The 144179-nt window shown below is 32.8% G+C and overlaps 6 protein-coding genes and 2 long non-coding RNA genes across 9 annotated transcripts; 5 read left to right on the top strand and 3 right to left on the bottom strand.

The window, feature by feature from the left end:
- Positions 1-43721: 43721 nt before the first annotated feature.
- Positions 43722-48291, top strand: LOC123657174. The gene is made up of 6 exons (XM_045592749.1): positions 43722-43890; positions 43964-44128; positions 44851-44998; positions 45515-45872; positions 46107-47808; positions 47954-48291. The coding sequence occupies exons 1-6, from the start codon at positions 43868-43870 to the stop codon at positions 48111-48113; spliced, it is 2556 nt and encodes an 851-aa protein (XP_045448705.1). The 5' UTR covers positions 43722-43867; the 3' UTR covers positions 48114-48291.
- A 3924-nt stretch (positions 48292-52215) lies between these two features.
- LOC123657083 lies at positions 52216-53039 on the top strand. Its single transcript, XR_006743651.1, has 2 exons — positions 52216-52258; positions 52770-53039. It is a non-coding gene; the product is annotated as an uncharacterized LOC123657083 (long non-coding RNA).
- An 808-nt stretch (positions 53040-53847) lies between these two features.
- LOC123656864 (heparan sulfate glucosamine 3-O-sulfotransferase 3B1) lies at positions 53848-60896 on the bottom strand. Its single transcript, XM_045592477.1, has 7 exons — positions 60786-60896; positions 60350-60558; positions 56722-56802; positions 55757-55930; positions 54611-54830; positions 54371-54376; positions 53848-54084 (listed from the first exon to the last, which is right to left on the bottom strand). Exons 1-7 carry the CDS (start codon positions 60894-60896, stop codon positions 53848-53850), a joined length of 1038 nt encoding a protein of 345 aa, XP_045448433.1.
- A 5992-nt stretch (positions 60897-66888) lies between these two features.
- Positions 66889-68862, top strand: LOC123656866 (HMG1/2-like protein). The gene is made up of 4 exons (XM_045592480.1): positions 66889-67111; positions 67186-67426; positions 68087-68266; positions 68695-68862. Exons 1-4 carry the CDS (start codon positions 66960-66962, stop codon positions 68770-68772), a joined length of 651 nt encoding a protein of 216 aa, XP_045448436.1. The 5' UTR covers positions 66889-66959; the 3' UTR covers positions 68773-68862.
- LOC123656865 (hydroxyacylglutathione hydrolase, mitochondrial) lies at positions 68582-72427 on the bottom strand. 2 transcript variants are annotated; one of them, XM_045592478.1, is made up of 5 exons: positions 72160-72427; positions 71796-72024; positions 70861-71087; positions 70035-70267; positions 68582-69093 (listed from the first exon to the last, which is right to left on the bottom strand). In XM_045592478.1, the coding sequence occupies exons 1-5, from the start codon at positions 72227-72229 to the stop codon at positions 68950-68952; spliced, it is 903 nt and encodes a 300-aa protein (XP_045448434.1). In that variant the 5' UTR covers positions 72230-72427; the 3' UTR covers positions 68582-68949. The 2 variants fall into 2 exon arrangements, with proteins under 2 accessions (XP_045448434.1, XP_045448435.1); XM_045592479.1 differs by having other exon boundaries at positions 72278-72425.
- A 1513-nt stretch (positions 72428-73940) lies between these two features.
- Positions 73941-87703, top strand: LOC123656863 (small subunit processome component 20 homolog). The gene is made up of 14 exons (XM_045592475.1): positions 73941-74125; positions 74259-74545; positions 75009-75342; positions 75562-76788; positions 77032-80507; positions 80813-80977; positions 81095-82142; positions 82857-83083; positions 83579-83744; positions 84299-84481; positions 84941-85483; positions 85793-85972; positions 86402-86659; positions 87377-87703. Exons 1-14 carry the CDS (start codon positions 74081-74083, stop codon positions 87563-87565), a joined length of 8328 nt encoding a protein of 2775 aa, XP_045448431.1. The 5' UTR covers positions 73941-74080; the 3' UTR covers positions 87566-87703.
- Positions 87704-92088: 4385 nt separating this feature from the next.
- On the bottom strand, positions 92089-141763 carry LOC123657348. Its single transcript, XM_045592913.1, has 6 exons — positions 141672-141763; positions 115907-116058; positions 94588-94662; positions 94411-94518; positions 92971-93108; positions 92089-92404 (listed from the first exon to the last, which is right to left on the bottom strand). The coding sequence occupies exons 1-6, from the start codon at positions 141761-141763 to the stop codon at positions 92133-92135; spliced, it is 837 nt and encodes a 278-aa protein (XP_045448869.1). The 3' UTR covers positions 92089-92132.
- LOC123657350 lies at positions 110639-118021 on the top strand. The gene is made up of 3 exons (XR_006743692.1): positions 110639-110665; positions 114800-114801; positions 117925-118021. It is a non-coding gene; the product is annotated as an uncharacterized LOC123657350 (long non-coding RNA).
- Positions 141764-144179: the final 2416 nt, after the last annotated feature.

Raw genomic sequence — 144179 nt, 5'->3', positions numbered from 1 at the left:
TTAAAAATGAAAGTAATGTATTTTTTCTAACATAATATATTAATAACATAACATATATAGTATTAACGATTTTTTTATATAAAATTTTGAGAGATTTTTATTATAAAAGCTTGTTATATAATCAATTATACATACCTTTATTATATATTACCTATATTATTCCTATCCTTCATAGTATAATAAAAAAAAGTATACAGCATTCACTTTACCAATTCGACCAAGGTCAGAACTAAAAAGTATTCTTTAATGACAGCTCTTACTGTAAAGTTAGAAATTTTTATCTGTGTTTGAAGAAAAAAAACAACACTTCAAACTAATTGTTGTGTCAAGAGGATAGCTTTGTGCAAGGTTTTGGAACCGTGTCAAGACCCGACCTTTGTCTATGTTACCTACATCACACGGGCGTTCCTTTGAGAACTTTTAATTTCACCTTACTATTCAAATTTTAATAGTTTTCCACAACAAGTTAAGGTTGTCAGTAGAAATAATGATATGTAAGGGCTGAATGCTTTACAGCAAAGTCCTCCCGTGACCATGGTTGTTATAAAAACTCATTACCGAAATGTATGTACACGTATAACTTCCGAATAACTAAACTGGACAATGTTTTTTTTTTGTTAATCATTGTCAGAACAAGGTTTCCTTAAAAGAACATTTTAAAAAAATTACGAAGTTTCCACGAAAAAAAATATACTACTGAGTTCGCAGGGTCAGCTAGTTCTATACAAAAATGAAATAATAACAAATTATTTAAAACTAAATCGCGTAAATACTAATTTCTATACTTCAAATTTGAATTTTAAATCAAAGGGTTAGTTATTTAACTACGCTTATACAACAAATTAGTATACCAATAATATTCAAAAGCACGCAACAAACACCTCTTAAGGTTAGATTTAATCTTATTGTTGCAACAACTATTTATATCTTATTTTTAAAACACAATTGTTGTTTTTTGAGTTCAAATAAGAATAGAAATAGTTTCATAAAGCGTGAAAAAGCGAAGGTTATTTCTAATTTTTTTCGTTTCCTTTTTCTTCTGTGTTCTTTCCTAAACGACTAGACGAACAGTTAAAATTTTTGTTCACGTACTAGGAAGATAAAAAAATAAAGTATTATAAGACCATATAAACACTTTTTAATAGAAATGTTTTGATTATGTCAAAAACAATTATCGTCTTACTTCTTAAAATTAGGTTACTATAACATAAAATTACTATAATATGTACTGTGTGGCTACGGTACTGTACTGTGTACCCCTCTCTTCCCGTGGGTGTCGTAAGAGGCGACTAAGGGATAACACAGTTCCGCTACCACCTTGGAATTTAAAAAGCCGACCGGTGGCGGGATAACCATCCAATTGCTGGCTTTGAAGTACACAGGCCGAAGACGGGCAGCAGCGTCTTCGGTGCGACAAAGCCAACCCTGCGGTCACCAACCCGTCTGCCTAGCGTGGTGACTATGGGCAAAACACATGAGTTCACGTTATTTATAGCGTAAACTTGTCCAGCAGTGGACTGTATAGGCTGTAATGATGATGATGAACATAAAATTACGTTAAAAAAAGCGGAATAATCCGAATGTATTGAATTAAAATGTTAATTTGTCATAATTTTTATTTACTAGGTACAATATTGACTCACCATAAAAGAATTAAAAGTATTTTAAATTACACATTATGTGGTACGTATTCGCATAATTAGGTATGATTCTAATTAATCTACAGCTATACACACAATTTTCGTTTGAAATGTTATTTTGTGATTATTGTCAGCAACTGACATAAACTAAATTTTATAAAGTGTTCTGGTTAAATTGCTCTCGATCTATTCCATATAGTACCTACGTGAGGAGCGATGACATTTGACGCGCGAATTTCTTATTTCACCCAATGTACTACCACAGCCTATGAAACATATCCTTTTGCAGGTTGAAGGGTTTGTTGATAGGATGGTTTAAAAACAAAATGTAACAAGGTAGCGTCTTCAGTAAAGGTGACTTGACCAGAACTAAGCTGCATAAACGAGAAATTAAAACTAAAAATACTTAAGTTTCTGAGAACGACCGCAAGTTCATCAACTCCGTTTTGTAAACAAATGGACCTAGCAGGTATACTCGGAGCACACCGTGTTTTATTATACGAATGATTATAGCACGGTATGCAACTTGAATTTATGCGTATTTGAGGTAATATTTTTTTTAAATAAGAATACCTATTATTAACCTTTGTGATAAAACGATAACAAATCACATGATATTCTCTTTAATACAAGACGATTAATTATTGTCATGTAAATTTGAGGTCGCGCGCGTTGGCGCAACGGACACAGCACTGGTTTGTGGCTGTTGCACTGGCGGTTGCGGATCGATTCCCGCAGATGACAAACATTTGTATTAGCACATTTGTATTTGAACCTCGAAGTACAAATTATTCTACTTTATATATTTATATATATTCGCCTAAAGATCGGCGGCATTAGCTTCGATTCCTGGTCGCGGTGATTATCCGTATTCGAAAAAATATTTGATTTTGGTGTGTTATCTGTCATATTGCATATTGAATGTAAAATATAATAAATCATTATTTTCCTGCGATGATATTTTAAAACTGCGATATCTCCTGAGATACTCATTGAAATCGAATTATGTAAAGGCTATTTTGTTTTAAATTAAATACTTGTGATGAATAACGTATTTATTTAGATAAAGATCAATATCATGTTTATAAAAACATCTTCGTAAATAATGCATTATTTTTTTAGCACAAACTTGGTTGGCATAAAAAAGGTTATAGTGAGCCAACCTTAAAAGATAGATATATACTGTCGCGGACTTTTTTTTAGAACTTTTAAAGAACATTAATTCTGTCATACATGATTTTTGCGAAACTTTAACTGTTTTCACAGCGCACGCAGCGGAAGCTCTCAAAAGGAAAAAAGAACGCCCGATTTTGAAACATTCTTCATTGGTATTCCGCTCCTTTTGGTCTTAGCGTGATGATATATAGCCTATAACATTCCTCAATAAATGGGCTATCTAACACTAAAATAATTTTTCAAATCAGACCAGTAGTTTCTGAGATTAGCGCGTTCAAACAAACAAACAAACAAACAAACTCTTCAGCTTTATAATATTATAGTATAGATGAAATTAAAGCATCAAGTTTTTAACAACGATTGAAATCAACAAGATATATGATAATATAAGAACTAAAAGTAGTAAATGAAAAATCTAGCCCAAAGTTATAAAAAGCGTATCGATTCTTTATCAAATTAAGCGTTTCCTTAAATAAGTCTTAGTCAAATCTAGTGGTCACCCATTGGTCGAAATTCGACCATTATTAATTTAAATTATAAGTTTTAACATTATTGTTGTCAAAAACTATACTTCTGTAATAATAAATAAAAGAGTGTATATACACGTGTGTGTGTCAAATAATTATACAGTAGTGTGTGTAATGTTTTTTTTTCTTTAAAAAAAATAGCATTCTGCACTCCTTCTCTTTGTAAACTATAAGTGTGCGAAATTTCATACTACTACAGTTTTTGCTTCACGTATTAATATAAAGTAAATAATGAAGTAAAGTCATACCGGTGAGAGAACACGCACGATGTTTCTGTCAATGACATCATATCACGGGGATATTATGGCGTTCGCAAAACATCACGCACGATTTGAAATATTTGTTTTGCATGCGATATCGGGAGGTGAGGACAGGAAACAAAAAAAGAACGTATTTCATTTCTTTGGAAAAAAAAATTACCTATAAATTGTATTTACGAATCGTGGAAATTTATACTATTCGTTGAATTTTAAACGTTTAAAGCTTATGGATATAATATTCTTTACTGTAGTTGAGCTTGAGGTTTTTTAGTAGTTATATGTACCTATACTACATTTCATGAGTACTATTTTCAAAGTAATTTCTTGTTTTTTATTAAGTAGAGCAGTCTCTTTTTCGATAAAAACATTAGTAATTTTTTCAAGTAATCTTATAGTTCAGTAAATGCTTTTAAAGTTTTAATAAATAATCCGTAAGTACTTAAGTAGGTACTTAATAACTAATGAAGTCGAAATAAAAAAACGATTTTAACATTGAATAAATTTTGTTTGATTATACAGTAAATTTATTTATTTAAACTTACCGATACATTCACTAACTAAAAACATCAACAAACTACAAAAATAATCTTATACACAATTAAATAATCACAATTAGTCAAAAGAGAATAGAAAAACTGTTTATTACCTGTGCTTAAAACTGCTTTCATCTATTTATTATCTGTGCTAAAATGTTTATGTTTATTTATTATCTATGCTATAAACATATAAATATATAACCTCAAAATAGATATGCAAGTTTTTCTGCATATCCAGTTCGGAACATGCCTGTCGTTTGCATATAACCGTTAATCGGCACCTGCAACACGTTATGAATGAACTCTACCCATATTTGTACTTGAATTAAATACTAGTATTATAACTCCATCAAATAGCTTCTTTAGTATCACATACTTGTATCTAGTGATTACATTTATGGTTCTAGTTTCTTTTTTATATGTCTTATAAAATGACTCAAAAATGAGGAGATTCTCAATTATTCGACTGTACTTATTATGTGTGTTACGTCATAACTTTTTATTGGGTTTACCGATTTTGATGATTCCTTTTTTGTTCGAAAGCTGGTGCTTGTGCTAACGCAGCAATCACAGTACTGGCTATTGCAATTGCGATCGCGGGTTTGTTCCCCGCTCATGACAAACATTGGCCATATAGATATTTGTCCATATTAGTCCATACTAATTACTGCTTACCTACTATAAATAGAATATTTTAGATTGAAACAGTTTTTATATTGATCACCATTGAACTTATATAAGTATTATTTAGTATTTTATTTTGGTTGTAAACAGCCTTATTCTGTATTTCATAAAAAAATTATAGAATCAATATTTAAAAAAATATACTGAATATATAACTAAAAAATATAACTGAATTTGCGATAAAAATAATAATTGATTATGTTCAAGTAAAAAATATAAATTAGCTATTTTGACAGAATGGACAATGAACAATAATTTTTTAAGAAAGCTATTGAAAATGTTCTAAATAACTTTAATAATAACTGTTAATTACCCTCATTCCTAACATGGCACAGTTTTTTTTTTTTCCAAAACAATAAAAGAAATGAAACAATGCGGATAAATCACATTGTTACTTCTGCTTCTAATTAGCGGCTGTGTGACAGACACGTTGGACTTTATCTCTTATTCATATTATAATATTACAATATTAATGAAAGATAATTAGTTTTCATTAATAAATAAGAGATAATTAAAACATTTATAATAGTCAATTACAATATATAGTAAAACACACATAATAAAATTTTAATATAACAACTTTATGTTAAGATTTTATTATTGGTATAAAAAAATATGATTATTTCACATTAATAAAAAATGACATAGCAGAGTAATTGTTGGAAAAGTTCCCACTTCTGGGAAAGGAAGTTTTCCTTGTTTTATATTCCAAAAATTATCGTGTATGTAGGAAATGGATGAACTTAGTGCCCAAAGTTACTCTTCTTAACCATTTTTATAAAAGTAAGTTGATATAAAATCGTAAATCCTTACAAAAAATAACGTAAACAATTGATAGCCCTGAGATTCTTGTCATTCAATTCTGCTAATTGGCACCTTTTGTTTAAATCATGTCATATTCATACCGTTCAATATTATACATCTACTATAGGACATAAAATGCACGATACCTATATTTGTATGAAGTTTCAATAATGTATTTTAATTCATTTGTTTCGATTATAGGGTCCCAGTTTCGCTAACATCACGTAGAATGGACAAGACATTTATTTTAATGTCACGGCTACTTTCAGTGACCACAGCGTTAAAAACATCGAATTTCAATAATTGAGTGTAAACATCATTATGCAGTAGTACTCGTCGCACAGCGCTCAGACAAAACAATGAGCCTGGCATTACGGTCCGTTCATATTGTTATGTCAACTCTTGACATTGTCCACGATTATTGACAATCATATTGAATCTTTAACAAGCTATCAGAAACCTGCATTACAATCATTTATACAAATACTGTATAGTTAAGTAAATACCTATTTTACGTTAAGAGTTTGTACGCTATAATTAGGAATAGTCCCATAAAAAAAAATATTTTTTTAATTAATCTACTTGTGTAATGAAGAGGAACAATTCTATAAAACTTGCTACGAATTATCGAGAGGAACACTCGCCTTAAATATCGACGCAGGAGAAGCAACGAGAAACTTCTATATATAATGTAAAATAAACAGTCTTGGCGCATTCCTCATGTCCGTAAACTGTGAACAGCTTAAGATGTGTTCATCAAAGCTATTAACCATCCTGATTAAGTAATACTCCGAAAAAAACCTTAAGTTCCTAAAGCGGTCCACCTGTGTGGATACTAGGATCGTATATAACTTGCGTGGATATGATGAGTACGACGATATAACATATCAATTTATTTCGGGATTTTTTTTTGTGTTGACGACTGACATTAAGTATTTGGAGCGCTCCCTGGTATTTTAAACTCAAAAATAAAATTTAAACGAAGTTATGGAACCGTTTTCACAAAATTTCTCTTTTCTTCTTTCTTTATTTTAATCAGATTATGAATTTTTAAAATACTATTAACACTATACCAAATTGCACTTTAAAAAAAAACTCAAGTTAACATTAAAGCTACGAAGTAAATGGAGCCAGACCTAAACTAAGGCGAAACCGGCGTCTTTGTGCCCAACATGGTACGGATCTGGTACCGTGACCACTAACGTACTGGATGTGGTGAACACCATTTTTGGAACCCTCCGACCCTCTTCGAGGAATAACAACGCATCGTTGCGGAAAACGGGAACGAATACTTGGTTTTTACGAGTTCTGCCATTTACGGCTAGGAATTTGAAGGGCCCGTCTATCGTCTTAGAATTTTAATCGATTTCTTAGTGTTTTGATTGACATGGTTAAACGATTTCTCGCCCGACAATCATATTGAGAATTTTATTTTTCTAAATGACAGCTGTTTCGAAATTTAAATTTTTGCCGTCGTACTGTTAGACGGGAACTTTTAGGGATATTTTTAAATTATTTAATCTAGTTAGAAAACTCATATTTAAGATTCTTGCTGGATCAGAATTACCCTGCGCGTAACCCTTTATATGCGAGGCTAGCTAATTAATCTCCAATCAATTATACTGTCATAATTTATGTTAAAGCTCGTCCAAACAATCTATTCAAGAAATATCTCCAAAGTGTAACCACAAATGAGGGCACAAGACACTCATCTCTTCTTATCGAGTGTCGGTATCCTATCGCCATCTGCAACTGACAGCTGCTTAGAAGGACTTCAAAGATAGTGCTTGAGACCATTAATTACTTAGGCAAGTAGGTACTCTATATGCAGCGGTAATACCGTTACGGATGAAAAGACTTTTACACTTATTCTTGTGAAGGAATAATAAACCTATTTTAAAAAACAAATATCAAAAATATGTATTATAAAAATGATATGATATCAATACAAAATTAGTTGAATGGTGGTAGACCTTTAGAGGATAAAAAAAGAAATTGACATTAATACTTAGTATTCTTCTTATTTATTCTAAGTATTAGGAATAATGTTGTTATAGAAAACTATTTTTTATGTCTTTAATTCTTTGAGCGTTTTCTTTTTTGTGATTTATATGTTTATTTTACATTTTATATCCACACTTTTTTATATTTGTCATATCAAATTAAATAATTTATTTAGTCTTAGTGTTATGTTATATTTTGCTGAAGTTTGTATTACGAGATTTTAAAATTAGAAATGATTGGTTCTTTCATACATGAACATTAGCGAGATTAAAAACTAAACAAGCCTGCCTCTATAAAAAGCATTTCTAAAAATATTTATTAATACACAAACAATATGTAATAAATTATTCAACAGCTGTCGTCGTTACTTCGTATACCAATTTACTGAACAATATGTATGTATGTACATATAACGTAAACATAAATAACCATATATTTTCCTAAGCTTTTCGCCAACGCAAACAGTACGCTGAATCGCATGAGAAACACAAATATGCTAATTCTTATACAAACATTCGGCGGCGGGCGGTCATTGTTTAAAAGAGAACGCGCAATTTTTTTTAATAGTTTTTTTGTTTTTTTTTTTTTGTACCACGAGGTTTTTTAATTAACAGTATAAAGTATTGTCGCATAGCGAATGTTATTTTTCTATTTGATTTTTACAAAAGTTTGTATATCTGTTAATTCTGGAACAATATTAACAACTTTTATTTAAAAATAAATAAATTTAATAATCAATACAATCTTTTTGTACTGTTTCTTCAAAATGTTAGTATTTTGAAGAAACTATACAAATAGATAATTTATATTATGACGATTTTTTTAAATGAAAAAAAAATACTATCACTATATCTCTATTCAACCTGTATTTATGTTTGTTTTGCCCCAATCGTTCTGTAATGGATGTTTTATGTATTTCCGTTACTTTTTCCAAACACTTGTCTTGTCCTACTTTTCTTTTTGTTCTTACGTCAAGAAAACTCACATCACTAAATAATATCGTACATAAGATTTTAGTTTCTTAATTTATTCTTATGATTACGTGTAACGAGACAACCGCTCTGCTGTAGTCGTGCAAGTAGGCGCTTCAACAACGGCAGTTGCGATTTTGAGTCCCGTTTGGGGTGAATATTTGAATTTTTATAAATATTTATTTTCGGCTTGAGTGTATATCCCTATGGGTTTATCCCATCGTGCCTCACAGAGCACGTTCAGCTGTCGGTCCCGGTTGTTATCATACACACCTGATAGCTATCGTTACTCATAGAAAATTGTCTGTTAAAAGTCAAATACAAGACAGATGATGAACATACATTCTGTCATTTTTGCCACGAAGTAAAATATTCATACCATATGGCAACAAAGTTTGCACCCTAATCCAGAGCATGATCACGTTTCAACCTGTTATATATAATTCAGAGCAAAACTCAGCTTCTATGAGGGCGCATATTTCACAAAAAACACCTGTCATACTGTCATATATGACGTTTTTTTTGTAACACAAATTGAGGTATACGATACACATACGATGTACCTGTAAAGTAGATTGAATAAATGAATTGATGACCTCGTGAAATTTTTATTTTTTAAAATAGTATGCTTACGATTTTTTTATAAAATTAATTATAATATTTTCGGCAATAAAAATATATATATATTGAAAAGAACGAAGTATAAGCCTTATTAAATGGAAATGGCATTTGTTCTAAATTACAAATGTTGAAAATTTTAAGCATCTGTTATCACCAGTTTTGTATAAGCTGGTTGAAAATTAAAGTTATTTTTTTTTTGTCCTCTGAAGTCGTCTGTTGTTTCCTAATTAAAACGTTATATCACATTTTTAGGACCATTCGGGTGTAGTTGTGAAAAGTTTCATTATCGCCGTCTCTAAGTCGACACCAGCTCGGACGGAAATTTGTCATTTTATAAATATTGGTCTCTGCTTTAGATGTTTTATGAGTCATTCAAAGTTACCTACTTTCATTGCGGTAGATCATAGCAGAAAATATTCTGCAAAAAATTTGGATCAATCTATGGGGACCTACATCAACCTGGCAGAAGATCACAGCTAAATAATTCTCAAGCCGTGTTATGTTCCTGTCGTGAGTAAGGTGACCAGAGCTCCTGGCGAAGTTCGAGGATAGGCTCGGCAAATCATTTGCGATGCTTCTGTTATTGCAGTACGCTTCGGTAACCGCATACCATCAGATGTGTCGTATGCTTGTTTACTACCCTTGAGGTACTAAAAAAAGATGTGGAGTGGGTTTGATATATATATCTTACTAGCTTGTGCCCGCGGCTTCGCCCGCGTTGAATTCAGTGTGTCACAAAGTTTTCCCGGCAAACTTCCAGTGAAACTATCATCAAAATCGTCTTAGCCGTTCCGTAAACCTTCCTCTTGAACCGCATGAACATCCGTTTAGTAGATTTTGAGGGAATCGATCACATACACTTTTGGGAACTTTGTTTTATAATACACTAACTGTTGCCCGCGACTACATTCGCGTGGTTATAAAGATATGCATTACTATTAAGATGTTTAACACATTTTTTTTTATTTCAGTCACTTGAAATGCTTATTACATTGAGTAACTTTTTAAAAGGCACAATTTAGTATAATTTAATATTTGTTTTTATAAAACCTCTCTATACACCACATTCTTAGTTTTATTTTCATGCTGCAGTATAAATAACCTATCGACGAACTTATAGCTGCTGTATATGTTTCATACAAACTATCAACCCCAATTAAACCCCTTAGCGGTGGAATATCGCAAAATCCATTCTTAGCGGACGTCTACTAACTATAATCTACCTCTCTGCATCATCATTTCATCTTTATCCATCCTGGATGGATGGACCCTCCAGCAGTTTTTGGGTTCTCGTAATGAGTGAGTCAGTGACCTCTCTTTTATATATATATAGATTACGATGCATTATTTAGACACCTTCTCACTATCTAAAAAGCATACATTTTAAATTTCAAATCTTTTACTTCAAAAACATGGGACTTTCACACAAACTTCTAACCCCCGTTTTATCCCCTGGGGGGTCGAATTTCGTTAAATCAGTTATTAGTGGATGTCTACGCCCTATAAGGAGCCTACCTGCCAAATTCCAAGTTTGTAGGTGTTATAGTTTCGGAGATTTCGTGATGAGTGGGTCAACTTACCATCCCCCGTTTTAACCCAAAAAAGGAGTTGATTTCTAAATATACATTATTTGAACACCTTCTCATCATTTATAGAGCACACATTTAAAATTTCAAGTCTCTTACTTCAAAAACATAGAACTTTCATACAAACTTCCAACCCCCGTTTTACCCCCTTTGGGGTCGAGTTTCGTAAAACCCGTTCTTAGCGAATGTCTAAGCCCTATAAAAAGCCTATCTGCCTAATTTTGAATTTGTAGCTGTTATAGTTTCGGAGATTTCGTAATGAATGAGTCAACCTACCATCCCCCATTTTAACCTCAAAAGGGAGTTGATTTCTAAAGATACATTATTTGGACACCTCTTCACCATCTATAGAGCATACATTTTAAATTCAAGTCGCTTACTTCAAAAACATAGGACTTTCATACAAACTTCCAACCCCCGTTTTATCTCCTGAGGGGTTGAGTTTTATAAAATCCGTTCTTAGCGGGTATCTACGCCCTATAAGGAACTTACCTGCCAAATATCAAAATTGTAGCTGTTATAGTTTTGGAGACTTCGTGATGAGTGAGTCAACTTACCATCCCCCGTTTTAACCCCAAAAGGGAGTTGCTTTCTAAAGATACATTATTTGGATACCTCCTCACCACTTATAGAGTATACATTTTAAATTTCAAGTCTCTTACTTCAAAAACATGGGACTTTCATACAAACTTCCGACCCCCGGTTTACCCCTTTAGGGGTCGAATTTCGTAAAATTCGTTCTTAGCGGATGTCTACGCCCTATAAGAAGCCTATTTGACAAATTTCAAGTTTGTAGGTGTTATAGTTTCGGAGATTTCGTGATAAGTGAGTAAACCTACCATCCGCCGTTTTAACCCCAAAAGGTGGTTGATTTCTAAAGATACATTATTTGGACACCTTCTCATCATCTATAGAGCATAGATTTTAAATTTCAAGTCTCTTACTTCAAAAACATAGGACTTTCATACAAACTTGCAACCCCCGTTTTACCCCTTTAGGGGTCGAGTTTCGTAAAACCCGTTCTTAGCGGATGCCTACGTCTTATAAGGAGCCTACGTGCCAAATTTCAAGTTTGTGGGTGTTATAGTTTCGGAGATTTCGTGATGAATGACCTTTCGCGTTTATATATATTATAGATTTATATATAAGTATCGTTTATAAGAATTTATCGAAAAAGAAATCAAACTATATCAGTCGGCTGTTACCTATAACACATTGCTGTGACACTGTCAAAACTGACATTGAATGGCAATTTCAGTCAATTCAATATTTCTTTAAGATTTTCGAAGACAACACGATTTCCCTTTCAATAAGTTCAATTTCATAAAAAAAAGTCTTGTCAGTTTTATTTATCAAAAAGGCAACTATAAAAAGCGTCATTAACATTGACAGTTTGAGATTGATGTCTTGTGCAAATTCCATTTTGAGCAAGTGCTGACACACGACAACAAATTACTATTATTATATGAAAATATATTTTTTAACGATGTTATTTAAGTACTATCTTTTATTTTATTTAAATGAATGTCGTTTCGACAAATTGATAAATACAATTATAATTAAAATGATGTAGGAAGTGTCCAAAAAATGTTTTTGATACTTGGAAATGTTCATGCAACATATTTTCAACGTGAGAATTATAATTCAAATATACAACAATAATCTAACACCCATTTGGAAAGAGACCTATGTCCAGCAGCGGGATATTACAGGCTGAAGCGAAAATATTGTAATATAAAAACAACAAAATATCAATTAACCTAAACAAAATGCGTAAATTATGCGTATTCTAAAAATATTAATATAAAACCTGTCAAGAGTGTCGCGCAATAGATTTTTTTTTTTCAATTATTTAGAAATACACTATACACACGTGTCATTACATAAACAAATATAAGTACGTTATAATGATAGTTTTACGTAATTTACAAACATTGACATAAATATTTAATAAAACATGAATTCTACCAACCATATGACAACTAGAAAAACAAAAGACAATTCGTTTATATAAAAACTAAACGCACTTTATGTCACCGACCGCAGGTTGGACCGGAATACATCATAAACAAAAGGAAAAGCTTTGTGGAGTGGATTGCGAAAGGAAATGGTCCGCGACAGGTCCGCCATAGCCCGGGGCCTGTACCTATATAACTCGAGCGGACGCTGGAGATAGGGATGAATCAACATCATATCGATAAAATGTATCTATGATTCTATACTACGCGTCAACGTATCTATAACAATATATATACAAAACACATTAATCTCATGATTAATAGCCGATCTTACATTATGATAATACGTAAGATTAGGGCTTATCGAAAAATAGGTCACGTTTTTAAACTATTACGCTTAGAAGCGGAGCAGTAAAACAACAACGTTGATAAAATAGTTGAGTAAATCGTATAATTTATAATGAGTACAATATTTGTTTTAAATATGATCATATTTATGATCATTATTATTAATCACTCTTGCACTTCTGTGCCCCGCGACAACAGCAATTCTCATCACCAGGCGTAGACTGGTAGAGATCTCTTCTAGAGATAAGTTCGCCCTTGCCAACTTCTTTATAAATGTGATATTTACTTGTTTCTTTTTTTAAGTGCAATAAAGAATATAATATTAATGAACCTTGTGTCCTGTTTTACTACACTCGCTTCTAAATAAAAATACGTTTAAATGCAAAAAGTATACATAATAAACAAAAAAATTTCGCAATGAACAAAATGTGCCTACTTATCTAAAACGATAGAATTAAAACTTACGCAGCTATTCAGGTTCTATGAAACGTTTAAAATCACATTTATTTATGAAAATGTAAAATGATTATTTAAGTATTATTTGTCATCGCGATTGTAATAAGTATGTATAAAGCGATATAATTACAAAATTATTTGGAACAAAAACTACAATAAAATTATTAAGTATATTATTATAGTATAAATTGTTGTTTGAATGGTACTATTTCGAATTGAACGTTTTTTGTTCGCTTAAAAATCAATTTTGAGATTAAACATCAGTTTTATTATTAAAACTATAAACAGGTCTATCATAATGTTAGCATATTAATTTTATCATCGCCAATACAAAAAAGCATCGCAAACACGTAACGCGATATAATTTATAGATAATAACAGTTATTAAGATAAGAAACGGCAACCGAAAATCGATAGGTGTGGTCAGCCCTAGACAGCATGGCGGCGGTAATTTAATCCGGTCAAGAAGGGAGGCGCTTATTGCCTCACCCTTACACACATTACACCTCTCACTCGCCTCTGTCGAGTTATACTGACTTCTGCCTTACGCCCTTGTCGTAAACTTCACAGACCTAATTAACTTGGGATATTTTAGAATATAACAAAAGTAACACTTCAAACGAATCCCGTTTCATCATCAAATAAACAAACTTAAAGGTGAAAGGTCCGTCTGGGTGTATATAACGTTTTAAAAGACTATAAAGCATCTTTATCCTTATTTTGTCTTGAATCTGAACTACTCGTACAGTAGCAAGCTCTTCTTTTAAAATGTTACCAATTGAATAAAACATTTTTTAATTAAAGAAGTTGTTAACAACTTCTTTAATAAAAAAATCCGTTTTAAAAGTTTACATTTTATGACACAAATAATAATAAAAAACTGCGTCCAAAAAATCAAAAATTTATTCAGTATAACCAGTATTTCTTTGTTTAAATGCATTTTTAATGAGTAAGTATAGTAAGGTAACACGGAGTTTGTAACTTATAGGTATAAGTATTTATACCAAGAAAGAACGTTGCAGTCGGAAACATGGTTTAAAAATACTAACATGACTTGTAGATTTAATTTATACTCGAATTCAATCCTATAGAGCATTGAACCTACGCTGCGCAGGTTATAAATTCAAAAAAAAAAAAACGCTGCATAATAATCAAAAATGTAATACTATTGAAATTTATCCAAAAAAGTATAAAAATGTAATTAAATATAACTTTATTTGATAGATAGAACTGCAAATGTGACTTTGTAATCACCATGTAAGATTTTCCATATTATAAAACCATAGAGCTTCCTTTACATTTTGCTGTACCTAATCTAATAGGAAAACCAACCAAAGATTAGTAGAAACGATTCTTTCAATTTTGAAAGAAACATTTTTAAAACTTTTCATTACCATTTTTTGAAAGATTTCCTAAAAAGGACGTTCTCAATTCGATTGTATTTTTAATAATAATAATAATAAAGCCTTTATTTTCCGACATATACATATTACTAGAAATACTTAATTTTTTAAATTGTCTCATTGAAATGTAAAGTTTGGAATGTTGCTTTATCAAATATTTAAATAGCAAAACCTGTTAATAGTAATTTTAAACAATCTTATGTCTAAAATAGAATGTTTTCTAATAAAATTTAAGGAGTCAAAAGATACGCAGAAACACAAAAGACTCATTATTGCAAAGGTGTTTTACATAAACGTGCAATTTAAATTCAACTAACGACACAAGTTCATTGGTTTACAGGTCCATTAAAATACCTATCGGAAATTAACTTACAACTGAAACAATGTATATGAAGGGACAGCATTTTAAATGAGAACATTTTAGACTAAATAGTTCATTACACATCTGCCGTGGGCGTTGCCAGGGAGGGCTAAACTCTAGAGAAATCTTTGGCCACCCAATGAAAATCAAATGAGCTGAAGAATTATTCGAAACTGTAATATTCGACTTTCAACTTTAATAAGAAGTTTAGCTCATGGACTGTCTCTCTGTAGACAATATATTTCAAACATAAAAGCACTTTTTAAAGAAAAGTTTAACGAAAACTATTTGAAATCAGGTTTTGAGGCTGTTCAATACTACAACATACATAAGATTCGAAATCAATATCTTTTTTAAAATGCAATCATTTTCCTTCACGCTTCAAACTCTTTGACTTTTCTCTCAATAATGAAAATGCATATCATACAGATTGGACACAAGCTAGACATAATAAAGATGCGCTACTAAATACATATCTACCATATTTTCTAAACTCTGTACAAACAAAATCAGTCAAACAGGAGCGAGCAGTAGTTAAAATAAATATATAAATATCTACACAATACACACACGGTCGTCTGTTCCTAAAGTTGGCAACTTAATGCTTGTGTTATTGCTAACAGCCGACTGGTATAGCTACACTTTTTTTTTCGATAAACATTTTTAAAAGTAATACATATATAAATATATAAATAAATATTTATTTTACACCCAAACTCGGGGTGGGAATCGAACTCACAACCCTCGGAGCAGAAAGCAGGCTCACAACAAACTGCACCAATGGGCTAGTCAAAATAAATTGTCAACCTATCATGTGTCTGAAGTAATGCTTCTATTTAACTCATTGTTTGTAAACAGATCATAACTAACATGCACTACATGTGGTTCATCTTAACGCCTCGTGCTTGTATCCATTCTTGATTAAAAAAAAAAAAAAACTGTTAATTTATTCTAGAACTCAAATAAGTTTTACAGTTAGTGTAACACGAAGTACCTTCTACATATTAAACCGTGTTAAGAAATGGCGCGAGGTCGCGATAAAAACGAGAGTTTATCACAGGATAAATCCAAAGGAACGGCTGTCATGTCAGCGATTATGTCTAGTACATTTTAGTGGAACCCTCCTGCATTAGAGCTTGCGACGTGTAAGGAACTCCGAATAAGTGAAAGATTGTAAAAGGCTCACATCTGCTCCCCCGCTCGATATTAAAAGATATACGTAGAGTTTATAAAAAATGGAGTCCGCCTCTTAACCCGGCCTGTTGAATGGAATATTTCACGATTTCGATCTTCAACGGAGCGTAGAAACTTAGGGCGTATTAGTTATATCGCGTGTATGTGTATATATATATATATATATATATATATATATATATATATATATATATATATATATAAAAATTTAATGTTCTTGCGTTTTATATTATCTACTATGTTTTGTAGTACATCAATTTTTGTTTTGAAAATCAACCTAAACTTTATTAAGTATAGAAAGACTAATAAAATTAAATAGTTCATTTCCTTCTCGTTGTTAACGATATTCTTCTATTTTATGTATTTTCTAGCTTCTTTGTTTTGGTGTTTTAGCGTGAAATGACATCAAGTCAAAAAAATATCTCATGAATATATTAAAAAATGTAAATTAATTGCTACTTTCATTCTCCAATAACTCGATCAATTTTAATCAACCGGCTAACCATAAAATGTAAACAGAAGGGGTTCAAGTGGTATTGATTAAGCGCGGTACGATTTGCAAAGCCTCGTGGTAAAGTCCGCGAAAAATTCACCCCGCATCAGAAAGCTTCCTACAATCCAATTACTGGTGTGGAACTCTGGAAATTCTAAACCGATTACAGAGAATTGAAAACATTAAGTACTTCACGGATTTTCACGACCGTCCGTACAAAATTTAGTCTTATTAATATAGATATTAAAACACACTTTACCGTCGGACGTTATTATGATTGCTCTGTCGAATATAAAATTTCGGATAAAATTTATCTTAGTATTCTTATTTTGCACGCTTTGCAAGGTACCTTGATTAGCAAAGTTTGATAAGTCGCATTTCTATGGTAAACATCGTTCGGACAAGATTGGGCAATTATAAGTCAAATTGGTTTATTTACTAGACGAAATGCTATTTACGTTCATTTAATAGCAAATTTTATTTCAGCGATATTGAAAAAATATACTTTCCAAAGTCAATTTTTCCGATATGAATAGGTCTGTATAAGAAAATTAATTTCATTAAACTTGCTCATATATTCTCTATACAGGCTGTTCGACTCCTAACTTCGTTTCTTCAATGGCGGATTCTGTAGGTGAGATCACGATCCCCGTGAAAAAAAAATCCTAGCCCATTTTAAAATTTAAGTTCGTTTAAATAAACGAGCTACTTTGATAGACTCTTTCTGCATGATGCCTTTCGTGAGCACGTTACCACAAGAGCCTTTAAAGGGAAAACTAATACTAACTGACGAATACAACTATTAAAGAAATGCGTATTCGAAAGAATTCTTTTCCGCGTAGTTTTTTTTTTTTTGTTTTTTTAATTACAGCCCTACCTACTTACACGCTCATTGGACAGTTATGCTGAAGTACCTTGCCAGATTAGCATGACTAACAACAACGACGAAGACCATCGTTAGCATTTTTTGTATACAACTAGGTCGGCAAACAAGCGTACGGCTCGACTGATGGAAGCGATAATCCTAACTTATAGGCAGGCGCCTGCAACACCAGACATCACATCGCAAGCGCGTTGTCGACCCTACAAGTCCTACAGTCGGGCTGCTACAAATTTTGAGCAGGATATTTCTTGCTGTGCCCTACCTCGGTTATTATTTCATCATCATTTTATGTGTGTCATTATTATTATGTAGTCATTATTTCATCTTTTTTATTGCTGGGTAGAAAGAAAATAAAAAATCACACCCATAACAACGTCCCCAAACCGTAAAACATGAATTTTAATTTGATACACTAATTTGAAAAATTATTCACCGTATATTTTTTTAGGAATTTTCATTTTATGTTATTCGATACCAATGTGGAGGGTCTTACGTCCTTCACGAAGTTCTCAGAATGTTGCCACCATAATTACTGTCCCTTAAAATATGTGTTAATCATTATGGTCGATGAGTTTATTGCAACCCGAATATTATTAAAAACATTTTAAAAATTCACCACATTACATTAGAAAACAGAGCGGTATGTAGGTTTGTATTTAGAATGTCTAAGTACCTTTAAAATATTGAGTTAGAAATTAGTAGTTATTTTATATTTAAACTGTGTCCTATCGTTTCACCCACGTTGTTATATAGCCTTCCAAATACAAAAATAATAATTTTTCTGATAAAAACAGTGATTCCTGAGATTAGCGCGTTTAAATTAAAAAAACAAACAAACTTTCCTGTTGTATAATATTAGTATAATATATTGAAAATGTAAACAAATTTTTCCAAATATTTAGAAAATAAGTATTGAATAAGTAAACTTCATGATAACAGTATTACTATGATTTATATGTAAAACGAGATACCGCGGTATCTTCATACTATTCCAACGCGACGGTCACGGGTTCACTTATCTGTCTGTCTATATAAATCTATATAATATATTACGTGAAGCAAAAACTTAGTAAGCCTTTTTAGGAAAATTACGCGGACGGATGAGTATGAAATTTGGTACACATATAGTTAGAAAAAGTGCAGAATGCTAACATTTTTTTTAATTATGCATAAAAATATATTAAATCAATAAAAAAACATTACACACACTGCCATGTATTTGACACAAACACACACACATATTATCATGTTTTAAACACAGACATATATATAACTATACCTACTCTGTTGTTGATTGTCAGTCTGTAGACAAATTGAAGTTTTTTTTTAAAAAAGGTTCCTTATTTTCATGTTTTTTTTTGTATTCTTTAATTAAATTTTTTAATTATAGTCGAATATCGACCTCTGGGCGACCACTAACTGGTAAACTTAAATCACGGAAATATATGTACTATGTAGGTACTATGTACGCGCCTAACTTCCGAACGACTGCACCAAATCGGATAATTCTTTTTTTGTTTCGTTCGTTATTGTCACAACAAGGTTTGAATACTTGAAAATCGACATATAATAAATTTTATGAATAAAATGTTTATACGAAGTTTTCCGGATCAGCTAGTTCTAATAAAATTTAGGGACGCGAAGATTGTTAATTTCAATCAATGACCATAACGCTAACAATAGTACCCTAATATCGGGACCTCAAGATAATTAATAACGAATGGTAAATAGTCCGGTTTACGCTTAAATTTATTTTGAAGTTAAAAAATTCATTACGTTAATATTTGACGATAATTGTACAGTTATTTGAATATCAATACATCATAGAACTACATAACGAGAGGACTAACTGGAAGCGTCAAAATTGACACCAATTACTCTCGTCGGATACGAGACTGAGTATTGAAATGGACATTCGCGAACTAAAGTTTGTTCAATTTCCTTTTAAGTAAACTTTGCTTCGATTAATTAACAAAAGAGAGTGTAATAAGTTATGTAATGCTAGATTTAGCACCGCGGCTTCACCCGCGGTTATTAAACAATTTTAGTTGTTCAGTTTTTCCTGTTGCTAAAATATTGCTTACATCACGCAGTGATAACAGTCACAGGGCCGATTTTGACAAAAAACAATTTTTATTAAAATTAATATAATATTTGTTTACTTACTAAAGACTGGAGTCTTTAGTAAGTAAACAAACAAAAAAAAAATCTAAAAAATCATACTCATCAGATTATATTGTAAAAGTAAAAACACCAACTTTTTACGCTACTTGTTGGAAATTCGAGTCCCCCTTATAAAAAATCTTTGTATAATCTATAGATTTTTGTCATGGTTAGATCACGACAAAGCCTTGTATTATTTTTATTTTTCAATACTGCGTCCGGTTCGTTAAGTGCGAGATGGTTTTTATTTTTTTATATTTAAAGAAAAACATACTTTCTAAATACACGTATACAGTTTCTACTTTTTTACAAGGCTGCTACTTAACATACTTTAGACTTCAAAACAAACGTTACCAGTATAAAAAAATATGACACTTTAAAAGTATCTTATTATACAAGAAAAGATTCATAAAAATCTCCCGTGAGGGTAGAACAGGCGATGTAAATTCTTATGAAAAGCATTTTTGACGGTTTCTGAGATGCTGTCAACGGAAAATCCCATGAGGTCCCACGACTTGTAAATATACAAGTTTTTTGTACATAAAGATCAAAAAGTTCTTAACATTTATGGCTACCGTATACAAACACTAAAAGGAAGTATATATCACTTTTATTACATTAAATAATTTATCGAATTACAATTGCGTAGAATATTATTATTGATAAGACTTCTTAGAAAAGTTTACTTCATAATTAGGTTGAAAAAATGTCAGACTCTTGATTACTATAACAAAATAAATATTTATTACTCAATACATAACAAGTAAAACAATATAATTGACGATTTTGTTTATTTTAACGATATTATTCTAGAATCTACTGAATTAATTAAGAATTTAGTTAATTTTTATAAATAAATATTCGATAGATAAAAAGGAATGTTTACTGGCCAGTAATACAAATCATTTTTTTATTATTTCAACTCTGTTTAATGAGAACAAATTATATCGCCATTATAATAATATAATTCAGATGCGGCTTGTTGAATTTTTTGTCTCTGTACAACTAAGTAGACATTACAAGCATATAATATGACAGTAATAGCTTTAATAAATGACATTTTTTATTACACTTACAGTAGCGTTACCGTATCCAACACCTGAATGGCTACTATAATCGAACTATTATACATTTGTAACAATAAACGGGATACGTTTAACACTTTTATCATCGACTATCCTTGAGAGTTGTCACTTTCGAGTCGTGAGTCACGAGTAACAATACGCGAGCCTTTGTCGATCTGCCAGGGTCATTTTGCTGTCATAAATAGCAAATCATTTGCATTTAATGTCCTTAAGATCGTGTCATTAAGCGCTATTATACGTTAAATAGATGTATAACAGATAAATACGAATAGACATACGCTTTATTATCTCATAATTTACGATGACATTTTGATAATCGTCGTAACAGATAAGTTTTAGTCATTGATGCTTTGAATTATGGCTGTTTCGTTTGTGACATTAAATTTCAAATAAGCTAGTAAATTAATTAATAAACGTTTTACGAGCTAACAATAACACCTCTTTATAGGTGTTGTGCGCGATATTACCTATGTTTGTTTGAGTTATGATTGTTGTCAGATTTACGAGTTTATATGAATATCATAATCCTAATGTTTATATCCTGAAAATCTGTTTCGCGCATTTTTCAATTATATTGATACGCAAATCTCCAACTTCTTCAAACAAACCAATTCTACATCTTCACTTTACCATACCATTGTTTAACAATACGTAGTTGAAAAGTTGCAGTCTATTTAATTTTTTACTTCAAATATATTATTTCATTTTTTATTGCTATAGCAGGCAAAGGAATTACAATACAGTGATACATTCTATAAATAAAAAGTTGCAAAGACAGCTTTATGTTATACACTCAGAAGGATGGACAGCGAAGGTTTAAAGTTTCGAAAGAGTTCCGATAACACGCAGTAGCAATATCGAGAACATAAATTCAAAAGACATTTTCTGTTACTCAATGTCTTAAGATTGTTTTTATCTTAAAACGAAAATTGTATCACAAATAATAATGAACATATTAGTGGTCGCCTAGTGGTCGAAATTCGACCATAATTAATTTAATTTAAATGTTTGAACATTAAACAAAAGTATATAGGGGTGTGTGCGTCAAATACATGCCAGTGTGTGTTATGTGTTTTTTTTTATTGATTTAATTTATTTTTATGCATAATTAGAAAAAAATATTAGCATTCTGTAAATGTTTCTTTCATTTTAACTTCTTCGTGTTTGTTATATAACGTCACGTTATGATACAAAGTATGGACGCAGTAAAGACAAAATTCTACCAATATTCCAAGAATCAAAACAACTCGTGTGAAACCGTATGAGAACATCTAGTAAGTAAATCCATAATATTACATAAATATTAATAAATTGTGGAAACATAAAATTTTTATGATCATTGCGCAAGTCTGAGACAAGTTAAGAAATCAATTAATAAAATCCTTCACTTGATTTTTTTTATTACAATAATCCGCTTGCTACCAACCTGCGACCTACTCCCAGTTAAGATGTTATCATTTACGATTCTAACTAAAACGATGCAAGTAAATAGTAGAGTATGTTTGTAATTAAATTAACAATAAGGAATCACATTAATTATTTAGAACCACTTTATGATTGGTATCTATTATTATTAAAGATGACGTCAAGACGTAGAACTTGTATAGTAATGACGAAAAAAGTTTTGCTATATTACTAGAGGTTTAACATCGTCGGTTAGGTATTTGAATTACACTCGCAGCGAATATTTGTTATCATACCAATATTTGTTTTGACGACGCGTTAGCGCAACGGTCACAGCCTTGGTTTGTGGCTAATGCGCTGGCGGTTGCGGGTTCGATCCCCGCACATGACAAACATTTCTATTGGCCATACAGATGTTTCCCGTGGTCTGGGTGTTTGTGCAGTCTATGTGAGTCTCCCCACCGTGCCTCGGAGAGCACGTAAGCTGTCGATCCCGGTTGTTATCATGTACATCTGATAGCGATCGTTACGCATAAGTAGGAATATATCCACCAACTCGCATTGAAACAGCGTGGGGGATTATATTCTGATCCGTCTCCTACATGGGGAAAAAGGCCTATGCCCAGCTGTGGGATATTATAGGCTGAAGCGTAAGCGTAAGCGTATTTGTTTTGAGTTTCCTTGTAGATGTTCCCATCGAGCTTAGGAGAACGTTTAAACCAGTTGGTCTTGATTACTTTTAGAAACACCTAAAAACAATTTTTACACTTGATAACAAAATTATCTACCAGATTACGTTTGAGTACGCTTAATCCATAATCATACACAAAAGAGGTGTTGTTGAAATGGGACATTTAGAAGCTGACTCTGTCGAAGGTACTTACTGTCTAATCACAATTACAACTTTTGAATATAACTTTGTGTGAAATAATTTGTATATAATTAATGTTAATTTAAAATTTCGACTTTTCAAATGACATGACTGTTTATTATTGTTAGTGAAAACTTTATCGATAAATGTAATTTTGTAAGAAATTTAATTGTATGTGATGTTTATATTGTTTGTTTCCCAAATATATAAAATAAAATAAAAATATACTAACTGAATACAAAAATAATTAATATAAATTAATTCAATTGCTTATGAGTTAGCACTATTAACATTCAAAACAAAGCTTAAAGGTTTATTGCAGTGGTTCCCAAACTTATTTTGTCTACTGCCCACTACGAGGATAAATTATTTTATAGTGCCCCCTTTGAGCAATCTTTTAATGAATATTAGTTGATGTTCACAAGTTGTAGTCGAGAGTCCTTATAGATTTAATGACAAATCGCCCCTCAAGCATCTACACAACGGCACCATTTTTTTCCTAGGTCTCTTACCCTTTAGTACTGGAGCGCCCACAAGGGCCCCCTTGTGGGCGTAATCGTCCACTATGGGAAACGCTGGTTTATTGCAACCTTAATTGATCTATAAAACGATTGACTTAAAAAACGTCAAAACTTTAAACAAAATCTCTATATTATTTATTATCAACACTCAAACGACACTTTGTATACTTATAGCGATAAGTGGGAACAGTACTTCTGTTGATCCCGAGTCACTCTTGACCCGATTTTAAGTATGAGAGTACTTGAAGATTGTGGATGCTGACAAAATTGCGTATTCCTTCAAAATATATAAGGACATTCATATATTTCATTTTCTTTTGTTCCAGTTTAAGTACGCATCTTTAACCCTTACATAATTTTACCCTTTATAATTAAATCAGATTTCGCATGATTGCACACACCTTTTTACATAACTTCTATACGCCTGTATATCGTTGTTTGACATCTTATAAAACATTACTTTCCTCGACAAACAGGCTTATTACCATATACCAAGTTACAAATTGTTGAATCACGGTATTATTAATACCTATTCACAATATGCAAAAAATTTCATGCCACAAAACTAGCTCTAATAAAAATACTAAAAATAAAAATTTCTCCCTCTGTACCGTAATAGTGCACAAAGAATAATTAGTGGATCCTTTGGACTTCATACTCAAACGTAGTTTTACATCATTAACATAACGATATGTATAAACCATTAAAGTGATAAAGGGCTGTTACGAGACCACTCGCTGTCCTTGGTAGCGTTACGGTGGAGGGATTATAATAGAGGCTAATTACAGTTTCATGTAACCGACCTCTTGTGCCATAAAGTTAAAACGTTTTGTGCATACGGTTATATATTATACTTGGTTTATTATTATTAATTTCTTTTAAAGTGTCTCTACGCGACGGCGACGTGACTTTGATTGGACTATCGAGTTTGTAGAAATAGTATTTTATTGGTTACAAATTAATATGAGATTTTTTTATCATAATTTATAATAGAGAATTTCGTTAATTTTATAATGCTACTTTTATAGGTCTTGCAATAAATATGTACGAGCTAAATAATACGTATAATTACTAATTGAGGTGAATTAGAATGAAGTTAACATGATATATTTGCTGCTATATTTATATATTGCTACGGTACATATTTCATTTAAAATAATTATTTGTATGATAACACGACTAGGTACATCTCTTCTGTAAGTTGTAACTGAGTTTTATAGTTTTCAAATAAATTGATCCGTCGTGTTGTCAACAAAGATAGCCGCCTACGGGACATAGTTCTTCTATACATATAGACTTGTTACGTTTGTTCCAGCGTTTCTCCACGACCCGATTTATCCACCTGTTGGTTGCAAACACTGCGGTTGCTGTACCTTGGGATTCAATGATAGTCGCCTTATTGGTCACATCTTCACTTCGTAGAATGTGCCCTGCTTATTACATCGCTTGTTATGATATCGCTCTGGTATAGTAGCGAGTGTGCCGAGTATGTGCTCAAACACCGGCGATTCCGGATTCGATTCGCACTCGGGATGGATATTTGTATTTACAAAGCAATCGTTACTCATAGTAGGGAATATGTCCGCCATCCCGCATTATAGCAGCGTGTTGGATTAAACTCCGAACCTTCTTTACATAAAGAAAGAGGCCTATGGCCACCAGTGGTATAGTACAGGCTAAATCATAATACCTTCCGTATTAATTACTAAATAAACGTACTCTATACGGTAGTTACAATTTTCAAAATTAAAATGCTAACCCTCGAAATGACAAAGTATTCAGTCCTATTATGTAGTTGAAAGCATAGCCCCCGAGTGCAAATACATTTGACAATGTGGCCTTTTGAAGTCTCATGAAATACCAATTTGGATAAGTATAGCTGCAGGGTTAATAGCATTTATTTTTATTCACAAACGTATATAGTGTGTTTGTTACCTACCAGCAATAACCAAAAAAAACTGAAATAAAATTAAAATAATCAATACTGGCCTTATTAATTAGAAACTAAGAAAAATAAATAAATGTCTTATTAATTCGATGTATTTCATCATAACAAAATCAAACGCAAGTCAAAAGCTTAATATCTCTGTAGGTATACTTCAAACAGTCCTTATTGACGTACGTGACTTGCTCCGAGTTAGTTTATGACCGTTTTGGCTAAGACCCTAAGCAAAACAGCTACAAAGACACAACACTTCTCCCCATGCTCTTATTTAGCAATTTAACTTTATTGCTAATTTATCATAATTTAAAACACAAATAGAATATAATATATTTATTAGGTAACGTTTAAAAAAGATATATATTTTTAATCACGTTATACTTTCTGTATCTGATAGAATATAACTGGGCTTATCTGTTAAAACTATATATTACAACAACTTAATACAACATTATCGTATTACATGTAAAGTAACAAGAGATGTAAAGAATTTTTATCGTTAAGTCATTGATTGAATAATAAACCTTTTATATTTTTTATTACTACGTGTAATAAATAATAGCATAAAAGGAGATACTGTACTTGTACAACATTATCATAAACTTATAAATATATTAAGATTTTTTGTTAATAATCAGAGGTATTTTTAATTTATATAAAACCTTAACACGAAGATTACAATTGCGTAATCGTTAAAATATATTTTTGTCTTCTTTTAATATATATATTTTTTTATCTTTTGTCGATAACTTCGATTAATAAACGAAATCAGATCACGCATAAATTGTAATAATAAACCGTACATAAAAATTATTTAAATGAAATATTTTATTAAATAGATGCCAATTATTAAATGACTAATCGTTTTCTTAGATATTGTTTTAAATATACACAAAGATCTTAATTACAAATGTTAATGCTTATATACCAAAGGCATCAAATACGAAAAAAGGACAAACAGATATACATAATAGTCGTAAGTCGTAAAGACGACCTCTTACCTGTTATTCAAAATGACTTCTATAAATAAATAATAAATATTCAATTCGTTAAATAATTAAACCTTTATGACTTTTATACTACAAGAGAGGTATTTCTTATTAGCATTAAATTTAATGAGTCTGACACCCTGTTTTCTTCCAATGTATTATTACCCGTCTACTAAATAAGTCAATAACGATCGAAGAAAAGTATTGAGAGTGCTTTAATCGTGGCTAAGACTACGTTTTATAAGTGCGTAGATTAAATTTTCATGGACTTAAATTTTCGAAAGTTATTTATACATATAAACACAATATTATATTTGTACATATCATCTTTTGGCAAGCTTCGTCGAGTCTTACTTCGAAGATTCCGCAATGTTTGAAGACAAAAGTATTCGAGCAATGCGTCCTGCCTGTGTTAACATACGGAGCCGATACGTGGACTCTGACGAAGGGGCTGGTCCAAAAGTTTAAAGTCGATCAACGAGCAATGGAACGATCTATACTTGAGGTTTCTCTCGAAGATAGGATTAGAAATGACACTATCCGCGAGAGAACGAAAGTAACCGAAATACCCCACAGAATTAGCCAGTTGAAGTGGCAGTGGGCTGGTCATCTGTGTCGCAGGACCGATGGCCGTTGGAATAGATGGGTTCTGGAGTGGAGACCGCGTCTTGGCAAACGCAGTGTGGGACGTCCTCCGGCCCGTTGGACCGACGATCTACGTAAGATTGCCCGGTGTAGGCTGGATGAGGATTGCGGAAAACCGGGATGTCTGGCGCGAACTTGGGAAGGCCTATGTCCAGCAGTGGACTGCGATAGGCTGAGCTAACTGATCGACTGACGTATCTTGTTCTTTCTTAAACACTAATGTTTTATTTTTTTGTTTCTGAAAAATAAATTACAAAAAATTTAAACTGATTTAAATAATTTTACATTACTATTTCATTCAATGTCCCGCGTCTAGACAAAGGATTTCGTTTATTGTGAAAAAACAATAAGAAATTTGAAATTTAATTCTCTTATCTAGCCCCTGAATACGAACAAACGGGTCATGTAAGGTCAAGGTTTTTAATATTAATTATCAGAAAAATCTTTACGATACGTGTAACGTAACATAACGGTGCCTGTACGTGGTGACGTAACGGCCATTGACTGCGAGTTGAGGACACTCGTGATCGTGAGCGATGCGATAACGTTGTGTAAGTATTGTTCATACAAGCCCACACAGCAAGCGTTCGATCGGTTCAAGATCACGAACTATACTTTGTTGTATGCATTTACCTGCACGTAACAATATTTTTCTTTATTTATGGAATTATAATAAATACATGAATCAAGTCCTGTTCTCCATTATATACCATTCTTATATATTTATAAAATATGTTTATAAATCTGATACTCTGGATCTTAATTCGTCACATATTCAACTCCGAATATGTTATATCTCGGAAGTTTATCTGCAATTCAAATTTTTATAACACTTTTTGTCCTTTTGACAATTCCTAAAATGGCAAAAGAAGATATAAAATAAGATGGGGGAGGGAATAAGATGACAGGTTAATAGCTCACCTCTCAAAATTAGTCATTAAAACACGGCTTATAAAATAAGTTAATATTTCAGAATAAAAATAAACTTTTTATTTTTGTGTATTGCTAAGTGTTTATTTTAGATAAGAAATATCCAAACAGCCACTCTTGTGTATTGTAGCGTGCGCCATGTACGCGCCCAAACATTGACGGTTTGTGGGTTCGATATTTGTATTTATATTCTTTTCAGTTTTAATGTCTGTCCTTGTGGGTCTCCCCACCTTGCATCGGAGAGCACGTTAAGCTGTCGGTCTCAGTTGTTATCATATACACGTGATAAGTATCGTTAAGTGAAGAATATATCCGCTAACCCGAAGTGGAGCAGCGTGGTGGATTAGGCTCTGATCCTTCTCCTATATGGAAAAAAAGGCCTATGTACAGCAGCGGGATCAGGTTGAATCGTGATATCCAAACAAACTTTTAACTTATGGAGTAAATTATATTTACTTCTACGAAGAGTATGACCACAATCTAAACTAACCATTAGTATGTGTATTGTAAACAATTTACTGATTTTGTACTATCATTAATTTCCAAGCAATTAAATAGAGCTGCAAAGCTAATCATAAAGCCTACGTCTAAAGAGAATAATATAAATGTCATCATATTGTTACAGAAATAGTATATGATCTGTCGCTTCTTAAACAACAGAATCTATTAGTTGAACGTATACGATTCCATCTATAATAGCCAATCTAGACTTAAGCTACTCTTAGTAGGTATGTTATTTGTTCACAGCTACACAGTCATGATGGATACGAGGAAGCCAAGACAATGCACTTCAAAGGTAATTTCATTGTCTACAGTACATTATGATCGACGTTATACAGATACCGACGATGAAAACAAAGATCGTGTATGCGTTTTAATAGAGAAAATTTTGGGAGATTCTTATAGAACCTACTTATGTATATATAAATACATTTTTAAAATGAATATGCTTGAATTTTTTAACACGGAGCACATGAATTTAATAACTTAGCTTTTTAAAGAATATGTTTATTCCTATTTAAAAAAAAATAAATGTCGTGATAAATTTAATAAATGTGTTTTTGTCGATGTTTTTTTTTAAGTTAGTATATTTAAAAATAAATATTTTTCGTGTGTAAACAGATTAAGATATTTAATTCTTTTCTATTACTTTATAGCTGTTGCACCAAATTAAATAAAAAGAATGCTACAGTTATAAGATTGTTTTATCGATAAAAACGAACAAGTTTACATAAAACCATGCAGCGTTAGTATCTTACAAACAAGAATAAACTATAAATTGCAACCGTTGTATACATTATTGCGAACTTTGATTCATTGAAAAAGCCAACCTGATCCGAACAGGATTTCCTTCACATTGTCGATAGCGGACAAAACACAGTATTGTTACACGGTAGCAAGATGGCTTTTCACTATTTCGACAGCCTCGTGACTCACGACCCGAGTTTAATCAGGCAAGAAAGTCTCAAATGCTTATTTATTTGTCGGACATGAACGCGCAGGAAAGTGGTGAATTTTAATCATAATTGAAACTGTGTTCAACAGCAGTAATAATAATCAGACCACAAGTAGGTATATTTTTAACTTTGGTAATTGTCGCATTCAACGAAACCTTTTCCCTGTGCGATTAATTATTCGCGATAATTTGAACATGGAATTACCAACATTTACGTTCTTTTTATTTGAAATTGCACTAAAACGTTATTTAAAATGCTTATAATAAACTAAATAAAAATGTATTGTTATTCTAAAAACTATATGTTCTTGCATTGATTCTCCTTCCGGCGAGCCTCTTAATTATATTAGATGACAATGAAAACAAAAAAAAAACAACAACAATCAACATACAACCGTTAATTTAAAAATACTTCGACGAAAAATTATACAGCATCACAGACTTTAGGTGAAGGTCGAGAAGACAGGAAGTTTGCGCCATGACGTCACTTCCTGGACGATGAACGAGTCTCTTTGTTAGACATTCAGCTATATCTTAAAATGTGTTTAATTCCTTAACCCACTTACTATGTTAATGTTCATAATTACTTATACGATAATACTGGATTAAGCTGCCCATTCTTATGCAATTTACTTTTATTGTTTGCAATTAAAAATGAAATAATATGCAAATACACCTAAGTATATCATAGTAATAGACCTCTATTATAGACTAACGGCCGAACCCAATATTCAATCTAAAGATAGAGATAGGTAGTTATCATCGACTGCTAATAACTAACTATCTATCCTTTGTAGTTGTCCCAATAATTGGCATAGGGGACTACTATCTCCAGTTAGCTGTAGATAGACCGGCTACCTGAGCTCTTCCTTACATTCCAGTATACGCAGCGTCACAGACGGCCTCAGTTATGTTACACAGATGTTTTGTAGTATTTAAATTTGTCATACAAATTTTATTCATATTAAAGTAATCTTGTTTTATAAAAATATGGACAAATTAATTTTTACACAGACTTTTTAATTTATAATAAATGATATTATTTTAATATGGAATCCATGGTAAATCTAGTAACGGAACGTTTTAACACGACACGAAAAGATGCTACGACGCCATTACGCTTTATTGAATCGTTGTTTCGTTTGAATTTGTATATTTTTTTTACAAATCAAATTATACAAATCATTGCAAATTATAGGTACAATCATTCACCAAATTGTTTGTTTTATTCACAAGATGAGTAAAGTAAGTATTATTTCACAAGAAACATATTAGTTTTATTCAATTAATTGTTGCAAAAGAGCAATATCACTTGAACTGCTACTTGAACTTGAGTCTGCCATTATTTTTCACTCGAAATTAATTTTATTTTAAACAAAGAAAATACTTTTTCAATTAATAAATCTTAGTTATCCCCCGAAAACTATAGATCGGATATTGTTGTTACTAAAGATAACCAACGTTACTGACAGATAGAACTCTATTATTATTGGGACGCTTACACTGTCATTTTCATACGAACTGTTATCTCTAGTAAGCTATCCTCCCTCTCGTCGATAGACAGCTTTGAAGGATAAGATTGCCTATCGTCGACAAGTTTATTGGGTCAGTAAAATGAATGATAGATAGATATTTCTGTCTCTAGTAGGACATAACCAGAGATAGATTGAATATTGGGTTCGGCCGTTAGAAAACCTGCCCGGTTACAAGAGCTTTTATGGTGATTGCTACGCTCTCGGGAGCGCAGCACAACGTTTTACAGCCTACCCTTGTAGATTTAACAAATTTCTGTAAAGATATTTTTTGAATATCAACTGACAGATATTTAGGTCAGCTAAAGTAAGGAACCAAAGAAATTTACAATATAAGCCTTGCAAAGATGTCGTAACCGTTTTCAAATATTGCCGTCTTCTTGCCTACCTGTTCCATTCAGTGAATGGGGCAAATTCATAACTCAGTCACTTCCAAAACGTACACGTTTCTTCACTTTATTTTGATTTAACGCTAAGTATACGATAATTTTAAAAGCTAAACTTAGCTTCTATAAATTGAACTATTTTGCACCCGTAACGTCTGATTAGTATATAGAATAAGAAGAAATGGGTATACGTTTTCCATTTTGAAAGCAAAATTTATAATTTTAATGTTTTTTTTTTTCAAATGAAAAAGACCATTATATTTAAATTAAAAGTTAAGTATATATTCTGAGAAGCTCACGAAGGTCACACCCTAATACCCTCGTCGTCCTTTTGTTAAATTCTAAACTCGTAACACTAAATTCACGCCCACTCGTTTGTTTTATTTGTAAACTTTGCAAATGTCTTCTTAAATTCATTTCAAATGTTGATAAGATATATTAATTCAAAAGAAGAAGTTAATTTTATTTCAATTAGATTTAAATACTGACCTAAGATAAATTTTAGATCATGATTATCCCTAAGCCCTATCACATAAGAATACGAAATAACGTGTAATAATTAACTTCATACAATCATAAGACTTTTGTCGTAAGTACATCGTTTAGGAAAGAATAATTATTATAAAAGTTGGCTAAGTATACATACAGGACGATTCAGCCCGTAACATCCCACTGCTGGGTATAGGCCTCTTTCTCTTTCTTTCTCCTCTCGGGGTTGGCCGATATATTCCTTACTATGAGTAACGATCGCTATCAGGTATCTGTGATAAAAACCAAGACCGACTACTTAACGTGCTCTCCGAGGCACGGTGTGGAAACTCACAAGGACGGACAACCAGACCGAACAGTAAATGAACCTGCAATAGCTGTAGTGTAAGCGCCCACACGGTGCACGCAATACTACACCAGAACGATGCACATACACATGAGTCGCAGTTTTTGTACTTAAGAATTTATTATATTACCCATCTAATAACTCGTGAATAGCTTAAAACAACTCAATTGTTTTTTTTTTTTGCTTCAATATTAGACATATATTAAAAAAGAAAATTATAAAAACGAATATTAATATTTACTAAAGATTCCATAGAACAAAAATTAGAATATCTACTCTAAGCATATGTCCATAAGATGCAACCAAACAAAAACCTATTAAAATACATTACACAATATCATTCGGAGTCGGCTCGGAACAGTTCAACGTGCTTAAGCTTTATCGGTATTCATAAACACGTAAATAGATCGAATGCAGTAAAACGTGAAAATGCTGCACCCGAGCGACTATGTTTCCAATTTCACTGCATCGCAATCGATCTAATTCCATTGATATTGCTATCAAGAAATCGAGTTTGAATATTCATTGCCAATAGGGCAACTACATTTCCTAGAGTATCTAACATTTTACTCTTGACAACTTTATGGCTAGCTGAAGTACGAGCAATTTTCCTTGTAAATAAAGATTGTAACCGTAAGAAAATGGGAACATTAAGTAATACAAACAATATGTTATTTGAAACCCAGTGCTTTACTTAAGACTTAACCTTCTTCTCTTTCCTATTTAATATTATGTTAACGACCATCGAATCCCATAATTTAATATTAATAAACAAGAAATAATTTACTTAATCTTGGAATCCAATCTCAACCCCAAACGAGCCTCCAATACTCTAAAGCTCAGAGACACCGTATCAAGAGTGCTCCAGATAAATGGATCACGTTACTTGATTAACCGGTTCGCATCCCTTCCCCTTATCACCCTTGGGAATATTTAAATGGGCTCTGAATATATCACACCACCCTCGAAGCAAACGAGCGAACAACCAACTCTCTTACCTGTTTTAAATTAAAGGTGGAAATTACTGTATCTTTATTAAAATCCGACGTGCAAAAAGGTATCGCAAACTTTAAATAAAATCAACATATTAATGACAGCCATATTTTATCCATCTTTTTTTAAAGAAATAAATAAATGCGTTTGTCACTATCGTAAACGAGTTTTCAAAGTAGGTAATTTTGGATACCTTTCTGTTGTCGATAATGCGTAAAAAGAATATCCAATAAAAAATCTTTTTAAGATAATTTAACGTTGTGTATGTATTATGGAGCTTTGTAAATTTCCAATTGCTCTTATTGTTACATAGTAACGAGTAGACATGTTACAGTCACGTGCGATTTAGTGCGACAATTTGTAACAGACGTGTGATCTCAATCAAAATGGCAATCACGCGCGGCGCCATGTTCAGTGCTAATGTTCTATTGAAAATCAGCATTCATAACGACGTCACGTCAAGTGACACCCATTGATTTTCCACGGAAAACTTTTTGATGCTGTAAATTGCATCATGTTTAAGTCATTAAGTATTGTTATATGATAAAATTACCAAATTTTATTTGAAATCGAATTGCTCTATTTGTTATAAAATGATTTTCTTAGTTTTCATGAACATTCCTTTTTATTTAGTACATAATATAGGAAAAAGGTTTTACTGAAATAGAACCATTAAGTGTGTATTAAAAGTTTTTATACCTACAACAATAAATCCTGTTTTTAAAAAACTATGTCCGCGCCAAGGTCCACAACTCATTCACTAGATCAAGTTTAGTGATTAAAAAAAACTAGAGCAATGAACTGTGGTTCACGTAGTCCTCTCATCTAGTCCCTGGGCACGTAGAAGTTTCTAAACTACCGCTCATTGTCAATATTGGAGTGTTTCGAAGCACTGGTAAAATCAATAGCAGCATTATCTGTATACTACATCAGACGTATTAAACGTTTGAAATTGTTACTAATCTCCAGCAAATAGACGATGCGGTTCAGCGAGCAGAGAATAAACAATATTTGAGCATCGAATAGGAACACTTGATACACTCGTTTCGATTGATTTGTAATGAATTACCAACTATTACAATATTTACTACAATAAATACAACAATAACAATAATTAAAACAATAACAATAATTAAAACAATAAAAATAATTAAAACAATAAATAAACAACCGCTCTGGCGTTTCGGTATGTGTCGCCTAAACCAACGACGGTTTGCGGGATCGATTCCCGCTCGGGATGGATATTTGTATTTGTACATATATTTCTTTCCGGTTTGGATGTCTGTCCTTATGGGTCTACCCACCGTGCCTGGGAGTGTAGAGGAGCAGCGTGGTGGATTAAGTTCCAAGCTTTCTCCTAAATGGAGAACGAGGCCTATGTCCAGCAGCGGGATTTAAAGGCTGGATGCGTGCAATAAATAAATAATAACAATAAATACTTTATTGAACAAATATTTTATTATAGTCGTGTTTGATTCTCTTAAGATTTAAAAAAAAAAATCGCACAACATTTTTTATTGAGACGCGGGATAGATAATGAATTAAGTTGACAACCTCGACCGTCTGAGTAATGGTCGCGGGAATGAACAGTTGTGTTGAACATACGGTAAAGTGCAAGGCTACGAAGTGCATCGCCGATAAACCGGAGATGAAAGCGACTGTTTATTTGATTTTCTGCCGGTACGTGCAGGCATATTAACTAAGCTGTGGCCTGCGACCATTGAACTCTGAAGAATGCCATCAACTTTTCAACTCGTGAAATTCTCGCATGTTCAACTCAACACTATCTCTCCAACAATGAAAAACGAAAATGATCGTTTAACTACCAACCAATAAGAATTTTGATGTATCGAAATATGTTAACAACACATTCAGTATTTTGTACCTTATTAATAACGGATTCCTATTAATTTAAAATATTCATAAGTAAAATGTAATTTTGCATCAAAAACATTGACATCATAATTACAGCGTCTCTGTAAACTTTGTATCTTTATTCGAGCATGTTATTAAAACAAATAGGTGTTTTGCGTTGTGCTCCGTGTCACTCACAATCATTAAACTATAAATCTTGCGGCTGTCGCCTCTTACATCCGACCTCCCAGTGCGTTTTAGCGATACTGGAAATCATCGGTAGCTAATCTCAGATGTTGTATTCACATGCATACGAATGCAATATAAATATTGCATATAACAATATTTCATTTCCATCGCTTCTCATATTTCTGCAGTGACTACATGTTAACCTTGAATAGTTGATAATAACGAGGAATATAATTTACATACCAATATACATAATACATATATCTTATCTCTATGCTTATTTTGCAGAAACTGACGCTATTTAGCGTGGCCTTTACTGACCTTAGCTTGTGGAATAGTTTTTTTACGCAAAAACAACGATTTCAAATATTTTTCTTTTGTTCGTGACCAAACAACTGTTTCATAACACGTCTCCGCTCAGTCCGTCGAACATTGTAGGATTACGTTTATAGACCATTTGTATGGGATCTGCTACGCTTAATGATTTCGGTCGCTCCTCACTTAGGCAACTCTATTTCGAGATGTGTGCGGGTAATAACTTTTTATTGAGGCTCGACTATTGTCAGTATAATAGGAGAAGTTTCTTCATCACAGCTTTCTTTCATTGCCATCGTTTAATACGTATATCAACAGTTATTGCTTCGTGTACCATCGAAACAAATTATATGTATATACAAAATTTCACGCTTACGAAAGGTGATTCTATAACAATCTTTTATAATGATACCAGTCTTCGAAAATTGCACCTCTTACCTATAACATTTAAGTAATAAAAGCTATATAACGGTTCGAAACAACTAAAACAGATGCGCCGTATTTAAATAAATGCTTAGATAAATTAGCAAAAGGTTATCATTATAATAAATGAAAATTCACATGTTATAAATTTTATTCGCAACGTATTAAGTTTGATCTTCGTTTGCAACGGCTTTGATGTCCTTATCTTTAACTCGAACCCTGTCGTTCCACACGGTAGTCTTATCTCCATATGTCTCTTTATGTATTAAATGACTCAAAACATGAGCAATCAATATAAAAGTAATATCATAACCTACCGTTTATTTTCCTCATGCTGGGCTACCTTTAATGCACCGCCAAAATCCTGCCCCTATCGGCCGCTGCAATAACAAAACACTCACACAGACCCAACACTTTCCTATAGGAATAACACTACACATTCAGTTGAAACATTCCGCTGTTGTATCCGATGTGTTGATAGACGCTATATAGAATGAAAACACTAGTAGTAAAGTTGATAAGAAAGAAAACAAGTATTAGTTTATCACCGAACGATCTACACCCACGCAACCATGTTGCGACGCGCGTCAACGCCGCGTGACTGCAGGCGTGCCGCCGGCTGACACTTTGGCGCTCTTAGCGGTGACAACTTCGGGAACTAACGTAGTATATACGTGTAATTAATAGATGGCGCTTCGCCTTGCACCGGCCTTTCATGTTTACACTCGGATAAACATTAATAGTATTGCAATATATTTAAACTTTGACATAGGATTATATAAATTTACTACAAAACATGTTTTTATTTTTATATCATTAGAAAATCATTACAAAAAAAATATTTTTATTCGTTTTAAAAAAAATATATAGCAAAATTTAAAATACAAAATATAACTAACCTTTCGTTAAACTGCAGCGAGGAATGCACCAATATGTTCTCTACTTATATAATTTTATGCGATTATATTGAACACACCACTTTCCATCAAATTAACTGTAAATATTTGGTATTTAAAGACTCTTAACTTAGAAAACCGCAATCACCAAAAAATGTCAAAGGAAATGCCGAGAATTATAAATAAAAATTATAAAAATAGGAAGCTCTGTGAAAATGTGTAGAGGTTTCAGGTTTTAGAACACTGAAATAATAAGAGCACAGTATGAGTACAGTTTACGGTGAATAGCGACCGATAACACTATCCATCACCCCATTATCTAGGCAACATGAAGTTAGCAGCGAAAGCGCACGTCAAAATATACCATAAATAAAACCGTATGGCGGGGTGCGCCACCCCATTCCCCGGCATTCGATCGACGGCGGCGTCAACAGAAACAGAATAGTGAATCGAAATTTTGAAATTTCAAACATGGAACGATTAAATCGATGCCGGCCGGCTTTAGCCTGCGTTAACGGAAGACTATCGTGATCTTTAAACTAAAGTCGCCAGCAAGACGCCGTGCGAGGGGGTGGCGCCTCGTATAACCTCGTAGTACAATACGTTAAATCGCCTTCAGCACTCGACGGTAGCAGTCGTGACGCGTAACATTCTACAACTGAAGTAGGCCCTCGACGTGCATACAACCAATTAACCCTAACGTTAATGATCCTCTCACTTTTAAAGTGGAAGCTTTTCCAGTACCCTCAGACATGAATCATGATAAAAAGATCTCTAAAATCTCAGAAGCGTGACTAACATATTTTACAATTTATAAATTAAACTCTGAAAATATTTATTAAAAGTCAGACTAATATTGAGAATATTAAATTTTAAATATCGTCTGTTATTATAACAGCAGTACCTATTAACCAAAATGGGAAGAAAACTGACAGGAAAGTCCTTTCAGACGGATATAAGATGCGTGGAAAAAGGAAAGCGACAATTTTTCCGGTTCATATCCTTTGTACATTTCATTACTTCCGCTATGTATGGACGTGGTTCGTATAGCGCCAGGCGCGTTCGGGTGTGTTCGTTGAAGTTCGGTTTGACCCGCGCGACTAATCGATAGCCGTCAGAGAAGCTACCAACATGCTACGCTTAACGTAGATACTACGCGGCTCTAGTATCGTAGCTTACGCTACCGCTATTACCCGACCGAATTGAAAAGTCGACGAACTTGACTCCACCAGAGCGATGTTTGTTCTGTCTGCGACAATACAACTGTACAACAGAGATAATTGTTTCACTTCTAAGGCGAAGTCGAGGACTTTAGTTAGATACAAAGATAGCAAATAGAACTGGAAATTGAGTTCACGTCTTTGCAATGAACACTGCAATTAGATTGTACTAAGATTGTTTTAAGTTAGAAAACATATCCAGTACGACAAACTTTAATAAAATTCAGACGTTGACCTGATTCTGACTTACTCAATTTAAGTTACGAAATCGTAAGCAACATAGGGTATTTAATTCTTAATAATAATTTTCAATCGTATTAAACATGCGAATTGTACTTACAATTATTATACATATTATGTATATATTGCACTAAATTATCCATTTGGTAATTGTTCCACTGTTAATGAAGTCTTATCATCTACTAAAAAGTATTCAGGATTAAACCAACAACGCTCTTTCACTATAAATCGGCAGATAGATAAATCTATCTAGCAGATAGAAAAATTCTCGTTGTACCCAACGAGAATTTTCCCTCTCTTAATTTCGTGAAATACTCTCCTAGAAGTATCTCATTTTCTTAATTTTTTTTATATTACTAGGTCGGCTAAAACCGCGTACGGCTCATCTGATGGTAAGCGATTACCGTAGCTTATAGACGTCTGCAACATCAAAAGCACCGCAAGCGCGTTTCCGACTCTATCCTCAATTCCCCCAGGAGCTCTGGTCGTCTTACTCACCAACATGAACACAACACTGCTTGAAAGCAGCATTACTTAGTTGTGATCTTCTGTAAGGTCGAGGTACTACCCTGTCGGGCTGCTCCATATATAGAGCAAGAAATTTCCTGCTGTGCCCTATCTCACTAACTGTGCCTTAACACTTCAAAATCGCGTAGATAAAAATCAAAATTACATCGTCTATCTTCTGATTGACTGATTGATTCAGCAAGTAACATCCCACGGCTGGATATAGGACTCTTTCTATATATGTATAAAAGAATGATGGGAGCTTAATCCGCCATGCGGCTTCACTGCGGATTGGCTGGGATATATTCCCTGCTATTAGTAACGATCGCTATCAGGGGTGTATAATAACAACCACCGGACCTTGGAACTTAAGAAGCCGACCGATGGCGTGATAACGATCCAACTGCTTTGAAGTACACAGGCCGAAGACAAGCATCAGCGTCTTCGGTGCGACAAAGCCAGCCCTGCGGTCACCGAAACACCTCCCCAGCGTGGTGACTGTGGGCAAAACACATGAGTTCACGCCATTTAAGGCGCAAACTTGTGGAGGCACATGTGCAGCAGTGGACTGCGGTAGGCTGAAGTGATGATGTGATGATGATGGATTATTGACAGCGGTTATTTTTATATTTATTTTATCTATACTTTTATGCGTAGTATCTACCTGTAGGTACACTTTCTTTTTTCTTCATTTAATCACAAAACTGTTTTTCTACAAATCTATACAATTTGTAACTGCAACTATTAAATATATATATATATATACATATATTTTAATTATTATAAATAAATTTATTTCTTTTCGCTATTGTCAGGACAAGATAAATACCGTATAAAATTTGTAAAAATAAATATATATATAAATTCACGAACATCACGAATAAAAAATAGGCCATTAAGTTGTAAAAAGCGTAGCTTTATAAGGGCTCGCACGATTTTTAACCTTCTAATAATTTTTAAGTATTTTTCTTTTTGATAAATTAATAGATTATTAATATAGGTTTTTATAAATAATTTTACACGAAAAATCATTATATTTAAGAATATAGAAGAAAGAAAAACATCATACAAATCGCAGATAGTTTTTACACAAAAGAAAAGAAAAACATAGTTAAAAGAAACAATAATAATTAATAAGTAAATACATATAGAAAAAAAATTACAAGAACAGTAATATAGAGTATAAAAAGATCAATATCATCAAGAAAAAAAGTCATAAAATTTGTGTTGTGAAAAAAAACGAATAAACAAAGAAATGTGAAATAATTGTATATTCAAATAATACCGCCTGCAGCTAAGTTTTGTGCCCCGAAAAGGTATATTACTCAGCTTGGAGTTGGCTTTCATTAAGACAAAAACCGACACTGATTTTTAACCGACTTCAAAAAAAGGAGGAGGTTACTCAATTCGACCGTATTATGTATGTTTGTATGTTCGGGGATAACTCCGTCCGTCTTTTTTTGTTGGAAAGGAGATATCCCCAGTTTGGTACCATGATAAGGAAACCAGGATCTGATGATGGGATCCTAGAGAAATCGAGGGAAACTCTCGAAAATCCGCATAACTTTTTACTGGGTGTACCGATTTTAATGATTTTTAATTTAATCGAAAGCCGATCTTTATCATGAGGTCACATTTAAATTTCATCTAGATCTGATTACAGCTTTTGGAATAATCTTTGATAATGCGTATTTACTTGACAATTTTTTCGTCTACCTACGTTGTATTACTTGTCGATATAATTGAAGTTGGTTTTTCTTCGTTTGCCTGCAAACACAATTATCAGTGATATGTTTTGACGAGCGCGACAAATATCATTCCTTTCTTCTAGCAATATAATTATATTCGCATACATACACCAAACACACACACACACACACACACACACATATATATATATATATATATATATATATATATATATACATACACACACACATACGCCTACAGGTATATATAACAAATAATATTAATATAAATGTAAAAGAAACAAAAAATAATTCAGTAACAACGGAGAAGATATATTTTGCATAAACAAATAAATGATTTTTTCATTTCATTAAAGCGTTAACATTTTCGTACGCATTTCTTCATATTTTCTAAATTATAATTTTATTCAAAATGATATCTTTGATATAATCTAAAGAACCATTCACTGAGCTATTTTCAACTTAAATAGTTGAACGTAACATTAAGCTCTAGCCCCTAATATCCCACTGCTGGGTAAAAAAGACCTCTTTCCCCATGTAAAAGAAAGAGCAGAGCTTTATCCATTACGCTGTTCTAATGCGGATTGGCATATATATTCCCTACTATGACTAACGATCGCTATCAGGTGTACATGATAACAACCGGGACCGACAGCTCAACTTGCTCGCCAAGGCACGGTGGGGAGGCTTTTTTTTTTTTTTTTAATGTTATTAGGTCGGCAAACAAGCGTACGGCTCACCTGATGGTAAGCGATTACCGTAGCTTATAGACACCTGCAACACCAGAAGCATCGCAAGCGCGTTGCCGACCCAATCCCCAATCCCCGCAGGAGCTTTGGTCACCTTACTCACCAACAGGAACACAATACTGCTTGAAAACAGTATTATTTTGCTGTGATCTTCTGTAAGGTCGAGGTACTACCCCAGTCGGGCTGCTCCATATTTTGAGCAGGAAATTCCTGCTGTGCCCTACCTCAGTTTAACAGAGGCCTCAGGCTAACAGATCTGAAATAAATATTTGTATAAACATAAATATCCACTCCGAGCGGGAATCCAACCCGCGACTCGGTGTTTAGGCGCCGCCGACACGGCACACGCACCATAAAACCAGAGCGATCGTCGAACCTAACATAAACAATTAAAGCCACGTTTAAGACCACCATACATTTCTGTACTTGCTGATTTTACTTTAGAGCAATTTTGGTATTTTCAAATATAACCAGATGGTAGACTTTTAATTCACTCAACATTTGGTTATGAAATTCTTTTACTTGTTTATTAATTTGTTTGTTGCGAACAGTCTGATGGCATTGTTCAAGTTTTATTATTTTTTCATAATCTTCAAGAGTAGTATGAAAATTGTATGAAAATTTTGGAATCCCTGTTTCAAGCACACAATATTTTACAATAACTTTCAATTCAATCATCGTTTTTTATTAGGAACTTTCAGCAGGGCAAGTATTTATTTATTTAATTATTAATTAGTAGGCTTCAAAAGCAGTTCTGAATAATCATCTGTGTAAGTGCATATTTGCAGTTTCGAAATAGACTACAATTTTCAATATTATGATGATGTTACTTTTAATTTAATTTTGCGCGTTCGTGGATTTAAAAAAAGCCTTTGTCCGTGAATGGTGTGAGTAGTGTCCTCATACGAGCATTGCAATCTCTTTATAGGGATTCTAGTGCTTGTGTGAGGATAAATGGAGCATACACTGAATGGTTTAATATCGAAAAAGGTCTTAGACAGGGATGTGTAGCGTCACCGTGGCTATTTAATCTATTCATGGACAATTGTTTAACAGATTTTAAAAATAATGAAAATGGGTTGAGAATGAATGAGTTACTCGTCAAATGTCTTCTCTATGCTGATGATCAAGTATTACTTGCGTCTTCACCCGAGGAGTTGCAGGAGATGGTAACTAATGAGTGGAGCTTTTGTAAGAAAGGGAATGAAGATGAGGCAGTGACAGACTGCAATATCGTGATCGGTGATGAACAAATTGAACAGGTGAATGAGTTTGTGTATCTGGGTTCAAAGTTTACAAGAGATGGAAAGTGTGAGAGTGATATTGAAAGAAGAGTGAATGCAGGAAACAGGGTGAATGGAGCTTTGCACTCCTTTATGTGCAGTCGGGAGGTGTTTAACAAGGCTCGTTTGGCTGTGCATGAGGAAACGAGGAATAAATAAGGAAACGTTGTGGTCTGAAAGAAGATGTAGTGACAAAAATTGAGAAAGGTATGCTCAGATGGTTTGGTCATGTCGAGAGAATGAGTGAAGAACGATTGACGAAAAAAAGTGTATAAGGCGAGTGTGGATGGAAGGGTTGGAAGGGGTAGACCTAGGCGGACGTTCCGAGACCAAATAAGAGACGTCTTGAAAAAAGGTCAGGTCAAGAGTACCCTAAAGCGAAGAGCATATATGAAGGGAATAATGAAAGTGGACGAAGCGAAAGAAGTATGTAAGGATCGTAGCAAGTGGAAAGAAGTGGTCTCTGCCTACCCCTACGGGAAAGAGGCGTAATTATATGTTTGTATGTATGTGTTATTTTTAAATAAGAAAAAAAATACTTTTATGAAAAATAACATTACTCGTTAATATTTTATTTAAAATAATAATAATATAAAAATACCGTTTTATGGTAACTTTATATTTTTATAGTAGGTAATAAAGCATATTGTCATTTTTGACACTGTTTAAAATCAGTTTGACATTGATTTGACGTATGTTATGTGTACACATTTTTTAATTTACTCAAATATTTTAAGTGTTTCAATGTTTATGTTCTCTTATTTGTCTATATTAGATTACTTTTTTCAATCTTAACATTTATGTAGTTATGTACTATTCATAAAAATGAATGCGGCAAAGATTTTATCGTAAGTGACTAAGCTTTTTTTAATTACACAAACTTTTTTTTACTAGTTTAAACGCATACTTTTTGGTCCTCAGAGGTCATGAACTGGTCTCCAAAGGCGCTACAAAAATTGAAGCTACACTACCAGAAGTAGGAAATAAAGATGTCTTTCCAAATGGTTCTTGGCTAGAGCAGAAACAGATACAGTCAGCCTTAGAGGCTAAGAAACATTTAATTGAAGTGGAACGTATTGAAAAAAGGTATATAACTGACTTTAACCAGGTAATAGTTTCCAGGAATCATCCGTTCAACTGAACAAACTATCATTTAGTGGAGTGTGTTTATAACATTTTGTAAAAAATATAATGCAATTCAATCGCTTCTGGTATTATTATAGTGACTCTTGACTTTTTAAACATAAAAGTCTATTAGTATAGAATAACTCCTCAATACTCGTGAGTTTTTTAAGTAAACAATTTTAATTAAAGTTAGTATTGCTCGTCTATAACCTATTATCATGTGTAAAGTTTATTTTTTATGATCTATTACAACCATTTGTAGCCCCATAGTGACAATTACTGTCACAATTATGGCTCTAAAAATCTGGGATAAGTCTTTAGATTAAAGCTGAAAATTTGACTGTTTATCAGCATAATTGCGTTACAAAAAAAAAATAACCCTAACCTATCTAACTTCAAAAATAGACCGTTTATCGACATAATTTCATGACAAAAAAAAACCCTAACCTATCTAACTTCAAAATGATGGCTCTTAATCTAAAGACTAGCTTAATCTGATTTTGAGTAAGCCTAGCTAAACTGGTTAAAATAAAAAAAGACAAGTCTTACAGAAAAATCTAATAGATGTACTGTAAAATTATTATGAGTGTGTAAAGTTTCCATGAAAATAACTTACAAAGTAATAAAAATTGATTAATTATAATATTACCATTATAAGAAATTTTTTATTTATCATACTGCAGTGGAGCATTGAGTCATGCGGTGTGGAGGGAAGAATTAAACTTAGCAGAAATAACACAAAAAGTTGGAAATTATTGGCAATATTTAGGACATAATAAAGGAAAGCAATTGTATCTTAAACCTGAAGAAGCCCTTTTTCTCATGGAAGTTGTGAGCATATATTTATTTATATAATCATAGTGCTAACATATCAAAAGATAATTTTCAAAAGTTGTCGTCTAGTTTTCAAAAATTCCACTTTTAGAAAGACATTTAAAAGTTAACTCATATGTGGCATATTTTAAAAATCAGGACAAATTTTAAAATTTTTAGATATTTTTGTTTTGAAAGGAAGATTTATTTGAGAATTTGAAATGACCATGTTTGAAAATTTACCTTCTGATAAATCAAATATTGGCCGTAGTTTAAGAAATATGACTAAGATGAGATTTTTAAAAATGATAATAGTTTTTTAGGTTTTTACTAGTTACATACACAAAGATTTTATCCTTTCTATAACCAGTTGCAGCATTAACACTAAAAGTGTCAATATAACTAATCATAGGAATTCTAACACCATATATGTGAAAAAAAACCTAATTGCAAAACTCATGTTATCATATTTTTAATACTTCAAGAAAGAGAAGTTTGTGTAATTTAAAACTATCAAATAATTTTTGTTTCTAGAACTGTCTTCTTCTAAAATATCATGATGTAAAAGTATCACTTCAACAAGCTTATTCTCTATTACTAAGAGACAAAATCGCAATCTTGCATTACAATGTTTATGCATCTCTTAGTCGTCTGGGTTACCGTGTTTATAGACACGAGGAAACAGAAGCTAATATTGAAAATAAACACAATGAATCACCTTGCATTGAAAAAGTTGATAATAATAATGCACCTGATAAAAATGATACCGACAATATGATCATAGAAAAATCAAAGAGTCTGGAAAATTCTACAAATGATATTGAAAACAGCAGTTGTTCTCAAAATACTCAAAGTATAGAACAGAATATTGAATATCGAAATAATACAACTGGTAAGTTACTACTGTAATAAATTACAATATTTAAATTAAATTAAAATTATCCTAAGATTGATGCTTTTTTGTTCTTGCATTTACATTTCTTTTATGTTCATACTGTGTAGCACTTATAATTTACTAATAAAAATATTGATGTTGAAAAGTAAACATAGTTGGTTGTTTCTTTTTTTTTTTGAAATGACATAAAAATATGATTTACTTTATTGTTTCATTTCATTCTCTTTTCAGATGACATTACAGAAATAATTGAGAAAAGTAAAGATATCTATGGACTTAAGAAGCTTCAAAAATTGAAGAACAGACTTTTAAAACCTTGCGATTCAAAACATCTACATAAGTTGTTCGATAATCTACCAAAACTATCAAATAAAGAAACTGTTTCTATTAAGGCACCTCCGACACAATATGTTCCAAGTAATATAAATCTAAATAAATCAGTTTTTAATATCAATATACAAAATATACAAAGTAAAAGTGACCGATCAGATACAAATGAAACAAACATTTATACAAATGATGAAGTTAATGGGAATCACATAAGAAGACTTAGTAATACCAGCCATATGTTACAAACTGATCCTGCACAACAATACAACACAACTAATGTTGTATTTGCTAATACAAATTTTCAATATAGACTCTTTAATTCTTATAGGCCTAGATATAGTTATAACTCTATTAATTTTAGTATGTTATATCAAAGAAGTCTTTTGATTTTTCCTCCTCGGATTCAGTTACCTAGAATTCAACCACAATTCTGGCAAACCACTTGTAATAACCCCAATAGAAATTTAAATGATGTCAGTATGAGTCTAAATAGCAGTAATTTTAACAATATGAAAAGGTCTAGAGTAACAACACAGCAAAAAAATTTGGAAGAAATAAAAAAGCTTGCTCTTAGATTGAAACAAATGATCTTATCAGGAAATACTCGAGCGCAAATTATCCAACCGCTTCAAAGGCTAATTCATGCTTACAACAGTAGATATAGAACAAGAATAAGGCTTGGTGATGATTTCAATATAATAATTGAAGAAACTATTGTAGACACTATCGAATTAGAAGACGATGATGATGATGAACCTAGCCGAAAGAAGCGTCGTAGTGGCAATAATGATGATAATCTTTCTATGCTAAAAAAATTTGCATCACAGTTGAAAGAATTAGAAAAAAATAATAAGTCATCAGCGAGACATAGGAGAGCTTTCTCAAAATTGATCAGAACATTTAATGAATCCTATAAAGAAGAATATTATTTAACTGATAGCTATGAAATAGAAAATCGCCAACAGATCACACTTGATTCATCTGATGCTTCAAGTTCAGAGTGTGTAAAAGAAGAACCAAAATTACGTAAAAGAAAAAGATTAAGAAACCCTTTTAATATATTAAAACGACTTTCTGAGCAACAAAAAGAATCGTGTAACGAGGCATCCACTAGTATAAGCAGTAATAATATAGAATTAAAAATAAAAAAGTATAATGAATTGTTACTAAAAACTTTTACTAAAGACTGGTTACCATCAGAAAACGATTTTGGAAGAGCAGAAATTGTTACTCAAGAAGATGTTACTAATACAATAATAGATTTAAAAAGGGAAGAATTCCTCTTCGACTTTCTCAAAATACAAACTTCCAATTGTGATAACTGGTTAGACTTGAAAAAATCTTTTTTTACTAGTATTAAGGAAGCGATTGCTGAATTTCAAAGTGTACCTGCTGTTATGAACAATACAATCGATTCTGTTGTAAAACCAGGCGACTGCACTGATATGGCGTCAATTTTAAAAAAGCTGAGAATTATTCGAAACGCAAATGAAGTCTACGATGACTGCAAGCTCGCTATTGATTTCGACGTATACAATAGAGATGTTCAAAATTTTAGAAAATCAAAACGACCGACTCCACATTTTCGCTTAATTTGTTTTGAGTAAGTAAAAATATCCTATAAAGAAAATCTTTTATGATAAATAAATAATTTACAGGTTAACACTTAATGAAGTTATTTTTAAGTATTTTAGCTATCAATATAACTGTCGCAAATCATAATTAAATAATTCGTCTCTTTATTTCAGTGAAAAGAAAACTATACCATCAGGAAGTGAAATAATAAGCCTGCATTCAAAATATCATGACAATGTTACCATTTTGTGTGCTGTTGTTGGTGTGGATTCAGTATCATATATACAAATCAATCCAACAAACTTGCCGGTATATATCTCGAATCATACTTGACTTAATATAAAATTGTAATACATACCAAAAATCTATATAAAGAAGTATAACAGCCACACACTGCCACAAATTACATTTTAATAACTACAAACTATTCTAATACCGCTTGCCTGAAGTGCTAATGTATTAAAAAACCTTTCGCTGATAAGCAATAAAACTCTAGATGTTTTAATAAAAATGCACGGGCAAATACGAGCCCGTGGATATTGTACAATCATTTGATCTTATCACAATCCAATGCTGGACATAGCCTTTACAAGTTCACGCCATTTTTGGCTCATGTGTTTTACCCGTAGTCACCATGCGGTAGGCGGGTTGGTGGCAGGGCTTTGTCGCACCGAAGACGCTGCTGCCCGTATTCGACTTGTGTAGATATTGTACAATAAAAAAACATATTTTAAATGTGAGGTTGTTTTTAGGTTTGTTCAATCTCTTTATTCTCAGAATTACCTATTTATTGATAATGGTTATATATGGTGTTTATATACAAAAAGGTATAAGTTGTATTTGTTAAATTTATATAATATACTATGTGACACCACTAACTGATTGTGACGCGTAGATACTTTGTCTTATCTTATAGACGTAATAACATTAAAAAAAAAGAAATATGTACAGATATTAAGATAACGTAATAAAATATATTTAACTTCTTTAAATTGCGGGTTTATAGTGTATTTTTTTATTAACGCATTAGTAGCCAAATAAATAAATAATTTAATACTGAAACTTTTTTTATTATATTTCATTGTTGTACACCAATCTTATAATAAGATGCTGGGTGAAACAATAGAGTTATAAAATATATAATACAATAGTACAATATTCTGTTCTAATATTATAAAACTTAGAGTCTGGTTTAATGAGTTAATATCAGGAATTACTGGTTCCAATTGAATAATTGTGTTTTCAATTACATCGACAGTATTACGACGTAGGTAGTCGGATAACAGTCAACTAAATAAGCATTATTATGCGTAACTCAAAAAGTACTCATCAGATCTCGACCAAATTTGTACGGTAACAAATGAGAATCACGATCTTTGGGTTCAATAAAGAATCATCAAAATTGGTACACGAAGTAAAAAAAATATATGACACGTGAAAAACTACACTCAAATTGAGAGCTCAAATTGAGAGCTCAACTTGAACGTCAATTAACGTCGGTTAAAAACTTTTAGTGTTGAATAACAGAACAGCATCAATAATAATACAGACATGGAAACAATGGTCCTCCTGATTTCTTTTGTAGAATTTAGAACATTTATTTCCATATCTTTTTTTTTACAACTAACTTGGCAAACAAGCGTACGGCTCGCCTGATGGTAAGCGTTTAACGTAGCCTATAGACGCCTGGAACACCAGAAGCATTGCAAGCGTGCTGCCTCATTAATACCCCAATCCACCCCAGAAGTTCTGGTCACCTTATTCACTACAGGAACACAACGCTGCTTAAAAGCAGTATCATTAAGCTGTGATCTTCTGTAAGGTCGAGGTACTTCTTTAATCTGGCTGCTCCAGATTTTGAGCTGGATATATACTGCTGTGCCCTACCTCATTTGAAAATCTGACATTTACTTAATTGAATAAGTAGATTTGTAAAAATAGTAAGTTTATAATTTGTTTATTTAGACTAGCGGCCAGCCCCGGCTCCGCACGAGTGCAATGCTGATACTAAATTTAAATAAATATATATATATATATATATATATATATATATATATATATATATATATATATATATATATATATATATATATATATATATATAAATTTCGTGTCACGATGTATGTTATCGACAAACTCCGAAACTACTGAACTAATTTGTATTAAATTTTGTAAACATCTGTAATTTGATCCAACTTAGAGAGAGGGTAGTTTTATCTCAATTGGACCGGTAAGTGGCGCTGCTATCTGTATTTAAGCAATCAAATTTGGTAGCTGTTTTCCGGACAGGACGACGTCTGCCGGGTCCGCTGGTGTATTTGCAATGCAAGCGCAAAAAAATGTGTTGATTTACGACATCACATTAGAAACCTCTAAAATTATCAGTGTTTCTCTACTATAATATGCATGTGCTATACATGTAAACCTTCCTCTGGAATCACTCTATTTATTATAAAAAATCAAAATCCGTTGCGTAGTTTTAAAGATCTAAGCATACATAGCGGGAAGCGACTTTGTTTTATACTAAGTAGTGATATAAGAAAATACTGATAAATAAAAGAGTACATAGATAATTTCGATATTTTATTAGGTAGTTATAAAATATTTAAAAATGAATCGTTTACATACACAACCAATGTTGATGGTAGCTTAATGAATACTTTTAAATTTATACATAATACAAAACATTTTTTTTTTTTACCTGTTTTGCTAATATTAAAAAAAAACATGTTAATTTCATGAATCAAAGATATTAGTATCTAATGACGAATAACTCATAGTAATAATTTTTTCAAAAAATAAAAACATTATTTCATTTTGAGAAGATATCGTGTTGGTTTGAAATTTGAATGTACTAATGTAGGTACTAATTTAAATCAGCGCAAAGTAATAAAAATTTAGAAATTCTTAAGAAATTTACAAAATTGTAAGTGATATATGTTTCTTAAATATATTACTGATCAATTAATATCCTTTTGACGTGACAACGTCTTATAAATCGATAAACACCGGCTGCACGCACAAAAGTAAAACGTAGTGGTTATATCCTCTTTGCACGAAAGTGTCACGTTCCACCTGAGCCTGAGCGTGCAAGCAAGAGCGCGGAACAAGCGATAGAGAGGCAAAGAGTAAAATAACTTGCTTAAACAGGGTACACAGGTATGATCGGCCCAAGCGTTGGCTTGTGTTGTGACACATTTATCTCTCTTCTCGCGTGACGTCAGAACTAGCAATTCGAAATATATCAGTGATAATAATTTAATTATATTCATAAAATTATGTAATTTTTCATCAATGTTTCTTTATGACGTTATCGTGTAAAGCTATCGTCCGTAAACCGACTTAACAGACAAGCAATTTTTTTTTGTAGAAGTAAACATAATTATTCTTGAAGTAAAAAAGGACAAATTGAAAGATACGTACCGAAGTTTTTTTTTTTTTTAAACTTATGACAACCCTTGACAGTAACACGAAAATATTAACGTTTGCGTTCATTTTTTTTTGTTTAGTATTAATTTCGATGGACAGATTGTAGACTATCATATCCTAAATACTAAATTTTTTATATTACTTACATATATAAATATGGTACGGAAATATTTTCTTTTACGTACATTGAAAAAATAATACACAAATTGACGTTTTTTAAACTTTCCCTTAAAACGATTTAATGAACATAAAATTATTAAATATTTATATATAAACTCAACTTGCCTCATTAATTTTTTTTTTATATGTAAGTACTTTACTTACTATAACAGTGAAACATAAAATTATAGACAAAACCAACGATCAAATTTTTTTAAAATTGTCAATAAATAACTATTCGGTAATAACGCATCTTTATTTGCTATTATGACGAGTAGTGAACGTTTTTTGTTTTGTTAAAATATGAGTATTGGTATAAAAATTAAGTAGGTACTTAAATTACTTATTGCGAATTAAACAATCAACGACTATATTTTACCGCCACTTTTAAAACATTGCTACCAACCTTTTTTATTTAAATTTTACATGGAATTTTTCTAACAAACTAAGTTTAGGAACTACAAACGCGATTATAACTAGAATATTTTATATTACTTTTAATGGCATTTAGAATAGATATGTACGGTGATTAAATTTTATTAAAGCACTAGAAAATTACCCTACTAATTGTTATAAATATAATTATACTAGCCGTTTGATTACATGTGCAAATTATTTAAGATTAAATTATAAATAAAATTTATCTTTAAAAATCTCAGATTAATAAACAAAAGGCAGATGGAGCGCGCCGAACATGCGAGTGAAGCCACCAAAGCGAATACAAAATCAAAAGCGAATACAAAGTCGCAGCAGTGCTAAATATAGCGTTGTATTGTTTAAACGTATCGAGTGATTCATTATTTTTTGTCAAAAAATGCCGTCTTGTGTTATTAAATATTGTAAAAGTTGTTCCCAAAAACAAAAAAAAAGGATGGAATTTCATTTCACAGGTAATTATAAATTATTTAATTGATTTTATTATTTATTCACTCAATAAATTATATGGTTATCTCGGAACACAAAACCTCGACATTAATTCAACTGTGTTGCCAGTTTTCGGCGAAATGTTTTTCCCTTCAATTGGGGAAACTACCTGACGGTCTAGACGTTAGTGAGACTGACTTTTAAATGTACGGACGTGTATTCGATTCCCACACGTAATATCACGCCTAAATAGTTATTCCGAATTTAGATGTATTTTTATCCGTTATTACCATTTACTGTGATTCGGTCATTACATATAAGCAGGAGCTCATACAAAAATGTATATGGTTATCAATTTAGTTCCTTATATATATATATATGATAATGATGAAGTAATTCACATATATTGTATACTTCGTTAAGTTGTGGGCAATAGCTAGATTATAATATTAGTGGAATTAATGGAAGATGCTAGATATATTCAAAGAATACATATTGTAACCAGTGTCAAGTTTTATTATTTAATGATTTTTGCAGATTGCCGACAGATGTTGTTCTACGCGAGGAATGGGTTTCTATTATTCGCCAAAGCAGGCAAGACAATAATTGGCAGGCATCAATATTTTGCGTTGTGTGTTCATTACATTTTAAAGAGGATGGCTTATGCTTTACCGAAAAATGTCGAAGGTTGATAAAAAAATTCCAATGTAATTATTTGTAATACTATCTAATCTTTTGGTCTAGTCTTTAACTTGTCTGTATATCGATGTATGTGTGTGTGTGAATAAATGATTATTATTATTATTATTATTATTAATAAATATTTTGAATTATGTATGTTTTTTTAAATCTGTCCAATGAAATAAATATGATACTACTGAAAAACACTAAAGTTTTATTATCTAGTATTGTAAACAGTGTAAAGTCCATTTAAACCTTATTAAACAAAAACAAAATTAATACCCGAAGCAAAGTGTGGACGGACCGCTAGTTATAAAAATTTTGACATATTACCTATTTCTTTTGTTATTTTAACGAAACCTTTAATTTAATAAAACTCTTAATTTCCACTCTAGGGCGTTTACAATGTACATGAAAATCGTTCATTCTAAATGCAAACTCAAAGTATTTATTTAGTTATAAATTCATGTATCCAAATAAAACTTTAGAACCTATTGTCGTAAAAGGACATTTAAAAAAATGCAGGGAGTTTTTTTCTTTTTATGGTATCATTATACACACATAGATGCACGTGTTCCTACATTTCTAGTCTCCACGCACACATGAATAAAAAGTGGCTTCATACTTTTTGTTGCACACGCTCCATCTGCCTTTTGTTTATTAATCTGAGTTAAAAATATAACTAAGATATTACAATTTAGAGTAACAAAAAGCTTTTATGATTGAACATGTAACTTTATGGTTTGACATTTAACATACCAAATGATTAAATTTTTATCGTTAAAAATAGCTTACTTCAGTCTAAAGTCCTATTCAAATTGGCAGAATACTATCACAATGATTTCCTCTAATGTGTGCATTATTCATAATTCGTATTTTTTCGTACATTGAATTTTGTATGTATCGATTGATTTTAGACTATGATGGCTAAGTGTTATGGCCACCCAAAATTTATACCGGATAGCTCATAAAATTTTTCGTTATAAGGTCTATAAAATTCTCTCAATCTCTCTATAACAACTGGATCGATGTATGGATGACTCCTTCCCTTATTTTTACCAAGACAGTGAGGTGTAGAACGACTTTCCGATTTCAGTAGACAAGGAAAACCTTTTGTGGAATTGAAATAAAAATGTTTGTCGGTTATGACAAGCTTCAATCCCAAGAAATCCTGAAAGTAATAATTGTTATAATAATAAATAATAAAGTTAAGTTAAATAACAAGGTGTGTCTTTCGATCATATTAGTATAGAAGTGTATAATAAACTAAAAAATGATGTACCTTAATATAACATTTACAACTAAATTGTCGTATTTCGATATTTAGGAAAGATTTTTCAGTGATTTTGTAAAGAAAAAAAAAATTGGTAAGTATTCGCAAATACACACTGATTAATTGGTAGGGCACAGCAGGAATTTCCTGCTCAAAATATGGAGCAGCCCGACTGGGGTAGTACCTCGACCTTACAGAAGATCACAGCAAAATAATACTGTTTTCAAGCAGTATTGTGTTCCTGTTGGTGAGTAAGGTGACCAGAGCTCCTGGGGGATTGGGGATTGGGTCGGTAACGCGCTTGCGATGCTTCTGGTGTTGCAGGAGTCTATAAACTACGGTAATCGCTTACCATCAGGTGAGCCGTACGCTTGTTTGCCGACCTAGTGACATAAAAAAAAAAAAAAAAAAAGATTATCTGAACTCTTGCCATTTCAGCTGCTGGATCGACCACCAATCTTTCGCCACTGATAAACAGAATTCTAGACCTTGGGAACCTCCTCAACCAGCGTCTTAAAGGTCTAGCGTAAATGCCCAGCCTGACTGGAGGCCAAGAGGAATCCACCACAGACCAGGGTCCACCCCACGTTACAGTACTATTAACCAATGCCAGATCCTCGAAACGTGGAAGACTTGGTCTCTTGCTTTGAAAAATATTTCAATATTAAATTTTATTCAAATTCAGGGTTTTGCTGAATAAATATGAAATCATTAAGCACCTGTAGCATAATGATGTACTTTCTCAACTTATAATATAATTTAGGGACTCTTTGTAGAAGTAGAAATCTTTATTTGCAAAACTTTGTGGTAGAAATTTAAATAAAATCCAGGCCCTTAAACTATGAATTCCCGTGCCTTATTATAAGGGGCTAGGGTCAATTATCTAATACAATAAAGTGCTCATAAACAACATAGGAATTTTGACATTATTTAGGCTAGTTTTTAACCGACTTCAAAAAAGGAGGACGTTCTCAATTCGACTGTATTTTTTTTTTTTTTATGTATGTTACATCAGAACTTTTGACCGGGTGAACCGATTTCGACAAATTTTGTTTTAATCGAAAGGTGGTGTGTGCCAATTGGTCCCATTTAAATTTATTTGAGATCTAACAACTACTTTTCGAGTTATATCTAATAATGCGTTTTTACTTGACGCTTTTTTCGTCAACCTACGTTGTATTATACCGCATAACTTTCTACTGGATGTACCGATTTTGATAATTTTTTTTTTGTTGGAAAGGGGATATCCCTAGTTTGGTACCATGATAAGGAAACCAGGATCTGATGATGGGATCCCAGAGAAGTCGAGGGAAACTCTCGAAAATCCGCAATAACTTTTTACTGGGTATACCGATTTTGATAATTTTTGATTTAATCGAAAGCTGATGTTTATCATGTGGTCACATATAAATTTCATTGAGATCTGATAACTACTTTTTGAGTAATCTTTGAGAACGCCTAGTTACTTGACTATTTTTTCGTCGATCTACGTTGTATTACTCGTCGATGTAATTGAAGTCGGTTTTTTTTTCGTTTGCGAGCAAACACAATTATGAGTTATATATCTTACCTGGCAGATTGTGTGTAATCACTTATAGATCTTGTGACCGGATCGCGAACAACAGCTAATAGTTTAACTGAAGGATTCATGGAATAAACACGTCTCGGAGCAGATCTGGTAACCCAGTACGATGGGGTCTTTTCCATTGTTATTTGTCCTTCGAGGGTAGGTGGCATTTTCTCTCTAGAAATAATTATTGCATTATTTAATCACATAAATTCGTTCAATAAATGAAATATACCCGTGCGATTTTATTTTTTACTAGCTTAAACAGCGAATCTGATCATGCTATTTTTTGAGTTTATATCGATTTTTTATACAAATTTTGTCCTGACAATAACGAACAAAAAATAGTGTGTGTCAGCTCCGACGCTAGCCTGGAGTTTACTCTTTTAGATCGATTGTCTAAATAGGTATAAAAATGCTAACTGGTCTAAGAGAAATATTTATTCCATATCAAATGGTAAATAAACGAATCAAATAACACCGTCTATCATCATCAAATCCAATAGGGTTCCGATAGATGGCGTTTCTCTACTAGACTATGATGGCGCCCAAAAAGTTAACGAGGTCATTCTTTTAGTAGATTTTATTCATCTTATTTTTTTATAGCGTGTGTCTTATATGAAAATCGATTCTTAAGGAGTAAACTCCAAAAAAACATTCAGTGATTTATTTTTTTATATAGAATGTTTGACTTCTCATTGTGTTCTTTCAAATTCTGTTTGGTTTTACAGATCACATTCCAAAAAAAACCCTAGCCTGTAAAAGATAAAACAGATATTTAAGGATATTTTAGATTAAGTAAAGTTAAATTTAAAAATGGGCTAGGAATTCTTTTTCCGTGCAATGTGATTATCGTACCTACAGAACACACTATTTGAAGAAACGCAGTTAGTCGTACACTCTGTATATGTGATAAATATAAAGCTATATTAGTAAAGTAAGCGAAATTAATAAATGTTTTTATGCACCTGTACCACTCGAAACCTTTATGATAAAACTTATCAAAGAAATGGACTTCGGATCCAGCTGCTCTTACGTCTGGGTGTATTCTAAAACATAAGGCGTATTATATAAATACTCAAAATTAAGAAAATATTTTATAATTTCAACGTATTGTTTCTACACATTGTTACGTTTTTTATATACGTATATACCTACAAATATATTCTACTTGCAGTTACCCGCAGCTTCCCTTGCGTACAAATTAATAATATTTACAAAGAGAGGTAAAAGTCGGGTATAACCATCATATTACAACAATTTAATTGAGGTAGGGCCCAGCAGGAATTTCCTGCTCAAAATATGGAGCAGCCCGACTGGGGTAGTACCTCGACCTTACAGAAGATCACAGCAAAATAATACTGTTTTCAAGCAGTATTATGTTCCTGTTGGTGAGTAAACTGGTGACCAGAGCTCCTGGGGAGATTGGGAATTGGGTCGGCAACGCGCTTGTGATGCTTCTGGTGTTACAGGTGTTTATAAGCTACGGTAATCGCTTACCATCAAGTGAGCCGTACGCTTATTTGCCGACCTAGTGACATAAAAAAAAAAACTAGGATCAAAGCGTGGTCCGCTACATCTATGTCGATATACCACATTTGTCGTTAACCTTTCGTGCGCTAGAATTGCCAGACTGCTCTACTTCTTATATTATAGGAAAATATATTGTTAACATAATTATATCCGGTTATCATGGAATTCGCTAATAAATCTCATACTTGGTTGTAAATGTAGTCTAAGATTAAATAACGATTTGTAATAGTAAAATAACATAGATATAAGCTAATTTTCTTTTGAATTATTAAGCACGCGGGTATGGCGTCATCTCCGCCCCTTCGAAATAAAATGGAGATGCCGCCATTGCCTCGTGTCAACAATATTATATCCGTTTATTATGGGATTAGCTAATAAAATTCATACTTGTTTGCAAATGTAGATAAAAATATAATAATGATTTACAATAGTAAAATAACATAGATATAAGATAATTTTCGTTTGAATTATTAAAACACACGGGCATGGCGCAAACCCCACCTTCACCTGCCGCCGTTGCCTCGCCAGTTCGTTTAGGATGATTGAGCAGTGAAGACTTAAAAATTGTAAGTGATTATTATTTACTTTGAATATATTATTATTTGTAACCGACTTCAAAAAAGGAGGAGGTTACTCAATCCGACCGTATATATAATTGTATTTGCTCGCAAATGAAAAAAAAACTGACTCCAATTATATCGACAAGTAATACAACGTAGATCGACGAAAAAATTGTCAAGTAACTACGAGTTATCAAAGATTACTCAAAAAGTAGTAATCAGATCTCGATAAAATTTAAATGTGACCGCATGATAAACATCAGCTTTCGATTAAATTAAAAACTATCAAAATCGGTACACTCAGTAAAAAGTAATGCGGATTTTCGAGAGTTTCCCTCGATTTCTTTGGGATCCATCATCAGATTCTAGTTTCCTTATCATGGTACTAAACTAGTTGTTTTAATTAGTAGTCCAGAAGTAGAATTTGATATCTCCCTTAGCCTTAAAAATAACGAACTTACTAGTCAAACTTTCAACCAGCAATTTACGTCCTCAGAGGTGTAATTTTTCAAAATCTGGACTCAGTAGAAGTCTTACAAGCACCAAAAATTAAGGATATTCATACAAACTTGCCACCTTAATCTAGGCCATGCACAAAATACGTTTTTAGCGGACTTTCCTATCTATAAAATACATCGTAGTCAAATTTCAAGTCTGTAGCATACAAAACTAAGGACTTAAATTTTATTAAATTTTCGGAAGCCCTCCGACCTTTTTAGTGCAGCCCTGTCGCAAATTCCGTTGTTGATAACTACTTCTGCTAAATTTCAAATTTGTAGCGGAAAAAATAAAACTTTCATATGAACTCGTGAGGACCCTTGGGCCTTGATAATCCAGCCCTGTTGCAAAGCCCCTTCTCTACGAACGTCTACTAACTGTTAACTATCATCATCATCATCATTATTTCAGCCTTTTGCAGTCCACTGCTGGACACAGGCCTCCACAAGTTCGCGCCAAATATGGCGCGAACTCGTGTGTGTTGCCCATAGTCACCACGCTGGGCAGGCAGATTGGTGACCGCACGGTTGGATTTGTCACACCGAAGACGCTGCTGCCCGTCATCGGCCTGTGTATTTCAAAGTCAGCAGTTGGATGTTTATCCCGCCATCGGTTGACTTTATAAGTTCCAAAGTGGTATTGGAACTGTGTCATCCCTTAGTTGCCTTTTACGACACCCACGGGAAGATAAGGGGTGGCTATGTTCTTTGATACTGTAGCCACACAGCAACTGTCGTTGTCAGCAATTGACTGTTAACTATGTCGCTCCCAATTCTCAAGTTTGTACCACAAAAATAAAAGACTTTCATACAAACTTGCGTGAGCCCTAAGAAAACCTTAATCCGATCCTGATACAAAATCCGTTCGTAAGGTACGTCTATTAACTATAAACTACCTAAATAAACAATTTCAAGTTTGTAGCACAAAAAATTAGGATTTTTAAATTTATTTAGAGCCCTTAGACCATCTTAATACGTTTACTTTTTTCCTGCTAAATTTTAATGAAGGAATTTCATACAAACTTGTAAGAGCTCTTAGAACATTTTAATCCAGCCCTAACGAAAAATCCGTTCTTAGTGGACGTCTACTAACTATAAACTACCTCCCTGGGAAATTTCATGATTATGCGTACAGGGGTTTTTAAGATTTCGTGATGAGCAATTACCTGACGATTTCATATATAAAGACTAATATTAGAAACGCGAAACTTTGTATGGATGGATGGAATTATTTATTTCAATCACAACTTACAACTATATTTTTGCTCTTCCACACAAAAAAATAATAATAGTGTTGATACTAAATATAAAATAAATATTTGTAATGTAAGCGCAAAAAATTTGCTTATTTACAACATCACGTTAGAAACCTCTAAAACTATCAGTGTTCCTCTACTATAATATGCATGCGTTATTTTATATTCTTTATTGCGCTAAGTAATTTTACAATAGTCATTATAGGAAGTTGGTAAGGGCGAACTTGTCTTTAAAAGAGATCTCTTCCAGTCAACCCATGTTAGTGAGAGATAATGTGAACGCGGGCCAAAGTAGTGCAGGAATAGAAGAATAAAAAAAACATATAAAATACATAGACTACATATACATACACACACATACATAAACATATACATACATCTAAATACATACATAAATATACATATAAAACAAATATACTAAGTATATACTTATATACATCTCATACATCTGAACCGATTTTGGATAGCAGATAGTTCTTAAGTATATTTTTAAATTAATTGTTTAAATTAATTAACTGTTTTAGCCTTACTCTGGAATCACTCTATTTACTAAAGAAACCCGCATCAAAAACCGTTGCATAGTTTTAAAGATCTAAGCATACAGATAGCGGAATGCGACTTTTTTATACTACGAGTATGTAGTGATTGTGGAATAAAGACATTGCTTAAAAATTCATCTCTATCTATTTTAGACAGCGAAAGCGAAAGCACTTTTTTATTCGAACATATGTTAATGTGAATGCAAATTACCTTAAAAACTCCAACAGCGCTCGCGTTCCACATTTCTTAACACCTATAATCAATGCATCAGGCAGTCTTTTTGTAGGTACTTGGTTCGGTTTCCTGAGTCTCATGTAATCGTTGCCATCGAAGCTGTAACCTAACAATGCGGCGAAACGTCTTGTCACGCTTTTGTATTTTGACACGTGGTCTTTGAGAGAAAAGTACTTGAAAGAAAACTGAAAATGAAAAATTTCCTTTTATACATTTCAATTAACTTTACAAAAATCATCTGAATGGAAATTATGCAAAATTTAATAATTATTGACTTTTAATTGCCTTTATGACTATCACATCCTATTTATAAACAAGTGTGGATAATTTCATAGTTTCTTTTATAAAATACATGTTTTAGCGAATGTAATTTAATAAATATACGTAACATGCGTAAAAAATAACTACTCACTTTTCTTTCGTCAACTAAAGAGGTATTCAAAACATAAAATAAATATAATAGACATAATAATATGAAATATGCAAATATAATTCGTTTCGAAAGAGCCGGAATACATTTCATTGCTTTTTTTCGAATTCATTTGGGTAAGAAATCACTTTCTTTATTTATATTTTCGTAATGTAAAAATTTGTAACCATAGTAAACAATAATTTTCAATCACAATGTGTAAATAAAAATATTTTTCTAAACGTATTCATTATATACAATTATTATTCAAATAAAATGTATTATTATTTAAATAAATAGATATGAACAACAGCACGCGGTTGGGCAGTAAAAAATATACTGCACACCTGATCTGCATAAGTAAACGCACTGCGCAATCGCGTTAAGGCATGAAGGAGGATGGGAGAGGTAAAACGAATAGGTGGGTTCTGAAATAATAAGCACTGGGATACCTTCAGTTTCGCGCCAAATATAAATCAGCATTTGCGCGCGCACTCCCTTGTCATATTCCGGAAATTATTAGTCTTGTCATGACTTTTTGTCGTGTGCAATCGGATACTTACACAGAGTTAATGAAATATTTTTACAGAAACAATATAATCATATCAAGAATTAATCTTATTTATTATACGCTTAGCAACGTTTAGTGCAGTCACGTTATTGTGAAGACTTTATTTTATTTGCAAATTTATTTAAAATAATTTTATTATTTATAAAGTTGCTAAAAAAAGTATCCAAATTTAGTACCAACATTACGACTGTAATCAAATACAACCTAAATGACAGCGAAAAAAAAAAAAGCGCGGGAACTTTGAAGTGAAAAGGCGGTCTTTTTTTTTTCAAAAATATTTTATTAATTTTATAATTCATTCACTGGAGTTTTTTATAAATAAATACTTATAAATTAATCAAGAGATGGGGAGAAGTAAGAAAAGGAAAAAGAAGGAGGAAGGTAACGCTGAGGACGACTCGTTGAGCTCCGACTCCGAGTCCATAAAATCTGTTGAGCTAACAGACGCCGAAAGGTATGCCCCGTTTCGGGTAGCCGATTACGTGCGGCACTACCCTGAGAACGGGGGTAATTTTGACTATATTGTATTCCTGGAGAGTACAGAGGCTGACAAGCCAATCGGAACAAGAGACATGATGACACTCGCTAATAGCATAAAAAAATATAATAAAGGCGTGAAACAACTAAAACGCATTAATAAAAGTAAAGTTGGAGTTATCTTTGATAGACCTGCTTTTGCTAACGCGGTCTTAGGCAACAAAAAATATCTTGATGGGTACAAACTTAAAGCTTCCCTTCCGGCTGCCGCTACAGAGGTCACTGGGGTAATTTCTCATGTGCCTATAGAATTATCCAATAAAGAAATATATTCAGCTCTAACTAGCACGAAAAATATTATATCTATACGTAGATTTATGCGACGTGTAAGAGAAAATGGAGAAATAAAATTAATCCCCACAAAAACAATTTCTATAACCTTTTCCTGTCCCAATTTACCAGATAGTGTGGACCTCAACAGCTGGCGGTTCGAAGTACGGCAGTACATCCCGCCAGTAAAGCAGTGTCTAAAGTGTTTAAGATATGGTCATATTGCAAAATTCTGTAAAAATTCACAAAGATGCAGCATTTGTGGCGAAGGTCACAATTTTAAAGATTGTCAGACTCCTTATACTGCAGCCAGTTGCTGTCACTGCTCTGGCAATCACATTGCCATATCCCCTGCATGCCCTGTTAAAAAAGAAAAAATCCAGCTTAACAGAGATAAATTTCAGAAAAAAAGCTTTGTTGATGTTTTAAACAGCTCTCACTTTCCATCATTAAACAAAACTGATCAGTTCTTATCTCTTTTAAATTCCGAAATAATACTCAAATCTATTACAGAAGCTTTAGTAAAACTTATAACACTAAACAAAAATAATGAAATACCTATCTCTTCCCAAAATATTAAAAATGTCCTGCAAGATACATTAAAAAAGGTTACTAATAAATAATTTGTACTTTATGGATACTTTAAATATTGTGCAATGGAATGCTCAGAGTATTCTACACAATCAACATATTTTTAATTATTTCCTTTTGGACAAAAATATTCACATTGCGTTAATTTGTGAGACTTGGTTAAAGCCTTGTCAAAAATTTAAGATACGTCATTACAATGTAATTCGTCTTGATTCAGGAAACACCCACAATGGCGTAGCCATATTAATACATAGCTCTATTTCTTATTCTAAAATTGATACTTTTTATGATGACTCCATTCAAAATGTTGTTGTTCGTATAAAATACTCTAGCAACAAAGAACTTACTATCATAAGCTTTTACAGTCCAACTAATTGCAATCCTGCTTTTTCTAAATCTAAACTAGACAGGTTAATTAAAAGTTTACCAGAACCAATCTTCCTAGCAGGAGATTTTAATGGCCTAAACTCAGCCTGGGGCTGTTCTACTTCTAATTGTCGAGGCAAAGACATTTTAGAGTCTATCAATAACAATAATTTGGTTATACTTAATGACGGAAGTATGACCACTGTTGGTTCGCACATATGGAGACAGAATGCTCTTGACTTAACCATAGTATCACCTTCATTGGCTCTAGAGTGTGACTGGTCAGTACATGACGATCCCTTAGGCAGCTACCACTTTCCTGTAATCACAAAAATTTTACTTAATAACAATCATTACAATGCCACTCCTATTCCCAATAGTAGCTCACTACCCTGCTTCCCTAACCTGAACAACGTTGATTGGAACATTTATAATTTAAATGTCCAACTATTGCTCACTGAATTTTCTCTTGATACACAAGACCCCCTTCATAACTACACAAAATTTACAGATATTTTACACTCAGCACTGTGGAAATCATCTTCTATTTCTAAGCACTCTTTGGTTAATACAGCTTTATCTTCATGCTCTCCTTCTAACTTAAATAAAAAAAAAAAACTTCTTCCTTGGTGGAATTTCAATTGCACCAAAGCCGTATTAAATAGCAAAAACGCTTATTTGACTTTTAAATCTGATCCCACTGAGGCTAATTACATTAATTTTAAAAGACTACAAGCCACCAAAAAATATATTATCAGAAATGAGAGAAGAAACAGTTGGATAAAACTTTGTGAACAATTTAACAGATCGACTCCTATATCAGTCATTTGGACGTATATGCGAAAATTTAACAAAAGCTATTTTCCACCTTCCCATAACAACTCTGACTATTCTTGGATCTTTGATTTTCTCAAAAAATATACTCCAGATACTGTAGAGCCAGCCTTTAATCTTAATTCTTTCTGCCATATTCTTCCTAATCAAAATTTTATTATAAAATCTTTTACCATTGTCGAATTAAATTCTGCTATTTCATCCAGAAAAGACTCTACACCTGGCCTTGACTACATTTCATATAAAATGCTTAAACACCTGTCTTCTCAATCTAAACTAATTTTATTAAATATCCTGAATCTTCTTTGGGAGCATAATCTTATTCCTATGGATTGGAAGGTTGATTGTTTAGTACCTATCTTAAAACCCAACAAGGACAAGTTTAACTTTGATTCATATAGACCTATAGCATTGACTTCTTGCATGGGAAAAATATTTGAACAACTTTTAAAACAAAGATTGGAACATTTCATAGAGTCTAATCATATTTTACCTTCTAATCAGTTTGGTTTTAGAAGAGGCAGGTCTTCAAGGGAGAGCATTGCTCACTTACATCTTGATATTTATAATGCTATACAATCAAAGCAAGCTCTCGCTGGAGTTTTCTTCGATGTAGTTGGAGCCTTTAATAATGTTAACCATCATATTCTATCCACGGAATTAGCTGCGATTGGTTTACCTGTAAAAGTTATACAATGGATTTTTAATTTTTTGCACAGTAGGAAGGTATTTGTTAAGTATAATAATAGACTTATTGGTCCAAGGCTTTCTCATAAAGGTACATGTCAAGGTAGCATTTTGAGTCCATTGATTTTCACACTTTATATACATAGATTAAACTTAATTCTAGGCTCTCATATATACAATTTACAGTTTGCTGATGATTTGGTAGTCTATTGTTCTAGTAATAATATAACTACCCTAAATCTTAAGTTAAACGAAGCTTTAGTTAAATTAAATTCTTATTTTAATTATCTTGCATTGGACATTAGCTTTGAAAAGTCTAAAGTCATAGTTTTTAATAAAGTAGGGTCTGAAAGAATTAAAATAAACTATAATAATATATCTCTTCTTATCACAAATGAAGTTAAATTTTTAGGTGTTATATTCATGAATAACTTATCATGGAACAAATATGTAGACCACATAGTTGATAGAGCTCTTAAGGCTCTTAATATTTTAAAGTCTCTTGCAAAAACATATTGGGGTTCTGATCCAAAAATCCTTCTTACCCTATATAAATCTCTTGTACGCAGTCATTTTGAATATGGATTTCTATGTTTTTCTGCTAATGACAAGTTGGTTAACAAATTAAATATTATTCAAAATCACAGCCTGAGACTTATCACTGGCGCCATGAAAACAACCCCAATTAATTCGTTACAGGTCGAGTGCAACATTTCCCCTTTACACCTTAGATTTAAATATTTGAAATACTGTTTTTTGCTAAAACTGTTTTCCATTAGTAATCATCCTCTAATTAAAAAGCTTAATTACTTACATAGTAAATATCCTGTAAATGCTCCATTAACTTCTAATAACCCATTTATTCTCTTCGAATATTCATTCATGTTAAATCTAAATAACCAACACAAAATACACAGTTCTAGCAATTGGATGTGTTACGAAAAGGAGTTTGACTGTCTTATTAATCAAATCGATATTATTATTGACCATAAGCTAAAAGAGCGCCAGGAAGTTTACAACCTCATAGCACAATACTCTGATAAGTTCAAACAAGTTTACACAGATGGATCAAAAAATGATATAAATGTTTCCATGGCCTATTATGTACCTCATCTGAAGTTTGGCCAAGGCGTCAGATTGAAAAAGGAGATATCAATATTTACAGCTGAAGCTCTAGCAATTACTGCTGCCCTAGAATTCATTAAAAAACAAACTAATCAATATTGGCTGATCATTACTGACAGTATGAGCGTTCTAAAGGCTTTAGATAATTATCAATTCAGTGCTAATACAAACTTCATCATTTTAGAAATAAGACATCTCCTTTATCAACTATCCAGAAGAAACTACAACATCAAATTATTGTGGACACCTTCACATATAGGAGTAAGGGGAAATGAACATGTGGACTTTCTGGCACGTTCAATTGTTGACAGTGACAGCGGCAGCCCTGTTGATGAGAATGTTGCCGTACCATACACTGATCTATTAGTTGCTATTAAATCAAAAATCCTATCTGATTGGCGTGATCTTTGGCGACAAACCTTGTTAAGAAAAGGATCTTGGTATGCTCAGATAAATCAAGATATTGGAAAAAGTCCTTGGTTTACTAAATCGCATCAACATAGAAGCAGAAAATATTATACAATACTATGCCGCTTGAGATTTGGACATTGCAGATTTAATGCACATTTGAATCGTATGCGTATCATCTCATCGCCCGTTTGCCCACATTGCACCAACAACTCTACACAGTCTTTAGATCACATATTTTTTGAATGCTCCGCTTTTAATCTGGAACGCCTCTTATTTATAGCCAACTTGTTATCAACTTCTGGACCAAAAAATGTCCCGCGCAATACACAAGATTTATTGACTAATTTGGATAACTATACTAGTATATTTGAATTTATTTGCAATACTATCAATGATATTTGAAACAGGATCAGGACCTTCATTCATCGGATGTGAAATTTTATTTTGATATTTCAGGCTTCGGCCTATTACAGACTTGGTTTCGACCTCGCCTATCACTTATAGACAAAGAAGAGTAGACGAAAATATGAAATTTCAGACTTGGTTTCGGCCTTACTCTACCAGTCATCGAATCAGAAGAACAATAAAGTTACTTCAGACTTGGCTCCGGCCTTTTGATATATCAGAACGAAACTTACAAATTCAGACTAGGCTGTATGGATTATAGTCCTTTGCCTTTCCCTATTGGGGATAAATTTTAAAACAACAACAACTAAATGACAGCCGACAACTAAATAAAAAGATATTTAGCTGTGTTGAACTTTGAGGCCGTGAAATAAATTAAAATGACAGTCCAGCAACTTAGCTCGAATATTTCTGACGACTCTGATGATATGGTTAGTTTACCATCAGAAGAAGAAATTTATAGGAGAAAATATCAGTTGTTATTAGAGCGATGTGAAGTGTTGCAGCAGGATAATGAAAGAATTGTAAATAGGTTTGTTTCTAATTAAGAAACTCTGTTTATGTATTTGTTGTAGTCGACCGAAATACATTTTACAGTTATTTCAGAATACACGAAGTGAAAAAAATAACGAAGCGGTACAAAAAAGATATAAAGCTATTGATAGAACGTCTAGATAAACACGGTGATCCGTTTAGAACGGCTTCTTTTGAAGTAGAAGTAAAACCCGAGGTTACGGCTCGTGCTCCACGTGCTGGAGCCAAAACACAGACTGCAGCCAAACAAGTAGACAAACAAAATACTGGAGCTAAGAAACCAGCAACCAAACGCAAAAGTAAAGCAGATAAAGTAAGAACAAACAAAAACAACTTTCTATAAACTCTCATCTGTTAAGCTTAAAATGTATTACTTCATCTATACATATAATAAAATGGTAGGAAAGTCAAAACTGTACATTGAATAATTTTTTAAAGAATACTTGGGGTGTGATCTACAATAGATACCGAAGCTAAAATATAGTTTTTAGAATTTTTGTCTGTTTGTCTGTATGTATATCCGGAATAAAATCAAAAAGTACTGCATGGATTTACTTCAAATTTGGCACGAATATTATTAAGAAGTCGGGTCAACATATAGGCTACATAATATCACGCTATCACCTACGGGGAACGAGCAGTGAACCTTTATTTCTTCAACGCATTCTGTAACAAAGTGTAATCTAACGACGCATATTTGAATATTGTTGTTATTATGTTAATAACCATGCTATAAGCTAGCTTCACACTATAAATAAAGGCATTCTGTAGTATATTTAGTATCAGCATTGGGTCGCTAGTAGAAAATAAAGCTCAAGTGTATGTCTCTAGGGAAAAATACAGTGCAATTCAGTGACTATTTAGTGTTGCTAAGGTCTTGCTGATTTCATTAAAATTATATTATATATAGAAGTTCATTTTAAATTGACAACTGATTATTTCTTCTAATATTTAACCATAATTTTATTTTTAGCCTGAAAGAGACCCAAACGCTCCAAAGAAACCTTGCAATGCTTTTTTCCAATTTTGCCAAGAACAAAGGCCAGTAGTTGTGGCTGAAACTACAACTGAAATGGGCTCCGAACCATCAAAACAAGAAGTCACTCGGCAGCTTGCATCACGGTGGAGAGCTTTGACAAATGAGGAGAAAAGGGTAATTACAAAAGTATTTCTAATTTTGAAGGTATTTGTTTAGTTTACCTAGTTGCTTTGTGTTATCAATATTTTTTTCTATAAGAGTTTCTTAGGGTTGTCTGTAAGAGTTTCTTTAATATTATTCTAAATGTCCAATAACTATTATATTTATTACGATTTACTACATAATAATCAAAAAAGAACAAAGCCATCTTTAATTCCATCTTTAGCTATAGACTGATTTGTGTGGAGATTTAGGTCTATAATTTGTAATATATTATTGTGTTGTCTTGTGTAGTATAGTTATCTTATAAAAATGTATTCAAGATGTTTATTTCATAAAAAACTGGTTTTTATTTAATAAAAAATCTTAACACTAAGCTATTTCCATTTTACAAGCTTCTAAAATCTATGTATAGTAAAATACTTATTACTATTATATTGCAGGTATATGTTGCAATGTTCGAAAGATCAAAGGAAAAATATGCAGAGGAAATGTCAGCTTACATTAAGAAAGAACAATGACAGTTACAGTCGATAAACAGTAGCAATTAATTCCTTTGTGATCATCAGCTTTAATATTAAGTTATAAATATAGATTTTTATATATTAAAAGTTTTTTTTATTTATTATAAACAAGCATATAATTTTTAACAATAGTATATATATTAGAAAAAATGAAAAAATCAACTTTCATTTTTGTTAACCTCTAAAGTTATCTTTCTCTAAGCGAATGGCTCTCATAGTTTCAATGGCATCATTCTTTTTTGCATGTTTCATTACCGATGACTCTGTGACTCTCATAAATGGATTGTACAGTTTTTCTTCAGATATTGTCGAAGGCACCTGTAATATGAAAATAAGTGACTTTTAGTTAATAACAGTAAAGTAAATTTTGACCAAATATAATTTAAAACATAACATAAAAAAGAAATCATAAATACTACTTAAAAAATTAAATATTTAAAATTTTCCTTGTGGAACCTGTTGAGTTTCATTAAATACTAGTTCTCTAGTAGACTTGGGTAACGTAACTCATGAGTGAATGATACAAATGAAACATATCTTTTCAAGTGAGTAAGTCTCTCATCAGCTCACTTGTGTTTCAAATTTATCTCCAGCTCACTAGGTTTATGATTCATTTTCGAGATACTGACGTACTGAGTGAGAGTAAACGAGATTGAGCTAGTGAGCCACTTGATCGGACGATGGTGCTTATCATGCGAAACAGAGAGATAGTTAGCTGGCTCTGAAGAAACAGATGACCACGTGATCCTGGAATGCGAGGGAGTGGCCACACACCGGGCAACCATTCTAAGGGAAATAAGAACGCCCCGAGTAGCCTGTGAACGCCCCAGGAGGCTTCTGAGTTTCTGGAAGGAGCTGGGATGGCTAAACTAGTCAGCCCTCTTTTCACGCATAATGGACCACCTTTGTGTCTAAAGAAAACCAAGCCCAGAACAATAGCAATAACAATATAGCTATGGCTCTGTCTTTTTGATTCATATTTCACAAAGTCATAGACTCAATCTTCTTGCTTTGAACAAGCTAAAAAGTATTTTTTGTTGCCAATATTAGGTTGCATTTTGGTTGCATTATAAAATTACTTCACTGAGCTAAATGAGCTGAAGAGCTAAATGAGTGATATATATCCTAAGATCAAAATGATATATATCTCTTTTCTTTTCAGTGATATAAACTTCGCAAGGTTACTCTCTAATAATTTATTCCTAAAATGATAATAATAATAGTGTGTAAGTCAATAATTAAAAATAAATAATACATACTGTTGGCATGTTTTTTTCTCTCATGCTTTGAGACCAGGTAATTTTCTTTCTGATCTCCTCATTATCCGGTTCGACGTGAGCTGCAAATTTCAAATTCTGAAGGCTGTATTCGTGACCACAGAAAACTTTTGTGCTGTCTGGAAGCTGGCCAAGAACTTCAATAAGTGCTTTGTGCATTTGTTCAGCGGTACCTTCAAAAAATCTCCCACATCCACCCAAAAATAATGTATCACCTGAAAGGAATTATATTTTTCATTATGATATGCTTTTATACTGATATTAAAAAAAATTACAATATTTAATGAACTTTGGGTAATAAATTAATATTCTAAAATAACGAAATCATTACAAAAATTTTAAATAAATATTAAGGTGAGGTCGGTAAGAAAAAGAACCAATTAAATTATTTTGGAGCATATTGTACATCCTCATCTATACAAAAAAATAAAATTGGAGTGTCTGTTTGTAATATTAAAATAACCGCTTTTAACTACATTCATATGTATGTATACACAGTACATATACCATAACATTTTTTATAATTTTTGTCTGTCCGTCTGTTTGTTCCGGCTAATCTCTGAAACGGCTGGACCGATTTTGACGGTACTTTCACAGGCAGATAGCTGATGTAATAAGGAGTAACTTAGGCTACTTTCATTTTAGATTTTATTTTTTTATTTTATAGCTCTACAAACTGAACAATAATTATTTTGTTAAATTCCACGCGGACGAAGTCGCGCACACAGCTAGTTAATAATAAATTGTCTCCTCTATTCATGAATCAATGACCAAAATTTCTGTCGTCACAATAAATTGTATTTCTCACCAGTAAACACTGCAGAGTCGTTATTGTCGTCAGGTGCAGTCACGTAATAGCAAATATGTCCAGAAGTATGACATGGTGTGAATAGACATTGAATATTTAGTTTCCCAATGTTAAACTTAGTATTGTGTTCAGCTTTCTTAGTCAGGGCAGTGATACGATCATCTCCGCCATACACTTCTAAGCCCGGATGTAGTTTTACCAAATCTTCATTACCTCCTGCATGATCCCTACAAAAAATAAGTCAATTTCATTTCAAAATTGCAATTAATATGTATGTAGTGTGTAGATAGTAGATATGTAGTGTGTATGTAGAGCATTGGTTCTTAACCCGTGGTCTCAGAGAGCACCCTAAAGTGGTTAGCGAAACCAGATACAAAGTGGATGAGTCTCACTAGGCCCATTTGCTCTTTCGGTTTGCTCATTATTTATGTTTCTATTTCCATTTGTAAAGTTTTATAGAAAAGGCAAATATTATCATATATTACCTATGAAAATTTCTATAGTTTTACTAAGCAAGTACTTCAGATTTTACTCCCAATCAGCTAGTGGTCTGTGGCAAAACAGACTTTTATCAAAATATGGTCCCTTATCATTAAAAGGTCGAAAACTACTAGTGTAGATAAATAAAAATTTTCTTACTAAGTATGTTTTTTATAAGGTAATCAGTCTTACCTACTTTGATCAGGTGTAACTTATGTACATTTACAAGTTTAGTTAAGTAATTTGACTAATAAGTGTTAGGAAATATACTTAAATTAGATTTATACAATTTAGTGTAATTGTGGGGTTGCACATAATACAAATAAGACCAACAAACGTAAATTTGGTGCTGGTTTACAATTTTAGTCTGCAGTAAATTAATTCACAAAATATATTTAGTAATAACCACAAAAATATTCATATTACAGTGGGACACTTAAAAACAACTAAATTACCAGTGATGATGCGTTGTTAGAATCGTAGTTAACTTGACTCCATGTTCATCAACAGCTTTTAATACAGTCTTAGGTTCGACTGGATCTACAATTGCAGCTTCTTTGGTTTCTTTGTCTACTATTAAGTACATGTAGTTATCTTGCAAAGCCGGCAGAATTTTCACGTCCATTGCTTTAAAATCTTGACTACTTTGTTCACTATGTGTACCGCGTTGATTCCACACTAAAGCTGTTAAGAAAATCAACAAAATATATTTGAATTACTCTCCATAATAAGCCCAATAAACAGTATATACTGAAAATTTATTACTGAAATATTTGTATATTATGCTTCCGGTCAATTTAATAAGTAAATTTAACTCACCTTGAAAATAAAGTTTTGTTATTCTTTGAGATAGCCCAAATGGCAATGCATTTACTAATCTAGGAAGCATTGAAAGAAACAAAAAAGTTAAATAAAAAAAACACACGCCTTAGAATACCTTTTTAGAAGCTAAAGGCGATTGCTGATTAAATAAATTGAAGAAAATGTTCGCGTTTACTTTCTTTTAAGCGGTTAGGCTGAGATAAAACATTTACCTACTACTCTCTGACATATTTGACATTGGAGTATGTTGCCTATTCTCTACGTGAAGGTCACAGCACAGATTTATTATGTAGGTAGTTCGGTACCAATACCGTGGAGCTTGGGAAGGTACTGTCTATGACTGCGTCTAATAGATTTGCAGAACTAAAGTTTCTAGAAAATGCAAAAAAAAATAACACTTACATAATGAGTTATTATGTAAGTGTTTATATAGTGTATTATGAGTTATAATTTAATGAAAACTGTGATTTATTTGTGTTTTTTTTTAAATATAAGTTTTAACATGCATAGGCTCTTAAGTGCCCATGCCTTTTTTATTTACATTTTGATTTTGAAAGCATTTAGGCGTATTATTTTCAACATTGCAAGCTTCAAATTACCTATATATACATATATATTTATCATAAATTATTTATGTAGGTTAATAATTAAAATAATTATTTACGACTATGGTGTATTTTTTTTTACTACATGCTTTACTATATTTACTACATTACTATATTAAAACACACTACATGCTTTATACATTACATGTGTAACTCTACAATGTTAATTTACCGCATTGTCGACGGCCACTCATTTTTCTAAAACAGTGCCCGCCGCCAGCTTCGCGAGCACATCCTCAATAACGTTCGCATCCCTATTATGGATCGCCATTTTGAGGCTGTGCTCGAGAATTTGCCTACGGTTTGCATATACAAATCTTTTTCTATTTATACTATTAGTATAGTTTAGTATTACTAATTTTTTAAATACTACATAAGATTATGGTCCTGATAATAAGTGATTATCATAGCCAATGAAAGCTTGCAACAGTAGGATTACAAGGGCGTTGCTGGCCTTACTCACCACAGGAACACATATCAAACACTACTTGAGGATAATTTATTTCTTTTCTTCATCTACAGATATACAAAATTCTTGAAAACCAAACTCATCAAACCAAACAGTACCGAGGCCAGTGAGTGATGGCAAATAGAAAGAGAAAATATGAAGAGTAGATAGTGAATGAACTGAGAAAGTGGATACAAGGAATACTATTTCGCGAATTTTTGAGTAAATAGCCGTTTAACCAGCAACACTGTAATATGACGAGTACATTCAGATAATCTATAATATAAAAATGAGTCGCTGAATGTGTTGCTAAGCGCAAAACTCGAGAACGGTTGGACCGATTTCGCTAATTCTTTTTTTAAAATATTCCTTGAAGTACGAGGATGGTTCTTACGGACAGAAAAATTCTAAAAAAAATTTTTAAATTTCCTGAAAAAGTCTAAAAACAACACTTTTCTATACTCCCATACAAAAGATTTGTGATAATACTTAAAAGTCAATTTGAACTTTAATACCATACGATAAAGTTTGTGTTAGGCGATACGAAGTTCGCCGGCTCAGCTAGTGGTAAATAATTTTAATGGTTTTTACCGAAACAGAAAAAAAATCGAATGTCGATTTTCAAGGGTGTAATATCGATTCATTGAATCGATTCAGTATAACATATTTATTTAAAATCGATTTATTACGTCCGATGAATCGATTTTTCACTTAATCGATTTCAGATCGTCATGTCTAATGTGTCAAACACACGTGTGTTGCTGTCGAAATGCACTTTAGTGCTATTAAAAAACAATAAGTTTTTTTATATGATAAATGTTAAATTACTATGATACAAGTTATTTATAATTAGTAAAACACAAACATGAAAAACAAACCTGTAAAGCATAAAACAACAAATACCTTTCGCGTAAGTTATTTTAAAATATTGTGTTTTAAAGGTTATTGCATTTTATCTTAAGTGTTTTATTTCTAAATTTTCTTATTATCTACTTCATAATCTATTGCGATCAATATATAATAAAAATATATATATTTTTCAGTTTGTACCTTTTGCTGAGCGCATAAATTCAATAGATATAAGACATGCTGCCTTGTATCACATTGAACATGCTTATTCAAGCCAGCCGGGTGAAAACGAGACACATTTTCACTTAGCCTTGCAAAAATGGCATGGTCTTAACCTGACTGAAAAGTTTAAAAAATTTAAAAAAGATGTGTTTGGTATTGTGACTGTTCCGCAACTAATTCACAAAAAGGATGAAGTGCTGTGTCTCCTAGAAGAATATTTGAAATTGGAAGATCAATTGTGCTTACAACCATTACTCGAGTAAGTTTATTTGTCTATTTTTTTTGTTTCTTCATGTTATTTAAAATAACGTTATCCAAAAATGTAGTAAAAACTAGAAATACGTCTGTTATTATGTCGTAACTTGCATTTGTATATTTAAAAAAGTTGAAATATATTATTTCTTTAATGTCATATCTGGACAGGACTATATTTTCTAAAGCCATTCTTCTGAAATACCACATTTGGCTTAAACTCTTTTTGTAGGCAAGCTCTAAGTTAGCTTCACTCGTCTCACTTAAGTAGTTTCTTTATTATTACTACTATTTACATGCAATGTTTATGATGGATAATATATTTCATAATTTTGGTCCTTAAATGATTGTAGGTACACTTAGTTCAATCTTAACACAATTTTAAGAGATGTATTCTTAGTGTAACAGTTACTGGTAAATAATCTTAATAAGTAATCTCTAATTAAGTGAGTTGTACAATTTTTTTTCAGGATTTTAGTATCATTAGCGAAAGATTTACGCAGTGACTTCTATCCACATTTTCCTAAATTCCTAGACATACTAATAAAATTATTAAACACAAAAGATGCAGAGAGACTGGAATGGACATTAGTATGCTTAGCGTTTTTGTTTAAGACTTTGAAACCATACTTGAAAAAGGATATAGGAGTGATAATTGTAAGAATCATACCTCTGTTGAGTGAATCTCAACCACAATATATAAATAATTTTGCAGCCGAAAGCTTTGCATTTGTGGCTAGAGATATAAAGGATAAAAAGAAGTTTATTGAACTCATTCTTAATTACTTGGAGAAAAATGATAATGTAAGTAATAATTTAATTATGTTTTATAAACATTTTTTATACAATCATCCTAAATTACACAATAGCTCGTACTAATCTGTAACCATGTAAATACAGTCATGATATGTCTTTTGATTATTTCTATAATTGCTATTAAACTATCCTCTCATATTGGGTATTTTTCAAACTTTAATATAAACATATACCTATACCTATTTATAATAAATTATTATTTTGTAGTCCATTGCAGGCTGTGGACATCTATTCTTTGAAATATTGAGAGGTGTTGGCAACAAATTTCACAGTTGCATTGAAAATTTCTTACCACTGTTACTTGAACACCTTAAAAACAAAAAGGCACATCAAGACATTCTGTTCAGAGTATTGACACAGACATTTGAAGATTGTCTACAAGGCATATCACCTAAAGAATTCAACATTTTCTGGTCCTGTATACATAAGTTTACTGAAGACATTTTAAAAGAAAATGACGACAATGCAGCTTTAGAATATATTCTAAGATTAGCGGGTCAAGTAATAGAACACATGAATGGAAAGTATTTGACAAACCCACAACAATTTACACTTCTTCTAGTAAAAGTTATTTGTGAGCAATCATCAGAGAAAGTTCTGGAAGTATGTTCCCAGCTTGGAGCCTTAATGCTCCTTTCATCCAATATTTCTCTGTCCCAGGAACATGCTGGAATTTTAGTGAAAGTACTGCTCCCTCTGCCGTTTCCAAATATTCTTATAAATTTTGTGGAAAGTATTGTCAATTATTCACAATTCGATGTACATATTTTACCCGCGTTTGTAAAATTCGTAATCCAGTCAAACTTTGATAATGATGCGGTAGCGACACTCGCAAAAATCTGCCTTACCAAGTCTCCAGTTTCTATGAACGGCTTAAAACTATTTGAGTGGATTAAATATCCTATTAACTTTGGGAAAGGCTTGCCTCAGCTGATGGATTACATTAATACTGTTTTAAATGAGGATCTTGAAAATATAGTTGAAAATCCTAATAAATTGGTAAATGTATTGTTTTGCCTACCACATATAGAAAACCTCGATGTTGAAATTTGTATTAAAATGTTGAGTGGTCTGATATCACAACTTCTAAAAGTATTAACTAGCTACAATCTTGATGAACAACAAGAGATAAATAAATTCCACTGTGACACAACTGCTTTGTCAAAATGTGCAAGAAAAATTATGTTCCTGTTAGCAACAACATTAGAATGCTCCATTCATATATCAAATTGCAAGAAAATAAAGGAAATATGTGATATTGATACTCTGCTACCTATTTTGTTGCCTTGTGCTTCAGATCCTAATTATTTAGTAGCATTGCATGTAGTTGATCTATATTTAACTGCATACGAACAAGAAAATGGTTTGACATACCCATTTTTGTCATTAGTGGACTCATATTTGAGGATAAACATATCATCTCCTTTTCACATCGTAAGTATTGGCTTAATATGTTCAATATAATAATATAATTTTTTATGTTTTATATATAATATTAATAGTCACCAACCCGCCTGCCCAGTATGGTGATTATGGGCAACACAGATGAGGTCGCGCCATTTTTGGCACGAAGTTGTGGAGGCCCGTGTCCAGCAGTTGACTGCTAGAGGCTGAAATGATGATATTGATGAAATGATGTATTATGTATAATATTAATTAAAAAAAAATAATTTTTAGGTACGTCTTTTAACTACGCATATTTATAAATTATTTGAAAATATTGAAGAATTGAACAAAACAGTCCAAGTAGGAGGCGAAACTGAAAGATTTTCTATTTTTAGTAACTGTTTTACTGTTGAGTCTACACCATCTTCTATACAAGAATACAGGGCACAGTTGAATATTTTACAAAAAATGACATTTAATACTTCACAATATGAACTGGCAAAAAAGACAGAATTTCATCTATTTGCCTTAAATTATATGTTAGGCGTTTTGTACATTAATTTTAAATTATTATGGGAGCCAGTAGGAGAATTTATAGCTGGTTATGGTAATGCATTAAGTGCTGAAGATTTTTGGCCTACATTTTATAAAGCATTAGAATCATCATTTGAAAATGCTAAAATGAATTTAAAAGTTTTTCAATTTGAAGACGACATTGTAACTGGTAATGATATTCTAAAACAACTGTATGCAGATCACAACTGTATACCCGAAAGACCAGATTTGCATAATTACAGAAATTTAATTTTGAAAATAATGACAAATTGTATACAAGTTTGTGAAGCTAAAAATAGAGATGTAGTTAATTTGTTTCTAAATTTTATAGAAGATGAATATAAGAATAATGCTTCTGTGAATACACTTAGAATCAATATAGAGGCATATGATAAAACAAAAATGGAAGCAGATGATAATGAAATAAATGCAGAAGAAGATACTATTGTAGAAATTCCAGAACATGATTTCAAAGACTCAGTATCAGGCAAAATAGTTTTTAAAACTTTGATAAATGTAATGCAAGTTTTGGCGCACTTTAAAAATCCCAGAGCTCTACATAAGGAACCAGAATTTTGGGAATTATATATGGAATTTTTGAAACATAAAAATCCAGGGCTTCAGAAGTTTGCTTTAGATTGTGTTCTTAATTATAAAAATAAAAGTTTATTACCATACAAAACTAATTTGCAGAATTTAGTTGATGAAAATAAATTTAAAGATGAAATGACACAGTTTAAAATAACTGAAGATTCACAAGCCATCCAACCAGAGCATAGAAAAGATGTTATACCAATTGTACTGAGAATACTTTATGGTAAAATGACATCAAAGTTAGGCGCTGATAAAAAAGGAGGAGGACAAGCTCGAAGAGCTTTAGTAATGAGATACATAAGTGGTTGTAGTGAAAATGAGCTGAAAATGTTCATAGAAATGGCATTCTCTCAGTTGAAGCAATACATGACTATGAAACCAAGAGAAATATATACGGATATAACAAATAAATTAGACCTAAAATCTGTCATAAGTCCTGGAAAAATACAAAGCATTTTAAATCTGTTTGATGTTGTACGAGAGTATTTTGGAGGTTATATGAAGGATACATTATTGTCAGACTTCTTAAAAATATTCTTTGCAGTTTCTTCAAATCTATCAGGTGTCCTTCAAAATACTGATAAAGTTCATGTTAGTTATATTAAAGTTATGAAGCATCTCCGGTCAATGACTATAAGTATATTAGGAAAATTGTTTGATCAATTTGAAAAATATGTTTGGACAAATGATGAGTTGTTTGTTATATTTGAAACTTTGGTTTGGCCTCTTGTTACACGTCTGCATATTGAAGGTATCCATAGTCCAACAGTATTATTAAAACTATTTAATATTTGGTGTCAAAATCCTAGATATTATGTATTGTTAATAACATGCTCTGAAGATGGTTCCTTATTGAGTCCACTACCTGCGATTTTCAAACTTTTGCTAGCACCAAAGACAAATCCTGGAGTTGTCAATTTTGTTTTGGATATGATTGAAAAACTGTTAACCTTGACAGAAGATGAAGAAGAAAAAGATATTCCTAGTATAGAATCATTTTCTACATTAAAAGTAGTTGGAGATGATAAACTTGACATGAATTTCGGTAGCAAAATTTTGATTCCCCATTTGCCGAGTATTTTAGAGGTTATGAAGAGGCGAATTGCTAATTCAGCTAAATCTAACACGGTTAATAAGAGAGACCTTTTAATTTTGTCAAGAGTAACAGAAATGGTCACCACTCCTGAAATGTGTGATGAGTTACTGAATCTCCTACTGCCTATATTAGTGAAAAAAGTTTGTATGAATATGGCTGAAGAAAATATGGAACATGCTGTCAATACCATTATTAATTTACTTGGACATAGCTCAAATCCTCAACAATATATTAAAAATATTGCAGTCTTGTTTAATAAAGTGGGACCAGTAGAAGTTAGAAAACTTCTTATTAAATTGCTGACTTCAATTGCAGAGAGTGCAACTGTTGATAAAGATAAATTGTCTAAAATGGCGCACGTTATCACAGAAATGAATGCTTTTAATAAAAGATGGATAGAACAACCAGACTTTGATCGGCGACTTGACGCTTATAAACTTATATATCGAATGTTAGAATCGGAGGAAATTGATGTCGATCTTACAATTTTAATTGTTAACAATTGTTTTTTCTTCATACGTACCGAGAAAGACATAGGACTACGTGACACTGCTGGCTTGTGTCTCAAAAAGATTCTTCCCAAATTATTATCCAAATACCGTTCGACTCACGACGGACAATTTTTAGTTCGAGACACAGTTCTCTCTCTCATATCAACTGGTATAAGAGATAGCAAAAATGACATATTACACAATGAAAGTATAATGTTACTGGGAGAATTGGTACGAGAATGTCCAGATGCTGATGTAGTTTTGTCGGATTTGGCTCCATTAACAAACAAAGAAGATAGAGAAGTTGATTTCTTCGATAATTCTTGTCACCTTCAGCTACATAGACGTGTAAGAGCACTACTGAAATTTAGCAAAGTAGCCAAAAAGATGATCAAATGCCCTACACCTCGAACACTTACTAACTTTATATTACCTTTGGCTTCAATTTATATTTGTGATGATAAATACAGTGATAAAAATTCACTTATAGACGCGTGCATTGAAGTCATTGCAACTTGTTGCAGACTGTTGCCATGGTATCATTATGAAGTCATACTAAAATTGTATTTGAACAAAATGAGACATTCAACAGAACACCAAAAACAACTCACACGTATATTAATCGGTATACTAGACGCATTCCATTTCGACTTCTCTAAAGTTAAAAATTTAGAATTACCGAAATCATTGACTGTTAGCATAAAAACTAATAATATCACTGGATTAACAAAAACTAAAAAGCTCGATGAGAAACTTGATGAAAGTAATAAAGAGAAAGATGATGAAAGTAAAAATGAAGAAGACGATTCTGAAAATGAAATTGATGAAAATGAAGCAAATAATAAGACGACTGAGAGATTAGAAGAATTAGAAACGGATTTACTAACGGGAGAGGAAAAAGATGAGGAAACCCAAACTAACAAAGAAGTAGACAACGAACCAGCATTTGAAAGAATTACAATTGTATCACCTTCAGTTGCTAATAGAATAATTAAATCTTTATCTGCGGGATTACTACCCCAATTGAATAGGTAAGACACTTTTATTAAATTTAGAAGTATGACAAGAAAGAAAAATTAGATTTTTTTTAATGCTTTTTCTCTTTCTATATTTATATATCTCTCTCTTAGAAATCCAAAAGCCTTAAAGTATATTTGATCAATACCAAGCTGATTTTTCAGTATTTATAATTTTTGATTTTACCGATTATTTTTTGAGATTTACCACTGTAACTCAGTATTCGCATTTTTGTAGGTTGGACGTTTCTTCACCCAATCGACTCGAATCAAGGTTAAGCTAATAAAATCAATGTTCTATTATGTTTTGTGTGTTTTAGGGCAATTGGCAAATTAACTGAACATGAAGAGTCTCACAAGTTAAATAGACGTCGTACAGGAATGGTACGCTTAGAGGAAGACATGTTAAGAGTTCCCATAGCTTTAGCATTAGTGAAACTCCTCCAAAGATTACCGGGGGATATATTAAGGTCTCAACTACCTGGGTAAGTTTTAAATTACAAAATATAAGGCTAGAAAAATTTGTATGAGTTTTTCATAATTTTTGATTTAATTTGTTTTTTGAATAAAATGTCAGTAGTTAATATAGTTTTATTTTTTAGGATTATCATCAAATTATGTTCCTTTTTAAAATCACCCTTAAAGCAAGTGAGAATAACGGCAAGAGATATTGTAAAGAAGATAATGTTAACAGTCGGAACAGAGTACTTGGGCGTGTTATTAGAGCATTTAACGCTTTTACTTACACGCGGGTTCCAAGTTCACGTACTAGTTGCTACAATCCATACTGTCTTAGATGCCTTAAAATCTGACTTTAAACCTGGAAATATAGACCAAAATCTTGATTATATACTAGATGTTTGTACCAATGACTTATTTGGATCTCTGTCAGAAGAGAAAGAAGTAGATAAACTCCACTATAAAACCCCAGAAGCGAAACCGAGCAAGAAAAGTTATGTCACCCTCTTGATTGTAGCACAGAATATTACTGAAAAATGTCTAATAAATCTCCTTTTACCTTTCAAAGAAGTGTTGCAAAAGCATCATTCAAAGAAAATCGTGGTTAAAGTTCAAGAAGCATTAATGCATATAACAAGTGGCTTAGTGACAAACAAGTTTATAGAAGTTGAATCTCTTTTTGTCTTTCTGCACGGTCTCGCTTCAGAAAGTATACCGGAATTTGTTCTAAGCGCTCCCAAGCGTGAACTAACAGAGGCTCAAAGGGAAAAAATGTTAAGAGCTAAACTAGACTGTTTCATAGTACCTGAAATACCGAAACGCAATAAAGAATTTCAAGCGAGACATGTAAAGACGTCTTCTAAAACAAACGCCCATGTTATCATCGAATTTAGTTTGAATATTTTGTATGTGATACTTAAAAGGGAAAAAATTCCACGAGTAGATTGTAAGGCATTTGTCGATCCTTTGATACCTCTTCTGGTCGATGCGTTGAAAAGCGACCATGTCAAGGTAACGACGGTGGCTATGAAATGTATAGCGACATTGTGGACTATAAGAGTTAGTACACCAACTCTAGAAGAAATGGCTAAAGACATTGTTAAGACGATCTTTTCGATACTACACAAGTATGCAACGTTTGAAATAAGCAAACAAAACGACAATTACCATTTAGTTCGAAACGCATTTAAGGTAATTTAAACTTTTTTTTTTGTTATAATGGTTCATGAAATATATTTATGCCTAATAATTTTGTATACTGATTATCCAATTTTTTTTTAAATAGACCAACGCATGATAAAATGCTTCGAGCCTGTTTCACCGGTTCTTGGTAACGCTATTTGTGAGATGACGATATAGAACGGATTATAGTTTTCGATATATTATTTTTTAACATCGATTTCCACTATATTTATGTCATATTTCTATAAATAAATGTCTCATAACATACACACATGGTCTGTTCCTATGATAAGCAACTTAATGCTTGTGTTACAGGTAACAGCCGACTGTTATAACTATTTTTAATATACATAGAAATAATACATATATTAATATATAAATACATATATTTCACTCAGACTCAGGCGGGAATCGAATCCACAACCTGCGGAACAGAAAGCAGAACCACTACAAACTGCGCCAACGGGCTAGTCGAAACGCAAATTGTAATTGAATTTCTATACGCAAATTGTGGAATTAGAAGTTGACGTTTCTTAATTTAGTCGAAACAGGTTTTAATGGCCTATTCTACCTCCTGTTGTTAAAGTCTATTTGAAACTTATGTGCAGGATAAACTATCCAAAACTAATGAAACAGGCTCTTAGAATAACGTCTTAATAAATAAAAATACAACAATTTTTGTTAATTATATGCCTTTTAATATATTATATTTATTGCTTATAGGCTGTAACAGTACTTGTTAGGAACGTGAAATATTTCACGCTAGAAGCAGAACAGTTAAAAACGCTCCTACTCTACGCTGAAGAAGACTGCCAAAATGATGAACGTCAATCCAATTCGTTTTCATTATTAAAAGCAATATTAGAAGCGAAGCTAGTGTCGCCTGAATTGCATGAAGTTATGCAAAAAGTGTCCAAAATATGCATCCTAAGCGAATCAGCTAGGTCGAGGTAAGTGACATTTACGATTACTGTTCTAGTGTTTCAATCAATAAATATTTTTTTGTTTGATGTATTATGGGTGTGAAAACGTTGTCTGAATATTGGAAGATTGAAAGGCTAGGTCAAAATATAACTTACAATTTTACTGGCTTACAAAGCTGATACAAATCTAAAATAATGCAACACAGAAATCATTATAATCATTAAATGACGTAAGATGACATATCATTATGTGATATATGTGACAAGTTATATACTTAATATGTTACATTATATTTTAGGCACTGCCTTCAATAAACAAATTTAGATGGCCAAAATTTTTTGTTCTTTTTCGTCATCAAACCACAATATTTATTTGTTTGATATTTCTATTCGTAACCTGTGCAATAAATTATTATATCCTGCTGATAAAGCCTATCAGTAACTTATGTACGAGATAATTATATAATATATAATTTATCAGAAAGTGGTGAAATGAGCTAAAAAATTAATATTTGTTTACAGAGAAGAGGCGCGTGGAATATTCGTTAGCTACCTAACTCATTACACGCCCGGTAAACGATTGGAGAAGTACATACAATTCTTTATAACACAACTTAACTACGAGCTTCAACACGGCAGAGAGTCCTCTTTGAAGTTTTTAGACATGATCATCGTTAAACTTAATGTGGTAAGTACTTATTGTGGTATTAACTTAATGTGGTAAGTACTTGTTTTATACAACTAGGTCAGCAAAGAATTATGCGGCTCACCTGATGGTAAACAGTTACTTACTTATAGATGACCGCAACACCAGAAGCATCCAAGCGCGTTGCCAACCCTACCCGAGCTTTCCCAGAAGCTCTGGCCACCTTACTCACCACAGGAACGCAACATTTCTTGAAAGCAGTGTTATTTATATGATCTTCTGTAAGATCGAGGTAATTCTCCAGACTGGCAGCTGAAAATCTTGAGAAGGATATATCTTTCTATGCTCTACCTTAGTTTAAAAGCAATTAGCAAAAAAACTTTAAAAACTCAGTTCGTTATGTCGCCTTAAATCCGTTCTATCAATCCCTACGAAAATTATCTTTGCAAACTTTCTTCTCTCATCTATTCTTGATTATGCAAGATTCAAGCTATTGTAATGACCGAGGACCAACTAAGTAAGCTTGAGCGATTTTGATGATTATATCCAGTTGTGCTCTACCTCAATGATGATAATAAATGGTCTGTTTGTTCCAGGATCAACTAAAAAGCCACGGCGACTACATTTTTCTGTCTCTGGGTGCGTGTATGCTAAACGATAGTGCCCCGGAGTGTCGTCAGGCCGCCGCTGGTTGTATCGAATCTATGCTGAAGAAGTTTCCGGCTATCGAGAGGAACAAACTATTTGAATTAGTGCTCGCTTTCTTTAAAGACACTCAGGTATACATATTTTTTGATTGGGCATAGGCCTCTTTCTCTATGTAGGCAAAGGGTCGGCTGGGAAAGAGATGGAAAAGGAAGGAAAGCTTAATCCATCACGCGGTTTCACTGGGTAACGATCGATATCAGGTGTCAATGATTACGATTGGGACCGATAGCTTAACGAGAGTATAGCTAGCTTCGAGGCATGTCGCCATGCCTGACTCACAAAAACAGTCACCCGGACCGAAAGTGTACGAGCGAGCGGGAATGTTATTTCACGACCGCCGGTGTTTTTTATGCTCCTAAAATTACTATAGTTTTGAAAATATTTCAAGCACTTCTGTATTTATATTTGGATTCCTATATGATCTGTGATTGCTCGAACATCACATTGCCTTTTTTGCATATATTAAAATTATTTCTCAGTGATGTTTAAGTTTATGACAAACTAATTTTTTTCTATTTAACAATTTACAGCCTATACATTTTGAACTAGCAGCTCAACTGTGTATTCGTTTCGTTAACGTCGAGGAAGACAAATTCCAAAGTCGCTTAAGCAGCGTACTTTCAACAATTAGCGGTAAAATACTTTTACTAAGCAACAACATTACAGAAGGTCGATTCGTTAAAATAAAACTAGATGAAAGCGGCAAAGACGACGATGAGAAACAAAAAGAACGCGACCATTGCTTGATACAAATGTTGAACTTAATCGATACGATCACAATACATTGCCCGGCGAGTATGAATAATAAGAAATTTTCGAGCGATTATGATGAAATAGCGGAGCAATGTAAAGCGTTGTTGGCCTACCCTCATTCTTGGGTGAGGTTGAGAGCGGTTAAAATTTTGGGTACAATTTTGTCAGCGATAAATGTTGAAGAGCTAAACGAGATTTCGAAAGAAAATGAGTGTGAAAGAGGCTTCATTTTTGATGATACTGAGAATTGTATAAAAAGTCTTGTACTAGATTTATGCGCACAGTACACGCCAAATGTATCTCAAGATATGGCAGATCAGGTTTGTAGCCGAAATTTAGACATTTTTTTTTAATTACTTCTACTTTAAAATTCAGTTTTAATTATACATAAGTATGTTGTTATCTTATCCTATTGCATATGAAGACTTAACTTTGTTTGGTGTAGTAAATTGGTTTGAAGGACCAATGTCTAATTTACATTTTTTTGTTTTTTTTTTTAATCTGTTTGAAATAATATTAAGTAGTTCGTTTTTACTATAAAAACATTTTCATTACATTCAAAACTTTTTTGTTTATCTCCTTAGGTAGATTATCAGATAATTTAATAATTTTATTTAATTTTTCTCAAGGTGACAGACGTGTTATTCCGTATATTAAAATTAGTGAACGAAATGCCGAGATTCAAAATTTCGAAAAAATCTCAATCGGAAGATACTGAGGAATCGAAAGTCAATATAAGATGGATACTGTTCAAATTGCGGAAGGCTGTTAACGTCGAAGTGGTCAAAGCACCTAATTGTATGAACATTGTAAGTACAAATTTGTTAAAAATAACATGAAAGATCATCACTACAGCCTATTGCAGTCCACTGCTGGACATAGGTCTTCACAAGTTCGCGCCAAAAATGGCGTGAAATTATGTATCTTGCCCATAGTCACCACGCTGGGCAGGCGGGTTGGTGACCGCAGTACTGACTTTGTCGCACCGAAGACGCTGCTGTCCGTCTTCGGCCTGTGTATTTCAAAGCCAGCAGTTGGATGGTTATCCCGCCATCGGTCGGCTTTATAAGTTCCAAGGTGGTAGTGGAACTGTCTTATCCCTTAGTCGCCTCTTACGACACCCACGAGAAGAGAGGGGGTGGCTATATTCTTTAATGCCGTAGCCACACAGTTTTCATGTTTAATTTATATTATTTTGATCCAATGTGCGCAGTATACTTAACATAGAATTTTTACAGAGATCCGCCATATTCACAATGTGGTTACACGTCATCAGTTCTTTATCTCCTCAAGAATTACTAACAGTAATCGATGTATTACTACCGCCGATCGTTCGAGAACTTTCGACCGGTGAAGGTATGGCGGCTACACCTGCGAAACAATTGGCGGGAAGATTGGGCAAGAAATTAAGAAGAAAAATAGGTGATATTGAGTACAGCAAGATGGCGGCTGATGCTCAGACTAAGCTGAATATTAAAAGAGCGGAAAGGAAAAAGGTGAGTTCTTATTATTATTTTTTTGCTAAAGGTGGTAAACAATCGTACGGTCCGCCTTATGGTAAGCGGATATTGTAGCTTGTAGACACTTGCGACAGTCGGAGCATTTCTAGCGCGTTGTCGACCCTTTTTTTTAACACCGGAAAATGCATTTACGCATAAGCCCGCCCTCCGAAATCAATTGGATGGATAGGCCTTTAATGAAAAGCTTAATGTCTATTTTGATGTATTTGAATAAAGTTTCAAATAAAACGTGTAACAACCTCCACAGCTTACAAAGAAATCCGTTGTAATGTTGAAGCAGTTTCTAAAGAAGCGCGTTATTAGTTTTGTTACTTATTTTATATAATAGCTTTCAAACTGTGTTTTTGACTGTTTGATTGTTATTTTTCAGTGAATAGTCTATTGTAATTTATATATTTTGATCTATTTTATTGATTACAAAAAGGAAATATCGATCAGTTGATCATAATACTTTAAATTTTATAATACTTATAATATTGTATTTCTATTATTCTCTTATATATAACTAAGTTTTTTTTTGTATTTATTTGAGCCGAACTTAGTGCCAATGTTAATAGGTTTTGTTGTATCTTTTAATGACAATAAAAATATATTATTGATACTACTACTATTATTAATATTACAATATTATTCTACATGTTTTTATAATATTATACACAAAATAAATATATTTGTATATTTGTCTAATGCCAGTTGCTGCTACAAGAGAAGGTCAACAATCCAGAAAAGGCAGCAAAGAGAAAACTCCATTTGCGCGAAAAGAAGAAACAGGCAAAGAAAATTAAATTAGAAATGTTACACGGAAAGAGGCCGAGAGCTAAGAAACGTAAGGCGGAAGATATTGACATAGAGGACGAGTTGTTAAACGATAATGGGGAGTGAAGAATTTAATTTATAATCTGTTTAGTTATATTATGCAAACTTTTTTAAATTACAAAATGTATTTTTATCTTGTACATATAAGTTAATAAGTTTCCACATTTTGTAATGTGTAAAAAATATATATGTATTTAATGTTTAGATATTATGTTTTATTTTCCCCTCTGAAATTAAAAATAGAATAAATGCTGAAAATTTCTGTGTGCTATTTCTTAGGTATAAATGAAACACATTAAAACAAAATAATATTGCTTTATGCATTAGAAAATTATTTAACATAACTAACAATGTTTATTTAAATAAACTATACATCACAATATAAACAATGCTTTCAGGGTGCATTTAAGCATTTCGTTAATTATTATCACTTAAAGGGACGGCATGACTTGGGAAATTCGCTTTAGAACGAGACTATAGCACTTCTTTTAGTATGTAAAGCTTTGTATGTTACAATCAAGTCATTTATTTATAGAAATGTAAGTCAACTCTTGTTCCAAAGGCCAAACAACCTAATCGTAAGCCTCATTCCAAAGGAACTTGCCAATGTTATGTCCTCCCCTTGTTAAATATTGCGCACTTCAAAGCTTTTGATATAACACCTTAAAAAATTTGCAAATATCACAAATTTGCAGTACCTAATTAAATATATAATTAAAAACAAATATTAAAAGAGAAGAAATTTATAGTCAATTAGAAATATTATACAAATGGCAATAACAATCATCACAGCGCATACTCAAGGTTACTAATATTTTATTCGGTTTTATTATTTTTTTACAAAGCTTCTACAATTCTTTCACACACTTGTGCAAGATGCTAAATGATGACTGCGATATTGATAACTATGTAGTATGTTGAGGAGAAATATCAATAATCGGTGGCGTAGCGTGGTTTTTGCCGCCCGGAGTCCACCAATTATTTACCGCCCTTACCAATTATTTTAATTTTTTTTTAACAAATTAATTTAACACACTCATTGCAAGCACAATTGTCATTGTTGTCGTGGTCGCCCGGGGTTATGTCCCCCCCCCCACGCTACGCCACTGAACAACACTACTGGCTAATATTAAACAAATGACGGGGTATATTTGAGCTTTGATTTTTAGGAAAATAAAATAATATATCTTCTTAGCACATTTTCAACTATAACCTTAAATAATAACTTATTTAAGGCCTTTATGACTATTGGGCGATTACAATACCCATTTTCTTCACAATTTGCATCTATCTGTCTTTACAATTAAAAATACTTACTAACTTGACTAAAATTATTTAAAACGGGATATGTACCTACAATGTTTTTTATTTTTATTTTGCAGAGTTCGATATTTCGACATTATCTACGAATGTCTTGTTCACGAGACTAAAGTAACACAGGTAGATCTTGACGGCATTAGAAGTGCCCATCTATTCGGACTAACTCCTTTTCCGTACGTTTGCTGTGTAATAATATCCCGTTTGAAATAATTACAGTAATGAAAATAACCATGTTAATTTAAAATCTTACTTACTATCTATTTCGTTAACCTCATTTTATGTTGTACCTGCTTAAATTGACCTTAAACTATACTTTACTATTGTGACGACCAGAAGGAAGGAGACGCTAATATTTGCTTCTTCACCCTTCACAATAGAGTGGGAGAAGGGTACCATACCTCCCATTCGTCACCGGGGTAATGTAGCGCTCACAGTGCCCGTCTTTGGGCGAAGGCGACCGCCCACTGGCGGGCTAACCGTCAGGACGTCACGGAAGCATGCGTAAGCAATTCCGTGGCGCCCCGCTATGATGATGAGGGCACCGCTGAGTTTTAATGGGTATTCTGGATTGTTCTGTTGTGCCAGGAGCCTAACACTCCCGCCGGACCCATCGACAGGGTGAATAAAAGCATTTCCCAGCGTTCAAAAAAAAATGACCCGTCACGTGATGGTTGGCAGATGCGAAAAACTTAAATAAACATTATTTTCTTTATATACAAAAATTTTGAATAAAAAAATCTTTAAAAACGCGACAACTCAATTACTATATAGAATAGTACATATATTTCATCATAGCGCGTATGGGGACGCGTCGACACTGCCTTCAACCTAAATGTTTCACATCAAAATTACGTGTTTTTTATGAGCACGTTGATTATAATAGTTAATTTTATTTGTAATTAAATGTAATTTTATTTGTTAAATATTATTGAAATTTAATACGTCTATAACAATTTTGTTATTTTTTTTTTTACTAACAATAAACTACCTACGTCGTCTGCTCACAAGTACACTACAGTAAATCTAATATTAACTCACAGCACCAACTTTCAAACAACGTTCAACTTCGTTATAAATTATTTAATAACATCTCTCACGTAACACCTGAAAAGGGACTGCAAAACTTTTATAAAGCGTCAGTACTTTTGAAAAGACTATGTCAGGTTAACTTTGTATAGTTTGACTAATAAAAAAAAAAATAGACAGCAGAAATAATAACTAATACATAGATACATTCGTTTCCGTTGTAGGTATGTAAGATATATGTATCTATTATAAATAGGTATGTGATGCAAATAAAACGTAGAAATAACATTTTTTTTAACAAATTTTCTTATTTCATCATACCCAAATTATATTTAAACCACAATCCTACATTTTTGCTATAAAATAATTAGATACTTATTAAATTACCAACTAAGTCATCATCATTACAGCCTATACAGTCCACTGCTGGACATAGGCCTCCACAAGTTTACGCCAAAAATAACGTGAACTCATGTGTTTTGCCCATAGTCACCACGCTGGGCAGGCGGGTTGGTGACCGCAGTACTAGCTTTGTCGCACCGAAGACGCTGCTGCCCGTCTTCGGCCTGTGTATTTCAAAGCCAGTTCGATGGTTATCCCGCCATCGGTCGGCTTCTTAAGTTCCAAGGTGGTTGTGGAACATTGTTATCCCTTAGTCGCCTCTTACGACACCCACGGGAAGAGAGGGGGTGGCTAAATTCTTTAGTGCCGTAGCCACACAGCACCAACTAAGTATGTTCCTAGTTTATTGTGATTAATATTATTACAGAAAACACTTAAATGTCTTATCATGTTAAATCTAGGCCATTACCTTACAGCTAGCAAATGCATTTCGAATTATATACACATGTATATAACTTAAGGTAAATAGTAGAAATTGCAAAGTATAAAAAATATTTTTACGCATTTTAGAAATTTAAGACTATACATTTTAAGCTCAAGATTGGCGGAATGAGTGCACTTGGACAAAATGTATTTAGCAAAATAACATTTAAGCCGCTTTTAAATGTTCAAAAATATTATTATTTAATTATTAAAAAAAAAATACCCGAAGCTTCCTTTTACAAAATATATTTTACAGTTTTAATTGTAATTAGATTTTCATTTATTTCTTTTATTGAGACTTGAAAAGCAACACGAAGAAGATACTAATTAATAGGAGATATTTCATAATTGAATTGTATTGGTTGGTATAAATATCTGCGTACTGACGCCATAATATCTGCCAAGTGACATAGCTTGTGAAACTATAGGAAAAGCTCGGAATATTTGTAAAGATTCGTGCATCATACTCGTTAGTCGTAAAACACAGTGGCGTAGCGTGGTTTTTTACCGCCCGGGGCCCACCAAAAATTTGCCGCCTCGAGCATCATTATGTTGATTAACTGGCTTCAGTAAAGAAGGAAGTTCATTAACCGACTTCAATAAAGGAATTATTTTGTATTTTTTATGTGTTACATAGTTGTGTGTGGATGTTACATCGCGGAGGCGATTTGAGATTATTTTTTTATCAATCAAGAAAATCATGGTAATTTTGCTGCCCCCGTTTCGTGTGCCACCTCCCCTAGCCTAGCCACGACCCCTCCGGCACTCCACGCACGTAACACAATTAGAATAAAGTTAAATTTCTTAGTTTTATCAGTTCATACCATATACTTCTTGTGCACGCTTTACAAACTACACGAATTATGCGTGAGAAGAAATTCAGAATAAATGTGTGGGCTGTGGCTTTTAATTTCCGCTAAACTTATAGGAAGCAAGAAGAAAATAATTTATTAAGTTTTATTGTTTGGAATATCATTTTGTAATGGACGGCAACAAGCTTGGCGATTGCCTAAGCTAATATTTTGTACAATAATAAGCCTTATGTAAAGGATTTCAGAATTCATAGCAAGATAGAATATTTAAATGTCATTTAATTAATAATAATAAATAAATATTTACACAATATTTAATTAATAATTTAGAAAAAAAGTGTTGCTCAACTTTTAAGCTTTTGGTAATGCGGCTTACGTTAGTATTACTAAACTGTAAACATAACGACGCAATATAAAGCGCCTAGGTAGAAATGATCTACTTAAAATATTGGGATTATTTAATTGACTTTATCTAGCATTTACACGGCCTGGGCTCGTCGTGTATTTATTGCAAGTATCATCATGGTACCTACACAAAATTACATTTTTTTTCAATTTAATTAATATATCAACTCAATTTTACCGTCTCTTAATTAGAAATAGTAATCATCCGAAGTCCCGCCGTGTAAACGCACAATAACCACGCAAATTCACAATAACATTGATGATATAGGGTTGTATCTCATTATTTTCGATAACAATATCCACAGTAGGGACGTAGTGGTCGCCAGTGCCACGCCCCCCCAGCCAAGCTCTAGCGACCACGAGGTTGTGAACTCTCTGGCGGAAAGTAACGGAAGAGCGGGGTATCTTGGGCCTATAACGCCGTCTGCAGTGTCGTCGCCATGGGAACTGCTGCGTGTTGATACTCGTTGAACACGCTTGAAATGTATTATCATTAATGTGAACATTGCGAATAGTCCTGAAATAAAAGTAATTATGACAGTTTAACCTTACCTTTAATAAATGTTGCCTGGGAGCGATTGACATTAGCGTTAAAGTTATGTTAATATAAATATGTTAATAATTAGTTATGTTATATAGTATGCATACTTATGTATAGTGTTGTAATTGTTCTAAACTGTATCTTTTTTATGTTTGCAATAAAGCTTTTATTAATAAATTGTTAACTTAATATCGTTCTTTTATAAGTCTCTAACTGCATATTTTTTCCGTAGTCATTGAAATAAGTAGTACACGTAGATAAATAATTGTGACAAAAAGGTACTTAATAATGCAGTTTATTTATACCTTTCTTAACCGTGACTTCCAGTCGTGTGCTGTGTTTTCAACTCTTTGAAAAAATAAAAATCTAACATAACAGTCGTATAACTTATACCTACTGCCATTTTTTCAACATTATCACTGTTCTAAGGTAATCTGCGACAGTTTCTAAGTTTACGATTCACGATAAAAATAAAACTTTAACGTTTGCTATCTAGGTAGTTGTTAACGTCTATGCTTTATGTTTCAGTTTAATTAACTCACCAGCTAAAAGGTACATGACACCAGTAATGAGCACAGCGCTTATTTGATGTTTGCAGACTCCGAAAGCGCCGACTAGCGCCGCGCTGCCCAACACGATGAGACACACCAATGCGCAAGATATTGATAGGTTCTGCATACCTATTAAATTACATAATATTAATGATTCAAAAATTACTCACTTCCTCGTCACAATAAGTCGCAATGCAAAACGGCAAGGCGACTGCTTGTGTAATGGTTCGTGTAGGCGTCTAAACATTGTCGATTATGGGTTTGATTCCGGCTTAGGATTGCTTATCGTATTTGTACAAATATTTATTTCCGGTCTGGACGCCTGTCCTAATGGGTCTCACCAACGTGCTTCGGAGAGCACGTAAAACTGTCGGTCTTGGTTGTTATCGTAGACATCTGAAAGCAGTTGTCACTCATAGTGGATGAATATAATCTGCCAACCCGCAGTGGAATAGCGTGGTGGGTTAAGCACCCTTAGATTGGATTGGCTGTTTAGCTGTGGGATGTAACTGGATGAATTAATCAATCATCACTAAAATGACACAATTACTTAATCAATATGGCCTACGACGTTCGCTGAACTCAAAGTTATAGTCGACAGTCAACCGTTAGCCATTTGTATAATAGCTCCGAGGCTTTGAAGTAATCAATTTGAAATTTGACAATTGCCGAACCGAATCAGCTTAGTGCTTATCGTACACGTGGATTATAGAAGAATATTTTACAGGTCGTACCGGTAATTATTGCACTAAAAATAATTTATAAAAAACAATTACTTAATCGATTTTTTACTAGGCGTTAGTTTAAGCGACGTCGAGCATTTCAATTAGGGAGCGTCACGACATGACACGCTAAGGGCAAAACGATAATAACATCGACAAACTTATTACTTAAATTTTCTGTGTTAATTGTTTGAAAATAATAAATGTTATGAGATATTACTGCTTTAATTTGGAAGGTTTCCATTATAACTGATCACCTAGATTGGAAACTTTGTTGAAGCGAGAATTGTTCATAGTTTCTCGTGTCAAAGTCGTTTCCAGTAAGCTTAGTATCGAAAATAATTTACTTTCAGCTAAGGTCACAGTAATGGATATTAATTTTTAACCGACTTCAAAAAAGGAGGAGGTTACTCAATTCGACCATATATATATTTTAATCTATGTTAAGTAGATATACTAGACTATTTTTCGTCTACCTACGTTGTATTACTTGTCGATGTAATTAAAGTCGTTTTTTTTCGTTTGCCAGCAAACACAATTATTATTATTGGAGATTAATGCATGAAACCATTTTTGGATATTTCTAATACAATATTAATATGTATCTAGTAATAGTGTTTAGTATAGTTAGTTGATATCTCTTTATTACATCCGCATTTGAATATAGGAAAACAAGTAGGTACATCCTCATTTATAGTATTTTACTTACGATGTTGCCAATCTCCTCTCTGTTCATCATCTTCATCATCAGCCAAATAATTTGTGCACAGCGGCTCTTTTGGAAATCCGGCTCTGGACAGAATTGAAACTTCTTCTTCTACAAAAAGGGAAAATAGATATTAGCGATATAAATAAAAATATAGTGTCATTTTATTGTTTAATTTACCTTTCAAAGAGACGCACATGGTCCAAATACCTCCGTTCATCGGCACTAAAAATGTACCACCGCCTTTCCGAGAATCTTCGATCTAAAATTCAAAAAGAAAATAATGTTATTAATAATAGATATTATTGTATGTAGGATACAGAAAATTTCATTTAATATGTAGATATTAACGCACTTAATATATTTTACGTTTTATCTATTTATTTAACAAATAATTATTTAAAATTATATTAAAACTCGCAAGCATTGCTGATTTACTGCAGTTTCGAATGTTACAAATTCAAATAGGCTTCAAAATTAAACACCTCAATCGTCAATTTACATATCAGGGATTGTTATTATTTTTAGAAGTGAAGCTACCACCGGTTTGGAATGCAAATTCTGCGGGGAAGAACCGGCAAGAAACTCTGCAGTTACTCTTCAAATAATTGTGTTTGCTCGCAAACGAAAAAAAAACCGACTTCAATTACATCGACAAGTAATACAACGTAGATCGACGAAAAAATAGTCAAGCAACTACGCGTTATCAAAGATTACTCAAAAAGTAGTTATCAGATCTCGATAAAATTTATATGTAACCATATGATAAACACCAGCTTTCGATTAAATTAAAAATTATCAAAATCGGTACACCCAGTAAAAAGTTTTTACGGATTTTTGAGAGTTTCCCTCGATTTCTCTAGGATTCCATCATCAGATCCTGGTTTCCTTATCACAGTACCAAACTAGGAATATCTTCTTTCTAACAAAAAAAGAATTATCAAAATCAGTACATGCAGTAGAAAGTTATGCGGTATAATACAACGTAGGTCGACGAAAAAAGCGTCAAGTAAAAACGCATTATTAGATATAACTCGAATAGTAGTTGTTAGATCTCAAATAAATTTAAATGGGACCAATTGGCACACGCCACCTTTCGATTAAAACAAAATTTGTCGAAATCGGTCTACCCGGTCAAAAGTTCTGATGTAACATACATAAAAAAAAAAAAAAAAAATACAGTCGAATTGAGAACCTCCTCCTTTTTTGGAAGTCGGTTAAAAAAAGCTGTGTTGTTATACGGTAATATTTTGATTGAATTACAACGTCGTTAAAGCCACACATCTTTTATCATTTATGATATCATACACTGAATAATAAGCTTTAGTTATTTTTTTTTATACAAACTTTAAATTTATTCTCAGAGAATTTCAAAATTGTGGGATTTTATTATATAATACGAATACCACAACCTAAAAAGGACACGTTTACTTATCGTAGTCGGAAACTTGGAGTTACAATTTTGTAATTCTTTATTTATATTGTGATTTTAACTAAAAATAATAAACATAATATTGATATAAATATACGCTACGCAATTGTTAGTATGTCTACCTTATGAAAAAGATACCTCAGAGAAACTCGAGCACCAAGATCATTAATGCTGCGAATAGCCATTTTTTGCAAAATAAATAGTCTAAATATGTCTAGCATTACCGCACAGTAAAATACCGTAAGACACTATGGATTAAGATATATAGCTAAAATATATTAAACGCGCAGTAGCAATGTCGGTCAGTTGTCAAACTTTTCTAATTGCGAATGCTGTGGAGCTGAGTCTACCATTCAAGGATGACAAATGGGAATTCCACTAAAGTTTCGAATTCAAATTTATCTCTAACAAAACTGTATTATCACTGACACTAAGAATCTTGTTATTTATTTCCAATTTTTTTTTTGGATGCATATCTTTTTTCCTATCAAATTTAAAAATAAGCGATTTATCATCAAGAAATAACACTATATCACAAAAAACTTTAACATAAAATGGCAGATTATTTATATATATTAAAAAAGAAAAGAATCTAGGATCGATCTAAAATGAAATAAACATTTGACGTAAAATGCTTCTGTAAATCTTCTAAGAAGACTTTTCAACACCTTCGCCAATGTTGTTGTTTATATAGGCATGTAATTGGATCAACGGTCTTACGTGTTACTTCCACCCCGTTATTCAACTTATTTTATTTTTTCTATATTTATAATAATTTTTAACGCTAACATGTAGTATATTTAGTAACTTTTTTTATTATTTTGCAACACAGCACTTCATTAGTTCTGTAGGTAAATTCAAATAATATTACAACGAAAAACCTTAGTAAAATTTACGGAAATACTAACGGAATATGCGCGTCTCTAATTAATTTTATTATTTACGAAGTGAATTTCCTTATAAAGAAGTTAGATATACGAATGTAATGTTATTTACGTATATTGTATTTTAATAAGACTTAAAATTTGAATCCATTATCTAACTTCATTCATATCGGCTTATCTCACCTTTTTTTATCGTGGTGAAATCCTCATGGATACTTTTCGCCCAGAACAGAGGGAGAGTTATGCCAGACTCTTACTAACTAAAACCCCACGGTGTATCGTCGTAGCGCAATAAGCGGGATTATGGGTACGCTTTCACATTCGTCTACAGTCCCGCCTGCTATCGTTCGAGACTGAACTCCTCAACTCCCCAAGTCTACTCACTCTATATCGACAAACGTGCTAACTAAAATTTAGCTCGTCGTCTCTTCTCACGAGAAATTGTGCATCCTCATTATGGCGACAATGAATTGGTGTTATAATACCGTCTCGGCCCTACTCTCTTGAGTCCTATATGCGCCGCTGAGACATTGGACTCTCTCGGTCTTTCTACCTTCCCTTCTGTCGTATAACAGTCTCACAGAAGACGAGTATACTTTGCCAAGATTTCTCACTTTCGACCGTAGATTTAACTAAGACCGGCAGAGTCAAAACGTATTAAGTAAGAAGTTTAGAATTTCGTTAAACTTTGATGCACTTTTAATGAAAACCATGTTTATATCTATTCTTATTCTACAATTATATAAGTAGAATTTCTAAAATTGCGTCTTGGTTTTTGGCGTCATGGTTGAAAACATTGTTAGAATTACAGAATTTCATTTGTCTTCAATAGTTTAGGCTTATGCAAATCAATAAATTAGCGAGTAAGGGTCTTTATTGTACAATATCTGGCGCGCCCACCTTCGTACCAACTATGTTTTTGTTGTTTTGGCAATAACGAACACAAAAAAAGGATTATTTAATTTGGTACAGTCGTTCGGGTGTTATGGCGGGTACATTCATTTCAGTGGTTCATTTTTATTAATACAGATAAACAATTAAACAAAAAAATATAAATCATTATAGATTGGTGACATTTTTATGACTTTAATTTAACCAATCTCGTCTAAAGTCAGTGCAACTTATTTGTGGCCATTATTTACAATAAAAGGACTTAACAACATAAATTATTAAAGTGATCTCATAGGCATGATGTGGAGACCTACAAGGACATACATCTAGACCAGAAAATATATTTATATCTACATATTAGACATATCTGCGCCGAGCGGGCATCGAACTTGCGACCGTTTAGGCGACTACACGAACCTCTACACGAAAATCGTTGTCAGCGTGAAACTTCCACTGATTTAAGTTATTATATTTTGATTTATGCCTCGAGAGTATTCTATTTAGATTTAATTAAAGCCTCTAGGAATCTGGAACGAAATTTCTTGACGTGTCATTTATTATACTTTCTTCAATCTCAATAATTATTCACAACTTACTTATTACTTATTATTTATTACGTAAGATTGCCGGTGTAGGCTGGATGAGGATTGCGGAAAACCGGGATGTTTGGCGCAAACTTGGGGAGGCCTATGTCCAGCTGATGATGATGATGATTATTCACAAATCAAATCATTATCAAATAACATAGTGAAACATTCTTTAATCAGACACTAACTTCGAAAATAAAATCTGTCAAAGTATTTTTTAAAAACAATCTTTCTTGGAAAAGTTAATCTGTAATACAAAAAACAAAAATACAATAAACCAAATCTCCTTTTAAACGCTGTATTTCCGATTTGAATCTATTGTATTGTATTGCGTACCTAATTACTATAAATGGACACGTACAGTTATATGTATACCTATTATTTTCGATTGATGATAGGTGATTAAAATATCCGTATAAATAATATAAACTTGAAAGGATGTGAAGTTAATTAAGAGTGTTTACCTACTACAATGTCAAGCTTTATTTTTTTCATTTTGACAATGCTTTCTGGCCAAACTTTGTAAGTAGTTTCAAGACACGTAATTCTTTAAAAAGATATGTTCACCCTGCTCATCGACCTATAATTTCCACGGAAATGGAACAAATGTGAGTGAAACCACAAGGCGCAGATTACTATCCTATTCTAATACTCCGTTTTACTAGAAATAATAAACATTACAACAGTAAGAAATATTTAAGCCACGTTTTGTTTTCTGCGTAAGAACGGTAGGTTTCTTTGTAATCCTTGTACAGTAGGGGCTTCATAGATGTTTGAATTATTGTTATTACATCATTTGTTTCTTATGCTAATATTACGTAGAGAAAAGATTTGTTTGCATGTAATAGATACACTCTGAAAGTTTTTAAATATATTTAAATATATATAATTACATCATTTTATAGCTACAGTATACTATACATGTGTAATACTGGCTATAGATATTAACAGGGGCGTCTCTAGTCTATGTAGCGCCCGGACACAATTCATTCCGTGGCGCTCTTTGATAGAAGAAAAAAGGGCAATAAGATGAAAACGTTCGGGTTAAATTTGTGTATAAAAATAATTATAAAACGACATTTGGAAATAAATGTCTATATTTCGTGAGTTACAAATATCATATACTTATATTTAACTGAGGTAGGGTACAGCATGAAATTTCCTGCTCAAAATATGGAGCAGCCCGACTGGGGTAGCTCGACCTTACAGAAGATCACAGTTAAATAATACTGTTTTCAAGCAGTGTTGTGTTCCTGTTGGTGAGTAAGATGACCAGTGCTCCTGGTGGGAATTGGGGATAGAGTCGTAGGTACGTTTATTGCCGACCTAGTTACATAAAAAACAAATCGACGATATCAACGATTTCTGCCTTTGCACCGTGTTGTGCAGCTTTGGCGCCCCTGTAGCATCGTAACATCGTGTTTTGCGAACTGTTAAGTGCATAAAATGAAAGTAATTGTACAATTTTCTGTTAATTTTATACCGGGTTATGTATTTTAAATGAGAATATCTTGAAAAGTAAAGTGACGTCACTCTAAATCCAATATGGTGGACTTTTAAAAATGATGGACAAAGTTTTTTATGCTTTTCTACAATATGGGTCTCAAAAGAAAGGTTTATTTGCTGCTGATTTAAAATGTACTTATGTATATATAAACAAGTAAATTTAATAATTGATTTTAACTTTTAAAATTTTCATACTTAGTAGATACGAGTATTAAAAATGTTAAGACAAGCTTTTGTATTATAAAAACTGTTCTGTGACGTTGTATGTTGATAATAAAAGTTTTAAAGGAAAAGTTTATTTTAGTTTAAGCGCATTTAAATAAAAGCATGTTTTTTAAGAATCTTCTCATAATTGTTAGGAATCGTTAATTCAAATCAATGGTCATAAATAATAACTTATACAAGGTTTTACTATAAACCATTTTCCTTTTCCTTTTCATATATGTACCTACTTAACTTTTTTAGTAAGCAGACGAATTTTAGAGAATCTCAGAATATTACTCATTTGTTTGAAGAGACGTAGGCTTCTTTGTTTCCAAACAATTGAAGATACAGAAGAAAAATTAAAATCATAATACAATAGGGAAATCGCGCTAGTACCAAGTGCAGTCGTTCAAGGCCAAAGAAAACATTCTCTCTATTGCTTCGCGAAATGACATCACCGACCTTCATAAAAGTCGTTTTTTTTTAGGTGCGCTTTGTTACGACTACAACACTATTTATTCCGTTAAATTGCTTTTTATTAGATTATTATTCTTATTGACATTAGAAATATTAAAAATATGTGGTTTTAATACAATGTAGTACACTTTATAGCATGTTAGAGGACATATAATCCAACTGTGTCGATTGGTAAACGATACTGCATAATTAATAAAATATTTACACATAGTGTGTAGGTACATATGTAAACTATAGTCTATTATATTATTACACGAATACATTCAGAGGAGGTTCTTTACTAATAGTGCAAGGGCTCGTTACAGCCGGGCGCCGTGTTTTAGAGTGCGCTGAAAGTCCCTAGGATGCAAAGGCACAAATCGATAGATATTGGTTGATAGTTGGAATTGACGAAATATTAAAAATCGATATTTATTTCTAAGTTTCATTAATAATAACATAATATCTTTTTCATAAAATGTTATCCTCACGTTATGGGCTAAACTTTATTTCTTCTTTAACCGGGCGCAACATCCCGAGTAGAAATTTTTTCGACTTCCTGAGAAGGACCGGACCAGGCATGCCTGATCAGGATTAGATAAGGCATGTAACGCAGATGATTGGTCTGGACCCGATCAGGAAATCTCATCTCATCCTGATCAGCCGGTTCGGTCCGGTCCTTTTAAAAAACACGAATGTATATTCTTGAAAAAATTGTTTAACAAAAAAAAAACGACGATATTATAAATGTTACTTAACATAATTATTATGATATTTATTTCCGTTTATTTTTTCCAATGTATTATTTATTTATGTTTTTACTTTAGATATTAATTATTTATATTTATTTTTATGTTATTAATTAATTATTATTAATTAAATTTTATTTCTTAACTTCTAATATTTAACTACTAATTAACTATTTCCTATTACTTACGACTGCTCCACTGTGTAGAAATGGACTCCTTGCTAGACTCTCCTAATAACTGTATATATACTAAGTGCGCTTAAAAACTTTAATAGCGCGATTCAGGCTCAGTTCGCGTAATTTCTTTCAGGCTATCCTGATCTGGACCGGACCTGGTCCTGATGAAGTATGCCTTACCATACTTGGTTATATTTTACATCAGGCTATCTTTGTCTGGACCGGACCTGGTCCTGATTCAGTATGCCTTACCATACTTGATTATATTTTACATCAGGCTATCCTTGTCTGGACCGGACCTGGTCCTGATCCAGTATGCCTTACCATACTTGATTATATTTTACATCAGGCTATCTTTGTCTGGACCGGACCTGGTCCTGATAGAGCTTGGCGGATCAGGCGTACCTTATCCTATCCTGATCCGGTCCAGATACATGATCTGGTTGAGCCTGATCTTTTTTCTACTCGGGATGGGCTAGAGCCACCCCTGAATACACTATAGCTATAATAAGTCAGTCACTTTGGTACACAAAATGAGGCTATACATATAAAACAATTATCCATATTCCATTAAATTACATTAATTATGTATTTATTAGGGAATGTAATACGTAATTACTTGTTTTGTGTATTAGAATGTACTGATTGTGACTGTTATTTTCTTTTTTGTCAACGATATCTCCATAATACCAATTTGTTAATTTTAGGGAAACCTGTTATTGGCTATATTATTTGTTATATGCTTTATGATAAGAATAGTTTATAAGAAGCTGTTGGTTTTATAGCGGTAGTATTTATAGCGGTTGGTGATACTGTTGTTTGCTGTACATATAACTAAAATAGTAAACTTAAACTGATACGTCATACATAATTTTAAAAATATGACATGATATCTGCTCTGTTACGGTCACGAAAGTAATTGTTTCTAATCTAGATATTAGTGTACGTGGATTTTGCCATTGTTAATTGAAACGTACGCCATGTAAAGCAGTTAATCCCGCTTATCTGTATAATCCTAAAAACCTAATGAGTAGTTTCTACAGTGGCGTATACCCGAGTAGAAAAAAGATCAGGCTCAACCAGATCATGTATCTGGACCGGATCAGGATAGGATAAGGTACGCCTGATCCGCCAAGCTCTATCAGGACCAGGTCCGGTCCAGACAAAGATAGCCTGATGTAAAATATAATCAAGTATGGTAAGGCATACTGGATCAGGACCAGGTCCGGTCCAGACAAGGATAGCCTGATGTAAAATATAATCAAGTATGGTAAGGCATACTGAATCAGGACCAGGTCCGGTCCAGACAAAGATAGCCTGATGTAAAATATAACCAAGTATGGTAAGGCATACTTCATCAGGACCAGGTCCGGTCCAGATCAGGATAGCCTGAAAGAAATTACGCGAACTGAGCCTGAATCGCGCTATTAAAGTTTTTAAGCGCACTTAGTATATATACAGTTATTAAGAGAGTCTAGCAAGGAGTCCATTTCTACACAGTGGAGCAGTCGTAAGTAATAGGAAATAGTTAATTAGTAGTTAAATATTAGAAGTTAAGAAATAAAATTTAATTAATAATAATTAATTAATAACATAAAAATAAATATAAATAATTAATATCTAAAGTAAAAACATAAATAAATAATACATTGGAAAAAATAAACGGAAATAAATATCATAATAATTATGTTAAGTAACATTTATAATATCGTCGTTTTTTTTTTGTTAAACAATTTTTTCAAGAATATACATTCGTGTTTTTTAAAAGGACCGGACCGAACCGGCTGATCAGGATGAGATGAGATTTCCTGATCGGGTCCAGACCAATCATCTGCGTTACATGCCTTATCTAATCCTGATCAGGCATGCCTGGTCCGGTCCTTCTCAGGAAGTCGAAAAAATTTCTACTCGGGTAGTGACGGATTAAGTTTTAAACTTTCTCGTATTGTGTCAGAATAGCCCAGTTCCTAGTAGGCTATCTGCGGGCTATTACTGGCCTGTTACCGGTAGTACTGCTACCGGTAGTACTGGAAAAGTAACAAAAATATACACTATATACTCTCTTCCCGTGGGTGTCGTAAGAGGCGACTAAGGGATAACAAAGTTCCATTACCACCTTGGAACTTAAGAAGCCGACCGATGGCGGGATAACCATCTAACCGTTGGCTTTGAAACACACAGGCCGAAGACGGGCCGCAGCGTCTTCGGTGCGACAAAGCCAGCCCTGCGGTCACCAGCCCGCCTGCCCAGCGTGGTGACTATGGGCAAAACACATGAGTTCACGTATTTTTAGCGCGAACTTGTGGAGGCCTATGTCCAGCAGCGGATTGCTATAGGCTGGAATGATAAATCATGACACTATATAGGGGGGGGGGGGGCAAGAGGGAGCATCATGCCCGGGCACTAAACAAAGGGGCACCAAACGGTCCGCAAAACAAAAAAAAAATGCTAGATATTATATGGTTTTCGAACGGGAAGAGGCGCTAAAAAGGTATTGTGCCCGGGCGCGAGTTAAGCTCGCTACGTCACTGATTTTCATTTAATAACGCTTGCATGTTATCTGTCGATAAAACTAAACGAAACTTGTCGCAATTTACCATTAGGTATTAACAATGAAATGAAAATATTTATTCCGACACAAGGCAATTAAATATACTTACTTAACGAACGTAAAAAAATTACTTTAAAAGCTTGATAAAAGTATTTCAAAATGAACTAATAGTTTATGTATAACATTAAGGTTAACCTTGATAAAAAAACGAATAACAAAAACGTTTAATCTATCGCAATAAACAAAGTGTTTCACGTAAAATGAACTTTAATCCTTAATTTCTACAGTTCATAATAGGACGAACACGAGCCACGTGATCGAAACCTCGCGGGAGAAAAACTGAAATGTCAGAATTTATGGCCTTTTTTAATATGAATATAATGACTTTGATGGAGCAGTTACTTTTTATATTCTCTTTTCGTGTTTCGTTTAAAAGAACAATAAGGGAAAGTCCTTGGTGTCTAAATGATAGGTACGAGTTTAAATGTTTTTACCTTAGAGTTTCTATTGTACCGTGAAAATGGAAGGGATTCCATTTCATAAAAGAAAACGTGTTATTACTAATTTTCAGTTCAAATTCAATATATTTGCTACGTTATTTAATAGAACTTATACATTTTAATATATTTTATTATTATCCTCTTACTTGAACGTTTAATATGACTACTAATATTTTAATTGGTTTTGAGCTTGACATGAATAATGAAAATACTTTCATACTACGAGTCTTGGTGTAATATTTAATATTAGATACAATAAAAATAAAATAAAAACAGTCAATTTATTTATTAACTATTTAGCTCTTACACACGGATCGCTCGATTTGGTTTTTTTAAATAAAAAGTATCCCATGTTACTTCTAATACCTCTAAGAATATGTGTACAGGGTTTTACGACGATCGGTTACGTACGTTACGTTTTCGCGTGAAAACGTAACAAATAAATTTACATTCACATTTATAATATTAGGGATTAGGGATCAATGTTAACATTCGGTTATTAATAATTAATATTTTTATTTTAGTGAGAAAATGTATTGTACTATCTAGGGATATTATGGAGCTCCGTAATTGTAATCTACCGGATATAAATAAATAAAAAATGGAGTTTCTGTTTGTAATATTAAAATAACCGCTTTTAACTAAATTCATATGTATGTATAATACACGGTACATATACCAAAATAACATTTTTTTTAAATAATTTTTGTCTCTCTGTCTGATTGTTCCGGCTAATCTCTGAAACTGCTGGGCCGATTTTAACGGCACTTTCACTAGCAGATAGGTGATGTAGTAAGGAATAACTTAGGCTCCTTTTATTTTAGAAATTTTTTAATTCTGCGAACTGAACAATAACTTTTTTTATAAAATTCCACGCGGACAAAGTCGCGGACAAAGTCACGGGCACAGCTAGTCCGAAATAAAAAAGTTCCGTAACCATAACAGAAACGCACATTTAAGTTTCGAATAATTTCAATTAGGGACACTTTGTCCAGTTGAACTACTACACATCGCCATTTACCCCACACGCGTCGTATGGTTTGTTTATTATTTCATTCTTTTACTTTTACTTTGATAAATCCATTGAACCCTTATATCTGTTACCGAATCGATTTTTTTAATAGCCGTAACCATATCACTTTTGTTCTTTATTGTTTCTATTATTTAATACGTAATGTGGATATTTCGGAAAGAATTTTGTTGCAAAAACAAATAGTTGCATAGCCATGAAAGTACCGAATCCGGTATCGTAGATATAATATAGGTCATTAGAATCCATTTCCATCAGGCACAGAGAAACGAATTGTACATAAATTTTATTAAAGTACGTACTTACGCCAACCTCATTTCGGATTAAAAATATATTTTGAATTATCTGTCTTTATGACGTAGTCTACAATCGGGCCAGGTCAAGGTGACATTACAAAATAGGGGCGCTAAATAAAATCAGTCGAATCGAGCTTTTCAGGTAACTAAGTTGAATACTCAAACTTCTGCTTTTGAAATTGAAGTTGAAAACTGCTTGATGAATATTTCAAATACCTTTCCGACTTCTCTCAAACGACGCTTTGAAGTATAAACTGTGTGAAGTATAAGACTTTAGTCATTAGTGTTCGTCTTTAATTAATTATGGTTACTGGCTATATTTATAACAAATTATATAGATATAATTCAGTATAATATGTAACTACAATTGTAAAATATCGAGTGTGCTTTAGACCACACGAATGAAGTAAAACTTTCTATCTTCACTAACTTACATCTCCTTCTCAACTTCCGTTCGCCTCACCTGATCACACTTTTTATAACGCTCTCATCGCGCACCAGTTAACTCCTCAAGACAAGCGTGCGTAAAGAAATTTTACTTCAAAAGATAATAAATAGTTCGTAATAAATGAAATAATAAATTATGTATGACTATACTTTACGCTACAGTGAATACTATATATCTATTATTAATGTGTCTCACAAAAGGAATCGTACAAGTTCTAAAGGCGTTTAATTGATAGTAAAAATATTTCTACATATCTACAGACGTATACTATTTACTTTAGATGGCGACAAGCCAACTAAATTCTAAAGGGAATAAAATAATATTATTCTAAATATGACATGAATTGTCAATAAGATTATTGTACGTGCTTTATACATACATACACTGTTTTTTACGATTGAGAGGTTTGTTTAGTAACTAGAAGTTATTATTATGACAAGTGGTCGTCTAGAGGTCGAAATTCGTCCATAATTAAAAATTTAATTTAAAGAAAACCAAAAAAAAAAAATGAAAATAAGGAACCTTTTTGTAAAATATTCAATTTGACTACAGACTGACAATTGACAAAAGAGTATAATATGCGTGTGTGTGTCAAATACATGGTAGTGTGCGTAATGTTTTTTTTTTAAATATATTTTTAATTAAAATTAAATTTAAATTAAGTAAATTTTAAAAAAATATTAGCATTCTGCACTCCTATAAACTATAAGTGTGCGAAATTTCATACGCCTCCGTCCTCGCAATTTTCGCAAAAAGGGGTACAAAGTTTTTGCTTCACGTATTAATATATAGAAGAAGATTATGATAATGCGATAAGCTTAGTAATTTATGAAGAATATAAATTTTCTTTTATATTCTCCTTTGAATCGATCGTTAATGTTTTTTCCATAATGTAATTTTAGCGCCATATGTGCTCGGGGGTAAAGTTTTCCACGTTTTTGTCCGTAGGTATATCCATTTTTTTGTCATTTCAAGTTTAAATTAGTGGATAAGCTATGATTATATTTTCATTCTCCATGAGTATACGTCAAAGTTTGTAGCACTAGGGAAGCCCAAGCGAGAATACGAATTCTTACACAATTTCTATAGCACAGTAATTTTTTTATCATTAAGTTAATCATTCAAGGATCACGGAAATAATTTAATTTGCCAATTTGCACAAGCCGAAGTAGCTAAAATCAACAATAAAGTGTCGTGCGTGGATGTATCTATGTATTTTCCACTTTGCGTCTCTCTATACTTCGGCTTTTATTATATGACACGTCCATTTCGTCAGCTTTGAACACAAGCTATTTAAGAGTTACGAGGTATAAACATTTTAAGAGTTCTAATATCTAACTCGCTTGAATTTTTTTCTACTTTCTTCCCATTGGTAAAAAGAAAACCTTTTTCTTTTTAGCACCTAATCTTCATAATCCAAAAGGTCTCTGTGACGCTCGAGTAAATCCATATTTAGTATCTTAATCATGCCTACCATAAATATGAGAACTAGTTATAATACCGGATTCGTGACCATGGCGTCTGCAACGCCGAAATATCGGGAGTTTTCAAATGACAATCGCGTAAGTTCCATAGAATAAAAAGTGTTCATAGTGATCATCAAAGTTTAAAAACTTAATAAGATTAAAGTAGGAATGGTCTTATATTGGACAGAAGTCTTTAACTGTTTAAAAATTACTTTAGATATATTTAGATAATTGGAGCAAGTTTTATGATTAGTTGCAATAATAAAAATCATTCGTAACGTACTACTTTGTTTTTCTCTATAGTTACTAGATGTTTTTATTCCTTTAAACGTTAGCAAAGACAGACTACCTACTTACCGTATGGTATATATTTCTGTAGTTAATACAATTTGGGATATTACAAAGCAATTTATAACAAATCTAATATATACCCACGTCGCGTGTAAGGGGAAACCCGTCAAGGACACGATTACATTTGTCCTTAATGTCTTATCGTTAGTATTATGCACTCCTCCATCGTATTGTCATATAACAACTACGAAAAAAAATGTGCTGTTATGTTTTGATATCATTTCAAGGTTGATAAGTTTGCTTTTTATGGTGTTGTTTAGTGGAAATATTTTAACTTAATTATTTTTTTTGTTGTTGTAATAAGTATATTAGCTTTCATCTACGGTAGGTTACCTGCGAACTGTCGATTTGGAGTTGAAAATATCTGCATCCTGATCAAAATGATGGTAATTAATGTCAAGTAGCATTGGATTTACAGAAACGAGCTTCATGACGTCTCATTTTGGTTGTTGACTCTAGAGTAAAAACCATTGGCAACCAGTAGGCTGAGTAGGTAGGTAGGTTTTATGGAATGGGTGGCCTAAAAAAGATCACCTGAAATATCTTTTCTTAGCATATAGCTTATAAATACATTGCTTTTAACTTTTTCGCTTAATTTATTAGGTGGAAAATTAAAATGGCCCGCGGCACTGAATCTTAAAATACGCCACTGTCCACAACCCTAATGTACTTGTACCGTATACTCGTAAGTCATGACTGTTCATAAGATTGAAAGGAGTTTCTGCATTAGTACATCGTAGGTACGCAGTAGAACGCAGAGATACATCGCTAATGCAAAGACTGTTTGTGTAATAAGGATATATATTTCATACGTGTAAATATATTTGAAATTACCAAAAATGTTTTGAAATGGGAGAGATAGAGCGCTGTGTTTGTTAATCACTGTAATGCTGAAAATGAAAAAAAAAATACTAAAAACAATATGGCGGTGTCAAAATGAAACATTTTATTTCGTAATTGCGCTATTTTATCACGAAAATATATCAGCAAGAAAATTCTCAGTGAAAGACGAAGACCAAACAGCAAATGCGAGCTAAAGAGACAAGTATTAAATCACTTTAACGATATCTCCGAGCGCTTTTATTTTATGAAAATAAATTAACATTTCTGGAATTTATTAAAATCTGATCTGCTTTATTAACTTTGCAATCTGACAGAATAGTTATTTATTAAGTAAATATATATCTGTTTATTTATTTATTAAGTAAATATATATCTGTTTATTAAATTTCTTTTGTTTTTAGTTGAATTACGTTTAGTTCTGGTCACAATGTTTTATTATTTTACAAGGTTGTCTGGGAGAAATCGCTTACCTAACGATAAGACCGCCTTTGTGTTTTTATTTTTTAAGATATGTACCTACTATAACTTTTATGCACAATAAAGTATATTTCTTCTTCTTCTTTTTTTTCTATTTTACTTATATATTACTCTTACGTAATCTAACGCTCCTAAATTAGTGTGTTTTTTTTTTTAATTATAAAAATATTAGTTATACAACTAGGTCGGCAAACAAACGTACGGCTCACCTGATTGTAAGCTATTACCGTAGTTTATAGACATCTGCAACACCCGAAGCATTGCAAGCGCGTTTCTGACCATATCCCCAATTCCCTTCAGGAGCACTGGTCACCCTACTCATCAACAGAAGCACAACACTGCTTGAAAGCATATTATTTAAAGCGTATTAGTGCTACCACAGTCGGGCTGCTCCTAGTTTGAGCAGGAAATTTCCTGCTGTGACCTACCTCAGTTAAAAGTTTTTATCAATAACACACCCTAATGACGGCGTACTTAAAAAAAATCAGTGCTTTCGGAAATCATTGGGTTCAACTAAGAAAAACAATCTTCAGCCTAAGTTTTTTAGATGAAAGCATTCGTAGATTACAGTTCAATTGGGTGGAATTTTACCGCTGTTATCTGTTTTGTAATGTTGGCTATGTTCCGAAAAGCTCAAATAGAATTTAGGTATTCTACTCTCATGCAAGGTCCACTAAATTGATCGTATTAATACAGGGACTTAGGTACACTTTATGTTTAATCTGATTGATCGTCAGTCATAACATAAAATTTTATAGTGCTTACATATTAAAAAAGTAAGTATATCAAATAATTATAAATTATAGCAAATTCTCCATTGAAATTTGTTGCGCGGCGTTACAAATGAACGGGTGTTAAAATTAGACTTTATAAAAATACATATAATATTATTAATATGGGCTTAATTCAATGCAGATTACGATTACCCTCGCAAAATAAGCCGTTCTGTAAATAATAAATCTATGATGATACTTGTGGTAGGTCGGTTATGCTCATCTCATGTAAATAGATTAAACGAAAGCAAATTAAATTGTTAATATTAACCTTCCGTAATGAACGTTCTAACGTTATGATATTTTAATAAATATTATTATCATATTTAAAATGTTTGCGTTCGACGGTCTAGAAAATTTGACTGAGGTTTTAATCTCGACCGCATCGATTAATCTCCTTCGTGTCTTTTTCATTCTACGTGGAATTGGCAAAATCATGCTACAATGAAATCCTAATCCAAATGAATAATTGATTGCGATTCACATCATTTCAGCCTATCACAGTCCACTGCTGGACATAGGTCTCCACAAATTCGCGAACAAAATGGTATGAAATCGCGTGTGTTGCCCATAGTCGCCACCCTGGGCAGTCGGGTTGGTGACCGCAGGGTTGGCTTTATAGCACCGAAGATGCTGCTGTCCATCTTCGGCCTGTGTATTTCAAAGCCAGCAGTTCGACTGTTATCCCGCAATCGGTCGGCTTTTTAAGTTCCAAGGTGGTAGTGGAACTGTGTTATCCCTTTATAGTCGCCTTTTACGATACCCATGGGAAGAGAGGGAGTGGCTATATTCTTTACTGCCGTAACCATACAGCACGATTGATTACGATTATTAGAACTTAACCGATAGTACATATTTCTTTAGGTTATCCGCTAAAATCTTACTAATAATAATAATTGATTGGTTTTAATGGCTGCTTAAATCTTTATCGTACTTGTCATTGTGGAAAACAAAATGGCGGTTACCTTTATATTTCATTTTCGATATTCGATAAAAATTCGACTAAGCTATTAATATAATCTGCTGTTATTATGACTAATATGAAAAGTCAAGTAAGAATAAAATTCCAACATGCTCTTTTATCTAGATTTATTTTGCTCTCAAATATTTTTCAATTCAAACTTTCTCGTCGCGACTTTCAACAGAACGTTAATAATGGGATCTAGTAATTGAAATGTCAATCTTTTGTTCACATTCTTCCATTACTACCACAATGTACTTGTATAGAAGAAAATGATTTAAGCTATTGTCTTTGAAATAAAAGTTAATTACAATGAAAATGAGTAGGTATTGTTTTTCGTGTAAATAATTTACAGATAAAATCGAAGGATCATATATTGGTTGTTAATTTATAAAAATTTAGCAGAATAGTATCACGGATCCATCGATTTTTGTCGAATACGAACATTAATACCTATGTATGCAAAGATATCGTATATCAAATGTCTTTTAAAAATAAAGTTATATTTTTTACAAAGTCGATTTTTGTTTTTTATCACCAATGAAACTGGAAATAAATTGACACACGAACACACACACACACTAACACACACACACACACATACACACACACACACATGCGGATAACAAAGTTGTATAATGGTTTACGTTTGGCTGTCTAGGTTAATTACACAGACCACGGTAATATTATATTACAAATAAAATTTACATCAAAATGTCTTTGCGTTAATAATATTTTAATTAATATGTCATAATGAAATTTCCCTAGCGAGAAATAAAACTACGTCGCATTTTTGTGACACAGGGGTGCTGTTGTTGTAGTAATTATTTTGTTACGGTGGATTTAATACAAACCTGCGCGAGAAGGGCTTGGTAAATTAACAAAAATGTAACGCTCTAAGTTTAGAGGAGGCTTAAAATATAACATGAAATATTGTTATATACCAAATGGGTCAAAGTTTTAATATCCAAAAGCGTTGTTTTTATTAATCCCGGTTTGTTAAAATATTTTAAGTATATTAACAGCAATTTATTTTACCAAAGTTTCTCAAATAATATTTATATTATAAACTGTCTATATATATGTAATATTCGCCAACCCGCATCGTAGCAGCGTGGTGGATTAAACTCTGATCCTTCTCTATATATTCCTTCTTAATATTTGTCTCTAACTTTTTGTAGGCTAAATAAACAAATTCTTGACCAATTAATAGATACATTTCTACTTTAGTTTCAGTCACTTGCAATTACCGATTATCACGTAATATAAAAACGCCCACCCTTTAATTAATTAATGATTAAGCTCTGATCCTTCTCCTACACGAAGAAAGAGGCCTATGCCCAGCTGTGGGATATTACAGGTGAAGCGATATATGTAAGATTTATATTATGAACTGTAGTCTGCTTTGTTTATAATTTTTAAATTAATTCAGTAGTTTAATTATGTTCGAGGCGGGAATCACATCCAGAATCCCATGAGTAGAAAGCAGGGTCACTGCAAACTGCGCCAATGGTCTGGTCGTAAACATGACTGATAGATCGTAGTTAACACGCTTAAATAAGCAATCAAGCTTTACTTTATAATATGGTTTTATAGTATAGATGAGATGCGATAAAATATTTAATATCAGCTTCTACCTCATCCATATAAACTTATCTCGTAACTATAGTTTTAACGAATGATGTTGTCAAATTAATTCATGAAATATCGCCAGTATTTTTGGCATCATTACTTGCGGACTTGATTTATTGGTGTAAATAACTTTTAGATCATAATTATTTTTACATAATTAGTTATTAAATTTTGCATTGTAAATATGTATGATACTGTTAAATTTTGAAATGTAGACATGTTTTATTGGTGACTTCATTATCCGAGAAAAACTGGAACGATTTGGCTATTTTTTTTTTAAGGAAAGGATCATAATTATTTTTATGTCTTTTATTTGTTAACTTAATTTAAATTCATGTTGCTATGTTATATTGCTTAACTAACTAATACTTCGCTTATTTATATAGCTGAATATTAGTTTCAGATTACAAGTTTGGTGATTTCCCTCGAGATGTTCAAAATAATTTTGGAAGTTAGTTATCAACTTGCGTCATAGTTAACAGGAAATATAATCATTAATCTTGTAGCATAATGTTTTCCGTTTTTTTCTTTATATATATATTCAGTCAGTTAAAATTTATAGATTTATTCTGATAATATATCCGCACACCCGCATTGGAGCAGCGTGGTGGATTAAGCTCTGACCCTTCTCCTATATGGGCAAAGAAACCTATGCTCAACAGTGGGATATTACAGCTGGCTGAAACGAGCGACATAAAATACGGTTAATATGGATACAGAGTACTTACCTAGATCTGTCTATTGATATAAAATGCATAAAAAGCCTTTATTTACTTTTTAAACGTAAACTACATAATTGTGTTTGTTATTGAAAAGAAAACAATCGACTTTAATCTACATCAACAAGTATGTAATTCGAAAAAATAGCCAATTAAATACGCATCTCTAATATAAAAATGAGTCGCTGAATGTGTTGCTAAGCGCAAAACTCGAGAACGGTTGGACCGATTTCGCTAATTCTTTTTTTAAAATATTCCTTGAAGTACGAGGATGGTTTTTACGGAGAGAAAAATTCTAAAAAAAAAATTTAAATTTCCTGAAAAAGTCTAAAAACAACACTTTTCTATACTCCCATACAAAAGATTTGTGATAATACTTAAAAGTCACTGTTAGGCGATACGAAGTTCGCCGGGTCAGCTAGTTATATGATATAACTCAAAAACTAATGGTCAGATATCGCTTAAATTTAAATGGAACTACATAAGAAGTAACAGCTTCCGAATTAAAAAAGACCATTAAAAAGTTATGAGGTAACACACATAAAAAACATACAGTTGACTTGATGACCTCCTTTTTTGAAGTCTGTTAAAAATGGTCTTCACTAAATAACCTATCCTCATTCTATTTTGTTTGACTGTGTACGAGTATAATCTATATATAATCTTACGTGCCATCTGTCTGACTGAGTTTTATGTTTCTCTCAAGCAAGGTACATTACTGTTACACGTGTTTTTCATTATATTCTTAACATAGATAAATTTCAAGACACTCGTAACATGGTATGGGTGTCAACACAAACATTTCTCTCAGAAAAAATCTAACACGAGACAGAAAACGTTTCTTATAAGCAGTTATTCATTTTCTCCTCTTTAATGTAAGAAATAATTTTTTCGAATTTTTTTAGCAGTTTTCATCAGAGCGATTACGCATTTACTGCGTTATTACGTGAATTGAATTTACAATTGAAAACGTGCTACGAAAGTATAAAAAAATATCTTAAGTGTTTTCAATTGTAGCTTATAAAAAAGATCGCAATTATTACTCGTTACCTCTGACGAGTATCAAAATTTATCGTGAGTGAAACCGTAAATTCTATAAGTGGAAAGACTTGTTTGATTGTAAGCGATAAAACTAATGAACTAATGAACACGTTTTTTTATTGATATGTGTAAATTATTTAGGGGTACGAATAACAACATTACTAAAATCACAAGGTTTGTCTGTAATGCAAAGAAGAAATATTCAGCGTCACTATGTATTAACCAATAATAGTAAGCATTGAAAAACAAATGTACCAAAATACATGTTAGGAACCACGAATGTGTCCAACGCACGAGCGAGTGGGTCTGAGATCCAATCGCTGAGGGAAGCTATGATTCAGCGTCTGAACTTGTCCCTTAAAGCTGTCTCCGATTGGGGTGACGCAAACCTGGTCAAGTTCAACGCCTCTAAGACCCAGGCGTGTCTTTTTTCGGCAAAGCGGAGTCCTTTCCATCTGACTCCCTCTTTCCGAGGTGTACCCGTGCCCATAACCGGCCGCCTAGAGCTTCTTGGCGTTACTTTGTCATCCACCCTCAATTTCGGCTCTTACATAGAGACAAAAGCTCAAACAGCTGCCAGAAAACTGGGCGTCCTCTCGAAGGTGAGACAGTACTTCACTCCGGAACAGCTTCTAAATTTATATCAAGCGCAAGTTCGATCATGCATGGAGTACTGCTCTCATCTTTGGGATGGCTCAGCCAAGTACCAGCTGGAGCTTCTCGAGTCGATCGAGAGACGAGCCAGGAGGCTCATCGGTGATGATGCACTGGTCGCTGCAAAGCTGCAAAGCTTGCATCATCGACGGAGGGTCGCCGGCCTGTCGGTATTTTATCGGATACACTTCGGAGAGTGTGCGCAGGAACTCCATAACCTGATTCCCCCTACCCCCTTCCATCATCGTACAACCAGACGCTCCGCGTTACGCCACCCTTATATGGTTGACATTCCCCTTATACGCACTAAGCGATTCGCTAGTACATTCTTGATCCGTACAGCCAAAGAATGGAACTCTCTACCAGCGTCTGTGTTTCCAGAAAATTATAACCTGGGGATCTTTAAGTCGCGAGTGAATAGGTTACTTCTAGGTAAGCGTGCTCCATCTTAGACCGCATTTTCACTTATCATCAGGTGAAATAGTGGTCAAACGCAAGCCTATCATTGTATAAAAAAAAAAAAAAAAAGAATATGTCGATATTCATTTATTTCTAGGAAGTATTAAATTCATTCTAGCACCGTAGGGACTTTACTTTTATTTTTATTTCAAAATTATATTTACTAAAATTATTTAATAAAAGATAATGTTTAAATTTATACTTTCCAGAAATAGTATAAAACATTAACGCCACGAATCACAGTAGTGAAACTTAACCCAGATAACTAAATAGGGACAAAAATCGTGTTAGGTCGCTTTGTGGTTTAAAAACAGGGAAACATTTTAAAACTTTTAGATTCTATTTCAGCGCTTATAATAGGGTTCTTGGAGCCTTTTTCGTTACTAAAATTTTTTGTGATAGAATAAAGGTACGTTTATATCTTACTTTAACGACTTTCTCATCTAAGAGCCACTGCAGTGCGGTGTTAGAGGCGTTGGCGAGTGCGGCCAGAGCGGCCTTCTCCCAGGATACGTGCTCCCAGTGCTCTGTCATGATGGCCGCACATAGCATAGCGGTTGAACAGCTGAAACAAACAATATTTCGACTTCGTAAATGTGATCGACTAACAATAGTTACAACGTTATATACGTATAGGCGTTGGTTATCTAGTAATTAGGGGTACATTCAGTAAGTAGTGTTATATGATCAACATTAGGTTATTGTAAATGGTCTTCAATATTAATTATTTTTTAATATTTTCATATAATTTTTAATTGAGAGTAAGTAGACATTAGTCAAAGTCAAAAATTGAACCAAAAATCAGTGTAGAGGTGATTCTATTCGTTAGTTTAGATCGTTTATGATTTGAAATAAAAGTACGAACTGTCTTTAAGAAACTCTATCTATAATCTATATATATGGATATATATATATATCTGTCTATAAGAAAGCTTGACATTCCTTGCTCTTCATGAAAAAAAAAAAACCTTTAAAACTTAAAAACCCAACTGTCTAAAGAAAGGTTTTCGATAAGTTTTTAAATTTTAAAATTTAAAAAAAAAATCCAGTGCTATGTAAAAATAAACTATGTAAACTAAAAAACTCGATTCCACTGAAACAAGATTCGATATCGAAAATCGGAATACATTTATTGAAAAGAGTGTTAGCAGATACTCGTAATATGTATTCCAGCATCGGTTAAATGTATGAAGATTATTCGAGCGCATTTTTATGAAGCGTTGCACAAAGATTCTTTCGTATAATAAAATGCCTTGGAAAGTTCGTTATAAAAGAATGTAAAAATTTTAAAGAAGAAATGTAAGTCTTGAAACCATCTACCAGCACTTTCCTATTTTTTCCTACTTTGATGCTCTATTTTCAAAAACGTGGCTTTATATGTATATGTATATGTATTAGTCATAGTTCTATTAAAAAAACAGTAATATAATTTAATTTGAAAAGATGCACAAAAAAAAGTTTTTTTTAGTCTGCAAATTAAATTTAGGATTTAAAAAGTAACAAAGCACATTCAAGGGTTGAACGTTACAAACCTTTGTATTCTTGTACATGCGAATGCGAATGTTCTCGAAGAATGTATAAATTCTTTAAAAGTAATGGAAAAAATTGAATTGAACCAAATATAAAACCTTCTTTAAACATTTTAACATAACCAATAGAGAAGAAATAAGAAATTATAATTTCTTTGTATACTTTGAAAAAAAAGCATATTTACATTGATGTAACGTCGATAAAATAACGATTGAACTATAATTCGAATATACATAAGTATGTTCAAACTTTTACAGTTATTCTAACTAAATTGATATATAATAGGAATATTGTATATATCTTATTTTTTGTTATTTTTTTTTCTTTATTACTTTTTAAATTATTGTTATGTATGCTTTATCATAACTTCATACCAGGTAATAGTAGAAATTGTAAAGAATGGTTGAGCTCTGCAACTTCGTAGCACATCGTAGACAGTCTACGAAGCTTATGTTCTTAATAAATATACATAAAACCTTTTTCACATGCCACATAGCTTTTTATGTCTTGATTTGAGCCTTCTGTTTCGTAAAACCCGAGCTCATAAAACCAGCTAAATTGACACTTTCGCTGAAAATACTCGTCGTGTTTCCCAAAACCACGTAAATAACATTCAAACACAAATCAGACACTTTACTGCCTTTATTTATTTTTTTTGCTTATTGTCCAGTAGCCTTGCATTTTTACGTTTTTAGTTGTTTGTGTGATGTGGTAGTAAATAAATTTTGTATTATTGTCTTAAAGTAAGTCATTCTTTTATTTTATCGAAGTCCACTGCTGGACATAGGCCTCCACAAGTTCGCGCCAAAAATGACCTGAACCCATATGTGTTGCCCACAGTTCACCACGCTGGGCAGGTGAGTTTGATGACTGCAAGGTTGGTTTTGTCGCAGCGAAGCAGCCGTTTTCGGTCTGTGTATCTTAAAGCCAGCAGTTGGATGGTTATCCTGCCATCCGACGGCTTTATAAGTTTCAAGGTGGTGTTTAGAACTGTGTTATCTCTTAGTCGCTTCTTAGGATACCCACGTGAAGAGAGGGGGTGGCTATATTCTTTACTGCCATAGCCACACAGCTGTCTTAAAATACTAGAAATATTTACAACGAAAAAATTTAATACTAACTATTAACAGACGGTTATAATATAAATTACTTTTTATTATTATACAAACCTACATCGACGCTGTTTTATTTTTGTTTTTGTACATCGTAAGGTTTGACTATTAGATAAAACTGTATGGCTTTAAGTCCGTCTTTTTCGCAACCTGTTATTTTAAGTTCTCTGATGAAGTTTTGGCAGGAATTGTGGCGAATGCTACTAGTATTTTTATACAAGTAGGCTAGTAAACAAGCGTACAGTTCACCTGATAGTAGGCGTTTACTGTAACTTATAGACGCCAGCAACACCAGAAGCATCGCAAGCGCGTTTTCAACTCTACCACCAATCCCCAGGAGCTCTGAACATCAAGCAACACTTCTTGAAATCAGTATTATTTAGCTGTGATCTTCTGTAAAGTCGAGGTTTCTCTAGAGAAGCCCGACTGAGAAAGTATAGGGTACAATATCTCACAATCTCGATTTTGAGATATTTCCTGCTGTGCCCGAGTTTTCCTGATGGATCGCAATTTTGATTACCTGAGCAAACGAAAACTTTAGCTTTTTTGTCGCCAGTGCAGGATATGAATCGTGGCGTCAATTAATTATTTTTGCAGTACTTCAGAGTTTCCGACTGCTTTCAACAAAAAAAAATTAAAAATAGAATATATAGAATTAAAAACGAAAAAAACCGACTTCAATTTCATCGACGAGTAATACAACGTAGATCGACGAAAAAGTAGTCAAGTAACTACACGTTATCAAAGATTACTCAAAAAGTAGTTATCAGATCTCAATAAAATTTATATGTGACCACATAATAAACACCAGCTTTTGATTAAATTAAAAATTATCAAAATCGGTACACCCAGTAAAAAGTTATTGCGGATTTTCGAGAGTTTCTTTCGATTTCTCTGGGATACCATCATCAGATCCTGGTTTCCTTATCATGGTACTAAACTAGGAATATCTCCTTTCCAACAAAAAAAGAATTATCAAAATCAGTACATCCAGTAGATAGTTATGCGATATAATACAACGTAGGTCGACGAAAAAAGCGTCAAGTAAAAACGCATTATTAGATATAACTCGAAAAGTAGTTGTTAGATTTCAAATAAATTTAAATGGGACCCAATGACACACACCTCCTTTCGATTAAAAGAAAATTTGTCGAAATCGCTCCACCCAGTCAAAAGTTCTGAAGTAACATACATTAAAAAAAATACAGTCAAATTGAGAACCTCCTCCTTTTTTTGGAAGTCGGTTAAAAAATTAAATATAAAATTCGAATTTTCTTAAACTATATCAATAGTATAAATTAATCCGAATATATATTATGACTGCGAAAATAATTTAGAATTACGATTGAATTATATAATATGTACATATAATTGAAACATTGATATATATTAGTTGGGTAATGTATAAAAACATAATTGTGTTTGCTTGCAAACGAAAAAAAAACCGACTTCAATTACATCGACGAGTAATACAACGTAGATCGACGAAAAAATAATCAAGTAACTACGCGTTATCAAAGATTACTCAAAAAGTAGTTATCAGATCTCAATAAAATTTATATGTGACCACATGACAAACATCAGCTTTCGATTAAATTAAAAATTATTAAAATCGGTACATCCAGTAGAAAGTTATGCGGTATAATACAACGTAGGTCGACGAAAAAAGCGTCAAGTAAAAACGCATTATTAGATATAACTCGAAAAGTAATTGTTAGATCTCAAATAAATTTAAATGGGACCAATTGGCACACACCACCTTTCGATTAAAACAAAATTTGTCGAAATCGGTCTACCCGATCAAAAGTTCTGATGTAACATACATAAAAAAAAAAAAAAAAAAAATACAGTCGAATTGAGAACCTCCTCCTTTTTTGGAAGTCGGTTAATAAAATAAATATTGATTATAATTCGTAATTTTTTTCCTAATAAATGTTTCTTGTTTATTTTTATAAAGTCTAATAGTTAGTATAAGGTTTAACTAATTATTTTCATATTAAACAAAGTTTTTTAGTTTTGAATTCCGTAAAATATAATCGTTTTTAACTGCTACCTTAATAGAAAAATGATGTCAAAAAATATTTATAAAAAGGCATGATGGCAGAAAAACTCCCCAAGTGATTTCAATAGCACCTAGCATATGACTAAACATAATACGCTTTGTACATTTTTTTATGTTTTCGTAATATAAAAAAGAGTAGATAGTCACTTTTTCAAAAATATTTGAGGTTGAACAAGATATTAAAATTAATAAATACCCTTGAAAGTTACATCTACTTCATGTATTTGTAATATATATACATATATATATATATATATATATATATATATATATATATATATATATATATATATATATATATATATATATATATATATATATATATCTCCACCAACCTGCAGTAGAGCCTTCTTTTACGTGGAGAAAGAGGCCTATGACCAGTAGTATGATGATACAGGCTGAATGCATGCAATGTAGTGGCATTCTCCTTCCTACTTAAGTAAAATATTTACACATAAAAGTCTACACGCTAAAGATCTTAGTTCATCTTTTTAACATGTAACAATTTACTTTTACTTCTTTTAATATTGATCATTTTCCCTATAATTTCTCAGCTTATCAATAGTTTCTGTTGTTCATCACAGTTTTTTGAATAAATGTCTATCGTCGATGTTGATAATATAACAGCATTGTTCTGCGGCGCCGACACGTCTGCCAGAAGACCAGTCTCTAAATTTATATATCTTATAATGCCGTTTTATTTCAATGAAAAATCTCATTTGCAAAGTGGATTCCTACCCGACATATTTTCCCTTGAGGCGTCTCGTGAATACCGAGTTTTGTGAAACTTGGAATTTGTGCTATAGAAGCTGTATAACTTTTTCTCTTTTTGTTTTTTAACTTTGAGAGTAGTTTTAAAAAGAATTGTTCACACATCTGCTTCTTTAAATTTATATCGAAATTTATAGAAGTTGAGGAAGACGACATAATAAGGTAATTTTCGATGATAATAAATATTAAATTATGTTCATATCTTCATAAATTTTCTTAAGGCTGAAGAAAAGATCACATCGTCCAATTACTACTGTTTAGCAGAAAATTTAATTAATGATTTAGTAATAACTTATAATAGTCTCTTTGAGTATAGTTATTCAAGTCCTATAGGATATATGTCTATAGGTATAAGTTAAAAATAGAACACTCTTGAAGATAAATTTTGAAAACTTATTTTTTTCAAACTTTTGGTTACTATCACGGAGTTAGTGGTTATCGTTCGCAATGCAAATCAAACGTGATTGAGGTCAGAAGTGATCTCATTCTGTATGACGACGAGAATTTACTAGAATCTGAGTATAATCAACTGCTGGGATTCTAGGTCGAGTTGTATACACATATTTAGTTTATTCAGTAATAAAATAGTCGATTAGGCTAATATTATATATCGTGCGTGATTAAATTACCATGAAATAAATTTCTAATAAAATACTGAGGCAATTTTTACACATGCCATTTGTACTTTGTAAAATCGGTACAATTCAATGGTTTTTCAATATGTCTGAATAGTAAGCAGACATCACCCTGATTTTAGTGATTCTTTTTTATATTAAACTAAGGAACCGCCACGGCTTCGCACGGCTGCAAAAACTATCGGTGTTTATCTACTATAATATGCATGTATTATACATATAAATCTTCCTCTGGAATCACTCTATTTACTAAAAAAACCGCAACAAAATCCGTTGCGTAGTTTTAAAGACATACAGACATCGGGAAGCGAATTTTTGTTTTATACTATGTAATGATACGTTGAAGGTTCAGATTGTCCTAATTTAAATTTGATAAAGATTTGGTAACGACTGTTCGAGAAAGAGAATTATACTTCATGAATTCCTTTATTCTCAGATTTGTTGCGATTAAAACTTGTAATATAAGTACATTTGACAATAGGTACTGGTATTTCTGCAAAAGTGGACTATGCTATAAATAAGAATACAATATTCTTTCCTTTTTTAATATATTTTTAATATTTTTCTGTTGTCTTGATTTTGGTGAACGAATATGTCAGCCAGTTATGTACAGCCCTTTGTGTAAATAAACTGTCACGAAAAGTTAATGTTAGTCTTCTCTGTGTACACTTCCCTACCGCTTTCACTACGCTATGTCCTATAATATGACCCAAAGGTTGTCTGGAAGAGATCGCTCCTATAGCGATAATACCGCCTTTGTATTTCATTTGTAATAGAGATATTAAATTTATTTATTATAGATTAGATATAGGATAAGAGTATAATTGTATTGTAATGTTAGTCAGCCTTCAGGCTGTATGTTGTTATAACATTTACAGCTTAGTTGCTTTGTGAAGCAAAGTGGAATTTATAAATTTTATGTATTGTTTTAATCACAATTAAAACCCCTTAACTTATACAAAAGGATTATTGTTTAGAATTTCGCTCATAATTGTACATTTTAAGAAAATAGGGAACTTTGCCATTTTGTTTAATAGCAAGAATTCGAGAGCTTCAGAAAGGTACAAAAGTATATATGAAATTTGAGATGGCTCACTGAAAAGTGGATCTTAACCAAGCAATTAAGAGTCGAAATCCAAGTTACTGGTACGGAATTTGTAAGTTTCAAACTTAAAAATATTTATTGCATGTCAAAACATGCTATTTTGGATGATAGGTACTCTTTGGATGATAGTTAATCTGAAGAGGAGTAGAATGGTAGATCTTTTTAACCGACTTTAAAAAAAGGAGGTTACTCAATTCGTATGTTCGGGGATAATTTCGTCGTTTATAAACCGATTTTGTTAACTCTTTTTTTGTTGAAAAGGAGGTATCCCAAGGGTGGTGGTACCAGGGTAAAGAAACCAGGATCTAATGATGAGATCCCAGAGAAATCAAGGGGAATCCTCGAAAATCGTAGTGACGACTAAGTGCGTTTGTTAATTTTTTTCGTTTACATACGTTGTATTACTATACATATATGTACAACGTATGTAAACAAAAAAAAAAAAAATTAACAAACAAGTATGTCGATGTAATTGAAGTCAGTTTTTTCGTTTGCGAGCAAACACAATTATCTTAAATAGGAGAATTAGCTTTTATCATGTTAAAAGAATTTATAGGCAATTAGGTTACAGAAAATAACACCACGAATGTATAAAAATATAATAATAATAAATAATAAATAAATAAATAAATATCTACACAATACAAACACGGTCGTCTGTTCTTAAAGTAAGCAACTTAATGCTTGTGTTATAGGTAACAGCCGACTGGTATATAGCTATATATATATTTTTTTCGATAAACATACTTATAAATAATACATATATAAATATATAAATAAATATTTATATTACACCCAGACTCGGGGTGGGAATCGAACCCACAACCCTCGGAGCAGAAAGCAGGGTCACTACAAACTGCGCCAACGGGCTAGTCATATAAAATATATACAACGAGTATAGTTTACCCCACTGAATTGATTTATTAATGGTTTTGTCGCTTGAAACATTTTCCTAACCCGTGTTATGTAAACAGCATCAAGCTTGTGTAGTAAAAAGCTGTCGCTAAAAGGATTTCATTTCATAAATTTTCCAAGGCCAAACCTAATTTCTCATATATTTAATTTTCTGGTAGGTATAACTTATTCTCTCTCTAAAAACTTTATAATATTATCGTACTAATTAAATAATATAGTTTATGTTTAGACTACGTCTTCCTTATGTTTAGAAATAACTTATTCCAGACACGTTTTCAGGATGTTATTAGGTACCATTTTTGTGTTATGTTTATTCACGTTTGTATATGTTTTAAGCAAAAAAGTTATAATAATAATAAAATTGTAGAGTAAAAAGTCTTTACTTTGTTTCAAGGAACATTCTTATTTTAAAAATTACAGTTGTATTTAATGTAAATTGTCAGCTCTTACACGTTTATATTATTAAAACTAGCTGTGCCCGCGGCTTCGCCCGCGTGGAAATTAGTATGTCACAAAGTTTTGCCGGCAAAGTTCCAGTGAAACTCTCATCAAAATCGGCTTAGCCGTTCCGTAAACCTTCCTCTTGGACAAATACCAGAACGGTCGTTTTCGCTGTTCCTCCGTGCAGAAATAATTTTTAAAAATTCTAAAAAGTGGTAAAAAGTGAGCGTACATAGATAAATTATACATCAAAAGTTGCGGAATTATTTGCTTTACACTGTGGTGTATTTTGTTTTCCAAGATTTGGACTTTTCACTAGTGAAAAGAGTGAAAGACTGTAAAAAATTTAAAAAATTTAACAAAAATCTTGAAACGCTGCGAAAACGAAAGCGACAACATATGTTTTTTCTTACGTCATTCGACGGGGCTTAATGAGCCCGACATTTTGACATATCACTTGGAATTTCCTGTGGAAAATTCTCAGAGTTATTTAACGAAAACTGAAAACCACGTGTCCACGTGTTTCGTGATCCGGAGGGGCTACACCTAACTGCGATACGTCATACGACGCATCTCGGCAAGCCCAGCAAAACGACGCCTCGAACATTAAGATCAGGTGAGTGGTTCCGGAGATATCGGGAATTTCGTGGATTTTCAAAATTCAAAATTATTTTTCGGAAAAACTAAAGCGACTACATCCCCAAATTTTTTGTTCATTAAATAGTGTTTAATATTCTCTAGCTGCATACCAAATTTCAGATTTTTCGGCTTAATAGTTTCGGAGATACAAATTTTTAAAATTTTAGGGGGTGCACGTGGGGGCGCAACACCCGGCCCGATCTCTCCGGAATCCACTCCAACATATTGTAAATATTTAGTTTAAGCTTTTAAATTTTTGTAGTTTTTTTTTTTTTTTTTATGGTGTATTTCTAATTTTATAAAGAATTTTATATTAAAAAACCAGGTTTTTTCAACCCCATAAATCGTGGGTAGTTGTAAAAATTTTTTAGTGTATACAAGCTGTTAGCTATCGTCGAGACGAATTGAACGAGCCCAAGAACGGGAGGACTCGGGCAAATACAGCCAACTCTAGAAATCGGAAGGGACAAGGTGGCCATATTGGCGGCCATTTTGAAAAACGAAAAATCCATTTTACTCCCGTTCTAATAATCGGAGGAAGTCGGGGCTTTCGCTGTTGCACAAGTCGCGATCGCCTCCGTCCAGTAGTAGGGCTCGGGACCCTGGGTAGATTCGACCCCCCCAACCCAAAATCCGAGACCAGGAGGTCAAAGAGCTTGGCAGGCACGACACGGGGAGCCGTCGCACACTGTTCTGCGGCCAGGGGTTCCGAAGATATCAAATTTCTGTTTTTTAAAGAAGTTGATAGAAGGATTTCGATCGCGAAGGAGCAAAATTAGAAGATAAGATATCTCCGGAACCGCTGGTCGTAGAGCGACGCGATTTTCACCTTTGACAAGCCCTTCTAAAGGACTCTGTAACTGATTGTGCGTGGTGACTCTACCTAGAGCCCTTGACAAAAAGTAGAGTTTTCTCTACTTTTTGATAGTTTTAAGTTTAGTACTAGTTTAGTCTTAAGATACGGGCATATTTGCTCGTCATTTTAGTGGTTGACCAATCATTTACCCCTGCTATTGCAGCTTTAATATAAAAAATTGACAAAAATTTCTTTAGACTTTTATACCTACCTACTAGAAAAATTTTATTTGACGCACCTCCGGTATGTCAGGCTCAAGGTTATACGTCTCTGGCAGAGCCCAAGTGTTGACACGCACTTCGGTGACTCCGCGAACTCCCAAGTCCTCGTTGGGAAGTGTTCAAAAATCTCTGGACACAAGGCTGACTCCCCTTATAAAGAGAAAAGAGATTCCAAAAGCCAGCTATTACAATGCGAAGAGGAGAGTTTTCATGACATGGAGGGAGGCGGAGAAGGAAAACCTCGATGAGACCAGAAAAGCCCTGGGCGCTGCAAAAACTTTGAAAAAAGAAATAAGGGAAACATTAGAAGCGGGCCTAAGGAATACCCACGAATTGTTCGAGGTAATGATCACAACCTTAGAGGCCCAGCTTGATGAACAAGAAAAGTGTCAAAATAGCGCGGTTATAGAAAAGGTCGAGGAGCAATCTCGTCTCCTGCTTGAGACACAAGAAATGGTTAAGGACATCAAAGCCAACATTGAAAAACAGCATGAGGCGGGAGTTGCTCCGAAAACCTACGCCGAGGCGATAACATCTGGGCCCTCACTAAAGGCGCCGGCCGCTCTCCACTCTCTGGTGGTATCATCGGAGGATGATCAGATGACCGGGGAGGAAGTTCTCACCAGATTGAGGGAAGCGGTCGACGCCAAAGAAGGATGGACCAAGGTCGAGCGTGTAAGAAAGGCGAAAGACAGGAAGGTGGTGATGGCTTTCGCCACCACCACCGAAAGAGCAAAAGTGAAAGAGCGAGTGGAAGCGAAAGGGAAGGGTCTTCTGGTCGAAGAAGTCCAGAACAGGGACCCGCTCCTGGTTCTACGGGGAGTCCTCTCGGTTAACACCGACGAGGACATACTCAAGGCCCTAAAGAACCAGAACCGGGAACTCTTTGACGATCTCGACCAGGAGAGCTGCAGAGTGAAAGTGCGCTACCGCCGTAAGGCGAGGAACCCGCACACGGCACACGTGGTGCTAGAAACATCACCACCCCTCTGGAATCGGATCACCAACGCGGCGTACGTGCATATAGACCTCCAGAGGGTAAAGGCCGAGGACCAGTCCCCGCTGGTCCAGTGCTCGAGGTGCCTCGCCTACGGACATAGCAAGAGGTTCTGCGTGGAAACGGAGGACGCGTGCAGCCACTGTGGCGGCCCGCACCTCAAGGCGGACTGCGTGGACTTCGCGGCATCAGTCCCGCCTTCCTGCAGGAACTGCCGAAGAGCGAAACTTGATAGTATTCAGCACAATGCCTTCAGCAGTGACTGCCCAGTGAGAGGGAGGTGGGACGAGCTGGCGCGATCGTCCGTCGCTTATTGCTGACGGTGCGATAGTCGGCACAGCGGTGTATTCAAAAGAAGTCTCCGTATCCCTGGCACAGAGTGCGCGAGACATTCTGCGGGGACTCTGGATCTGGAAGAAACTTATAAGTTTGTTTTGGAACAAAGTTCCTGCAGAATAAGAGGGATAAATCGCGCGTCCTCCGAATCCTGCAATAGAGATGTATGGAAGGGTGAATGAAGCTAACTTAGGCAGCAGTATAAACACTGATTCTTGTCCTAGAAACGGCTGAAAAAATATTGATACGTGGTACTCACAAAATGGAAAGCAAATATGTTCCAATTATATAATTGTATATAGCTAGGTAGCATAGATTTATTGCATAGGATAAGGAATCTGTATAATAGCTTAAGATTGAAATTGTACAAATAAAATAAATTAGTTAAAATAGTATTAAATAGAAATAAGATCATGTAATTTGTCAAAAAAAAAAATTAAGAGTTTACAACGAATGTTCATGTACATATAGCTTTTCACGAGATAATGAATTATCTCAAGAGAAGTAACTACGATAAAAACCGTAAAGCCTACAAATTGTAAAAAGCAAAATATAATCCAGTGAAATCTTTGTTTTCTTTACCCTGTAAAATAAAGCCATTGTAAAAATAAGAAAGATAGAATAGCTTAGGAAGCAAATAGTTTGGGAACCCACCCTGAGTATAAAAGATGATGGACGCGAGAAAGAAATTAGTATGAGGAATGAAAGTACGAGAGGCATAAATGATAGAACTGGAATGAAAGAGTACTACGTAGATACAGGCTCCGACCAAACATATCGGAGGGTTAGGCTTAAAAAAAAAAAAAAAAAAAAAAAAAAAAAACCTTCCTCTTGCCAATGGTGGAGCCCTCTACAATGGTGAAACCGCATGAAAATCCGTTCAGTAAATTTTGAGCGAATCGAACACATACACTTTTGGGGACTTTGTTTATAATACACTAACTGTTGCCCGCGACACGTCCTCGTGATAATGAAGATATGTATTACTATTAAGATGTTTAACGTAAATTATTTTTTATTTCAGTCACTTGAAATGCTTATCAAACTGAGTAACTTTTTAAAAGGCACAATTTAGTATAATTTAATAGTTATTTTTATAAAACCTCTATACACCACATTTTTGGTTTTATTTTCAGGCTGTATATGTTTCATACAAACTATCAACCACAATTAAACCCCCTTAGCGATGGAATATAGTAAAACCCGTTCTTAGCGGACGTCTGCTAACTATAATCTACATCCCTGCCAAACTTTGTCTTTGTCCAACCTAGATGGTTAGACCATCCAGCGGTTTTTGAGTTCTCGTGATGAGTGAGTCAGTGACCTTTCTCTTATATATATATATATATATATAGATTACGATGCATTATTACACCTCCTCACCATCTATAGAGCACATATTTTAAATTTCAAGTCTCTTACTTCAAAAACATAAGACTTTCATACAAACTTTCGACCCCCGTTTTATCCCCTTAGGAGTCGGTTTTTGTAAAATCAGTTCTTAGCAGATGTTTACGCCCCATAAGGAACATTCTAAAGATACATTATTTGGTCACCTTTCTACCATCCATAGAGCATACATTTTAAATTTCAAGTCTCTTACTTGCAAAACATAGGACTTTCATACAAACTTCCAACCCCCGTTTTATCCCTTTAAGGGTCGAGTTTCATAAAATCAGCTCTTAGCGGATGTTTACGCCCTATAAGGAACCTACTTGCCATATTTCAAGTTTTTAGCTGTTATAGTTTCGGAGATTTCGTAATGAGGGAGTCAACCTACCATTCCCCGTTTTAACACCAAAAAGGAGTTGACTTCTAAAGATACATTATTTGGACACCTTCTCACTATCTAAAGAGCGTGCATTTTAAATTTCAAGTGTCTTACTTCAAAAACATAGGACTTTCATACAAACTTCCAACCCCCTTTTTACCCCCTTAGGAGTCGAATTTCGTAAAAAAACTCATTCTTAGCGAATGTTTATGCTCTAAAAGAAGCCTATCTGCCAAATTTCAAGTTTTTAGATGTTATAGTTTCGGAGATTTCGTGATGAGTAAGTAAACCTACCATCCCCCGTTTTAACCCCAAAAGGGAGTTGATTTCTAAAGACACATTATTTGGACACGTTCTCATCATCTATAAGGCATACATTTAAAATTTCAAGTCTCTTACTTCAAAAACATGGGACTTTCACACAAACTTTCAACCCCCGTTTAACCCCTTTAAGGGTCGAATTTTGTAAAAATCCGTTCTTAGCGGATGTCTACGCTCTATAAGGAGCCTTCCTGCCAAATTTCAAGTTTGTAGCTATTATAATTTCAGAGATATCGCGATGAGTGAGTCAGCCTACCATCCCCCGTTTTAACCCCAAAAGGGAGTTAATTTCTAAAGATACATTATTTGGACACCTTTTCACCATCTATAGAGCTTACATTTTAAATTTCAAGTCTCTTACTTCAAAAACATAGGACTTTCATACAAACTTCCAACCCCCGTTTTACCCCCTTAGGGGTCGAGTTTCGTAAAATCCGTTCTTAGCGGATGCCTACGTCTTATAAGGAACCTACCTGCCAAATTTCAAGTTTGTAGGTGTTATAGTTTCGGAGATTTCGTGATGAGTGAGTGACCTTTCGCTTTTATATATATTATAGATTATAGATAAGAATAAAATTAAGAGCTTTTACAAGTAACTACTTATTGTAAGAGTTTTATGGCTAGTTGCCAGATTGCCCTGTAGACATTGGCAAAAAGAGACATTTGGCATACCGTATATTGTAAATATGCTACGAAACTTCACGTTTTATATAACATATAATGCACACGTAATAGCAATTTACAGTGCTATTTCACTCTACAATGCTACATTATAGAATAGGCGTAGATTTCAAATCTTGCAGGGTGATTTTTCATGGAATCAGGTCAATTTTTCGCCTAAAGGACGTTGGATTAGACGGCTGGAAATGTTCTAACTACTGATCTTTGGTAATAATTAGTATAACACGCTTTTTTTACGTGTCTTAAAATGAATTTTTTTGTTTAATATTTTATTTATTTTAAATTATTATTTCATAACATTTAATGATGCAATTAATTACAAAACTACTTCTTTTCAAATTTTATTATTTAAAAACAATAAAAATGTTTTTTTTTTTTTGTTTTACACTGAATTAACAGGTATTTGATATTTGTAGTAAAAACAAAATTACTTTTTAAAATGAGAAAAAAAGACAAATTTTATTATAATATTTTATTTCATTTATGTCCCCATAATTTTTCTGTTTTGAAATTTATATGTTACAACATTCGAGCCTTTGAAATCATTAAGTAAACCTCAGTTGTTTGAAACAAAAGCATACAACCGTTTTTAGAATTTAAATGCAAACGTGACATTTAGTCGCAGACGTACAGCTGGTTGGTTTTAATAGAGAAATAAAAAATATTTGAACGCTACTTTTATTTATTTGTCTAAAAATGACACCAGTGTTTCGTGATACCTTTCATTCAGAGTTCAAACCATACAGTATATAACGGAAATAAATATTTGTATAAACACAAATATCCACTCCGAGCGGCAATCAAACCCTTGACCGCGGGGCTTTAGGCGCCGCCGACACGCCACGGAATAATGATTTGTTAGTAATAAAATAAATTATTATTACTTAAAAAAATACACATTTACATACAATATACTAGCTGACTCTGCATACGTTGTCTTGTCGCTTAACGCTATTTAAAAATAAGGGTTGGTGGTAGAAGGGTGAAAATTTAGGGTTGTATGTATTTTTCAACGCCAAATCATAATAAAATAAAAAATAAATAATTTATCTAAAAATGTAAAAAACTTTAGGGGTGGACTAGGCTTAACATTTAGGGGGATGAAAAATAGATGTTGTTCGATTCTCAGACCTAACCAATATGCACACAAAATTTCATGAGAATCAGTCAAGCCGTTTCGGAGGAGTTTAACTACAAACACCGCGACACGAGAATTTTATATATTGGATTAAATCAAGTTAATATTATTGTAACTTCTAGTACAAAGGGCTTTGTTCGAAAGAAATTCGTAATAAATTAGGATTAAAAGCTTTTTGTTTCTTCTTTTGTCATTCTACTCGTGAGCGTATCTAATTTATAAGTTGGTAACAGTAAAACAGAAATATATATACCAACTTGTGTCGCCACAATGGCTCCGTTTCGAGTCTGGGAGACAGCCTTATAAAAGGAAGTCACGCCGGAAAAGATGAAATGGCTGAACAGTACAAATTGCTTACACAGAAATTCTATACGAATTATGAATAATAATATAACAATATTAAGTTTTGTGTTTAAATAGGTAGGTAAATACTAGAGTATGTAATTTTTTTTAAATATACACAATTACCAGTTTCATTATAAAAAATTTATATATGCCGATTAACCTTGGGTAGATTTAGAAAATTCTAATATTTTTTATATACAATAACTAGGTCGCCAAACAAGCGTGCGGTTCTAGTACGGTAGTTCAGGTAGCTTATAGACACCTGCAATACCAAAAGCATTGCCGCAAGGAGCACACACAACACTGTTTGAAAGTAGTATTAAGCTGTGATATTCTGTAAGGTCGAGGTACCCAGTCGGGCTGCTCCATTGAAAGGAGAATGATACGATTCCGTACATTCTTGGGCCAAACTGTAATGAAATGAAAATGGTATCAATTGCGCTGATATTTTATATTTTAAAATAAAAAAATATGACCAATTTTTTAAACCATATCTCTACTCATTACATTTTGGTCCAAAAGTCCCCATCTCCTTTGTATACATTTTGGTAGCATTATTTTATTATTGTTATACTTTTCTAGTGTGTAGGTTTGGTGTGAATTATATGATTACTATCTACCAACATGTAATCTATGTGATTATCTATTATTTACGAATTTCAAAATAATGGTTTTTTGGACGTAATTAGGCGAAGCTCGCGTGACGAACACTGTCATTGTTTTTCGAATGTGTCGACTGCTCTATATTTTATTTTTATAGTCTACGATTATATACCTATGTATACATAAAAAGTGTATGATTAAACCATATAATACAAAATATCAAACCTTTAATGCCTTGCTTAATATAATTTTTAAGTTTCAATTTATAAACCGACCGAATAGCAGGTTTTATATACGCCTATATTTTTCGATACATAACAAAGAAAAAACGAAAAACATTTTTAGTCCAGCAGATATGACATGAGTAGAACAGGTTTGGGCAGGACCATTCCAATATACTTATTGTCCCTTACTGTTATTACCATTTTAATGTTGGGAGATTAAAAATCCCTTAATGCTCAAATCCATTCTTCCTTCCACTGAGTACACGTAATTTTTCAAGTACCTCCAAACCTCAACCAACTTTCTTTAAATATGAAGGTTAGCTGACCTTTAACCTTTACCGCTATTAAACAGCAATAGGTATTTTCATTCTACATTGTATTAAAGGTCTACCTATATCATTATGTTTCTGACGCTTTCATTTATTTAAATGACCAATGACCTTCGTCTTTACCTATTAAAAATCATGTTTCTTTTATAACGTCAACAATAAATGAAAAATAAATTATAATGAAGATGTAATTAGCAAATGTAGGTCATAAGAAATAGTTTATATTTGTCGACATTTTATAATGTTATTGTTTCTTTTATTTGAATAATTGTGTTTGCTCGCAAACGAAAAAAAAAACCGACTTCAATTACATCAACAGTAATACAACGTAGATCGACAAAAAAATAGCCAAGCAACTACGCGTTATCAAAGATTACTCAAAAAGTAGTTATCACATCTCGATAAAATTTATATGTGACCATATGATAAACATCAGCTTTCGATTAAATTAAAAATTATCAAAATCGGTACACCCAGTAAAAAGTTATTGCGGATTTTCGAAAGTTTCCCTCGATTTGTCTAGGATCCCATCATCAGATCCTGGTTTCCTTATCATGGTACCAAACTAAGGATATCCCCTTTCCAACAAAAAAAGAATTATAGAAATCGGTACATCCAGTAGAAAGTTATGTGGTATAATACAACGTAGGTCGACGAAAAAAGCGTCAAGTAAAAACGCATTATTAGATATAACTCGAAAAGTAGTTGTTAGATCTCAAATAAATTTAAATGGGACCAATTGGCACACAAAACCTTTCGATTAAAACAAAATTTGTCGAAATCGGTCTACCCGGTCAAAAGTTCTGATGTAACATACATAAAAAAAAAAAAAAAAAAAAAAAATACAGTCGAATTGAGAACCTCCTCCTTTTTTGGAAGTCGGTTAAAAAAGAAATAATAACGAAAATATAAAAAGAAAATTTGTGCCTTGAATAAATCATTAATATTTTATGTTTATAAATTTATCATTTGTTTGATCGAGCTAATTTCAGGAATATAGATGCTGAATTGATTTGTAATAAGAAGCTTAGCATTGGTTTGTCGAATAAGGGCTGCAATTTTGTTTTTTTTTGTTTTATGTCACTGGGTCGGCAAACAAGCGTACGGCTCACCTGATGGTAAGAGATTACCGTAGCTTATAGACACCTGCAACACCAGAAGCATCGCAAGCGCGTTGCCGACCCAATCCCCAATCCCCCCAGGAGCTCTGGTCACCTTACTCACCAACAGGAACACAATACTGCTTGAAAACAGTATTATTTTGCTGTGATCTAAAATCTTTTGCTATTGGTCAACGTGTCAATAGTATGTGTTGTGGATTAAAAGCTTGTCACTGGTTGCATGTAACGCTTTTGATGGAACTGTTAATTCAATAGTATAATAGTGCTAATTGAATGATATTGTTCTGAGAGCACATCAACCTGTTAGTCCCCATTGTTGTCATTGCAATTGCAGTTGCGACTTGAAGGGAAAATAAGTTACTCTTTGTAGGAAACTTATGTGCTAACCTGAAGCGGAGCAACGTGTTTGATAAAGCTCCAACATTTCTCCTATATGAAGGAAGCCGAAAGATGTCTTTATTCAGCAACAGGACATTTGAGCCAAATAATCGATGTTATCATAATGAATCATTTTCTCATAACTTAAGAATGAAACGATAATTGTTCGAATTTTAAACACAAAAAAAAATTATAGTTTAAAAACGCGTTTGAACGTCATCGAAATAGTAAAAATATATCTAAGTTAAATTATTAAACTGGTATGTAATTGAAGTAAAACCATGAGAAATGACTATTTTAATAATTGCTACAATTTCTCTAAAGTTTTAGCTGGACAGCACATTAATATACATGTCGGAAAACTGTCAAAATAACATTAGTGTGTTTACATAACGTTCGTGAAAATGAGTGGGTTGTGCCGTACTTGCTGAGTCATAACGCTTACAGATTATGAAATAAATAATGTATAATATTTTGTGTCTAACGAAAATCACTTAAAATTACTTTGTTTTAACTTGGTGTTTGAAAATAAATGTTTAATAGTGCTCTGTGAAATTTATTTGTATTCAGTGTTTGTTAACTTGTTTATAATGCTTAAATTAATAAAATAAAACATATATAAATAATATTGATGTTAAATTAAACCACCATAATTAATTTATAGTCCTTACATATAAAGGACATGATAGAATAATGTTAATAAAATAATTATATTTGATAATTTTCATTTATGACTAGAATTGTATGGAATGAAGTGCTTTCTAATTAACGTTTATTTATATTATTTTTGTGATTTGGATTATCAGAAATTATTTTTATTTAAAATATTATTATCAGAAAATTATAAGAAAACAGCAGAAATACTTAGAATAGATATAGTTTTAGTTTTTAAATTTAAATAAATTACATTTTTTTTTCTCATTTTTACACGTACAACGTAATTACCACACAAAAAGCTTATCAAAATTTACGATTGTGACAGCGAGGCTGCGCACATATAATTGTAATTTATTCTACTTTATCGAATGAAATCTGTCGATACCCTTATTATTGTTAACGAGGGTAGAACCATAAATATTACTTACAATGCAATAATATACCTATATCATTTAATGAATCACTGACAGTAACGAATCATAAATAACGAATTTCTTTCATAATTATGTGTATTCTCTACTAATATTGGGGAAACCCATAAGGACAGACATCCAAATCGGAAAGAATATACAGGTACAAAAATCCATCCCGAGCGGAAATCGAGCAGCCGGCCGGTACATGGCCTACGTACTACTACTCTACACCCTAGCGGTTGTATAATATAGGTACCACTATAATTATAGTAAAATAAGATGCTAAAGAATTTTAACACTTAGCTCGAAAAAACTTTATATTCTTTATTCAGTATGAAGGGTTTCGTCAGCTTGACTGTTTCTCTGATATATATGTAAGTACCAACTAGTGCGGGTACTACGAAATATGTTTGTATTAAATTATTATGTTTAATGAAGGTAAATCAGTTCCGCATTAAATGTTAACTAGCAGCAAGTCTTTTCTTTGATTCCTATATGTTTATATTATTAAATACTTAAATATTTATCAGTCACCCTAGTTATGTTGGACCAAAGCATGAGAACAATAGAAGTAAATGCTTAATCAGCGGAATAGGAATAACAAATGATTTCTCACGTTGTCTCATGCTTTTTGGATAATATGTCTTGAGAAAGTTTTATTAGAATTAAATCGGGGATTAATCCAGAGTATTTAATTCTGTTCGGACGTGTCCATTGTAATTGTAAATAATTTTTAATTAAATAGTTTTAGTTTAATTAACGTAATATTTCTTTAAAAGCCCTTTCGCGCTCCCGTAAGCTTGTCTCACTCGTCAATATTTCGTATATTTTGTTTGTTTTGGAAAGCGTGTTCACTAAGGAAATTTTAGGTCATAAAATATTAACAAATCTTCGAGTTATAGGAGCTTTCAGATGGCATATTTCACCGGTCGCCGTTAAGGCTGTCTGACGTATGACAGTATCCATCCTTCTGCTGTTAAAAATCTATAACTTATGTACAGGATCAACTTTATCTAGAGTCAGTAAAGCCGGCCTTTTTTTACATTTCTTCAATGCTGTAATGATACATCTTTCATTTCAGTTGATTCCAAATTTAACCTTTCCGACTAAAAGTAATTAGGAACACTATTTTAAAGTGCACATACAATATCGCTCGTTATACATTTTGTATGAACTATCAGACATAGTTAAGATAATATATATTTTTATATAACAGTATCTTTAGCTATCGAGCGATATGAAAATATTAATATTATGATACAAGATATGTCTTAACATGGTAAAATATTATCTTGATATGCGAAATACTATCTTAACATGGTATCTTATGACACAAAATATATCGTAAGATACAAATATACAGAGTGTGCCCAGAATGCGGGGTGCGGGGCGTGTTTGTGTCGCTCTTGCTCGCTCAACCATTGTGTAACTTGGACACGGGGAAAGACACTCGTGTCTCAAACAAGTGACCCATAAAAATGAAACAACTTATTGAAAGTGTTCGAAAATATCCATGTATATGGAGAATAGACTGCGAAGAGTACAAATTAAATGATTTGAAAGATGCCGCATGGAAAGAGGTGGTAAAAGAATGCGACTTAAAAGATGGTAAGTGTTATTTATTTATAAAATGTCAGTACCTAACATAAAACAACTTTTTAACTTGGACACTATTTTTAAATGTTTAGTGAGTTTACCTGTGAGCGGTTGTTACTGAGTCTATCTTAATATTTTGATTTTGGTAGGTACGAAGTAGGTATGTTTCATCATTTTTAACCTCAGACGTAAAAACGACGACAAAATGGCGGAATGTAATCCGCTATTTTTTCACAAATCCCTCAACATGAGTATCAAATCAATATAATATGTGTATCAAAAAAGGTCTTGACTAGTAGAATGCTAGTTGAATACTCTATGACTCTATGACAATGTTGATCAGGTCCAGGCAAAACTTGTGGCTTTAAGTGTTTCCATAAAGCGTCACATACTTGTTCTACAATTTTTGAGACAGTTGACTCACCGATTCTATAGCTGAAGGCAATACGTCGAAAATAATCCCCAGTAGACAAATATCTCTAATAATTTTCATATGTTTTAGGTAAGGAGGCACGAGCTCTTTGGAAAAAGTTAAGAGATGGCCACCGCCAAGCACTCGCTAAGAAAAAAACTGTAACTGGTCAAGCAGCTACATCTAAATATAAATGGAAATATGAACAACAGATGGAGTTCCTGTTACCCTCGATGCAAAACCGTCCAAGATCCACAAATGTAAAAATCGAAGAGCATTCATCAAGAGATTCAACGATTCAAAATGAAGTGTCTGTGAATGACAGCGTAGTTGAACAAATATACCTCGATGTAAATCCTCTTAAGAAAAAGGCAACCTTGGTCTCATTGTTGGAAACAGAACAAAGAAGAAGACAAGAGAGATCTATAGAAAGGGACACATTAAGGAAACAAGTATTGCTTTCTTTTGCAGCTAAACCAGGGACTGCCCTAGAAATTTTTTTTAATAGTATGCTCTTGACTACTCAAACGCTGTCAGAAAGACTGCAACTTAAAGTTCAGCGAGAAATATTTAATATTGTGATGAAGGCAAAAGAAGAACATTTGGCTTCTCAGCCAACCTGCTTTACTGTAATACCAAACTGACCCTAAGATGCTCTATCTCGTTCCCCTTCTGTATTATCTGACTACGAGTACTCCAACCCTGTTGTTGCACCTCAATCCAGCCCACATTTTTCTAATCAATATTCATCGCCACCTCAAACAAGCTCACATAATTCTAATCAGTATACATCGTTACCTTAAACCAGCTCACGATATACCGATCCTTACACATCGCCGCCTCAATTTAATCCCGAAACGAACCAGAGAGAGATTAATCCCCCTTTGACGCAGAAGGAACATGGATCACAATTGTCAAAAATCAAAAGTTTTTTAGAAGAATCAAATTATAATAATATGCTCTGCGGTTACGGCAGTAAAGAATATAACCACTCCCTCTCTTCCCGTGGGTGTCGTAAGAGGCGACTACAAAGGGTTAACACAGTTTCACTATTACCTTGGAACTTAAAAAGCCGACCGATGACGGGATAACCATCCAACTGCTGGCTGTGAAATACACAGGCCGAAGACGGACAGCAGCATCTTCGGTGCGACAAATCCAGCCTTGCGTTCACCAACCCGCCTGCCCAGCGTGAACAAAACACATGAGTTCACGCCATTTTTGGCGTGAACTTGTGGAGGCCTATGTCCAGTAGTGGACTGCGAAAGGCTGCTGTGATTGGTCTCAAAATCTTTTCCAATCTATGTGACATCAGAATAATCGTCGACGTATTTTTCGCACTGTTGGTAGCCATTACTTCAAATGAATGACTTGAATTAGTAAAAGTTGCATACTATACTTTTGTTAACATGTTTTATTACACATTTATATAATTACGCTAATATCATACAGTTTTTTTGTCTCTATTATTTTTATGTCTGATATTTTCTTGAATATAATCGTATTTAAAAATTGTCGAAATTCTGCACACTAAATATGTTTTTTTTTTCTGTAGTTATAAACCAATTTGGCATAATTTCTAAATTTATCGTAGTTTATAAGTTATCGTTTAATTTACTACATTTAAAAAGTGACCCAATATAAATGATCGTATACGGTCGTCTCTCCGTCAGCGTTTCGAATCGGTGGTAGCTTCACGTAAATTTGACGTGCCGAGCTTGTATGGCAGGATAGGTACGAAAGTGCTTTTAAACCTACTTGAAAATACAAAATGTATTTACAGCTTAAGTTAGAATTTTTATGAGACTTCAAAAAATGAAAAAAAAAAGACGAGTAAAGTCTTATATACTGAACCCAAGAAGCCCAAAAATGAAACATTTTGTGTTAATACCACTGTATTGCCAAATAAGTATACGGTCTTCTTGATGTTAAGCGGTAACCCTAGCCCTTGGACGTTGGCAACACCAGAAGCATTACAAGCGCTTAGTCGGCCCTACCCTCTTAACACAAGATTTTTCAAGAGCTCTGGCTATCTTATTCATTCAGAATTACTGGTGTGCGGTCTTCTGTAACTTCGAGTAACTTCTCCAGTCGGGTTGTTTGAAATTTCAATGTTGTTATGTATTTAAAGTAGTGCCCTACCTCAATAAAAGTATTAGATATTAATAGAAAGACTTATCTTTAGACTAGACTTTATCTTTAATAATTAGGTACTCATCTATCTCTTCAGTTTTAAACGTAAATTAATATCTAGATAGTGCACTTTTAATGTTTTTTTTTTGAAGTGAACCTTCTTTAGGCGCATGAGGGTAATTTTTTTACGGATGAAACGGCAATGTTTTGATGAAACGGCAACGTTTTTATCGATAGCGCTGAAACAGAAATCTTTACAGCTTTATTTAGATTTGTATAAACATAAACGAGACTTAAAAATTAGTTTGCCAAAGAAGTCTCACTTCTGATATGTGTACTTTGTACGCACGCACTTTTTTTTTATGTAACTGGGTCGACAAAAAAGGTCCCTTGATGGTAAGCGATTACTGTACCTTATAGACGCCTGTAACACCAGAAGTGTCGCAAGCGCGTTCCGACTCTAACCCCAATCCCCCAGGTGCTCGTCAAATCTTACTACAAATTTCCTTATTTTTGTTACGAATGTCACTACAACAACAAACCACAAAACATATTTTCAACTTTAAGTTATAAAATTTTTATTGGATATTTTAAAACTTACAAGTCTTTTAACACACATTATTTATTATTACAATAATTACCACATATCTTTATTTATCATTATACTTTTGGAAGCACGTAACTTCCTGACATTGTTATTATCCTGTTGCCATGACTAATTAACACTCCATCGAATTACTAATAAAAACATCGTTACTCTTGCTAAGGAACCTTTCGCAAATAGAATAACGCGGGAAATTAAGTTAATCTCTCCTTATGTTACCAAGACGTGGTATTTTACAGGTATTGTATTTAATTTAACCTCTTTTCCGGTTTATTCCTACGATTATTTCGCTACAAAATCTAGTAATAATTTAACGTCGGCATTGACATAATTACTTATATTGCCTCGAGTAATGAACGTAAAGTCATAAAGAAACTAGCTATGATGACACAAAGATTCAATGCCGGGATCAAATCAAGGAATTATTAAGCAAGGGATTATTAGTATTTACACGAATCCCTAAAAATAACAAGTATAAACTCTTAAAAATTTATCGACGAATTCAATAATTATCATTTGATGGTTCTACATTTTTAGTTTTTCTTAACTAATAATAAGTTTTTACTAAAACTTGTATGTAATGTCAATATATGTGTTTTTATACTAAATACGTGTATATTTAACGTTTACAAGTTAATGGTGGGTGGTAACATGGATATGGTGGAGATTCCAGAAATTCGTTTCTTTTTTCGTTTTTAACCGACTTCCAAAAAAGGAGGAGGTTCTCAAATCGACTGTATTTTTTTTATGTATGTTACATCAGAACTTTTGCCCATGTGGACCGATTTCGACAATTTTTTTTAATCGAAAGGTGGTGTTTGTCATGTGGTCCCATTTAAATTTATTTGAGATCTAACAACTACTTTTCGAGTTATATCTAATAATGCGTTTTTACTTGACGCTTTTTTCGTCGACCTACGTTGTATTGTACCGCATAACTTTCTACTGGATGTACCGATTTTGATAATTTTTTTTTGTTAGAAAGGTGATATCCCTAGTATAGTACCATAATAAGGAAACCAGGATCTGATGATGGGATCCCAGAGAAATCGAGGGAAACTCTTGAAAATCCGCAATAACTTTTTACTGGGTGTACCGATTTTAATAATTTTTCATTTAATCGAAAGCTGATGTTTGTCATGTGGTCACATATAAATTTTATTGACATCTGATGACTACTTTTTGAGTAATCTTTGATAACGCGTTGTTACTTGACTATTTTTTCGTCGATCTACGTTGTATTACGTCGATGTAATTGAAGTCGGTTTTTTTTCGTTTGCGAGCAAACACAATTATTGTTCAGGTTTTTTTTAATTAAAGTTTAGCATATTAAACGCTTACCGTGTGTTTCTTTTTAAGCTTAAAAGGGATTTAATTTTATTAATTTTAACTAATTATATGCGTCTTCGGTGCGACAAAGCCAGCCCTGTGGTCACCAACCCGCCTACCCAGCTTGGTGACTATGGGCAAAACGCATGAGTTCACGCCATTTTTGGCGCGAATTTGTGGAGGCCTATGTCCAGCAGTGGACTGCGTTAAGCTGAACTGATGATGATGATGAAGTATATTTACGTATGTAAAGGTTTATTGACAAAAAATGAGTTAAATTGTGACCGAAAGGTATAACTCCTAACAATTTTTTTTAATGGTCCTACAATCTTAATCCTAATCAAAATACCTAAGATATCAAGTCATATTCCACGCGTAAAAGAAAAGCCAGAACGTTAAATACAGCTAAAAATTATGAATTTTACCTCTATTTTACTTTCTGGCTTAAACATTAACTGGCATTAAATAACTTAATCGTTTGCTGTGTTTTAAGGGTAACATACCTTGTGAGTAAGAGTGTGGCCAGAAGATAGAACACGGAAGGGTGCACCCCACACTCGCACTCAGATTGCGGCGTGGCGGTCTGAGTCTCCATGCCTGCGCCCAGTTTGTGGTAGGCGATGTACGCTCGCGCTGGACTGCCGTGAGGAGCAATTTTCGTGGCCTTAACTTGCTTCTATTCCAACTGAATCTGCTCATCTGGTCGCTGTGACCCCAACTTCTAACTGCGAAATAACAACATTTATAAATTTTGCACATACCAGTAATACCCAAGTACGAGTACCTACTCATTACATAGTTTCTGTACTTTTAAATCAAAAGAATGTATTTATTTCTTAAGTTTTATCTTGAATCGTACCTATACCCACTTGTACTAATTGAAAATATTTATATAGGTTCAAAATTAGAAAGATCTTGCATAACTAAATAATTGTGATTGCTCGCAAACGGAAAAAAAAAACCGTCTTTCATTACATCGACAAGTGATACAACGTAAGTAGACTCAAAATAGTCAAGTAAATCCAGGTTATAAAAGATTAATCAAAAAATTGTCATCAGGTCTTCATCAAATTTAAATGGGACCACAAGAATCATTAAAATTATTTACAAACATTAAACTGCTACTGCCCTGTAGTAGATAATATAGCTCACTACGTAATAGTAGATATTTGCCATATAACATCCTTTGATTGATAGTTTGAACCTATGTAGTTTTGCTAGATTCCGATTGATGGCGTCGCGACAGTACGCACCGTCATATAAATACGCCTCATCAAAGATTACTTGAAAAGTGCTCATATATATAAAGTACTTATCTTATCTTTTATATGAAATTCTCAAATTCTCATGTTACAATCTTAGTTACAATACTCCTCTGAAACGGCTGGACCGATTTTTATGAAATTTTGCGTGCATATCGGGTAGCTCTGAAAATCGGCCAATATCTATTTTTTATACCCCTAAGTTATAAAGGGGGGGGGGATAAGGGGATTAATAACATATATGGCAAAACAACGTTTGTGGGGTCAGCAAGTATATCTATCGAATTTAAATAGAACTATGAGACAAACAGCTTTGGATTAAAACAAGAACCATAAAAATTACTATACCCAGTGAAAAGTTATGCGGTATATTTAATACAACGTAGAAATACAGGATACAATCGAATTGAGAACTTCCTCCTTTTTTGGAAGTCGGTTAGAAAGAACAAAGTAAGAATCAATTTTGTACTATGTTTTGCCATATTTTTGTTTCGTGAATGTAGGGATTTTTTTTATACATCTTGCCCAATTTCGGTCTGTTATCGGAAGTTATGTACATACATTTCGGTGATTAATTTCTATTTCCGCGTATCTTGCGGGTATTTGCCGTAAATTATAATGATTTAAATCAATGAGTGCAAACTACAAAAACTTTGACCATAATATATTCATAGCTGTAGATTTTAACATAGTATGAAATTATTAGCTGAAGAACTAAAATTTACACTTTAATAAAACGAGTCAAAGTTTTATTACAGTGATAAGTTTTAGCGACGGTAAAGTTTTGAGTGTAATAACTTAAGTGAAAGCAATATTTTTTGAATCCTTTCATTTTTCGAATTTAATGAGGGAAAAGTTTTCTTACGATAATATTAATTTTCTTACTACTACTTACTTAATTTTCTTACTACTTACGAAATATATGTTATACAATTAAGCTGTAAATGGTCTAATCAGACAATATATTAGACAATAAACTGACATAGCTTCACAATCTGGTTTATATTTCAAATGGAATAAACTATATTATTTCATAACAAATAAAATAAAAACTTATCGTATAAATATTTATTTGAACTAATAGTAGCTTCAATGGGCCAAATATAAGTAATTTTTTTGCCTTCTGAGTTACAAATTTTTATAATTAACGAAGAATAAACAAAAAGAATAATAATCAAAATGTTATTGATTAAAAATAAATGTTTTTTAGCTGATGAAGTTGATAGTAAAAGAGTGAAAATTTAAAGCCAGTAGTAGTAGCGAGGCGTTTGGTGCGTTTTCACGTGCTTTAATTGTGACGGGATTAATTATCGCCTATAAGACCCTAATTTTTTATAATTCCAATAATGTCATACAATACTATTGACTTCTACAAAGCTTACATTACATTTACATGGCATTATTACACAGCATCGATATGATTATATAAGATAAAATAGCTAGGTGCATAGGTACTAGGTAAACTTTTAATATGTACATTAACTTAGTATATTTTTTTTTCTTCAACAAACAAACATAATATGTCGATCCCAAAAAATTTAGTATTAATTATTAATTTATTTATAAATTAGTACTTTTAAGCTGTTTTATACTATATAGTACAAAAGAAAAATACGAAATAAAGAATAAGCTAAGTTTTTCGAATGAAAATGTTTTAATACATTCGCCAAATTTACGTTTTGAAACCTTATAAAGGTTAAATTATAATATTAACCTTATAAAGCTTAAAAGTTTAATTTTCCTAATACA

Source organism: Melitaea cinxia, chromosome 10, assembly GCF_905220565.1.
Source record: "Melitaea cinxia chromosome 10, ilMelCinx1.1, whole genome shotgun sequence".
Classification (NCBI taxonomy): Eukaryota; Metazoa; Arthropoda; class Insecta; order Lepidoptera; family Nymphalidae; genus Melitaea; species Melitaea cinxia.
Note: the sequence above shows the minus strand (reverse complement) of the source record. Positions and strands in the feature narration are given on the sequence as shown.

Bases quoted from the DNA above. Each gene is read 5' to 3' on its own strand.
- LOC123657174 (XM_045592749.1), top strand. From the start codon at position 43,868: ATGAATGCGGCAAAGATTTTATC. The intron at 43,891-43,963 runs GTAAGTGACTAA...TTTGGTCCTCAG, and splicing joins AATGCGGCAAAGATTTTATC to AGGTCATGAACTGGTCTCCA. The intron at 44,999-45,514 runs GTGAGCATATAT...TTTTGTTTCTAG, and splicing joins CCCTTTTTCTCATGGAAGTT to AACTGTCTTCTTCTAAAATA.
- LOC123656864 (XM_045592477.1), bottom strand. From the start codon at position 60,896: ATGAAATGTATTCCGGCTCTTTCGAAACGAATTATATTTGCATATTTC. The intron at 55,931-56,721 runs GTGCATAAAAAC...AATTATTTCTAG, and splicing joins AAAGGTTTCGAGTGGTACAG to AGAGAAAATGCCACCTACCC. The intron at 54,831-55,756 runs GTAAGATATATA...TATTTTTCAAAG, and splicing joins GATTACACACAATCTGCCAG to CAAGAGACCAAGTCTTCCAC.
- LOC123656866 (XM_045592480.1), top strand. From the start codon at position 66,960: ATGACAGTCCAGCAACTTAGCTCGAATATTTCTGACGACTCTGATGAT. The intron at 67,427-68,086 runs GTAAGAACAAAC...TTTTATTTTTAG, and splicing joins GCAAAAGTAAAGCAGATAAA to CCTGAAAGAGACCCAAACGC. The intron at 68,267-68,694 runs GTAATTACAAAA...ATTATATTGCAG, and splicing joins TGACAAATGAGGAGAAAAGG to GTATATGTTGCAATGTTCGA.
- LOC123656865 (XM_045592478.1), bottom strand. From the start codon at position 72,229: ATGCTTCCTAGATTAGTAAATGCATTGCCATTTGGGCTATCTCAAAGA. The intron at 72,025-72,159 runs GTGAGTTAAATT...TTTTCTTAACAG, and splicing joins AACAAAACTTTATTTTCAAG to CTTTAGTGTGGAATCAACGC. The intron at 69,094-70,034 runs GTATGTATTATT...TTCATATTACAG, and splicing joins GAGAAAAAAACATGCCAACA to GTGCCTTCGACAATATCTGA.
- LOC123656863 (XM_045592475.1), top strand. From the start codon at position 74,081: ATGAAAAACAAACCTGTAAAGCATAAAACAACAAATACCTTTCGC. The intron at 75,343-75,561 runs GTAAGTAATAAT...ATTATTTTGTAG, and splicing joins ACTTGGAGAAAAATGATAAT to TCCATTGCAGGCTGTGGACA. The intron at 80,508-80,812 runs GTAAGACACTTT...TGTGTGTTTTAG, and splicing joins TTACTACCCCAATTGAATAG to GGCAATTGGCAAATTAACTG.
- LOC123657348 (XM_045592913.1), bottom strand. From the start codon at position 141,763: ATGGAGACTCAGACCGCCACGCCGCAATCTGAGTGCGAGTGTGGGGTG. The intron at 94,519-94,587 runs GTAAATTAAACA...CCCTTTTTGTAG, and splicing joins CATGTGCGTCTCTTTGAAAG to AAGAAGAAGTTTCAATTCTG. The intron at 93,109-94,410 runs GTAAGTAAAATA...GTAATTTAATAG, and splicing joins GAGAGGAGATTGGCAACATC to GTATGCAGAACCTATCAATA.